Source organism: Lissotriton helveticus, chromosome 4_1 (genome assembly GCF_964261635.1).
Source record: "Lissotriton helveticus chromosome 4_1, aLisHel1.1, whole genome shotgun sequence".
In the NCBI taxonomy this organism is placed as follows: Eukaryota; Metazoa; Chordata; class Amphibia; order Caudata; family Salamandridae; genus Lissotriton; species Lissotriton helveticus.
The window spans coordinates 178,579,855-178,724,033 of NC_136063.1; positions in this window are offsets into that span (position 1 = coordinate 178,579,855).

The following is a 144,179-nucleotide window of genomic DNA, read 5'->3' on the forward strand; positions in this document are numbered from 1 at the left end:
TGTCCCCCAGTTCAATGTCCTGATGAGAACCCCCAAATACATTGGAGTTCAAAACGCATCGACAAGCTTTGAACCCCAGAGAGGTCTTTTGTTGCTACTGATGATTTAGCTTTAAGGGAACCTTTGTGTGCTGACACTTTGACGTATTTGTTTTAAGGTCCCTCTGCAAAGCCTAGTAAAATAAAGTGACTTACTAATACCCCTGGTGCTTCACATTATCACTAGTGAGTCCACATTAAATGTTGTGGTTTTTCAGGGCTCTTTTGGTTTTGAAAAATGTGTGAACTGCAATTAGCTATTTTCCATTTGTTTTTGATGTAAATCATGACATATATTTTGTTTTGCACATACTGTTGTTTGTTTAAGTACCTTTTTGTATAATTGCACAGACATGCATTTGAAGATTTATGTTATTTTTTCTGTGAAAAGCATTTGAAGATATATTTTATGTTCTCTGTACTGCTTCTAGGTTTTTGACAGCCATCTTTATAATGATTATACTTAGTATTCTAATTCACAATGAATAATAATAAAATTAATGATGTGTGATCCAGTTGATTAAGAGTCATGATCAGTCACTCAAAAAGCTCATATAAAGTTGTGTCAGTATTGACACTTCTTTTGAGCTTTCAGTAAAGAGTTTCCTAGCCTTGCTCACAATAAAAAGACACAACCCCTTTGCTGTTTCCCCACTCTCAGAAAGTGGACATTTCTCTGCTGTGTGTGTCTGCAGCCTGTCTCCAATACACGTCTGGGCTGAGGGACAGCTACCATTTGTGCCTTCCCTCTAGACAACTGCAAACACGGGAAGGATGGGTGTGACAAAGGACTCATCTGCATTCTGATAGCCTTCCTGGTAGGAAAGGGGAGAGTGAGCTGACACTTACATCAAAATAGACTGTCCTGTTCCTACACATATGACTGATTACCCCCCACGGAAAGACTGGCAGACAGGGCTGGGATGAAAGGGGACATGTGCATTTAAAGGGTTTACTTTGAAGTCAGCCCGACTTTAAATTTACAGTCGAGTATAAGTACTGGGGCTGTGACGCTACCAAGACAGTACACTACTGTACCTTTGAAGAACTCTCCCAGGAGTAAGGACTGCTGTGCTACAGGGATTGCTACTCAGCTTGCCTGACTGTTCTCAAGAAACTTCTTCTCTGCTTTGCTCAGCTGCCCTGCTGCCTACTGATCTCTGCCCATGCTGAGGATGAGGACTGGACCCATCTCCCTTGAATCCAGAGTGACTTGAAAGGCTTGCTGGTTTGCCCACTGTTTTCTGAAGTCTTAGAACCATCCTAGACTTCTTCAACTCTGCTGCTGGACTCTGCTATCTGTGAGTCCTCCCTTGCCTGAGGTGCCCCCTCTAGTCCTGATGGAGCAGGGGAGAGACAACAATTTTTGTGTACCCCCTGTAAAGTTAAACTCTCATAATCATAATGACTAACAGAGTGCAGCATGTGAAATAATCAGCAAATTGCACGTAGATAGACACTACATGTGGGAAAACTAATTGCTGTTTTGCATAAATTAATATACTAATAAAAGTAAATGAGTCATACTAATTAGAGCTGTAATAAAATAAATAAATGTGTAATTGTGCTTGATACATAAATCTTGTGGCAAAACGAAAAATACAAATTGATAAGTAAAATGATGCTCTATGTTGGCTTTTGCTAGGTAACAACTAACTGGGAAACATTTGAATGGCGGGAAGTAAACAGAAGAGTTGTAATTCTTAAACTAATTTCTGTTGTGTTTATTTTCGCATTAGTTCCCATTGAGGCCTGCACGGCCTGGCCAGGGAAAATGGCTGTTTACAGAACCATTGATAGCGCTTTAGGAAAAAGATGGCTTCCACGCATGCGCTTTAAACTGAACGTCTGAATAGAATGGCCTGAGCACAGAGTGAAAGATGTTACGGTCAGCGTGCCCTGGCACCAGGATATGTGCCAAAGGATGACTGCTTCTAAACCCGTGTAAGTAGAGGAAACGTATTTGAAATAATAACAAAAAGTGTTACAAAAGTAAAATGACAAGAATAAATTTGAGATGAATGCCATGGAAAAGAAAGTAAGAATGACATTGCTAAAATACAAACTGGTATGGACGAGTACATGCGGTGCTCACCACCACCCCTCTAATGGACCAATCAGAAAGAACTGTGGACCCTAAAAGTTTAAATATTAAGTTAGATAGTTAGAGAAAAAGGGTATAAAAGGGCTTGCGTGAAAGGGAGAAAAAGGTATTGCTCCACTAATTTTATTTTGCACCACGACATGCTGTCGGTTTGGACAATTTTATGGTGATAGAGACTTTCACATTTTTTTGGACTTTAACTTTGATGGAGCAGAGAAGATGATCGATTGCAGAGTTTTTATTTTAGAAGGGAGGCATTGAGGAGAATAGAGAGACAGTTTTGGGAACCTGTGCGACTCTGTCATTCGCTTATGACAGATGGGTAATATACATTTCCGATTTTCATTTTCTTTAACATGTACTAAATAAATGTTTACATTTTGCTTGTCTAAATACATTTCTAAATTTCCTTTCTGAAATGAAGTAGCTAAAATTATTTTTAAAAATTCCAACACGAGTCGGTTTTATACTTAAGATAAAATGTCATGACAGAATAATGAAATGTTAAATGTTTATAGGGCTACTGTGATTGAGATGGTCTTAATCGCCATCAACTGACTTCTACTAGCTTGGTCCATCGACCAAAATAGCGGAGTACCTTGATGTATTTGTGATCTATTTTCAGATTAGCATGATGATCAAAATGTATAATTGTATATAGTGTACAAAGTGTGAAATTCTAGGTACCCCGCTAACCAGCAGCCCGCCTTCTTTTTCACTGACTCGGGAGCAGTGTGGTGTGTGTATGTGTGACTCACAGTGTTATGGGCCCCACCGATGGATAGAAATATGCTGCTCCTGGGTTAAGTGATATGAGTATTGAGGGTTGTTGGAGAGCTCCGCTGGATAAGTCCTGGGCCTCAAAAGTGGGTATTGTAGTTGTTTTCTACAAAATCAACATATTGTAACCTTTGCTCCGATCAGAACTTATGCAGTGCCAATCCGAAGACATCCCTGCACAACTCGATGATGATGCAGAGCCTGACCACGAGGTTCAAACATGACGCAGCACCGATTCGAAATCCCAACTGTTAGGTTCAATGATCATGCGTGATTCAACTGCAAAGCCTGACGCATCGTACTCTCGACTTCAAAGCTTTGCTCCATCCAAGATACTCTGTCAGCAGAACCTGTCTGAATCATGTAGCCAGCCTGCTCTCCAATACGGCTGCCCTGAACTTTGGATTTACCCCTGTCTAGTGCGACCTGAAGTAAACTTTTAGCGCTCTTGACTTCTATGCACTATTTTTTGTTTATTCTTTAAAACTTCATAACTCCAGTTCTACTTACTGGATTTAGGTGATGTTGGTACTGTTTTATTCAGATATATATTCCCTAATTTTCCAAATCTTTGTGGAGTTTTTTTGTGATGTTTTCATTGAGTTACTGTGTGTTTGAATTGTACAAATCATTTTCACACTTCCTCTTTAAATACGCCTGACTGCTCTGGGCCAAGCTATCGAAGGGTTAGCACAGGTTATCTTTAAGTATGAATCTAGCTTACCCTGACTAGGATTGTGGTCCCTACTTAAACATGGTTGCAACTAGAGACCCAATTTCTAACATCTAGCAAGATGGCTGCATTCTTCTGTGCTGCGCGCGGTCACCCAACAAGAACATTTAAGGTTTCTATGTTTCAAATTCGAATGCTTCTTTTCAGACATACACTCATGGATGTTCTTCCTCTTTCTGGATGAGTTTGGTGACAATTTATGAGGCATTATGATGACATTTCTCTATCAATGAAATACGGTCTTCATTTTGCAACCTCTAAGGTGATTGATATTGTATGACCCTTCAGTAAGAATCCATCCTTTCTCACTATATTCATATTATAAGAGGGACTAATGTTATATTATGCATTGACTTTTCTGCTTTATCGTATGGCACAAATGGTTGTTGTGACTTTTTCTCTTCGAGGGAGCCATTGATGACGGGGAATAAATGTCAGCATTCTTTTAGCCTCTAATAAATAGGAACCTCTCAATATTTTCTGGCTTTCCCTCTGGATTTAATTGTTTAAGCATTTTATTTCCAGCACTTATTCAAAGAGGTTCCATCTATCCATGGGTGAACGATGGCAGCAATCTTTTGAGACAGATTAAAAAATGTTCATAATTTTGTTAAATTGTGTGTGGATTTGTAATGCAAAAATCTTCAGGAGGTCTTCTTTACTAAGTCTAATCAATTGCTACAAGGAAAAACATATTTACTCTATTTTATTTGCGCTATGTTATACAACAACATTTGATATAGCATATTGACTTTTTGATATTCCTCTTTTCTGGACCACTATCAACATTTGACATCATTTCATTGCTCTAAATACAATTTTGGGAAAATTACTTCTGAATCCCAGGTTAATATGAAAACTCAAGCATCTTCCTCAGGAACTAAACAAAACAGATTAAAAAATGATCCACCATCTCTCATTTTTTCAACAAATAACTCAGTCTTAGAAACAATCTTAAATGAAATTAGGGCATTGCAACTGCTTATGATTGCTTCTAACACCAAGCAGCAGATTCCTATGTCAAATGGACCTGAGTCCGTCTGACATCGGTCAGGAACCGTGACCGACCGACCCACTGTTGTCGGTCACGGCCCTGCAAGTACGATGCGACCGAACCCTGTTTGGTCGCAATCGTATCCTACACATGGGAGCATGCATTCCAGGCGGAATGCTTGCCCGCATTGTACAATGGAGGGGCGCAGTCCATCCCTGCACCCGGTGGCCGGCACCCCAGGGGGCCTGCCACCGGGTGCAGGGATCTACACAGGGGCACCATAGGTGCCTCCAGGCCGCCATTCGGCAGCTTCGCAACCATGGGGGCCCTACTGAGGGCCCCCAAAGACAGTTTCCTACTGCATTTTGCCTTTTTATGCCGGAAAGACCGGCACAAAAAGGCAGTGAGAAACTGCCATCGTACTCCCTCGGTTGTAAAGAGGCGGTAGGGGGAGTACTAAAGGGATTTCCGGACAGCGCACGGGCTCTCTGACCCTGTCGTCAGCCATCCGGAAATCCGAGTCAGATTCCATTCCGACCAAGCCCATCGGAATGGCTCGGTCGGAAAGGAATCTGGCCGGCATATTCCGAACATTGGTTGGAGACCTTCCGACTGGAATCAGAATCGACCCCCAAGGTGCAATAAATTGAATACATATTGGTGCTGATGGAAAATAGACTGACACAAGTAGAGTCACAAATGAACGAAGTTCATGACATGTTACTAAACATAATCTAGATGGAATTAGAGATTATGCAATTTGAAAAACTCTTTGAAGAGTTAAAAAATCACAATTGTCATAATAACCTTCACTTAAATGGTCTAACAGACCCAACAGAAGGAATGGAAGGAGGTGACATATTATCTCTTTTGAAATCTTTCCTTCCTTTTCTTTTGGATCTTCATAACTCTCCTCACCTTTTACTTCACATCATCTCATTTCTTTGTCTAATTCATCTACTCAACCTGGGTGGGGTCATGATATTATTTCTAGAATATAATGATTGATTGATTGTGGACAAAGCTGCAAAACAGAAGATGTTATCTTAGTCAGGCCATACCTTATACATTTTCTGCGATCTGGCAAATGTCACCAAAGCTAGGAAAAGGGAATTTCTAATACTTCATCCTTTAATGAGACAATTGAGAAATCACTATGGCATCATTCATCCTTGCATCTGTAAATTACTTATAATGGTGAAATGAAATCTTTTGTGGATTCGGCCCAGCTCAGAGAATATCTTCATGGTCTTTCCTCCTCAATTATGGATGCTCTACAAATGAAATCTTAATTTCAATGTTATACTTTCATTGAGCCAGAGTTTTCTTCAATTTTGTAGTATCAATGCTCCACTGGCTATCCTGTTATGTCACTGATACACATCGTTTTTTTTTATCTTATTACTTTTCCTATCTGTTCTGCTTCTTGATCTGCCGTTATTTTCCTTTTTTTTCTATTATATTTCTATTTTCTAACATTGCTTTTATCTATAAGAGACCCAATGATGGACACCCTCAACACTACCCAGCCTGACTCTGCAACCATACTGGCCCAGGCCATCCAGAATCTCTCCAACTGGATTACCAACAGCGTTAACAAGGTTGCCCCGTCAAACCAGCCAACACTAGCAGACTCACCTAACATGCCAGTTAGTACACACCAGAACTCATGACCATGAAGGCACTCTTTTAAATGGCTGGAAAGAAGATGGTGCACCAGCAGAGACCCCCATACGAGCTACTTTCATGTCAGTCCTTAACACATACCACCAATGCTTCAAGGACATACAAAGAGATGACCTGGCAGACCACATTGAAGCTTCCGCCACCTACAGCAAGGAACTCTATAGCATCGTTAGGGAGTTCTACTGCCCATCATCAACCAAGAACATGATCCCCTCTTTTCCAGGAACTGTGCAACACCCTGGTGAACTACTTCCGCAACAAGATATTCACCATCTACAGAAACTTCAAACCTCAACCTCCAGACATTTACAACTTCCTCACACCAATGAACACCGCCCATAATCACCTGCACACCACATAGGTACAGCTTACCTCACAGAACAGCACGGCCATCATAAACTCCATCCACTCAGGAGCACCCACAAACCCTTGCCCCCAACACCTCTCCAGACTTGGGAGCAAAGAAATAAGCAGCAAGCTCACACCCATTCCCAATGCATCCATTACCATGGCCTCCTTCCTGGGCAGATGGAAACACGCACAGGTCAGACCACTCCTCAAGAAACTCTCCACGGACTCCAGCAAACTCAAGAACTACGGCACCTTCTCACTGCTTCCTTTCTCCACCAAACTCCTGAACAAGGCCATCAATAACCATCCTGCCAACCACCTGGAGTGAAACAACCTGCTAGACACCTCTCAATATGATTTCTGTACCAACCACAGCACCAAAACCACCCTGACCAATGCCACTGGTAACATCAGAAGCCTCCTCGACTAGGATGAAACAGCTGTGCTGATCCTCCTCAACCTCTCAGCTGTGTTCGATACAGTGTCCCACCACACCATCCTCAAGATGATTCACCACTTTTGGATCCAGGGAAAGCCCTCAAGTGGATTGCATCCTTCCACACAGGACGCACCATGAGAATTCACCTACCACCCTTTACCTCTGAAGCCAAGAGCATCATCTGCGGCATCCCTCAAGCTTCATCCCTTAGCCGCCCCTTATTCAACCTGAACATTATGCCCCTGGTCAGCATTGTCAGAACCCACCAACTCAACATCATATCCTATGCTGACAACACCCAGTTCATTCTCTCGCTTTCTGGATATCACTCCACCACCAAACCTAACTTCCACAACTGCATGTCGAGTGTTGCTGACTGCATGAAGGCCAATTGCCTGAAACATAACATTGACAAGACGGAAGTGCTGATCTTTGGAAACAACACTTCCCTATGGTTTGACACCTGGTGGGCAGTCGAACTCAGACCCACACCCATAATGAAAGACCAGGCTCGTAACCTCAGCTTCATCCTGGACAACAAACTCACAATGAAACACCAAATCAGTGTCTTCTGCCTGCTTCTACACCCTCCACATGCTATGAAAGATCTTCAGATGACTGTCGCCAGCACCATGAAGACTGTCACTCAAGCTCTTGTCACCCTCCGACTGATCTTTGACAACATGCTCTATGCCAGAATCACCACCCACCTGCTGATGAGACTCCAAATGATTCAAAACTCAGCTACCAGACTCATCCTCAACCTCCCCAAATTGAATCACCCTCCACCTCAGGAACCCCCACTGGCTCCTCATCAAGCTAAGATGTCAATTCAAGATACTGACACATGCCAACAAAGCCCTCCTTAACCAGGGAATGGCATATATCAACCACTGCCTGAGCTCCAGACTCCTGCATTCCACCTCCTTCAAGCACTCTCCTGCATCCGCCAAAGCAACACTGTGGGATGGTCCTTCTATCTCGCTGCCAAGTCCTGGAATTACCTTTCAATTGACCTCCGAACATCGCCCTCTTTCCCGGAATTCAGAAAGGGTCTCAAGACCTGGCTTTTCAACTGAGCCCAGCGAGGTCCTAGAGCCTGGATACCCTTGAAGGTGATTAGCTACGCTATACAAATCCTGATTGATTGATTGATTAAGTCTAAACTGGGGCTTAAGTCTCATGATATTATACCAATAGACCAGGTCTGCAAGTTGAAATGATCCAAGGTGGCACCAGACTCCTTTCGAGAGAACCTTTTTTTTAATCTGCAGTCAGTACATCTCAATCTGTCTCAAAGAGGCCACTCAACCAGATGAAATTGTAGCTGCATATGATACAGTTTGTACCCATGTATGCAATAGCCTAACCCAAGAGAGGAGAAAAGCAATAGTAGGCACTACTAAATGGTTTGACCATAAATCTCAAGTAGTCCATCGAAATCTTTTGGCAGCCATAAAGAATCCCCAAGAAATAGAGAAGAGATAATTCTCTGTCGAAGGAAGTATGAAAAGCCCACAGAGAATCGCAAAAAAAGAGATAAGAAATAGGGCTTAGGACCAACTCCTTTAAACTGACGTACTAAACAATAGCTCCAGATTCTGGAAATAGTCAATTGTCTATACTTTATAGGGGAAGAGAGGAGAGTAATAGAATGTCACATTGATTCTAGCTCTTGGGTATCGCAGTTTGAAGGAATACATGGCTGCAAAAATGTAGAAGTTGCAGGGAACTGTCCCAGTAATAATTTTAAGGTTGACTTCCTTGAGGTCGAGATACTCCAGGCATACACACTTATGCCCAAAAATTAAGCCCCAGGACTGGATGGTTCCCAGCAGAACTATTTAAGATGGACCCAGTAGCCAGAGCCAAAGTTGTATTGAATGTTTAAATGCTATTTGTGAGGTAGGCTTTTCCGCTTCTTGGTCAACGTGCATTATTATCCCCAAGTTCAAAAAGGGTTAAAGCAGGGGTGTAGCTAGGACTCTTGATGCCCGTATGCGCTCCCCCCTCCCCCAATTACACTACTGAGTCAGACAGATGACCCACACTGTTACAGACCCATTTCTCTCATCGATTCGGTCAGCAAATTCATGGGGCAAAACAAACTTAGCAGACTAATTACTTGGACAGAGAAGATATTTTCTGACCTGCAATATGGATTCGGTTCTGGAAAGGGCACCCATGACCAATGTCTGAACCGAGGAAATACACAAGAGCAAAGGGGCGCACTACACCGTGCTTTCATGCGCCTCACATCAGCTTTTGACAGAGTCAATAGGAGCAAGCTGTGGTTGGCCATCATTAATTTGAGTATTGACAGAGAAAGTGTGAATTTCCTTAATGAGTTGAAAAACAATCTGACTGCTACAGTCAGATAGAAACAGAGGGGCAAGTTAACACATTAATTTATCATCCAAAGAGGGGTCAGACAGGGATATATTTTGGCCCCTTTGCTATTTACACTCTACATTAACAACTTGGGCCTAACCCTGTCTGACGCCTGTAGGGACATCCTTCTTGCAAGCCAGTATTTTATCCCAGTGCTCCTATATGCTGATGATGTGAGACTGATGGTAAGCAGACATAATATTGAATCAAAAATATAGAATAGACATAATATGGAAGTCAAAATATAGAATGGACAAAATATCAAATGGACAGAATATAGTAGTGAAAAATATCGAATTGAAGGTAAGTAATGTAATATCGATTTTTAAAATATAGAAAGTCAAAATATTGAAGTATATATTATAGCTATTAAAATATATAGAATTTTTTATAATTTTTTTAAGTGTTTTTTTATGTTATTTAATTTTTGCGTAATTTAATTCTGTAGCGGGTTGTGGGTTTATAGGTGAATAGGGTGGGAAGTAATTTAATTGTAATTAATGAAATATGTTAATTTATTTATTGGTATTCATTTTGAATTAATTGTTAATTAATTTTTAACTGGTAATTAATTAATTTTTAATTGGTAATTCATTTTTAATTGGTGATAAATTTGTAATAATTGATTAATTGATAATTATGTTTATTTTATTAATTGATTTTCCATAGTGGGTTGTAGGTTTATAGGGGAATAGGGTGGGAAGTAATTTAATTGTAATGAATTAAATATGTAAAAAAAATGTATTGATATTTATTTTGAATTAATTGTTAATTAATTTTTAATTGGTAATTAATTAATTTTTAATTGGTAGTTAATTTTTATTGATTGATCAATTGATAATTATGTTAATTTTATAAATTTATTTTCCGTAGCGGGTTGTGGGTTTATAGGGGAATAGGGTGGGAAGTAATTTAATTGTAAATAATTAAATATGTTAATTTATTTCTTGTTATTAATTTTGAATTAACTGTTAATTAATTATTAATTGGTAATTCATTATTTTTTAATTGGTAATTAATTTTTATTAATTGATTAATTGATAATTATGTTAATTGTATTATTTTTTTTCTGTAGTGGTTCGTGGGTTTATAGGGGAATAGGGTGGGAATTAATTTAATTGTAATTAAGTAAATCATTGTTATTTATTTATTGGTGTTGATTTTTAATTTATTGTTAATTAATTGTCAATTGGTAATTCATTTATATTAATAGGTAATTAATTTATTTTAATAACTAATATTTATTTGTATTTTCAATTGATTAATTATTACATAATATTAAATTGGTAATTTATTTTAATTACCTTTTTCTTAGTATTGATATTTAATAAATTTTTATTAATATATTAAATCTTTACTTTCCCTACTGTTGCACTCTCTGGAGCGGGAATAGTAATTTTTACCCCTACGCTATCCAACGCTTATCCTACTGTTGCACTCTCTGGAGTGGGAAGAGTAATTTTTACCCTTACGCTATCCAACGCTTTCCCTACTGTTGCACTCTCTGGTGTGGGAATAGTAATTTTTACCCTCCCGCTATCCAACGCTTTCCCTAATGTTGCACTCACTGGAGTAGGAATAGTAATTTTTTACCCCTACGCTATCCAACGCTTTCCCTAGTGTTGCACTCTCTGGAGTGGGAATAGTAATTTTTACCCTCCCGCTATCGAACGCTTTCCCTACTGTTGCACTCACTGGAGTGGGAATAGTAATGTTTACCCCTACGCTAACCAACGTTTTCCCTACTGTTGCACTCACTTGAGTGAGAATAGTCATTTTTACCCCCGCTATCCAACGCTTTCCCTACTGTTGCACTCACTGGAGTGGTAATAGTAATTTTTACCCCATGCTATCCAACGATTTCCCTACTGTTGCACTCACTGGAGTGGGAATAGTAATTTTTAACCCTACGCTTTCCAATGTTTACCCTACTGTTGCACTCACTGGAGTGGTAATAGTACATTTTTTCCCTCCTGCTATCCTATGGAACAGAAAAAGGTATATTTTGTTTAACTTAAATTATTGAATTAATAATTTTAAGGTTATTTAAGCATTTTTAAGTATGTTTTAGTTAATTATATTTATAATTTTAAATTAATTTTAAGATATTTTTAAAAAAACGATATTTTGACTAACTATATTTTTTTAACGATATTTTTGATTCGATATTTTTGTACTTACCTGTTTGTAGATAGGACTTTGATATTTTTGTATTCGATATTTTGTCATCGATATTTTAGGTATTCTATATTTTTTAATTCAATATTTTTTCAGTGATCAGAGACTGATAGCAAGAACCGCAGTAGGATTAAAGCATCTTTTAAAAGCATTTGAAGCTTTATGAATAATCTGGAATTGAGCACCAATGAAAGTAAATCCCAACTATTGGTTTTTGGCTCACTATATGTCCCCTTTTATTTTCTGTATCTTTTCTGGTTTTAAAATAACAAAAAAAGAACATTTGGTTATGATGATGATTTAATCTCTATTTGCTTCTTATTTTCTCCATTGGTTGTCACCTCTTATTGTTTTTTATTGTGTTTGCGGTTTGTAATGCCCTGTGTTACACCCTCATGTGTTTCTTGTCCCCATGATTAACATTGTCTCATGGAATGTCTCTAGATTGGGCAACCCTGTCAAGCGTCAAAAGGTATTTTCTCATCTTTCTAAACTAAATACTCAAATCACATTCTATATGAAACACATTGTAATGCTGTTGAATCTCAGAAACCGAGGAACGATTGGTTGGGAAATGTTTTTTCTCCTTCTGTTGGGAAACATTTTGGAGCCTGTTAGACTTGGCATCTTTTGCCTGCGTTTTTGCCTTCTGATCTTCCTGTTTCGACTCCGTTGGTGCTGGCTTAGTGTTTCTGCACACTTTTCTCATTGCTGATCAGTGGGAAAGTGCAAGTGCTCCTGTGGTAAAATGAGTTATGAATTGGTGTTTTCATAATTGCCCTGTTTGATTTATGTGTCAGTCCCTAGTAAAGTGCATTGCGTGTGCCAGGGCCTGTAAATCAAAAGCCGTTGGTGGGCTGCAGCACTGGAATGTGCCACACACATGAACGGCCCATAAAAGGTAACTTAGGCCTGCCATCGCAGAGCCCGTATGCGGTCTGATACCGCCATGTCAATTGGCAAGTGCCCACGTGTGCCAGTCTCCCACCTTCTCTTTTCTTACATGCCTGCCACCCCTAAGGTAGGCCCCAGGTACCCCTGTGGGCCTGGTGCAGTATATGTGAAAGGTAGGACATGCCCTGGTGAGCGTGGAATGACCTGGTAGCGAATTACGGCCCATTTCATTTCTCGCTACTGCAAGGCTACCCGTTCCCCATAGGACAGAAAGGGAAGTTTGTTTATAACATTTTATAAACATAACTGGCCCGGTGAAACCGGGTAAGAAAATAAAGTTTACTATGCCTGAACTCAGAATCTAAAGATGCATCTTTTAGTGAAGGTGATTTTTACATTCTGTGTTTGATAATACCACTTTTTGAGAGTAGGTATTTTATTGCTCAGTCATACCGAATGCCTCTGCTGGAATGTGGATTGCCTGTCTGGGTTTTGGGTGAGAGAACTCTGGGGAGCAGGAGAGGCTGCAGATAGTCTAGGTGGGTCAGGAAAGGGCTAAATTGACCTCGGCTGCGATAGGGGAAGGAGGAGGAGATTTCCTTGCACCTCAAAGGGCCTGGTCTGCCTCTGACAATGCCGTCTCAACCTCCTGCCAGGAAATCACACCAGGGAAGGCAGAACTGGTTCTGGCTGGGCACAGGCACTCTCTGCCTAAGAGATCAAAGGATTTTGGGATATAAATATTGGAGCCCAGAACCTTGAACTTTTGAACTCTTTTGACCAAGAAGACTGCCAAAAGGAAGAAGCTGTGAGAGCGACCTGCCACTTTGCTGCGTGCTTTGCTTGGTTGGCCTACAGTGGCTGTTTCTGTCTTGGGCAGTGAAAGGACTGGACTGAACTTTCTTCAATCTACTTTATGAGTTTCTCCAAAGGCTTGAGGTAGAGCTCGCCCCCTTTTCATGAAGTCTCAGGAACTGCAAAGTTTTTAAGATCTTCTGCCATCAGCACAAGGGACTGTGTGTTTTGTGTTGCAACAGAAGAAAAGCAACTCAATGACGTATATGACACCACTGCCAACCCGTTTTATTTATTTATTTATTATTATTTTTTTCTTTATTAAAGGTTTTATTTTGCGCTGGCTAGACCTGGAGGTATCAGAGCACTTTACATGAGCATCAGATCATACTTACAGGTTACATCGTTACAAAGGTTACACAGTTATTAGAGCATGGCAACATAGTTACTTGTAAGGTCGAGATAAAACAATAAGCACAAATACGTAAGGGGAAAAGCAGGCAAGGAGAAAGATTCAGGGGAGTGATAATGAGGGGACTGCAGAGGGCTCACCACAACGCCGCACCGCAACCATGGTCTCACCGACAACACCTGCTCAAGCCGCTGCTCACACTGCGGCCTGTGGGCACCGCACTCCGTATTGCCTTGCTTCATGATGACACCTTGGTATCCCCGGTGATGCAGCTCCACGCCCAAATCTACGCCGCTGCTTGCATCGTGGTTCGAGGGCACCACTTGTAAAGTTACACGACGCACCGCCCTCATTCCGCACCGCAGCCTTGGCCTACCGACACCTGGTGCCATGGATTCCAGTTTGTCAGCCGATGACAGCGTTTCAGGAATGATGCCGTTGCTTACACTGCGACCTGCCAGCACCGGGAGGAGCACTGCATTCACTTTGCACCGCAACTCTGGTCTCACCGACTACACCATCTGACGCCGCCACCGAGTCGCTGCTCACACTGCGACCTGAGGGCACTGCACACACACTGCTGCACTTCGCACCACAGCACTCAACGCCTGCTGACGCAAGCGCTCCTGACTTCAGAGAGGAGTTCGATCTACAACATGTGTGGCTTCAAGGGTCCCAATGACTCCCGCACCGACCTCCGGAACCAATGCCTGGGGACGCCGTGCTTTTGGAGGCTCAACGAGAAGTCGCTATGCCCTGCATTTCTAAAAGGTACTGTTTGTGGGTCTTCCCATCACCGCCACTGGCCGAAATGCAGCGGTCAGCCAGAACTGTTTGGATTTGTTTGCTCACAACGCTGTGATAGCCCCGGACGGAGCTATCGACATCAAGGAACTATTTTTAAAGTGTAATTTGATAACCAAAGATTTTTAAGTACTATATTGTGGATTTTTATCATTTTTGATCTTGTCTTGAATATATAAAAATATTGGATATTTTTCTAAACTGGTGTGGTGTACTTTTGCAGTGCGTATACTGTATTACTGTTAGTTATGTGCAAATGCTTTACACACTGCCTCTAAAATAAGCCTGACTGCTCATGCCAAGCTACCAAGGGAGTGAGCAGGGGTTATTTTAGGAGTGTAACTCCCTTATCCTGAGTAGAGTGCTGGTTTTTGCCCGACTATGGCACACGCCCAAGCCGACCAAGAATCCCATTTCTAACAGGGTCTATCTTAGTTCATAAGTCATTGATACCTGTAATACTTTTACAGGAACGTGACAATGAGGGTCGATGGACAATCATTCTTTCTTTGTTTAATGTATGTGGTCCAGTAAAATCTCAATAAATGGGGAGACCTTTCCCCCCATCCAGTGCACAGCAAAGTTTTGCCATTTGGCGTATTCTGCTTCTTTAATTACTCATTAATTTTGTCTGTTTATGTCTGTATCCATTTCACATTTTCTGACTCCTTCTGTCTTTCAAGTCCACACATGGGAATATCGCGCTATTTTTCCAAATTTCTCTTGTCCCAAAAGTGCTCATCCGGACCTCAATGAAGAACATGACTGAAGCGCTATTCATAAAAAGCAGCGTTTATTTAAATAAAACCCGATGCATTTCGGGCATGAAGTTGCCCTTCGTCTTTGCTGTGCACTGGATGGGGGGAAAGGTCTCCCCGTTTATTGTGGTTGTAGTCCTAAATTGTGTCATTTAGGCATGACACATAGCCAGTTTGCACGCACATTGGTTTATAGCAAGTTTAATTTTGTTCAATTATGGTGAACAATATTGAGTTCAATAAAATCTGACATCCTGTTTGGAATTCAAATAAAGTAAAATTATTTTTTTAAAAAGATTTTTATGAAATATATGACTCATTTATGGATTATAAATTGCAGTTTAAATTTAAACTAGGTAAGTTCTATAAACTCTTTTAGGTAAATATTACATTGCATTCATTATTTGACTCATGACCTTTATATAAGCAGGCTCGTTGGAATACTCCTTTTTGGGTTAAGCATTCAAGACCTCTCATATATACTTTAAAATATCCTTAAGTAAATATACTTTAGTATATACTTATATGTGTATGGACTTTGTGGGCTCTGGAGATCAGCCCTAGGATTGGAATTCTACCTTTACTACGCAGTCATTACTTCGTATTACCATTATTATGCATATTTTAGTTCGCAGATGCCATTACTTAGCATGCCTTTACTTAGCATGCATTTACTACGCATGTTCCATTACTTTGCACGAACTTACTACACATAATGGAGTTACTGTGCAAATAAAAATTTTAGGGTACAGGGGTATTTTTAGGGGTCAGGGTGGGTTAGGGTTTTGGGGTGTAGGGGTACTTTTAGGGTTCAGGGTTCATTTAACGTTTTGGGGTGCTGGGGTATTTTTGGGGTTCAGGGTGCATTTAGGTTTTGGGGTGCTGGGGGTCAGGGTTGGTTAGGGTTTTAGGGTGTAGGGCGTAATTTTAGGGTTCAGGATGCATTTAGGTTTTGGGGTACTGGGGTATTTTTAGGGGTCAGGGTGGGTTAGGGTTTTGCGGTGCATGTGGTATTTTGAGGGTTCAGGGTGCGTTTTGGGTTTTGGGGTGCTGTATTTTTGGGGTTCAGGGTGCATTTAGGTTTTGGGGTACAGGGGTATTTTTAGGGGTCAGGGTGGGTTAGGGTTTTGGAGTGTAGGGGGTGTTTTTAGGGTTCAGGGTGTGTTTAAGGTTTTGGGGTGCTAGGGTATTTTTGGGGTTCAGGATGCGTTTAGGTTTTGGGGTGCTGGGATAGTTTTAGGGGTCAGGGTGAGGTAGGGTTTTAGGTTGCAGGGGGTATTTTTAGGGTTCGGGTGCGTGCCAGAGGATAGGTTACTATTACAATTAATTTTTTGTTTTAAAGTACCAATAACACAATGTAACGGTATACATAATAATTAACTGCGAAGTAAAAGCCTTTTTTATGTATTTGTATATATATGCGAAGTAAAAGCATGCGCATTAAAATCATGCGTAGTAATGGTATTTGTGAAGTAAACACTTCAAAGTAAATACCTGCGGGATAACGGTATGCTAAGTAACGTCATATATTGCTTTCGCTTGGGGACTTTTCTTCTGTTCCACTGCCTCTATTTAACTGCCTTGATAGAAAACGCAAAAAACACAGTTGATGGACAGAATGTAGAACAATGTCATACATTCACCCCAGTACAAGGATCTAGGCCTAAATCCATCGGATTTTGCACTCCACACCACCCTGGGTTAGACACTGGCTATATGCAAATCAGCTCTGACCCTGCGCCTCATGGGAACAGTCCAGTCCGAACTACCAAGCCATGTCTTTCCCTGACCGGAATCAAGCATCCAAGGACCGGTTTCTGGCTATCAGCCTTCATCAGCCTGGATAGCTTGACTCCAGTGGTGTGGAGAGCCTGGGTCTCACGTCTGAGCATACCCAGCCTCCTCGGGTGGGCTGATGAAGGCTGATAGCCAGAAACCGGTCCTTGGATGCTTGATTCCGGTCTGGGAAAGACATGGCTTGGTAGTTTGGACTGGAGTGTTCCCATGAGGCGCAGGGTCAGAGCTGATTTGCATATAGCCAGTGTCTAACCCAGTGTGGTGTGGAGTGCAAAAAAACAATGGATTTAGGCCCAGATCCTTGTACTGAGGTGAATGTATGACATTGTTCTACATTCTGTCCATCAACTGTGTTTTTTGCAATTTTCACCCCGAGTGGGCTGGGTATGCTCAGACGTGAGTCCCAAGCTCTCCACACCACTGGAGTCAAGCTATCCAGGCTGATGAAGGCTGATAGCCAGAAACCGGTCCTTGGATGCTTGATTCCGGTCTGGGAAAGACATGGCTTGGTAGTTCGGACTGGACTGTTCCCATGAGGCGCAGGGACAGAGCTGATTTGCATATAGCCAGGGGCATACCCAGCCCACTCGGGGTGAAAATTTAAAAAAACACAGTTGATGGACAGAATGTAGAACAATGTCATACATTCACCCCAGTACAAGGATCTGGGCCTAAATCCATCGTTTTTTTGCACTCCACACCACCCTGGGTTAGACACTGGCTATATGCAAATCAGCTCTGACCCTGCGCCTCATGGGAACAGTCCAGTCCGAACTACCAAGCAATGTCTTTCCCAGACCGGAATCAAGCATCCAAGGACCAGTTTCTGGCTATCAGCCTTCATCAGCCTGGATAGCTTGACTCCAGTGGTGTGGAGAGCCTGGGACTCACATCTGAGCATACCCAGCCCACTCGGGGTGAAAGCTGCAAAAAACACAGTTGATGGACAGAATGTAGAACAATGTCATACGTTCACCCCAGTACAAGGATCTGGGCCTAAATCCATCGTTTTTTTGCACTCCACACCACCCTGGGTTAGACACTGGCTATATGCAAATCAGCTCTGACCCTGCGCCTCATGGGAACAGTCCAGTCCGAACTACCAAGCCATGTCTTTCCCAGACCAGAATCAAGCATCCAAGGACCGGTTTGTGGCTATCAGCCTTCATCAGCCTGGATAGCTTGACTCCAGTGGTGTGGAGAGCCTGGGACTCACGTCTGAGCATACCCAGCCCACTCGGGGTGAAAATTGCAAAAAACACAGTTGATGGACAGAATGTAGAACAATGTCATACATTCACCCCAGTACAAGGATCTGGGCCTAAATCCATTGTTTTCTTGCACTCCACACCACCCTGGGTTAGACACTGGCTATATGCAAATCAGCTCTGACCCTGCGCCTCATGGGAACAGTCCAGTCCGAACTACCAAGCCATGTCTTTCCCAGACCGGAATCAAGCATCCAAGGACCGGTTTCTGGCTATCAGCCTTCATCAGCCTGGATAGCTTGAATCCAGTGGTGTGGAGAGCCTGGGACTCACGTCTGAGCATACCCAGCCCACTCGGGGTGAAAATTGCAAAAAACACAATTGATGGACAGAATGTAGAACAATGTCATACATTCACCCCAGTACAAGGATCTGGGCCTAAATCCATCGTTTTTTTGCACTCCACACCACCCTGGTTTAGACACTGGCTATATGCAAATCAGCTCTGACCCTGCGCCTCATGGGAACACTCCAGTCCGAACTACCAAGCCATGTCTTTCCCAGACCGGAATCAAGCATCCAAGGACCGGTTTCTGGCTATCAGCCTTCATCAGCCCACCCGATGAGTCTGGGTATGCTCAGACGTGAGTCCCAGGCTCTCCACACCACTGGAGTCAAGCTATCCAGGCTGATGAAGGCTGATAGCCAGAAACCGGCCCTTGGATGCTTGATTCCGGTCTGGGAAAGACATGGCTTGGTAGTTCGGACTGGACTGTTCCCATGAGGCACAGGGTCAGAGCTGATTTGCATATAGCCAGTGTCTAACCCAGGGTGGTGTGGAGTGCAAAAAAACGATGGATTTAGGCCCAGATCCTTGTACTGGGGTGAATGTATGAAATTGTTCTACATTCTGTCCATCAACTGTGTTTTTTGCAATTTTCACCCCGAGTGGGCTGGGTATGCTCAGATGTGAGTCCCAGGCTCTCCACACCACTGGAGTCAAGCTATCCAGGTTGATGAAGGCTGATAGCCAGAAACCGGTCCTTGGATGCTTGATTCCGGTCTGGGAAAGACATGGCTTGGTAGTTCGGACTGGACTGTTCCCATGAGTCACAGGGTCAGAGCTGATTTGCATATAGCCAGTGTCTAACCCAGGGTGGTGTGGAGTGCAAAAAAACGATGGATGTAGGCCCAGATCCTTGTACTGGGGTAAATGTATGACATTGTTCTACATTCTGTCCATCAACTGTGTTTTTTGCAATTTTTACCCCGAGTGGGCTGGGTATGCTCAGACGTGAGTCCCAGGCTCTCCACACCACTGGAGTCAAGCTATCCAGGCTGATGAAGGCTGATAGCCAGAAACCGGTCCTTGGATGCTTGATTCCGGTCTGGGAAAGACATGTCATGGTAGTTCGGACTGGACTGTTCCCATGAGGCACAGGGTCAGAGCTGATTTGCATATAGCCAGTGTCTAACCCAGGGTGGTGTGGAGTGCAAAAAAACGATGGATTTACGCCCAGATCCTTGTACTGGGGTTAATGTATGACATTGTTCTACATTCTGTCCATCAACTGTGTTTTTTGCAATTTTCACCCCGAGTGGGCTGGGTATGCTCAGACGTGAGTCCCAGGCTCTCCACATCACTGGAGTCAAGCTATCCAGGCTGATGAAGGCTGATAGCCAGAAACCGGTCCTTGGATGCTTGATTCCGGTCTGGGAAGACATGGCTTGGTAGTTCGGACTGGACTGTTCCCATGAGGCACAGGGTCAGAGCTGATTTGCATATAGCCAGTGTCTAACCCAGGGTGGTGTGGAGTGCACAAAAATGATGGATTTAGGCCCAGATCCTTGTACTGGGGTGAATGTATGACATTGTTCTACATTCTGTCCATCAACTGTGTTTTTTGCAATTTTCGCCCCGAGTGGGCTGGGTATGCTAAGACGTGAGTCCCAAGCTCTCCACACCACTGGAGTCAAGCTATCCAGGCTGATGAAGGCTGATAGCCAGAAACCGGTCCTTGGATGCTTGATTCCGGTCTGGGAAAGACATGGCTTGGTAGTTCGGACTGGACTGTTCCCATGAGGCACAGGGTCAGAGCTGATTTGCATATAGCCAGTGTCTAACCCAGGGTGGTGTGGAGTGCAAAAAATGATGGATTTAGGCCCAGATCCTTGTACTGGGGTGAATTTATGACATTGTTCTACATTCTGTCCATCAACTGTGTTTTTTGCAATTTTCACCCCGAGTGGGCTGGGTATGCTCAGACGTGAGTCCCAGGCTCTACACACCACTGGAGTCAAGCTATCCAGGCTGATGAAGGCTGATAGCCAGAAACCGGTCCTTGGATGCTTGATTCCGGTCTGGGAAAGACATGGCTTGGTAGTTCGGACTGGACTGTTCCCATGAGTCACAGGGTCAGAGCTGATTTGCATATAGCCAGTGTCTAACCCAGGGTGGTGTGGAGTGCAAAAAAACGATGGATGTAGGCCCAGATCCTTGTACTGGGGTAAATGTATGACATTGTTCTACATTCTGTCCATCAACTGTGTTTTTTGCAATTTTTACCCCGAGTGGGCTGGGTATGCTCAGACGTGAGTCCCAGGCTCTCCACACCACTGGAGTCAAGCTATCCAGGCTGATGAAGGCTGATAGCCAGAAACCGGTCCTTGGATGCTTGATTCCGGTCTGGGAAAGACATGTCATGGTAGTTCGGACTGGACTGTTCCCATGAGGCACAGGGTCAGAGCTGATTTGCATATAGCCAGTGTCTAACCCAGGGTGGTGTGGAGTGCAAAAAAACGATGGATTTACGCCCAGATCCTTGTACTGGGGTTAATGTATGACATTGTTCTACATTCTGTCCATCAACTGTGTTTTTTGCAATTTTCACCCCGAGTGGGCTGGGTATGCTCAGACGTGAGTCCCAGGCTCTCCACATCACTGGAGTCAAGCTATCCAGGCTGATGAAGGCTGATAGCCAGAAACCGGTCCTTGGATGCTTGATTCCGGTCTGGGAAGACATGGCTTGGTAGTTCGGACTGGACTGTTCCCATGAGGCACAGGGTCAGAGCTGATTTGCATATAGCCAGTGTCTAACCCAGGGTGGTGTGGAGTGCACAAAAATGATGGATTTAGGCCCAGATCCTTGTACTGGGGTGAATGTATGACATTGTTCTACATTCTGTCCATCAACTGTGTTTTTTGCAATTTTCGCCCCGAGTGGGCTGGGTATGCTAAGACGTGAGTCCCAAGCTCTCCACACCACTGGAGTCAAGCTATCCAGGCTGATGAAGGCTGATAGCCAGAAACCGGTCCTTGGATGCTTGATTCCGGTCTGGGAAAGACATGGCTTGGTAGTTCGGACTGGACTGTTCCCATGAGGCACAGGGTCAGAGCTGATTTGCATATAGCCAGTGTCTAACCCAGGGTGGTGTGGAGTGCAAAAAATGATGGATTTAGGCCCAGATCCTTGTACTGGGGTGAATTTATGACATTGTTCTACATTCTGTCCATCAACTGTGTTTTTTGCAATTTTCACCCCGAGTGGGCTGGGTATGCTCAGACGTGAGTCCCAGGCTCTACACACCACTGGAGTCAAGCTATCCAGGCTGATGAAGGCTGATAGCCAGAAACCGGTCCTTGGATGCTTGATTCCGGTCTGGGAAAGACATGGCTTGGTAGTTCGGACTGGACTGTTCCCATGAAGCACAGGGTCAGAGCTGATTTGCATATAGCCAGTGTCTAACCCAGGGTGGTGTGGAGTGCAAAAAAATGATGGATTTAGGCCCAGATCCTTGTACTGGGGTGAATGTATGACATTGTTCTACATTCTGTCCATCAACTGTGTTTTTTGCAATTTTCACCCCGAGTGGGCTGGGTATGCTCAGATGTGAGTCCCAAGCTCTCCACACCACTGGAGTCAAGCTATCCAGGCTGATGAAGGCTGATAGCCAGAAACCGGTCCTTGGATGCTTGATTCCGGTCTGGGAAAGACATGGCTTGGTAGTACGGACTGGACTGTTCCCATGAGGCACAGGGTCAGAGCTGATTTGCATATAGCCAGTGTCTAACCCAGGGTGGTGTGGAGTGCAAAAAAACGATGGATTTAGGCCCAGATCCTTGTACTGGGGTGAATGTATGACATTGTTCTACATTCTGTCCATCAACTGTGTTTTTTGCAATTTTCACCCCGAGTGGGCTGGGTATGCTCAGACGTGAGTCCCAGGCTCTACACACCATTGGAGTCAAGCTATCCAGGCTGATGAAGGCTGATAGCCAGAAACCGGTCCTTGGATGCTTGATTCCGGTCTGGGAAAGACATGGCTTGGTAGTACGGACTGGACTGTTCCCATGAGGCACAGGGTCAGAGCTGATTTGCATATAGCCAGTGTCTAACCCAGGGTGGTGTGGAGTGCAAAAAAACGATGGATTTAGGCCCAGATCCTTGTACTGGGGTGAATGTATGACATTGTTCTACATTCTGTCCATCAACTGTGTTTTTTGCAATTTTCACCCCGAGTGGGCTGGGTATGCTCAGACGTGAGTCCCAGGCTCTACACACCATTGGAGTCAAGCTATCCAGGCTGATGAAGGCTGATAGCCAGAAACCGGTCCTTGGATGCTTGATTCCGGTCTGGGAAAGACATGGCATGGTAGTTCGGACTGGACTGTTCCCATGAGGCACAGGGTCAGAGCTGATTTGCATATAGCCAGTGTCTAACCCAGGGTGGTGTGGAGTGCAAAAAAAACGATGGATTTAAGCCCAGATCCTTGTACTGGGGTGAATGTATGACATTGTTCTACATTCTGTCCATCAACTGTGTTTTTTGCAATTTTCACCCCGAGTGGGCTGGGTATGCTCAGACGTGAGTCCCAGGCTCTACACACCACTGGAGTCAAGCTATCCAGGCTGATGAAGGCTGATAGCCAGAAACCGGTCCTTGGATGCTTGATTCCGGTCTGGGAAAGACATGGCTCGGTAGTTCGGACTGGACTGTTCCCATAAGGCACAGGGTCAGAGCTGATTTGCATATAGCCAGTGTCTAACCCAGGGTGATGTGGAGTGCAAAAAAACGATGGATTTAGGCCCAGATCCTTGTACTGGGGTGAATGTATGACATTGTTCTACATTCTGTCCATCAACTGTGTTTTTTGCAATTTTCACCCCGAGTGCGCTGGGTATGCTCAGACGTGAGTCCCAGGCTCTCCACATCACTGGAGTCAAGCTATCCAGGCTGATGAAGGCTGATAGCCAGAAACCGGTCCTTGGATGCTTGATTCCGGTCTGGGAAGACATGGCTTGGTAGTTCGGACTGGACTGTTCCCATGAGGCACAGGGTCAGAGCTGATTTGCATAAAGCCAGTGTCTAACCCAGGGTGGTGTGGAGTGCACAAAAATGATGGATTTAGGCCCAGATCCTTGTACTGGGGTGAATGTATGACATTGTTCTACATTCTGTCCATAAACTGTGCTTTTTGCAATTTTCACCCCGAGTGGGCTGGGTATGCTCAGACGTGAGTCCCAGGCTCTCCACACCACTGGAGTCAAGCTATCCAGGCTGATGAAGGCTGATAGCCAGAAACCGGTCCTTGGATGCTTGATTCCGGTCTGGGAAAGACATGGCTTGGTAGTTCGGACTGGACTGTTCCCATGAGGCACAGGGTCAGAGCTGATTTGCATATAGCCAGTGTCTAACCCAGGGTGGTGTGGAGTGCAAAAAAACGATGGATTTAGGCCCAGATCCTTGTACTGGGGTGAATGTATGACATTGTTCTACATTCTGTCCATCAACTGTGTTTTTTGCAATTTTCACCCCGAGTGGGCTGGGTATGCTCAGACGTGAGTCCCAAGCTCTCCACACCACTGGAGTCAAGCTATCCAGGCTGATGAAGGCTGATAGCCAGAAACCGGTCCTTGGATGCTTGATTCCGGTCTGGGAAGACATGGCTTGGTAGTTCGGACTGGACTGTTCCCATGAGGCACAGGATCAGAGCTGATTTGCATATAGCCAGTGTCTAACCCAGGGTGGTGTGGAGTGCACAAAAATGATGGATTTAGGCCCAGATCCTTGTACTGGGGTGAATGTATGACATTGTTCTACATTCTGTCCATCAACTGTGTTTTTTGCAATTTTCACACCGAATGGGCTGGGTATGCTAAGACGTGAGTCCCAAGCTCTCCACACCACTGGAGTCAAGCTATCCAGGCTGATGAAGGCTGATAGCCAGAAAGCGGTCCTTGGATGCTTGATTCCGGTCTGGGAAAGACATGGCTTGGTAGTTCGGACTGGACTGTTCCCATGAGGCACAGGGTCAGAGCTGATTTGCATATAGCCAGTGTCTAACCCAGGGTGGTGTGGAGTGCAAAACATGATGGATTTAGGCCCAGATCCTTGTACTGGGGTGAATGTATGACATTGTTCTACATTCTGTCCATCAACTGTGTTTTTTGCAATTTTCACCCCGAGTGGGCTGGGTATGCTCAGACGTGAGTCCCAGGCTCTACACACCACTGGAGTCAAGCTATCCAGGCTGATGAAGGCTGATAGCCAGAAACCGGTCCTTGGATGCTTGATTCCGGTCTGGGAAAGACATGGCTTGGTAGTTCGGACTGGACTGTTCCCATGAAGCACAGGGTCAGAGCTGATTTGCATATAGCCAGTGTCTAACCCAGGGTGGTGTGGAGTGCAAAAAAACGATGGATTTAGGCCCAGATCCTTGTACTGGGGTGAATGTATGACATTGTTCTACATTCTGTCCATCAACTGTGTTTTTTGCAATTTTCACCCCGAGTGGGCTGGGTATGCTCAGACGTGAGTCCCAAGCTCTCCACACCACTGGAGTCAAGCTATCCAGGCTGCTGAAGGCTGATAGCCAGAAACCGGTCCTTGGATGCTTGATTCCGGTCTGGGAAAGACATGGCTTGGTAGTATGGACTGGACTGTTCCCATGAGGCACAGGGTCAGAGCTGATTTGCATATAGCCAGTGTCTAACCCAGGGTGGTGTGGAGTGCAAAAAAACAATGGATTTAGGCCCAGATCCTTGTACTGGGGTGAATGTATGACATTGTTCTACATTCTGTCCATCAACTGTGTTTTTTGCAATTTTCACCCGGAGTGGGCTGGGTATGCTCAGACGTGAGTCCCAGGCTCTACACACCATTGGAGTCAAGTTATCCAGGCTGATGAAGGCTGATAGCCAGAAACGGGTCCTTGGATGCTTGATTCCGGTCTGGGAAAGACATGGCATGGTAGTTCGGACTGGACTGTTCCCATGAGACACAGGGTCAGAGCTGATTTGCATATAGCCAGTGTCTAACCCAGGGTGGTGTGGAGTGCAAAAAAAACGATGGATTTAAGCCCAGATCCTTGTACTGGGGTGAATGTATGACATTGTTCTACATTCTGTCCATCAACTGTGTTTTTTGCAATTTTCACCCCGAGTGGGCTGGGTATGCTCAGACGTGAGTCCCAGGCTCTACACACCACTGGAGTCAAGCTATCCAGGCTGATGAAGGCTGATAGCCAGAAACCGGTCCTTGGATGCTTGATTCCGGTCTGGGAAAGACATGGCTTGGTAGTTCGGACTGGACTGTTCCCATGAGGCACAGGGTCAGAGCTGATTTGCATATAGCCAGTGTCTAACCCAGGGTGGTGTGGAGTGCAAAAAAACGATGGATTTAAGCCCAGATCCTTGTACTGGGGTGAATGTATGACATTGTTCTACATTCTGTCCATCAACTGTGTTTTTTGCAATTTTCACCCCGAGTGCGCTGGGTATGCTCAGACGTGAGTCCCAGGCTCTCCACATCACTGGAGTCAAGCTATCCAGGCTGATGAAGGCTGATAGCCAGAAACCGGTCCTTGGATGCTTGATTCCGGTCTGGGAAGACATGGCTTGGTAGTTCGGACTGGACTGTTCCCATGAGGCACAGGGTCAGAGCTGATTTGCATATAGCCAGTGTCTAACCCAGGGTGGTGTGGAGTGCACAAAAATGATGGATTTAGGCCCAGATCCTTGTACTGGGGTGAATGTGTGACATTGTTCTACATTCTGTCCATAAACTGTGCCTTTTGCAATTTTCACCCCGAGTGGGCTGGGTATGCTCAGACGTGAGTCCCAGGCTCTCCACACCACTGGAGTCAAGCTATCCAGGCTGATGAAGGCTGATAGCCAGAAACCGGTCCTTGGATGCTTGATTCCGGTCTGGGAAAGACATGGCTTGGTAGTTCGGACTGGACTGTTCCCATGAGGCACAGGGTCAGAGCTGATTTGCATATAGCCAGTGTCTAACCCAGGGTGGTGTGGAGTGCAAAAAAACGATGGATTTAGGCCCAGATCCTTGTACTGGGGTGAATGTATGACATTGTTCTACATTCTGTCCATCAACTGTGTTTTTTGCAATTTTCACCCCGAGTGGGCTGGGTATGCTCAGACGTGAGTCCCAGGCTCTACACACCATTGGAGTCAAGCTATCCAGGCTGATGAAGGCTGATAGCCAGAAACCGGTCCTTGGATGCTTGATTCCGGTCTGGGAAAGACATGGCATGGTAGTTCGGACTGGACTGTTCCCATGAGGCACAGGGTCAGAGCTGATTTGCATATAGCCTGTGTCTAACCCAGGGTGGTGTGGAGTGCAAAAAAACGATGGATTTAGGCCCAGATCCTTGTACTGGGGTGAATGTATGACATTGTTCTACATTCTGTCCATCAACTGTGTTTTTTGCAATTTTCACCCCGAGTGGGCTGGGTATGCTAAGACGTGAGTCCCAAGCTCTCCACACCACTGGAGTCAAGCTATCCAGGCTGATGAAGGCTGATAGCCAGAAACCGGTCCTTGGATGCTTGATTCCGGTCTGGGAAAGACATGGCTTGGTATTTCGGACTGGAGTGTTCCCATGAGGCACAGGGTCAGAGCTGATTTGCATATAGCCAGTGTCTAACCCAGGGTGGTGTGGAGTGCAAAAAAACGATGGATTTAGGCCCAGATCCTTGTACTGGGGTGAATGTATGACATTGTTCTACATTCTGTCCATCAACTGTGTTTTTTGCAATTTTCACCCCGAGTGGGCTGGGTATGCTCAGACGTGAGTCCCAGGCTCTACACACCACTGGAGTCAAGCTATCCAGGCTGATGAAGGCTGATAGCCAGAACCGGTCCTTGGATGCTTGATTCCGGTCTGGGAAAGACATGGCTTGGTAGTTCGGACTAGACTGTTCCCATGAAGCACAGGGTCAGAGCTGATTTGCATATAGCCAGTGTCTAACCCAGGGTGGTGTGGAGTGCAAAAAAACGATGGATTTAGGCCCAGATCCTTGTACTGGGGTGAATGTATGACATTGTTCTACATTCTGTCCATCAACTGTGTTTTTTGCAATTTTCACCCCGAGTGGGCTGGGTATGCTCAGACGTGAGTCCCAAGCTCTCCACACCACTGGGGTCAAGCTATCCAGGCTGATGAAGGCTGATAGCCAGAAACCGGTCCTTGGATGCTTGATTCCGGTCTGGGAAAGACATGGCTTGGTAGTACGGACTGGACTGTTCCCATGAAGCACAGGGTCAGAGCTGATTTGCATATAGCCAGTGTCTAACCCAGGGTGGTGTGGAGTGCAAAAAAACGATGGATTTAGGCCCAGATCCTTGTACTGGGGTGAATGTATGACATTGTTCTACATTCTGTCCATCAACTGTGTTTTTTGCAATTTTCACCCCGAGTGGGCTGGGTATGCTAAGACGTGAGTCCCAAGCTCTCCACACCACTGGAGTCAAGCTATCCAGGCTGATGAAGGCTGATAGCCAGAAACCGGTCCTTGGATGCTTGATTCCGGTCTGGGAAAGACATGGCTTGGTAGTTCGGACTGGACTGTTCCCATGAGGCACAGGGTCAGAGCTGATTTGCATGTAGCCAGTGTCTAACCCAGGGTGGTGTGGAGTGCAAAAAAACGATGGATTTAGGCCCAGATCCTTGTACTGGGGTGAATGTATGACATTGTTCTACATTCTGTCCATCAACTGTGTTTTTTGCAATTTTCACCCCGAGTGGGCTGGGTATGCTCAGACGTGAGTCCCAGGCTCTACACACCACTGGAGTCAAGCTATCCAGGCTGATGAAGGCTGATAGCCAGAAACCGGTCCTTGGATGCTTGATTCCGGTCTGGGAAAGACATGGCTTGGTAGTTCGGACTGGACTGTTCCCATGAAGCACAGGGTCAGAGCTGATTTGCATATAGCCAGTGTCTAACCCAGGGTGGTGTGGAGTGCAAAAAAACGATGGATTTAGGCCCAGATCCTTGTACTGGGGTGAATGTATGACATTGTTCTACATTCTGTCCATCAACTGTGTTTTTTGCAATTTTCACCCCGAGTGGGCTGGGTATGCTCAGACGTGAGTCCCAGGCTCTACACACCACTGGAGTCAAGCTATCCAGGCTGATGAAGGCTGATAGCCAGAAACGGGTCCTTGGATGCTTGATTCCGGTCTGGGAAAGACATGGCATGGTAGTTCGGACTGGACTGTTCCCATGAGACACAGGGTCAGAGCTGATTTGCATATAGCCAGTGTCTAACCCAGGGTGGTGTGGAGTGCAAAACAAACGATGGATTTAAGCCCAGATCCTTGTACTGGGGTGAATGTATGACATTGTTCTACATTCTGTCCATCAACTGTGTTTTTTGCAATTTTCACCCCGAGTGGGCTGGGTATGCTCAGACGTGAGTCCCAGGCTCTACACACCACTGGAGTCAAGCTATCCAGGCTGATGAAGGCTGATAGCCAGAAACCGGTCCTTGGATGCTTGATTCCGGTCTGGGAAAGACATGGCTTGGTAGTTCGGACTGGACTGTTCCCATGAGGCACAGGGTCAGAGCTGATTTGCATATAGCCAGTGTCTAACCCAGGGTGGTGTGGAGTGCAAAAAAACGATGGATTTAGGCCCAGATCCTTGTACTGGGGTGAATGTATGACATTGTTCTACATTCTGTCCATCAACTGTGTTTTTTGCAATTTTCACCCCGAGTGCGCTGGGTATGCTCAGACGTGAGTCCCAGGCTCTCCACATCACTGGAGTCAAGCTATCCAGGCTGATGAAGGCTGATAGCCAGAAACCGGTCCTTGGATGCTTGATTCCGGTCTGGGAAGACATGGCTTGGTAGTTCGGACTGGACTGTTCCCATGAGGCACAGGGTCAGAGCTGATTTGCATATAGCCAGTGTCTAACCCAGGGTGGTGTGGAGTGCACAAAAATGATGGATTTAGGCCCAGATCCTTGTACTGGGGTGAATGTGTGACATTGTTCTACATTCTGTCCATAAACTGTGCCTTTTGCAATTTTCACCCCGAGTGGGCTGGGTATGCTCAGACGTGAGTCCCAGGCTCTCCACACCACTGGAGTCAAGCTATCCAGGCTGATGAAGGCTGATAGCCAGAAACCGGTCCTTGGATGCTTGATTCCGGTCTGGGAAAGACATGGCTTGGTAGTTCGGACTGGACTGTTCCCATGAGGCACAGGGTCAGAGCTGATTTGCATATAGCCAGTGTCTAACCCAGGGTGGTGTGGAGTGCAAAAAAACGATGGATTTAGGCCCAGATCCTTGTACTGGGGTGAATGTATGACATTGTTCTACATTCTGTCCATCAACTGTGTTTTTTGCAATTTTCACCCCGAGTGGGCTGGGTATGCTCAGACGTGAGTCCCAGGCTCTACACACCATTGGAGTCAAGCTATCCAGGCTGATGAAGGCTGATAGCCAGAAACCGGTCCTTGGATGCTTGATTCCGGTCTGGGAAAGACATGGCATGGTAGTTCGGACTGGACTGTTCCCATGAGGCACAGGGTCAGAGTTGATTTGCATATAGCCTGTGTCTAACCCAGGGTGGTGTGGAGTGCAAAAAAACGATGGATTTAGGCCCAGATCCTTGTACTGGGGTGAATGTATGACATTGTTCTACATTCTGTCCATCAACTGTGTTTTTTGCAATTTTCACCCCGAGTGGGCTGGGTATGCTAAGACGTGAGTCCCAAGCTCTCCACACCACTGGAGTCAAGCTATCCAGGCTGATGAAGGCTGATAGCCAGAAACCGGTCCTTGGATGCTTGATTCCGGTCTGGGAAAGACATGGCTTGGTATTTCGGACTGGACTGTTCCCATGAGGCACAGGGTCAGAGCTGATTTGCATATAGCCAGTGTCTAACCCAGGGTGGTGTGGAGTGCAAAAAAACGATGGATTTAGGCCCAGATCCTTGTACTGGGGTGAATGTATGACATTGTTCTACATTCTGTCCATCAACTGTGTTTTTTGCAATTTTCACCCCGAGTGGGCTGGGTATGCTCAGACGTGAGTCCCAGGCTCTACACACCACTGGAGTCAAGCTATCCAGGCTGATGAAGGCTGATAGCCAGAACCGGTCCTTGGATGCTTGATTCCGGTCTGGGAAAGACATGGCTTGGTAGTTCGGACTAGACTGTTCCCATGAAGCACAGGGTCAGAGCTGATTTGCATATAGCCAGTGTCTAACCCAGGGTGGTGTGGAGTGCAAAAAAACGATGGATTTAGGCCCAGATCCTTGTACTGGGGTGAATGTATGACATTGTTCTACATTCTGTCCATCAACTGTGTTTTTTGCAATTTTCACCCCGAGTGGGCTGGGTATGCTCAGACGTGAGTCCCAAGCTCTCCACACCACTGGGGTCAAGCTATCCAGGCTGATGAAGGCTGATAGCCAGAAACCGGTCCTTGGATGCTTGATTCCGGTCTGGGAAAGACATGGCTTGGTAGTACGGACTGGACTGTTCCCATGAAGCACAGGGTCAGAGCTGATTTGCATATAGCCAGTGTCTAACCCAGGGTGGTGTGGAGTGCAAAAAAACGATGGATTTAGGCCCAGATCCTTGTACTGGGGTGAATGTATGACATTGTTCTACATTCTGTCCATCAACTGTGTTTTTTGCAATTTTCACCCCGAGTGGGCTGGGTATGCTAAGACGTGAGTCCCAAGCTCTCCACACCACTGGAGTCAAGCTATCCAGGCTGATGAAGGCTGATAGCCAGAAACCGGTCCTTGGATGCTTGATTCCGGTCTGGGAAAGACATGGCTTGGTAGTTCGGACTGGACTGTTCCCATGAGGCACAGGGTCAGAGCTGATTTGCATGTAGCCAGTGTCTAACCCAGGGTGGTGTGGAGTGCAAAAAACGATGGATTTAGGCCCAGATCCTTGTACTGGGGTGAATGTATGACATTGTTCTACATTCTGTCCATCAACTGTGTTTTTTGCAATTTTCACCCCGAGTGGGCTGGGTATGCTCAGACGTGAGTCCCAGGCTCTACACACCACTGGAGTCAAGCTATCCAGGCTGATGAAGGCTGATAGCCAGAAACCGGTCCTTGGATGCTTGATTCCGGTCTGGGAAAGACATGGCTTGGTAGTTCGGACTGGACTGTTCCCATGAAGCACAGGGTCAGAGCTGATTTGCATATAGCCAGTGTCTAACCCAGGGTGGTGTGGAGTGCAAAAAAACGATGGATTTAGGCCCAGATCCTTGTACTGGGGTGAATGTATGACATTGTTCTACATTCTGTCCATCAACTGTGTTTTTTGCAATTGATAGAAAACGACCAGCAGAGGTCAGTAAAATACCAGAATCAATTTAGCATTCTCTAGTTTCTAGTCCATAGAAATTGTCTTCCACGAGCACCCGAAGGCCCTGCTTTTTATATTAAAAACAGAGCTTTGGACTATACCATTTCTAGCTGAAAGGCAATATTTCTCTCCATGTGTTCCCATACCTGGTGTGTCATGCAGTTTGGTGCTTACTTTCTGCACCCAGGCTAGTATGCTGCATAGCTAAATACATATGAGGTCCCAAAGGCGAGACTGATTGCATTGCAAATGCTTGTTTTCTCTTCTCATGGTTCTCTAAGCAGAATAGATTATATTTTTTGTTTAATCTTCACTTTTGCATTGCTTACAATGTACACATATGGGATTCGTTGTTATATCTGATCACATGCCTGTCATTTCCTCCCTTGATACACGTCGGGATACCAGCAGATCCAATCAATGGCATTTCAATAATTATCTTTTATGTGACAAGGATTTTATCTTTAAATATAACAGTTTAACAGATGTTTTTTTTTCATTTGAACAAATATTAAGATATTTTTATCACAAATAACTGTGACACCTTCAAAGCATATTTTAATTAGGCCAGGGCGCTAAATTCCGTTTTGCTTGCGGAATTTGCTGAATTTTGGCAATTTTGCGGTCCAAGGAGAGCACGGAATTGCCACAAATTCCACGGCTTTGCGGAATTTTTTGCTTGTTCGTGCTTTCAAAATGCGTGTTTACAAGATATTTGACCCTGAGCACGTAACCCGCATTCGCGAACAGGAAAAAAACATTGTGAACGGGCGGAACAAGCAATTCTGCGTGTTCACAGAATTTCTGCATTCTCGCAGAGATTTTTTACCATTTTGCTGAGCTTTTGCGTAGAGCGACTACGCAAATTCCGCCCGCCCCTAATTTTAATAGGCCATCTGTTGCACTGAATAAAAAAAAGAAAGCTGAGTATATCTCTCTTCTCAGTGAAACCAAAGCTCATGGAAATCAATGCCATACTTCTAATCAAATTCTGATGTAAATGAACTAATGAAGGATAAAATGGAAATAAATAAAATTGCCACTTCTGAAATGTGTAATATGTCCTTATATCTAAAAGATAAATACTATAGTGGTCTAAATAAATCAGGTAAAATGCTAGCAAATTATTTGAAATTTAAACTAAACGTAAGGAAATAGGTAAAAATATTAATGAAATAGATACCTCCACATTTCTTTCTAACTCTGACATTTCCTCTTCTTTTGAATTTTTTTTATCATTTGTTATATTTGGTGAACATTAATCTAGACCCTAATCACTATGATCAAATTCTTAATGATTTCTTCCCCAACCTATTTATATCCACGCTACAAGAAGCTAAGTATAACATTTTGAAATAATATATTACATTACAGGCCATGAAAACCTTAAAACAAGATAAAGTTTTAGGCCCTGATGACTGATCAATTGAGTTCATTGATAGGTTTTCAAGAAAAAGAAAGTGATAAAATGCGTGTCATTAATGAAGAACTATTAATGAAGGTTTCAGTAACATTTACAATTCCAGTATTTCCATAGGAATCTGAAAACTATATCCAAATCTAAAACGAAAAGATTTACGTTGTGTACCTTATAAGTAGATCTTCAACAAAATGCCCTTATTCGCTCAATAGGCACTGAGCCAGTGTGCACTTCCTGAGAACGAAGGAGTGAGGAGGATATCTACATCTGGTAACTTTGTGTCACACTTAATCTGGACAGGAACATCTCAAGCCCAGTACAAACGAGGAGGCCCAGACAATTGAAGCTGATGCAGGGATTCTGCTTAGAAGCAGAAATATGCCATCACAGAAGGGGTTACCCTTTAAAGATTTGTTGGGAAGGTAACTGGCAATGATGGCCTTAGAGGAGCTGCTATCAGAACAGGTTTTGAGTATGGGCACATTTCTCTGTCCACACCTAAAATGTGAGCACAGGAGCTCAGTACAAAGGAATAATGTTTCCGCCATGTTGGATTTAGGTTTAGAGGGTACGCTTGGAGGGACTGCAGTAAGGTACTCAGGAACTGCAGCAGTAGTGGTTAAGGTTATCCCTGGGATCATTTTCTGTCCTGGTAAAAGTGGGGACAAAAATCAACACCGGTTAATGTCAGGCATAAATATGGAACCCCAAGGTAACCTCTTCAGAACACGATTGGACCTGTGTGGAGACAGAATACAGACTGTACAATGTGTTGTGACCTATGAGGGGAACCCTAAGACCCGAACCTGCTCCCACTTTTATTGAGGACTAAAAAGTGTCTGACCTTATGTTAAGCTTCAGGGATACAAATATACAAGAATCCCTCTTTCCTAAAGAGCCCAGCTGACCAGTTCCAGCTCAATATACCCTGGACCCTGCTGGTGTCATGTACTGAAGTAAGTGCTGACCTCCTAAGGCGCTGGGACCCTTAGATAGGTGTCAGAGTGTACTCTTCCTGTCTAAACATAAAACCTGGGACTTGGACATTTTTTCAAGGATTTTTGAGTGGAGAATTGGTACAAGACCAGGAACAACCAGCCAAGCCGAAGTGCAGGGGATGCATCACCGGTGGGCTTGACTTCATCGCATCTCCCAATAAGTTCTTCTCCATATCAGCAAATCCAATGCTGACTGGCATCCAACGACATCGAACGCTCTCCAGCTACAGTCAGCATTCTTGTCCTGCTGAAGGAATACAGACTGAGTCCAAAGTTAAAAGTCTTCACCAGACTTGACATTGAGATGCATCCAATCGACATTTACAGCGTGTTGGGAACAAACTCCAGACTTTTCACACTTTAAGCTTTTGCTACCTTTGTGAACAGCTTCTAGGAGACCTTAGCCAATCCAGCCTGCTTCCTTGTCATTCTGAGGATCTTTTTTCTCAGAAAATGAATAAGTCGGAAGGTAACTCTTTGACTGGAACCAACCTGGGCCTCATACACAAACCTCACTCCTTCGCTCTCAGCCTTAAACGTTACTTATGGCCTGGTCCCCTACGACCGGATGCCTGCGGTTGGCGCCCTTTGCCACTAAAATGTAATTTAAACTTTAAAAATTTAGATCCAAGCACTAGTGGCTGCACCCTTTTAACACCCTCCTTTTCCTCCTCATTCCATTCAGTCTGTACCCATTCCACCTAGACTGTTCCCCGAGAGCCTAACAGGAAGAACTCACTAAAAGTGAGCCAGCCCTTCCCGTCTAGTTAGTTTTACTGTCCCTTCCCGGGGACCCTTGGGATCAAAAATATTTAGATTTCATACCCTGTTAAACAACTCTATGGTATGCATATGTAATGGATATTGTGATTTCCTGTTCAATAATTACCGTTTATGGTTTTCTTTTCTTATTGTTTTGCCTTTGGCTTTAATCTTTTATCTTCCTTGATTACAATGCCCATAGCCTTGTTCAGACTATCATGAGGCTATTGCTACATGCGGCAGTTCCTGCGTGTTGACTGATTATATCTAAATGGTAAAAAAGAAGTGTGATTAAAATAAAATCATATCTAAGGTTCCCCTTATTGGATATTTTTTATTTTTGTGTAGTTTTTTCATTAAAATATTCTCTATTTTATAAATTGGAGAAGCATTTTTATTTTGTTGTGTTTTTTTACTCTTAACTTGCCTCTGCTCCATTTGCCCGTGAAAAAATATTTATGACAATAGATGCACCACCTTCTCTGCTGTCATTTTTAGGTCAAGTTAGACAGCATAGCTGTCTCTTCGAGACCTGCTCTAATGAGTCTGTATCAATTCCATCCCTTTTCATGACATTGCTTTGTATTCGTCTATGTCAGTGTCCTTCGATATTCCCTGCTTGCTAGTGGTCAGTCTGCCTCTATGTCCCTCCTTTCTCTCTTCTGTACGTCCCACAGAGCAGGGACTTAGTACTGTCTCATCCCACCATGTTTCTTTGTCTGTTCTCTGGGGATAATTTTTTCTTGGTAGCCTGCTCTGTTACTGTTTGTACGTGTTCAGCTTCAATGCCCTAGCTGCTTACATTAAATATAGCATTCTTCCTCCCATCCCTCTTAACACTCCAGTTGTGTTACTGCTGTCTCCCCTGCTGTGCCTCCCGCTCCATGGCTTTGTGTCTTCTGCTCCTGCACCATGACATGGGAAGGCTCTCCTACTTATGCACAGCTGCGTCCCCTGCCTTTTCATTTGGAGCGCAAGTGAAAACAAGCCTGTAAATCTTGTGACTGCTGGTTCATGTTTCACAATGGTGCCTTTTATTTGATCAGCACACTGCCCAACAGCTGTTCCCAACTGCCGTGTGATTTAGCGATGTGGAGACTGGGTGTTTTTAGGTGTGTTTGTGCATTCCTTTGCTCTGATGGAGCGTGAACTTTACAGTGCCCCCGGGGCTCAAGCAGGGACCCACGAAAGTGCTTCTGCTTCAGTATGCACTCTACGGTCCCCCGGGGTACAGACAGGCATCCACTGTAGCGCACCTTTGTCTCTCTGGTGGCATTGACTAGGCAGTGCAGAGGAAGGTGGCATTTCTGACTGTACCCCACAATGCAGTAGGGGATAGGAAGGTCCAGTTGTGCTAACTGCTGGATTGTCACTATAGGGGCAGAGCCTAGGGTCATTTTGCAGCCTTTCCAGGACAAGCACAGACGCGACTGCAGAAGATAGAGGCAGAGAATGCATGCCAGAACTACTAGTCATTGCCGGAGGACCTGACCTTCAACAGCAAGTGGCATATCAACATGCTGACCATCCTGGCAGAAGAGAATCTGCCCTTTGCCAGGGATATCGTAGCTCTTATCAAAGCTCACACCAACAAGGTTTTTATATTAAAAGAATGCTATTTTATCTAACGAGCCCTATCCTCTCTGGAATTATCTGGTCGCAGGGCCAAATAACATGGAACACTATTTTTGCCTTGTGCAGAGCCTTGGGGTAACATGACGGGTACTAAAATAGGAATACAGGGATACGCCTCTCTATCCACTGATTACTAGCCCGCCCTTAGGCGGCTTTTACTGTGGCTTTCACTAAGTAACATGACTTGTGACATGGTTCTGCTGGCCAACTCGAGTTGTCTGCACCCGCTTTTTCTGACAATTGAAGGAAGGCGCCACTCCCCCCATTTTATGAGCTGTAGTTTTACAGTCCATCTCATTAGCAAAAATATATAGATTGGGGCCACCAAAATGTGATATACACCCCACCCCTTGCCAGTGTACTTCTGTTATCAGGATCTCCCATAAAAGCAACTATTTTGTTTTGTTTTGTTTTTCTTGATGTTTCCTTTTGCTTCAGTTGTCTGTCCCTTCCGGGCAGTTCCGTATTGCCTTACATTTTCAAAAGGTCCGTCAAAATTCCCCCCCAGCTTGCCCGACTGTCCCACCGCTCTTACCTGCATGGGCCGCAGCTGCCTGTATCCGGTTCTTGCACACCAAGGTAAAATCTGTGCCACTTGTAGTAAGTCCCCAGCACCCACAAGTGGGAGACTCTATGTAGCAATTCTTTACCATGTGTCTGGCAGCTGTCAACAGGTATCTTCTGAATTGTGGGACTCTTGGAGAGGGCATGGTACATGGGTTTGTACTTTTTGCGGAACACTCGCGTCTAAGAATGTGCAAGACGTAGAGCTTAGGGGTCACCTAAGAAGAAGGACAAGAGGATGAAGAAGGAGGAGACAGCCACGGCAGGTAAGTGCATTTGCATTTGCATTTTTTATTACTTTATAATTACTTTGGGAGAGGGGAGGGTGCAGAGAGGAGTGAAGTTCTACTGAGTTGTTTTCCAACTCCAAGGAACTTCACGCGGAGGCACTACGCCTGCTCCACCCACACTTCATTGTCGTTAACAATGCCAATAGCTTAAACTCTTGCAAATGCAAGACCTTATTACATTGATAATGCTTGTTGATAACTACTGTTGAGATTTAGAGTTTGTTGAGAGTCACTGCTGAAAACCATTGCCAGAGTTTATTTTATGGGGCATCAGGGCTAGAAAAATCCACTCGACCGCTCACATTTGCGAGCTAAATTTAATGAGGGCGAGCAGTTTTTAGGTCCTACTCGCCCTTACTGGCAAGTAGGAAAACAAACCAACTTTGGTCCTCTGTCTGTGAAAACGGAGCAAATGTGAGAAGATAAGATTTAAAGGCATTTTTATTGCTCACAAAGTTAATGAGGTTGCAGTTAGGTCAAGGAGATATTTCAAGGTACTAGTCCTGCAGGACTAGTACCATTTTTAGTTTTTTCAAGCCCTGGGCTTTCACTGATGAGATGGGAAGGGTGCCAAAGATTATAGGGCTCACAGACTAGCTAAAGCAGACTGTGTGACACCACAGGTAAAAGGTCCAGTCATCATGGGAGTTTAGAAAACCACTGGTAGTAGATACCATTACCAAATACTGGGGTATTTGTAGCCCCGCCCATCCACTGAATAAGCATTTACTCAACAGCTAATGGAAATAGAACTTTTTAAGAAAAAGGTACCCCCTAAATTAAGTTTAAGGTCCAAGAGTACAGGGGGAAATAACAATTGTCAATAAGGGACACTCTTGTCTGACCTATATATCTTGACTAAATGGCCTCCATTATGCTCATACTAGAAGCAGGTATATCATAAACCACGCAGGCAAGAAGCATATTTTAAAAAAATAATATTTTTTTAAGTGTTTTGAAATCTTCAAAATATTTTTTGAAGATCATTTTTATGTATATCAAAAACATTTTGTTTACATATAAATTCATATAATTACCATTTATATAGTCATAATACAGAAATTATTTGTTATTAATACATCAAAAACAATATATATCAAAATTAACAAACAAACAATAGCAAAATACCAATCACACTACAATAAATATCATCATAAAATACATTGCCATGGACCTCATTCAAAACCATCCTTGATTCATACTGACCAGCCATAACCGTCTCATGCATGCAACACATTCATACACAAGACATTATATATTTATTCAAGGGACTCCTATTGTTTCAATTGACAAACACTCAATCATAGATAAAGTGGTAAAGTATCCACTGATGTGTTGTCATATATTGGATTCCCTTATAGTCGGTAAACAGTAAAGATATATCTTCCTTCTACGTCTATTGTCTCAACTGATGTGCGACTAATCAGACGACCCAAGCGTGTAGGACCAGGTCGCTGCAGAACACCCCGGATAAACTAAGATATCTCCAAGAAAGAATTCCAAAAGGCAGAAATTTAAAGAATACTTCCCTAAAACTAAACAGACATAAATAATGTATCACACTGACAGCACGCTCCAGTTAATATATCAGGTGGAGCAAAAGGAGACTGGAATTCACATCTCAGGCTTGGCTAAGTCTGATTGGTCTCACATCAGATGGAACAATAGACGTAGAAGGAAGATATATTGTCATATAGTTATGCTTTGCCTATATGCTGTGTTAAGTTAGCATGAGCTTATTAGGAGTTTAAACGCCATTTTACCTTTCTGCTGCTTCTGCACACGACACATAACTGTTATTGTAGCTTTTGACCTAGTAGAGTGTTTTGATTCACACACAAATAATATGTTGTTACTCTGCTATCAGCTTTGCTTAGTGAGCCATGTCTGTACAGTGAGTGCTGAAGCCTTCAAGGATATCTCGACACAGTTGTTGTGAGGTCTGATCTTCGCACTTTCCTAGACATAACATACATGCAGCTGGGGCCAAATTCAGGCGCTAGGCGCGTTTTATATTGCTTTGCACAGAGCATACACACACACTTGATGGTGCTTCGCTTGCAGAGAGCTGGTGGAAGATGATGTTATCCCTTACCACTATGATCTGAGGTATGGGCCCGCCCTGCTAAAACCCAAAGAGACCTTCTTAGATATAATATAATATGCTAGCTAGGGAGGGTGAGAATTAGGTGTTGTTTAACCCTATTCATTTTAGCATTTTAATATGCTTTCACCTTTTGTATTCTATGAACTAGTAACTATGCTGATTACTTTGTTTCCTATGATATGTTTTCTTGTATTAGCTAAGATACTGCGTTTGAGAACACTGCATTAGTAAATAAACATTTCAAATGTGCACGCGTCCTCTTTTACTCCTTGTTCTGGATTGAACTGATTGTATAACGAAAGAGTGTTCATGTGTTCCACGTTACCTGAGGTATTCTAAGTCCATGTTCTGGTTTGTCTAAGCATTGGGAGTCTGTGATAACCAATGAGACACTGTAGCTAGTCTGGTAGGGGATTTTGGGTACTAAGGTGAGTTTTGGCACACCCTAACTCACTGAGGTTCCAAGTCTCTATGCACAGTTCTGTAGGAGAACGGAATCCCTGCGACAATATCTTTACCGTATCAGCTTATACAAAGAGAACCCCCGTTCACCTCTGGGATTTCATCGCAAAATTACAAGGTCCTGACGAAGGTGGTAACAATTTTAACCCACCGAAACATGCGTTGACCGACTATAAGGGAATCTGATATATGACAGCACATCAGTGGATACTTCCTTGATTAAATCCTACCACTTTATCTATGATTGATCAGCCAGGCTATCTTGAATCCAGTGAAAAAGTGAGCAAGGGACTCATGTCTGGGCATACGCTGCCAACTTAGGGCGAACAAAGCAAACAAAAGTAGATGTTGGATGGAGCGCTGAGACTTTTCAGACACTCACCCCCAGTCACAGATCTGGGTTGAATCCATCATTGTTCTTTTGCTCACATCGCCACCTCAGTTCAGACCCAGCTATTTGCAAATCAGGCTTGACCCTGTGCCTCATGGGAACAGTCCAGCCAGGCTGATGAGGGGTGTTACCCCAAAACTGGTCCCAGGATGCTTGTTTCTGGTCCAGAGAAGACCTGGCTTGGTAGTTCAGGCTGGACTGTTCCTATGAGGCACTGTGTCAAGACTGAGTTACATACATTGCACCAGATTTTACTGCTGGCCTTTTCAGGCCGCCGCACAGTCTGCCATAGCAAAATGGATGTTTCCGACCGGCCTATGGGTGGTTGCATCTAGATTGTGCAGTCGGAGCCTGGACCTATGGTCTTGCGGTTCCAACTGCTACTGGGTTGCACCCGGCGACATCGTAATTATGCCCTACGTTAAACAAATAGGGTTATTTGTAAAATCTTAATGGCATTTCAATTACAGCAGTAAATACGAATATCCCAACATTTCTTTTGAAAATATTAAAATTGAATTTGAATTACTGTATTGAATTAGAAAACTTTCATTTTTAAACTTTTTAGTATTTTACATTTTAAAATGTATTCCTAAATGCTTAGTGTAACAAATTATATATGCTAAATAATGTTTTACAATTATATTTTATTACATTTTTATATTTTTGAAAAGTTACATTGAAAATATATAGCAATTAAAAGTAAAAAATGTTTAAAGAATGCAGGCACCTTTTTAATTATCAATATTTTTTTTACAAAATTACAATATAATGGATTCAGCTTATTTTGCTATAGATTGCTTGCTGTTTTAGAAAATGCTTTTTTGGCTTTGAAAATATTACACACTTTTATATTGAATAACATTACATCAATTAATGAATTTATATTTTATTAAATGAAATTCATTTTACATTTAAATACCTTTTGATATTTTTGTACACTATATTTTTGGAAATCATGTTATTGTTGAATCAATATATTTATTACAAATGCTTAATTCTGTAACCAATAATATTGTATTCGATAATTTGACCTTACCTTCATTGTACTGACATTATTTTGTTTCCTGATATATTTTGTCATTTACTTTCTAGAGTATTGGTATTTTTATTATCTATATGTTTGGCACAATAGTTTTCTGTCACCAATTATTTGGAAGTTGACCTTTCAACATTCAACAGTTCACAAGCAACTACTCAAAGGATGAGTCAGGTTATTTAACTCCTTACTTTCTGTGGAACCAAGGTAGGTGGCATTAGCGTCTCTTGCCCATCACTGCACTCTTTTGGCAAGGAAGGGTGTTGTAACCTTTTTTGAGGAGTTCTTGGCCAGAGGAGTCAATGAGACTGATTGTCAAGTTTTAGATGAGGTCAAAAGAATGTGAGAAAGGTCAGTGAGCTTTCCATAAAGGATACACGCTACAGTGTTCACCTGGCATTTTCTTCAATTGAAGTATTGGGTGTCACATTTTATTTTATAAAGAGTAACACATTTCCAGAAGATGACCAGTATTTGACCTTCACTGGGGAAAAATAGTGAAGTGTGTCAGAGAGGGTCAGCCAGGGCTTTACATTTGGCACAGGGCACCCTTGGGCACCAAAGTGATGGCACCCCCAGAGGGACAATTGACTTTGATAGTTACTGATGGGATTTTGAAAATGGGTAAATTGCTTTCTTTAGCGGGTAGATGGAAGATCAAGTAAGTGGGATCTGTGGTAAGGCAGTGTCAATATCTTGATGATATCTCTTGAGAGGCGTTGTATAGTATGAGACTGGCCACTTTGGTAGGCACATAGAAACGGCAACTCCAAACATTTGGTGTCATAGGTGGACAAAGATTCTGACCATGGAAATGTCAGGAATTTGACTGAGAATTATTTTGTGTCTTTTTTGTTGCTCTTTCAAACTTACTGCTACTGAGCATAACATATTGAACAAGATGATCCAGCTATCACTATACAGTTAGTCCAAGGGGTATTGCTGAAGATGTTAGTTAATTAGTGAAATGCGATAGTTAAGGTGCAAGCCAATGAGTGGTTGAAATACTAAGGAGGGCGAATACAAAGTTGGAAACTGTCATTTCTTGTACTTATACACCTTGTAGTCAATCACCCATTAATTCAATGGAAAGATATAATTGTGTTGTCAATCAAGTCCATGAGTGATGGATGATCAAGAAGAAATTGGTGTGACACATTTATAGAGCAGGCAGTGATGGCAGAGGGTTCGAGCTCAGTGAAATGGAATGGTTTCCAGAGCAGTGTCAAATGCTCAGTGAATGTAAACTATTAGCAAGGCTTTCATTAGAGCTGTATGTCACAGACAAATTTTCAACAATCTGTTGAAGTTGTAAGGGATAGCAGGAAGCAAGGTTTAAGTAGCTCAGCGGTTGTTAGGTAAAAATGCGGGGCCCAAGATCTAAATTAGCCCTGGGTGGATCTTGCAGAATTTCACTCTACAGAACTTCACAGAGTTACAAAAAACTCAGCGAGATTCCTCTAAGAGGCTGAAAAATGCTAGCCTGGCCATTCATGATGCTTTTTCAGGCCAGTAGCAGGTACCCCTCTGAAAGATAAGCATGAACAGCACTACGCGGTGCACAAGGGCTTAGCCATTTTGTTTCGCCTGCTTCTGTTCCTCTCTCCTTACTGGCTATCTTTTTCCTCTATCCACGCCAATCCAACCCCATCGAAAAATTATAATATTCTTTTTTCCAAGCAGCATGATCGTAAGGTAACTTTACGTGATATGTGTGTGTGTGTGTGTGTGTGTATATATATATATATATATATATATATATATATTACCTACTGGCGGTCGCCAGTAGGTATATATAGTTAGGATTTTTTCTCTATGGGTTTTTTGAAAATTCTATGTCTAATAACTTTGGCGTTTGTGGACGGAATTGGCTGAAATTTTCAGGAAAATGGCACATTTTGTTTCTGAGCAGCCCCTGAAAATTTTGGGGGGGTTCGTCAAGGGGGGGCCGAGAAAAAAGGGGGGTCCCAAAACGCGTTTTTCCCATGTTAATTTCCATAGGGCGGTTGGCCTCACTTTTAGCCCGAACGGCTGAATGGATTTGCACGAAACTTGGCAAAATTGTAGGGACTGGTAGCCCGATGTGCCTTTTGTAGGTCTCAATATATGTGCTCCAGTGGATTTTGAGAAATTAACGTTTAAAAAAAGATATATATCTGTAACAGCGGACCGGGCAGCGCTCTGGTTCGCGGACTTTTCGCGCAACGGAGCTTTGTGAAGCGAAGCTGATTGGTTCTCCGGCGTCTGTCAACATTCCAAACAGTCCGTAGCGGCCGCCATCTTGTCTCTCGGTAGGATCGAGAGACAAGAGGAGGTCAAAACAAAGGGGGAAATAACTATAAGGGGGCATAGTAGATCCTCGCTGACCCCCTAGGTTTGATGTGGAGGTTTTAAAAGGGCCCCGCGGGGCAAAAAAAAATAATAATAATAATAATCGAACGGCTGAATGGATTTGCACGAAACTTGGCAAAATATTAGGGACTGGTAGCCCGATGTGCCTTTGCTAGGTCTCAATATATGTGCTCCAGTGGATTTTGAGAAATTAACGTTCAAAAAAAGATATATATCTGTAACAGCGCTCCGCTTCGCGTAACGGAGGTTTGCGAAGCTGATTGTGTCATTCTGTCACTGGGCTATAGTTGGGCTACATCTGGCTGATATTTGGGCTACATTTGTTTTTTTGTGTGTCTGGCGGCCATCTTTGGGCTACATTGGGCTACATTGGGCTTCATTGGGCTACATTCGGCTAATTAGCAAATAGCTCATCGCAAACTAGGAATGGTAAAGAATCGCTATTTATTCCTTAAAGTTCGCTATTTAGGAAATGCAAAAAACTTTGATGATACATATGGCGGTTCATCTCTAACAAGATAAGAAGCATAGGGATACATTTATGATGACTGGCGCATCACCAGGGATGTGTTAGTCATTCTGTGCCGCTGTTCCGTCACCTATGGTGTGCTGCATTTACAATGCGGCGCATCATGGGGCAAAAACAGCACAGATGCGTGATGTATCTGTGCCGTAAAGGTGGCGCATTGCTGGAGTTGTATCGCAAGTGTGATGAAGCTCCAGCAAGGGTCGGGGGTGCCCCTGTCGCAGGGTTTCTGTTCTCACACAGAACTGTGGACAGAGGATTGGAACCTCGGCGAATGCATTGTTGGAGTTGTATCGCAAGTGTGATGAAGCTCCAGCAAGGGTCGGGGGTGCCCCTGTCGCAGGGTTTCTGTTCTCACACAGAACTGTGGACAGAGGATTGGAACCTCGGCGAATTAGGGTGTCCCAAAACTCACGTTAGTAATCAAAAACTCCTTAGCAAGCTAGGTACAGTGTCACATTGGATATAACAAACTCTCAATGTTTAGACAATCCAGAATATGAACTTATAGTACCTCAGGATACGTGGAACTCATGAACAGTCGGTCGTTATAGATTTCTTAGAAACCAGAACATGGAGTTAAGAAGAACAGATGTGTATTTGAAATGTTTATTTACTAATGCCGTCTTCTCAGGCGTAGTACCTTAGATAATAAAAGTACACATATTATCAGTAGCAAAATTACCAGCATAGTTACTAGTACATAAAAAGTGAATGGTGATAGTATGTTAACATGCTGTAAATGAATAAGAGTTAGCAACACTTATAAGCAGCCGCGGGCCGTGGAGGGAGTTACGGTGAGGCAGGGAGGCGGGGAGGGGGAGAAGCAGGGTGGAGAATACAAGTACACATATTATCAGTAGCAAAATTACCAGCATAGTTACTAGTACATAAAAAGCGAATGGTGACAGTATGTTAACATGCTGTAAATGAATAAGAGTTAGCAACACTTATAAGCAGCCGCGGGCCGTGGAGGGAGTTACGGTGGGGCAGGGAGGCGGGGAGGGGGAGGGGCAAGGTAGAGAGGGCTCCACCCTGCTTCTCCCCCTCCCCGCCTCCCTGCCCCATCGTAACTCCCTCCACGGCCCGCGGCTGCTTATATCTCACCCTCCCTAATACACATATTATATTATTTGCTAAGAAGGTCTCTTTGTGTTGGTTTAGGGCGTGCCCATACTTTAGTGTCTTAGATTTGAAGGAATCACATCAGCATACACCAGCTCTCTCTTCATGTGAACCGCATCAACTGTTGTGTATGTGTGTTCGGCAAAGCAATATAAAACCCGCCTCATGCCCAGAATTGGCAGAAGTTGCACTTATGTTATGAGTATGAAGTCGTGGAGATCAGACCTCATAACAATTCTGTATCGTGTTGTTCTTGAAACTTTAGCACTCGCTGTACAGATATAGTTTAACAAGTAAAGCAGATAGTAGACCAATAACATATTATTCTCATGTAAACCACGATGAACTACTAGGATTTTTTCTCTATGGGTTTTTTGAAAATTCTATGTCTAATAACTTTGGCGTTTGTGGACGGAATTGGCTGAAATTTTCAGGAAAATGGCACATTTTGTTTCTGAGCAGCCCCTGAAAATTTTGGGGGGGTTCGTCAAGGGGGGGCCGAGAAAAAAGGGGGGTCCCAAAACGCGTTTTTCCCATGTTAATTTCCATAGGGCGGTTGGCCTCACTTTTAGCCCGAACGGCTGAATGGATTTGCACGAAACTTGGCAAAATTGTAGGGACTGGTAGCCCGATGTGCCTTTTGTAGGTCTCAATATATGTGCTCCAGTGGATTTTGAGAAATTAACGTTTAAAAAAAGATATATATCTGTAACAGCGGACCGGGCAGCGCTCTGGTTCGCGGACTTTTCACGCAACGGAGCTTTGTGAAGCGAAGCTGATTGGTTCTCCGGCGTCTGTCAACATTCCAAACAGTCCGTAGCGGCCGCCATCTTGTCTCTCGGTAGGATCGAGAGACAAGAGGAGGTCAAAACAAAGGGGGAAATAACTATAAGGGGGCATAGTAGATCCTCGCTGACCCCCTAGGTTTGATGTGGAGGTTTTAAAAGGGCCCCGCGGGGCAAAAAAAAATAATAATAATAATAATCGAACGGCTGAATGGATTTGCACGAAACTTGGCAAAATATTAGGGACTGGTAGCCCGATGTGCCTTTGCTAGGTCTCAATATATGTGCTCCAGTGGATTTTGGGAAATTAACGTTCAAAAAAAGATATATATCTGTAACAGCGCTCCGCTTCGCGTAACGGAGGTTGGCGAAGCTGATTGGTCATTCTGTCACTGGGCTATAGTTGGGCTACATCTGGCTGATATTTGGGCTACATTTGTTTTTTTGTGTGTCTGGCGGCCATCTTTGGGCTACATTGGGCTACATTGGGCTTCATTGGGCTACATTCGGCTAATTAGCAAATAGCTCATCGCAAACTAGGAATGGTAAAGAATCGCTATTTATTCCTTAAAGTTCGCTATTTAGGAAATGCAAAAAACTTTGATGATACATATGGCGGTTCATCTCTAACAAGATAAGAAGCATAGGGATACATTTATGATGACTGGCGCATCACCAGGGATGTGTTAGTCATTCTGTGCCGCTGTTCCGTCACCTATGGTGTGCTGCATTTACAATGCGGCGCATCATGGGGCAAAAACAGCACAGATGCGTGATGTATCTGTGCCGTAAAGGTGGCGCATTGCTGGAGTTGTATCGCAAGTGTGATGAAGCTCCAGCAAGGGTCGGGGGTGCCCCTGTCGCAGGGTTTCTGTTCTCACACAGAACTGTGGACAGAGGATTGGAACCTCGGCGAATGCATTGTTGGAGTTGTATCGCAAGTGTGATGAAGCTCCAGCAAGGGTCGGGGGTGCCCCTGTCGCAGGGTTTCTGTTCTCACACAGAACTGTGGACAGAGGATTGGAACCTCGGCGAATTAGGGTGTCCCAAAACTCACGTTAGTAATCAAAAACTCCTTAGCAAGCTAGGTACAGTGTCACATTGGATATAACAAACTCTCAATGTTTAGACAATCCAGAATATGAACTTATAGTACCTCAGGATACGTGGAACTCATGAACAGTCGGTCGTTATAGATTTCTTAGAAACCAGAACATGGAGTTAAGAAGAACAGATGTGTATTTGAAATGTTTATTTACTAATGCCGTCTTCTCAGGCGTAGTACCTTAGATAATAAAAGTACACATATTATCAGTAGCAAAATTACCAGCATAGTTACTAGTACATAAAAAGTGAATGGTGATAGTATGTTAACATGCTGTAAATGAATAAGAGTTAGCAACACTTATAAGCAGCCGCGGGCCGTGGAGGGAGTTACGGTGAGGCAGGGAGGCAGGGAGGGGGAGAAGCAGGGTGGAGAATACAAGTACACATATTATCAGTAGCAAAATTACCAGCATAGTTACTAGTACATAAAAAGCGAATGGTGACAGTATGTTAACATGCTGTAAATGAATAAGAGTTAGCAACACTTATAAGCAGCCGCGGGCCGTGGAGGGAGTTACGGTGGGGCAGGGAGGCGGGGAGGGGGAGGGGCAAGGTAGAGAGGGCTCCACCCTGCTTCTCCCCCTCCCCGCCTCCCTGCCCCATCGTAACTCCCTCCACGGCCCGCGGCTGCTTATATCTCACCCTCCCTAATACACATATTATATTATTTGCTAAGAAGGTCTCTTTGTGTTGGTTTAGGGCGTGCCCATACTTTAGTGTCTTAGATTTGAAGGAATCACATCAGCATACACCAGCTCTCTCTTCATGTGAACCGCATCAACTGTTGTGTATGTGTGTTCGGCAAAGCAATATAAAACCCGCCTCATGCCCAGAATTGGCAGAAGTTGCACTTATGTTATGAGTATGAAGTCGTGGAGATCAGACCTCATAACAATTCTGTATCGTGTTGTTCTTGAAACTTTAGCACTCGCTGTACAGATATAGTTTAACAAGTAAAGCAGATAGTAGACCAATAACATATTATTCTCATGTAAACCACGATGAACTACTAGGATTTTTTCTCTATGGGTTTTTTGAAAATTCTATGTCTAATAACTTTGGCGTTTGTGGACGGAATTGGCTGAAATTTTCAGGAAAATGGCACATTTTGTTTCTGAGCAGCCCCTGAAAATTTTGGGGGGGTTCGTCAAGGGGGGGCCGAGAAAAAAGGGGGTCCCAAAACGCGTTTTTCCCATGTTAATTTCCATAGGGCGGTTGGCCTCACTTTTAGCCCGAACGGCTGAATGGATTTGCACGAAACTTGGCAAAATTGTAGGGACTGGTAGCCCGATGTGCCTTTTGTAGGTCTCAATATATGTGCTCCAGTGGATTTTGAGAAATTAACGTTTAAAAAAAGATATATATCTGTAACAGCGGACCGGGCAGCGCTCTGGTTCGCGGACTTTTCGCGCAACGGAGCTTTGTGAAGCGAAGCTGATTGGTTCTCCGGCGTCTGTCAACATTCCAAACAGTCCGTAGCGGCCGCCATCTTGTCTCTCGGTAGGATCGAGAGACAAGAGGAGGTCAAAACAAAGGGGGAAATAACTATAAGGGGGCATAGTAGATCCTCGCTGACCCCCTAGGTTTGATGTGGAGGTTTTAAAAGGGCCCCGCGGGGCAAAAAAAAATAATAATAATAATAATCGAACGGCTGAATGGATTTGCACGAAACTTGGCAAAATATTAGGGACTGGTAGCCCGATGTGCCTTTGCTAGGTCTCAATATATGTGCTCCAGTGGATTTTGAGAAATTAACGTTCAAAAAAAGATATATATCTGTAACAGGGCTCCGCTTCGCGTAACGGAGGTTTGCGAAGCTGATTGGTCATTCTGTCACTGGGCTATAGTTGGGCTACATCTGGCTGATATTTGGGCTACATTTGTTTTTTTGTGTGTCTGGCGGCCATCTTTGGGCTACATTGGGCTACATTGGGCTTCATTGGGCTACATTCGGCTAATTAGCAAATAGCTCATCGCAAACTAGGAATGGTAAAGAATCGCTATTTATTCCTTAAAGTTCGCTATTTAGGAAATGCAAAAAACTTTGATGATACATATGGCGGTTCATCTCTAACAAGATAAGAAGCATAGGGATACATTTATGATGACTGGCGCATCACCAGGGATGTGTTAGTCATTCTGTGCCGCTGTTCCGTCACCTATGGTGTGCTGCATTTACAATGCGGCGCATCATGGGGCAAAAACAGCACAGATGCGTGATGTATCTGTGCCGTAAAGGTGGCGCATTGCTGGAGTTGTATCGCAAGTGTGATGAAGCTCCAGCAAGGGTCGGGGGTGCCCCTGTCGCAGGGTTTCTGTTCTCACACAGAACTGTGGACAGAGGATTGGAACCTCGGCGAATGCATTGTTGGAGTTGTATCGCAAGTGTGATGAAGCTCCAGCAAGGGTCGGGGGTGCCCCTGTCGCAGGGTTTCTGTTCTCACACAGAACTGTGGACAGAGGATTGGAACCTCGGCGAATTAGGGTGTCCCAAAACTCACGTTAGTAATCAAAAACTCCTTAGCAAGCTAGGTACAGTGTCACATTGGATATAACAAACTCTCAATGTTTAGACAATCCAGAATATGAACTTATAGTACCTCAGGATACGTGGAACTCATGAACAGTCGGTCGTTATAGATTTCTTAGAAACCAGAACATGGAGTTAAGAAGAACAGATGTGTATTTGAAATGTTTATTTACTAATGCCGTCTTCTCAGGCGTAGTACCTTAGATAATAAAAGTACACATATTATCAGTAGCAAAATTACCAGCATAGTTACTAGTACATAAAAAGTGAATGGTGATAGTATGTTAACATGCTGTAAATGAATAAGAGTTAGCAACACTTATAAGCAGCCGCGGGCCGTGGAGGGAGTTACGGTGAGGCAGGGAGGCGGGGAGGGGGAGAAGCAGGGTGGAGAATACAAGTACACATATTATCAGTAGCAAAATTACCAGCATAGTTACTAGTACATAAAAAGCGAATGGTGACAGTATGTTAACATGCTGTAAATGAATAAGAGTTAGCAACACTTATAAGCAGCCGCGGGCCGTGGAGGGACTTACGGTGGGGCAGGGAGGCGGGGAGGGGGAGGGGCAAGGTAGAGAGGGCTCCACCCTGCTTCTCCCCCTCCCTGCCTCCCTGCCCCATCGTAACTCCCTCCACGGCCCGCGGCTGCTTATATCTCACCCTCCCTAATACACATATTATATTATTTGCTAAGAAGGTCTCTTTGTGTTGGTTTAGGGCGTGCCCATACTTTAGTGTCTTAGATTTGAAGGAATCACATCAGCATACACCAGCTCTCTCTTCATGTGAACCGCATCAACTGTTGTGTATGTGTGTTCGGCAAAGCAATATAAAACCCGCCTCATGCCCAGAATTGGCAGAAGTTGCACTTATGTTATGAGTATGAAGTCGTGGAGATCAGACCTCATAACAATTCTGTATCGTGTTGTTCTTGAAACTTTAGCACTCGCTGTACAGATATAGTTTAACAAGTAAAGCAGATAGTAGACCAATAACATATTATTCTCATTTAAACCACGATGAACTACTAGGTGGAAAGCTAAAGCAACAACTAAGTGTTGTGTGCAGAAGTTGCAAAAAAGGAAAAATGGCGTTTAAACCGGTAATGAGCCCATGCTAACTTAACACGGTGTAAAGATATCCAGGACCTAGATGACACCTCCTCATGATCCGGAAACGAACTGAATAAGATAATAGAAGTGCCATCTCATGAGAGCAGATTGCAAGTTTATATGTGGACGGTCCGCAAGGTAAAGCATTAAAAACTAGGAAAATTTAATGCTAAAGAAAAATAAAACAGCCAAGTACTTTATCGAGTCTTAAGCCAATAGGCAAGGTAAATAATAAAAACTTGACAAATAAGTCAATGAATTGTCAATGAAATGCTAGTACTCAGCATATCAAACATGAAAAAGGTCTATGACATAACTGTGTATGCAAAATAAGCTGCAACAGCCTCCAATAGGAAGTCACCGTCTTCATCCGAAAACAGTTCAGCCATCCAATTTAAAAGCGGAAAAGAACATACGTGCTCTCCCAGCACCGGATCCTCTATCACCATCAGAGGACAGCTCGGTGGGTTTTCAAGAAAGCTCTGTTCCAAGAAAGACTGTGCTGCCGCCAGTAAATTCCAGGGACCAAGTAGTCCATGCATCAATGCCACAGCCATAATCCTTTCGCCAGGACAAACCAACTCGTGAGTAATGATAGGAGTCATCAGCTGATTAAAGTCGACGTCAGGAGAAACCGGTCCGCAGAGACACAAATCAATGGCCCAATCGAAATCACAGGTCAGGCAGTGAAATACAGGCTGGACACAGGTGAAGTAGGAGAATCGAAAAGATAATCCATATGCCGTGCTTAATATCGCCAACGGCATTGTGCCATAATATTCTAGCATGCGATTGCGGAACAGTGTCAGCAGCTGCAGGGTGGGAGGTTGCATAGGAGGGACATCCATATTTAAAAATGTAAAAAAGCACAAGAGCGTCCGCTGGTAATGCAAGTAAAAATGCCAATCCACGAACCAGAGTGCAGAAAATAGAATGAAAGGAAGCAGGGATGACTCCAAAGATTTTCTCAAATGAAGTCACGAGACCACTGGTAACAACTTTAAAAAAGTGCGCCAGGGACTTTGTGGAGGATGCGTTAAAGATAGTCGGAAACATGTTGCTGAAATTGAAAGGCAAATCTTAATTGAAAAGGGTGTGCACCTCTGTACGGGTGTTCGCTATGTGAAGTACGAAAGTTTCACGGGCCGAACTCAAGGCCACCTCTCTCTGAGACAAAAGAGCTCTTATTCTTGCCATGCCGTTGAAACGTGTCCCAAGGTTGGTATTTGTGGCCAGATTGAAAACTCCCTATGTTCATGTGTGGGAGGAAATAGAACATTTCTGCAGCAAATAACCCGTTCACTTACTGTTACGATAAAAGGAATACTTTTAATTAACTCAGAACAATCTTCATTATTGAGCATCAAATAACTACCATTTTCCAACAACTTGAACGTGGGGATGATAGCAGAAACTGGCGTGCCTTGCAACACGCAAGCCATATTTGGTCGGTGTTTGTTGCATGAACCGTGTAACTGTATGTGCCTACACATTAGTGAATGATCTGGCGTCTCAGTGCATTCCTCTCCATTCAGATAAACTTCTTGATCATCTTTGAAACATCTGTATGTGTATGGAAGCGACCAGACCTCATGAAGAAAAGCACTACCTAAAGGTTCATAACGACCTATTGGTATATATTTCATACAATTTGAAAACTTATATAAAGCAAAAGGCAGCGTTATTAAACCGTGGATAAGGCATGTTGCCAAAAAACCCGCAATCCTCTGCTGATGATGTCACTGAGCATGTCATGAATGATGTAATATGTGACATCATCAGCAGTGGATTACGGGTAATGGTATCTCTAGTTTACTCCCTTATAGCTGTCTTTCTTTTAACATAAGTGTCTGTTTCCTTCCCTTATACTTACTGTTTTTGGTTCGCTTCCGGTTCGCGTACCGGCGAGCGAACTGGGAAGCGAACTAAGAGAAATAGAGGTTGGCACAGTTCCAAATATTGTACCAATTTTTTAATAACGGGGAGGTAGTTCTGAAAAGAACTTTTTTTTTTATTTTTCTGAACATTTTTTTACTGTTTTTGAATTTTTCGGAACAGTTTTATATTTTTTGGGGTTTTTCTTGGAGGGGGCAATGAAAACGATTCATTGTAAAGGGCTCAACAGGAGCAACAAAACAAAAAAAAGAAGTATTTATTATTTTGGGCGTTTCGGACAAACTTGCATATGATAGTCAATAGCTCTGTTGATCAGAGTGATGCTTTTTTCTCCGTAGGAAATGAATCCATCGCAAAATGCGCAGATGTGTTTTACATCACCAAATCTCATTTGTATATTTGGCACCATCTCCCTGCCCTCTGGTCCCGTTACTTCCGGTACAACAGATCTTCTGGCCATAATAGGGAGATTATCTAGGTCGTTCCGAAACTGTGCAGCACTGTAGTTGTTAGGATGCCACCTAGTCATATGGCGATGCATTGTGTAGTTTCCGAAACTGTATTTTTTGTCGGTCCCTCTGGACAGTCTATCTTGACATATAAGGCAAGTTACGTATCTTGCATTTACTTTTTTCTGACCTTTGGGAATTTTAAAAAATTGCCAAATGAAGTTTTCTTTCCGGTGAGACGTCCTGGGCTGCTCAGGCAAAAACTGCCTCTCTTCGTGCTCGTCCTCCTGTTCCTCTTCTTCTTCTTCTTGTTGAATTATAACTTGAGCAGGTGGTCCACTCTTCCTTGGATGTGGTGGAGGTGGTGGGGAAGCACCAGCTGAAGCTACTAAAGAAGCCATTGCTCAGTGATCACAAAGGGTCTTTCTCTCACAATGATGAAAGTCAGAGTGAGGAAAGAAGGAGGGATTTTCATCATTTGGGAAAAACAAGAGTTCTCAACCAATCAAAAGTGTTCATTTTAGATTATATGACCTAGTCTTACATCATTAGGAAACCAAAAGTGAAATGAACCAATGAAAAGTGTTATTACCAAGTCACATGACTTGCTGTGTTTACGTTAAGCGCTTTGCAGGGCCTCCCGGTTTGCTTCCAGAAACCTGCGCTTTGCGACTCGCTTCGCGTACCAGTTCGCTAACGTAGTACGTCATATGACGTATCACGCGACAATGTGAAACGTCATGCGGACGGGAGGCGTCACGATGTTGTTTTGTAACGCGGCACTTGCGGTAAAGAAACGTTTACCGGCTCGCGGTCTATTTCGCGGCATCAAGGTCAGCTAACGGGAAGCTTCCCGATTTGCGAAGCGGGAACGAAGAAAAAAAAATATTTAAAATTTTTTTTATTCATAAACATATAAAATATATTTTTGGATTTAAAGAAGAATACATTTTACAGCTACAGATATTAGCTGTTAAAAAACCAATGAAATTCACAGAAAAAACCATAGGTTATGGACCATATATAGTTAGGAATTAGCATTTACAAAACCTTGAAAATTCACTGAAAAAACCATAGGTTATAGACCATATATAGTTAGGAATTAGCATTTACAAAACCTTGAAAATTCACTGAAAAAACCATAGGTTATAGACCATATATAGTTAGGAATTAGCATTTAAAAAACCTTATTTTACTCACACAAAACCATTGAAATTCCATATATAGTTAGTTGCACTAACTATATATCGCGCACCCGCAATCCACTGCTGATCATGTCACATATTACATCATTCATGACATGGTCAGTGACATCACTGATGACATCACTGATGACATCTCAAATGACATCACTGATGACATCACTGATGACATCTCATTTGACATCATTCTTGTGCTAATACGATAAACCTCTTCAGACTCTAATATAACCTTAGATACACTCAGTGTATACAGACACTCACACACTGCCACTCATCCATGGAGTTACTCACACACCCAGTCAGTCATGCAAAGAAACAATCTCACCTCCATTTCTTCAACTATACAGTTAAACACACCTTACTTATTGAAACATATACTAACACATATTTACTCTCTTATACAATCCCTGATACAAGTTCACAATGATCGATACAACCACTCACTCATTCAGTGGCTCTCATGCACAGTTATTTATATATGCCAACTCTCACATGTACTGTGTTTTACATATGTACTTACTATGACATGTAGCATTGAGATATCCATTCACTCATCAATACACTCATGCACACAGTCAACTGCCCATGTAGCTGTTTCCACATGCACTCTTGAACTCATACACCTAGTGAATAAACTGCTCACACATCTATGCATAGAGTCACACACCTTCCAGCCACCCCCACACAAACTCAATCTCCCATAGAAATACTTGGGCAACCAATTAATAACACATATAGCCTCTCGTATAGCTAATGATCAACACATGCAGCAGTTTACAGAACAACAGACATAATGATGCACAAATTAAGACAGTTTAGTCACTAACCCATGCATTCAGTGAGACACATTTAATCACTCACTCATACAGTCAGTCATGCACCTACTAAATCCTTCATCCAGACACTTATACATCCACTCAAGACATATTTTAACTTTACAGAAAAATACAGTCACTGGATGTTGTCATCAGTGATGTCATTTGAGATGTCATCAGTGATGTCATCAGTGATGTCACTGACCATGTCATGAATGATGTAATATGTGACATGATCAGCAGTGGATTGCGGGTGCGCGATATATAGTTAGTGCAACTAACTATATATGGAATTTCAATGGTTTTGTGTGAGTAAAATAAGGTTTTTTAAATGCTAATTCCTAACTATATATGGTCTATAACCTATGGTTTTTTCAGTGAATTTTCAAGGTTTTGTAAATGCTAATTCCTAACTATATATGGTCTATAACCTATGGTTTTTTCAGTGAATATATATATATATATATATTCACTGAAAAGCCAAATGGCTACAGGGACAGTATAGTTAGGCTCAGATTTCCCTCATACAAAACCAGTGAAATTAAGCAGTAATAGTTCCCTGAGCTGTCTATAACTTACACCCCATGAGATTTAACAACCTAGGCAATGAATTCTAAATGCTCAAACACATAGTGACAGAAAAAGAGAGAATCAAAAGGACAATTGATCAGTAGCTCAACAATTTATTAACACAAAATAAGGTAAAAAACACAGTAGTAAAAAGTTGATTATCGGTTATCATCAATCAACTGTCACAGGTCATAATCAGATTACCATTATAAAATATCAAAATACAATAAAAATCAGATTAAAAAAGGGAAAAAATGAGGGAAACAAAATACAATGGCATAAATTAATATTCTACAGTGGCAATAAGTATTTCTCGACGCGCGTTTCGGCGACCAGCGCCTTCTTCTGGAGTAGCCACGTAATATTACTGAGGCAGTTTATCAAAGATTGTAACTGAAGCCTGTATGTCACGTGTGGTAAAAATATTCATTGATTGGAAAATACAATAGTTTCATGTAGGTCAAGGTTCCATTGATATAGACTCCCAGCAATTAAATCCTACGATGCAAGTGTTTGGTGAAAGAATCTCTTCGAAGTCGAATCTTGGTGATGTGTAAACACTTTGTTATCTATAAAAACGGAATCGACTGTGATGCGGTGTGATGCGGTGTGACACGACAAATGGGCAGATCTCTATATGGCTCCAAGAGGTCGTGGTCTCCGGGGCTGCGGGTGAGCCGCATGGCCCCCCGCATTATTAAACAAAAGGCCCAGGTGAAGAGGCAGTTCCCCAGGCTGGTGGCTTCTGCACGACAACCCCCTTCTATATAAGTTAAAGCCTTGGGAAGGTGGCGCCTCCTGAGGGTTCACCCCTCCAAGAGGCCCCCATTGAATAATTAAAGCAGCCCTGGGGTGCATCATTTAAATGAAAACCCCTGGGGAGGTGGCCCGCAGGGTTTGATTAAACCTTAGGAGGGGGCCCAATGCACCTCCCTCTATTATTTGTCACTAGCTTACCCGTCGCGTGTTGCTGCAATTTCGGAAGAAAGGAAATTCAAGGAAACTTGTTATGATAACATTCAATTTACATTGTGTAATTTTTATTAAAACCTAGCTTACCCGTCGCGCCTTGCTGCGATCTCCGAAGAAAGGAAATTCAAGGAAACTCGTTATGATAACATTCAATTTGCATTGTGTCATTTTTATTGAAACTTATTCATTTTAATATGGAAAACATTTCAAAGTGTTGTTTTAATGCTATGTATTTATTCGAGTGCTTGTGGATACACGATTTTTTGTTTTTCCGTCTGGTGCGTACATCAGTATTCGAAAGATTATGAGGGCCCTGGGGGGGCGATATTTAAAACAAATTTATGCCAGAAACCTTCGAGGGAGTGTACTCAACAACTTCCCAAAGTTTCCTGGCGATCGGCTGAATGGTGTTTTAATTCTATTTATTTATTCGGATGCTTGTGGATACACGATTTTTTGTTTCTCTGTTTGGTGCGTACTTCAGTATTCGAAAGATTATGAGGGCCCTGGGGGGCCGATATTTAAAAAAATGTTATGCCAGAAACCTTCGCGGGAGTGTACTCACCAACTTTCCAAAGTTTCATGGCGATCGGATGAATGGTGTAGTAATGCATAAAGGACAAACAGACAGACAGACAGACAGACATACTTTCGTTTTTATATATATAGATATACTTTCTCACCCTGTCTCCACTTTGACTTGTGACATGGCGGCAGAGGTACAGACTTGTCTACAGTCAGGAAAGGTGCAAAAAGAATCATTATTTTATTGGTGAGCACCAATAAAATTCCGCAAGGGAGTGCAAACAAAAAGTACAACATTTTAAAAGGCTGATGCATTTCGGCTCAAAGCCTTCATCTGGGCCACCTTTGCTGTCATGCTGGACACCTTTATATTACATAGTCCTTCCTTAATTTCCTTGGCTCTCAAGAACTAGAGTGGTCCATATCACATTTTCTAACTTTTTCTGTTCTTCATTAAGGCCCGCATTTTGAATTCATTTAACTAGCATCTCACACTTTTATGATAAGCATAGTCCAAATAGTATGGAATTTCTGAGAAAGTATATATTTGTACTTCTGCACATGACACAATTGATGCTTTGCATGCAAGCTCGCCCCAGTGTGTGAAATGCGCAATTGGCACATGTCTCCCAATATGAGTTCAAATAACCTGCTTCATCACACAAGATGATATACATTGCACATGCCCAAAAGAGATGTATATATTGCAGTATAAAGCTAGTACATTATTACACATGCCTCGTAATATGAGCCATGACGCCTCCCGGCTTTTCTAGGGTTCCAGTATTGGCTACTTCTTGCACATCTATCCCGGTAAAGATGTCAGATTCCCTTAACTGACTTTCATTTGGTCCAGTATTCTACATATTGCAAATTTGATCTCAATATATACACTGTACACATAATTGAATAGTGGCACATGCTCATTCAAAATGTCTTGTACAGAAAATACAACTTTATGGGCGATCATACTTGCCACTACTGATGTCTCAAATTGCTAAAGCCCCTTAACTAATGTGCTGCAATGTGGCGATATAGTGCGTCTAATGAGTTTGGTTCAGTCAAGCTAAGCATACATTATCACATAAACATCCTATACTTAAATTGCTATTCAATATGCTTATCATATGTTTTCCTATAATAATCCTGTATTAAAAGTGCTAATACATGTACTTCTATTGAAGAAGGCAGCTGGGTGTTCAAGAGGATTGCACTGTCCAGGCTTGTCACTACCCTTTTGGGATATTGTCCACCTCAAATGGTCAGCTGCCACAGGACCTTAAAGTTAAACGTTCATGTAAAGGATATGTCAGGCAACATGTAAGTACAAAAAACTACCTCGCCAGACTGGTTACGAACACCACCGAACACGGATCGCGAACCCTTCGTTTCCCTTAAACCACCCCTGCCTCTGACAAGGACTGTACAGGGCAGAGACAGAGCACCCTGGTCGCTGACCCTCATCGGACTATTGGTTACCCTTGACTCAAGGGGATTTTTTCTGTGAATTGTTACGTCCTAACACGGACTGGAAAGATTTGCGGTTCTTTTTTTATGACCCTGGCGAGAGTACAGCACCCAGCAATCGCCCTGAAGAAACCCATGTTTGGGCAAAACGCGTTGGCTTTCCATTTATGAGAAAACAGCTCTTGGGCAATAAAGACCCACCAAGGCTACAAACAACAATGTGGACTGAATATTTTGAAATTCAGACTTACATGTTGCCTCTCATATCCTTTGCTAATACATGTATTCAATATAGTATGATTAAAGTGGTGTGCTAATATTCAAGTTGCCCAGTTTGTCATACTTTAACGCATGATGAATACTCTGGTTAATGTTGTTTTTATAGTCATACAGTGCTTAGTCTATATATTACACCCAATACTATTTCAGTGGCCAAAAGTGACTTATGCAATTTTAAAATGCCTAAACTGTTACCTGTTAATGACCTGATATAGTTGAATAAAATTGCAATAGTCCTAAAGTGATCAGCGCTGTTACAGTCTGATTTTAATGATCTTAAGGTGGCAAGTGCTAAGGTGAACTCCGTGCACATGTTCAGTGCTACCAAACACCTAATTAATACTAAATTAAGAAACTTAAAAGTGCTTGTGCATATGTCAATGTACCACCATTTCTGCTATCCTTATCACCATCTGGTGATGCTAAAGTGACTAAAGCTGGTTTGAAATATCTAATCTATTACCCATTAATGAGCAAGTATAGTTAAGTTTAAAATTCAATAGTCCTAAGGTGACATCTGGTGATTCAGTCTGGTAGAGCTAAAAAGAGTGCCATTGCTACGTTTGCCAACCACAATGTGCGCATTATGCATGCTCCATATATCACTCTGATTCAGTCCAACTTTACAATCATTAATAAGTGTGACTACTCATCCACTAGCAGCACAGTGATTCAAATCCCCATATCCATGGGCCGTTGACGGAAAAAATGTTCAACACCGAGAACTTGATGGTCAGATATAGCAGACTTAAAGAGTTGATGAGTCAACAGAAACAGAGGAAAATCGAGAAATAGATTAATCCAAGAGTGTGTACCCCTACTCTAGTCACACACAACCTGTCTAGATTCTTTCTCTTCCTCTCTAGGAACAGAAGCCCTATTTTTGTGATACAAGTGGTAAGTCACCTTGCTTTCTTTTTGACAATACTGTATTGGTTCAGCGAGGCAGATATCCTGTCCATACACTCCAGAGTCCAGTACCTGCCCTTGGCATCTCATCACCTAAAACTGTAGCATAACGTAATCTGGTGCAGCTGCTGCAGTGAGTGAAAGCGGTGAAATCATGTGCGTCTTCTGCAGCACTGCGACACTGTGCCACCACAGCACAACAGAACTACGTCTGCAATGCACAAACTGAAGAAAAAGTGTGTTTCGCAGTGCCCACTCAGTCACCTTCTAGAGCTTCACTTCATCATTCTGTCTTTCTGTCCAGACTTCCTAAAAATGTAAATTCTATCTCAGTATTTCATGTCTGTGAAACATTTCAATTAACAATTAGAATATTTTTCTTATCATCAATCAATGTTGTTACCAAGAAGCAAACAAGAAGTACATGAGCCGTGACACCTAACCATTCCATAGCTAAACTTATCCCTATAATCTACCTCCCTCGGGACTAATTTTCCTCACTGCCAAATGAAGGTATTTCTTGAAAGGAATTGTGATGGAGGCCTGGGTGTACTGTAATGTGGGACTAAACAGGCCTGATTTAGAGTTTGGCAGATGGGATACTCTGTAACAAATAAAATATGTATCCTGTTTGCTGCAACTCCCTCTTCAATTCTAATACCCTAAGTTCAAACATGGTTAAAAGCTTAGGATGGTAGAGTCTTGCATATTGGACAAATTTGGCGGATGAAGGATATCTCATCCACTTTGCTACAGTAGACAGTGCATAGCAACATAGAAATGTTGCCATGCACTGTCTACTGTAACACAGTGGATGAGTTATCCTTTAGCCGCCAATTTAGTCCCATCTGCATGACTCTATCAGCCTAAGGTTTTAACCATGTTTGAACTTAGGGTATTAGAATTGAAGAGGGAGTTGGAGAAAAGCAGGGCCATCAGAATTTTAAGTTAATAACATAGTATGCTACATAGAGATTCCTGCAAGCATGTACCTAGAGCATCTTATTCTCAGTAGTCTGTTTTGGTTAGTCCTCTTACCCCTCAGCACCATGAAACTGCTTGGTGTAAATCCGCTTAACAAATTCTGGTAACATAACATAACATCATTCCTTCCAAAACTTTTTATGGTACAAATGTTAGGGGGGGTGCTTTCTTAAGGGTGGACGGCTCCCTACCTTTTTCCAACGCATGAAGAATGTCTGTGAGGCTGAACAAAGCTCAGCCTGGCTGACACTCTTCTTGTTTGGGTCATGTAGGCAGGTTCTGTACATGCACTAAGTGCACAGGGACCTGGATCCCTAAGCCAAGCTTTGCCGGGCTGAGGATTTCACAACCCTGTGGGCACAACCTGCTCTGTCTGCAAAGAGTTGAGAGGTCCCATTCTTCATGAAGAGGAGACAGTTCATGGATAGACTCAGCGCTGGGCGCTTCAGTTTTAAACTCTGAATTGTCTAGAACTGACTGTCAATCAGTGAGTACTTGTCACAGAGTGGGGTGGGATCAGCAAGTCTCTTTGACCCCGTCCCACTCTGTGAGGAGTTACAGAAGGTACTCCTTACATTGGATGACCCATGCTAAAGTCTGCCAATGAGAGGAGGTGGCAGGATATTACCCAAAGCCTCCAGGAACCACTGAGGTTTCCCTCCTGCCACTGAAAATCACCACTGGCCAGGTAAGCGTATTTTCTAATGTAGGGAGCGTGCGTGTTTGTATGTATGAATGTTTGTGTATTTGTGTGTGGATGCTGTGAATGGGTGTATGCAGGTGTAGAAGCTTGTCAACCGTTGGTGTGAGTATATGTGTAAATGACTGAAAGCGTGTCTGTGTATGTGTAGAAGAGATTGTGAGTGTGTGTGCCCACCCCAACACACCAGCGTCACAGCAAGAGATGTCACTTATCTAATCTCGTGGCAGTGGACCATTTTTCTACTAGATCTAGTGGTTGTCTCAATGAAAAACAACAGTCCTTTGCATTTAAGCTTTTAGATCAACCCCCATTTTGACTCTCATTATCGGACCATCACTCGGAGAAGAATATCTTTAGCGTGACTCTAACAAGCACAGTAGAAGTGCCATCATACACTGTAATGGCCTCTGAAGAGTCTGATGGTTCATTTTGTTAACAGCAGGCTCACTGACGTTTTTTTAGATCATCCTATCGGACGTATGGCCCCAACGAAGACACCATTGATCCAGCGGGCCACCAACCTGAGAACATCTATCACTATGCACTCATTTGGGCCCATGAACACACTCACTCAATATGGGTCAATGAGCACTGCTGATGATCAATTTGAGGGCTACAATTGTTCATTCGGTGCTTATCATTTCTTAAATATATTTATAATATGAAGCCCTTTCTAAGACTAATGGATCTATTTTAGTTGATTTTATTTGGTTACCATGGCATAGGTCTCATTTACCTGATTTCCTCATTAAATAACCACAGACTCAGGTGAGTTTAAATGTTTATCTAAATTGATCATAAGAGCAAAACAAATTACAGTGTTAACTCCATCATTCTGAAGAGGTGAGATCAGTTCATCTAATTTAGAATAAAATCTTCTATGACAAGTACCTCAGGAAAAAGAGGATAGAGAGAAAAGGCACATTGACACAATACACAGATTTATATTTACCTAGGATGGTACGAAAATCAGACTCCTCTGGCCAACAGTTATGGGCCCCTTAAAGAAGTAGATGACAGGTTCTTCAGGACAGGACAGATGACCTCTACTGGATTTGACACCTGCGTCTCACCTCTCTATGATACTAATTTCCTCCTCAATTCTTCGCGATCTTATTCTTATTCTATTACCTCCTCGATTCTTTTGCGATCTTCATCTAATTCTATTTTGCTTGGGAATTTCTAAGACTGCTTCTTCAGAAATTCTATCAGCATTCGGACAGCATCTCTGTCTTTCAGCGTTCTGGCAGCGACAGCTTCAACTAATCTAACTAACTACCCCAATTACACCTTCTAATGGCAAGTACCACCCCTAAATGTTTCAAACTCATGAAACTCCTAATTCTGATTGGACAAGCTGAGAGGATGATCATCACACCATGCTAAGTTTAATACTTTTGTTAAAGCTTAATGTTTTAAGTTACCGCCCAATAATTTGTTCTCCCAAGCTTTATTTTCCACCTATATTTGCAAATGTATAACATTTTCACAGTTGTCCATTGAATCTTCAGGATGTTCAGCTGGTTCCCAGGGTATGTTTAGTAAATTTCCCCGGACAAGTTCCAAGACTTGAGTTCATTGCTCCGGAGTTGTCTCTTCCGTGCATGCGGCAACCTCACGTGGTTGTCACGTTGGTGTCAGACCTTAGCGTTTCTAGGAGGCCCCAGTACGAACTAATAGAGAGGTCAAAAAGACAAAGTATTAAATTCAAATAAAAGGATTTCATTGTATACCACCTATCTCTACTCTAATTCCATTTACTTATAAAGTCTATTTATGCATTAGCATTTCATATATAACACAGTTTAGTTTCAGCAGAGCAGATGCTTAGCATGTGAGTTCTTAAGCGTCCCTTTTAGATGCTTTTGCCCAGAAGCAGAATTTTACCTCCAAGCGTTAAGACGCAGCTGACACATGCGCAATTCTTTTTCCCGCCTAAGCAGCCATCTTTAATTACACTCTGCTTATTTGTTAGTAAAACTCATAGGCAAGCTTCCCCCTTTTCTAGAAAATATGGAACGTAGTGTAAAATTAGTGTTACAGACGTTAATAATACAGGATTATATGAGAGGATTATGTCCAATCAAGTCTCTTTTTCACAAGTCCTTCCTCCATCACAATTGAGTCTCGAAATGCATTGGGCATTAATGTCTGTTTCACAAAAATGTCTTTGTGATAATTGTACATTACTGGATGTAATTTGAATTTTGGTTTGGAAAAATGCAAACTTGTGTAATGATAAAATTATTGAGAGATGAAGGTAAATTTCTTTGAAAGAATGTACTAAATTTGAATATTTTGTTTAATATGACCTATATCAAATGTGTAGAGTTGTGCATGTTGTGTACAGGTTGCCTAGGGGACTTGGCTACTTCATATCACCCCAACACTACTCCACATTACAAGCTGCCAGTAGAAGGAATGGAAAGCAACATCACTGTGTTCTTCTATATTTGTGGACTGTTCTACTGAACAGCTTTTCTTCATTTGCCAGGTGTTTTGTGCAACACTACTTGCTGGCTTGAGATTGACTTGAGGTCACAACATAACTTAGGAAAGAGAAACAATAGAACACAACTGACTATTTCATGTTTGGAATTTAGGCCTAGATTCACAAAGGTTTAACATTGGGTTAGTGTAACTTTGTTAATGCTTAACGCAAATTGGTATAGCCGTTGGTTTGTTTGGAAAAGGAGCACAAAGCAGCACAAAATGCTGCTTTACATCACTTTGCATCAAGGGAGTGTTAAATGGGTGGTACATGGGCATTCTCATGCAACCACCCATTCTTTTTTTGACGTTGAACCCTATCTACTAATATTTGTTGACAGGGTTTTGTGCCAAAAATGTACGCAGCTGAAAAGCAGGAGTTAAAAGGAGAAATGTTTTCATTTATCCTTGCTTTTCTGACAATGCTTGTATGCTGGACTGTACAGCACACATACAAATTAGAAATAGGTTTTGAACTTGTGTGACCAAAGTATTTTGTACAGGAAGGTTAGCCTTCCTGTACAAAACCTATGGTAAACTCAGGAAATCACCCTAGCACTATGACCTTAAGGTATTTTCCTGGTGCACAGCAGCTAAAAGCTGCGCTGGCTCTAGGGAGAGCCGAGGAGAGAACCATATCTCATGCTCCCTCCCTCTCACGCACCATAGCGCAGCATTTTTGGCAAACAACTTTAAAACATGACGGCTCTGCACTAAATAAACATCAGATCTGTGAACTCACACGATGCCACCGCGTGACACATGATATTGGCTTCCATCAACCGGTCACCTGGTGCAGAGCCGATATCACACGGTGGCAGGGAGGGAAAACAAGCTGAAAACCACTGTAAATAGTGGATTTCCAACCCCTTCTCCAGGCTTCAAACCGGCTTAAAACTGACGACCTCCAATAGGAGGGTGTAAAAACACCCTAGGACATTGGCATCATCCTTAGCAAGCTTTTTTTGTTTGTTTTTGGAGTAGGGGGTTTGGCGACAGGTTGAGGGCAAAAGTGCCTCTGAGGTACTTCTTGTCAAGAGGCCCCGCCTCTCCTCACACAGTAAGATTTTTGCTCGAGTTGGCAGGCACGAAACATTCAATAATCTAACTCTGCATGGTCAAGAGGGCATCGCGCAGTAAACAGTCCACGCTGATGGTTAAGCGTAAAAGGCCATTTATTAGGACCAGGCTGCACAACATATCAATAAACCATAACATCAAATAACCAATGACAAACTCCCAACATCAAACTCTTCATCCATTCACTCCCTTCACCCACTCCGAACTCACCTCCCATTCCACTCCATACCCCGTTCTGTTCTTCATCCGTTTCTTTACTTCTCTTCTAGCATCCGCCCCTGTATCACCAGGCATTACACTCATGCCTCCACCCCCCCCATCATTCACTCTCCCCCCCCCGAGGGATGAGTGCACCCGCCAGAGACTCCCCCACCCCTCCCAAGTACCGCCACCCCTGCAGCCTGTCCTAAACTGGCAACGCTCAGCCTGCCCAGCTCCTGAACCCTAGTAAACTGTAGGGTGGGCGCATCGCCATTCCTAACTGGACCCTCCCGACAGTGCCAGAATGTAGGAAGGAAGAGGAAGTCACCTTCCTCCCCTGCATTTTTATACCCACCCCCTGACCCAAGCCTGGCCCTCCCTGAGCAAAAGACCCGGGGGGAAGATTAGTCTGCGACTCTGCTTACCCCCGGGCCCAACATTTTTAAAGCATGGAGCAAACCTTAACAGGAACCGTTCATTTCCTTTGAACACACAGCATCCTTTATAGTATGGCCTCCTCAAGTGACTACAAAACCCTGGTATGAAAGGCTTTGCCCATATGTGCATACTTAGCAGTCTGGCTCGTAAGAAAGCAAAGGTATGTAAAGTTATGCATGCGGAAGAACAGCACAACAGCAGGGCTTTTCCCTGTTCATGAAAGATGCATGCCAGTCTTCCGAGAATCTGTCCACATAGACATACGGATTTATTTAAAACATTTTAAAACCCTTTTCTTCCACTCGTTGCTCACCCAGACCTTCTCCTCCCCTTCCTGCATTATACTGCCCGTCTGAAAATGATTTATTATAATGAATGCTCAGACGTGTTGTGGGACTTTGTACGCATTATCGACAAAATGGAATACCAAAATGTTTGGCCTGCAGTAATCTAATCCCTGGAACGTTTTGCAAGCTGGAATTATATATTTGGATAATAAACACCGTCAGTGTGTCTGTTGCCGAGTTTAGCCTCTTTAACTGTCTGAGGCGTGTAAACTGACATTGTCCACGCGGTTTAAGTGAATTATACTTACTCGCACAACACCGCAGTCCTCCTGCTACTGAAAGTAGATACTTTGACAAAGCACGTCCACTGAGTAGATTTATTTCCCTCGGAATAGGCTCACTGTGTCAGTCCTTCTTCCATTTCAATTTCAAGTCTGGGTTTAATAAAAGGCCAGCCAACGCGGATGTTGCGGGTGACCATTCATCAGCTGCAGCTCTGCAAAGCCTGCTGGCCACGTAAAATTCAAAAGCAAATGGTTACTGAAGTATGGATTCCATTGAAGGGGAAAATAAAGCTTCAGAGAGGCAGTGACAGTGGCAGTGTTAGATTAAAAAAAATAGGATATGTTCTGTGTCATATATGGGTGAACTGTAGCTTGATTGTATTTCAGCATTCAGTCTAAATGGAAAAGTAAACAGAGTAGCATTTAGGAGAATTGTTGCCACTCCATAATTGTTTGTTTAACAGTTCCTGGAAACAGAACCTTTATTGAGCATAACAATGTACTGCAGTAGCAGATAATATCAGAACATCGAGCCTTTTCAGGAAGAACATGCAATGGTACAAGTGGAGATCTCTACCTGCAATTACTTTTCCTAGTTTCTGGAATTCACCAACATTCCCACTAGTATGCCAGAGCTGTCCAATCATACTTCAGGGAAGGGAACTGGCATTCCCAGCGATATCCTATTCCCAGGGTGCATAGTACTTCTATCCATTCTTTCTCCCTGTAATGATTCAGTCATATTTATTGCATATATTAATCCGCTTTCAACAATTTTGCCTTTCCACTTCTATTCATTTTACCTTCCTGCCCCTTCTAAATAAATTAGCGATCTTATGTTATGACTGAGAACCTACTAGAAAGGTACAGGATGTGAAAATGAAAAGTGACACATCTTCAGACAGACCTAGCCCTCTGGTTAGTCAGGTCTCAGAGGTTCAGGCTCGACAGCCATGCTCTTCAAACTTTTTAATGCCGGCCATGACTTCTTCATTGACCAAGTCGCAGAATTTGCAATGTTTAATGAGTGTATTAAGTCTTTCACCAACCTGTTGTCGTGCTTGGTTGCATAGTCTATATTTGGCTTTGGGTTGATAAAGGCTTCCAACGCTTCTTTTATCTTTCGGTTCCACAATCAGTGGCTCGTTGTCATCCTCACCCTTCTGAGGGGTAAGGGATAAAGATAAATAAATGCAAGGAAGATAATGAATACAAATTAAAACACTTTAAACTTTACAAAAATCAATAAATGATTTGAAAAACAATTTTGTGAGAGAACTAATGATGACACGTTATCACAGACACACAGGAACAGCTGAACACCAGTGCCTGTTGTTTGTGGTGCTTTTGTTTAAATGAGTTATTGCTCCAAAAATTGATATCATGCAAATTGACAGATTTGCATTTACCATAATTTCACAACATTTTGCTGAAATTCCATGTAATTATATTGCATTGTATTGTATTGTAATTGCATTTATATAGCGCTTACTACCCCTGACGAGGCGTCAAAGTGCTTTTTCGGCAAGTAGCACGCTACTCTGGGACCCATTGAGGATTAGTGTTGAATTAGTATAGTAAAACATGCAAGTAATTTGGTGGATAGGTTTGTCAGTTATTTGAATTTGGAATGATAGCAGAAGGATAGAGGAGGAAAAAGGTTTGTTTTTATATAGCTCTTGTTGATGCACACTATTCAGGAAGTCCATAAAGGATTAGTGGTGAATTAATATGGTGAAATATGAAGTAATTTCAGTGGTAGATATTTAGTCAGATTATTTGGAGTGAGAAGGATAGTCGAGGGATAAAAGGGGAAGAAAGGTTTGCATCCAAATAGCACTTGTTACCCCTGATGGGTGTTGAAGCGCTTTTCTGGCGAGTAGCACGCCACTCTGGAACCCATAAAGGATTAGTGTTGAAAATTAGCATAGTAAAATATGAAGTAATTTGAGTAGTGGATATGTTATTCAGTTATTTGGGTAGTGGAAGCAAGACATGTAAAGCAATAACATGGGCGAGGCATGAGGGGACGGGGTAAGCAATAACAGGGGGAGGGGACTGGGGCAAACAACGACTAGGGCTCCCACCTTTCAAAGAGAAAAACACTGGCCATTTGTTGCTATGTTAAGAAATTACTAAGGCCCAAACATAATACTAATTATACAACACATAAAATGTGTATATATTCATTTGTTGCATTACTTTTCTGGCTTTGTTTTCTTTGTTAGTCATGGATCATTACTGCAGGTCTAGAACATATTTAAAAGTGATTTCTATGTATATTTATTTAGAAAGTGTTATATAGCATATTAGGCCACTTTACAATTATTCAGAGACCCATAGAATCAATAATATCACAGTCGAGAAAAATACAGGATATGGTAGCACCCTAGAAAAGGGAGAGTACAACACAATGTCGGGACCAATAGATCAAAAACAAAAATATAACAGGGGAGTAGTAGTGATGAGTGAGATTGACGTGTCATCAAAGGTATGAAGAGAGGAGATCCTAGAATCTAGAGCAGAAATGTGTTCATAAGTAGAACATCAACTTCTTTCTTGAAAGATGCAGTTGAGGGAATCAGTCTGATTTCAGGGTCCAAGGCGGTCTAAATTCTTGGGGCGATCCCAAGAAAGCTCAGCCGTAGGTTGTCTTTTCAAGGAATCTCTGTGGTTTCAGCTGCAAGTTGCTGGAACTTCTGAAGGAGCTGCAGCCACCAGAAAGTTCAAGCTTAAGCTTCTGAGCAAGGTATCTTGCTCTGGGTATTGAAGTGTACAGCTTTATAGGTCATGCAGGCAATTTTCGCAGAATTCTTGCTTCGTAATGGAGCCAATTGAGGGAATTCAAATAAAGGGTGATGCTGTTTCTTTTTTGACCCTGTGATGCGCTTGCAGCAGAATTAAAAGATGTCCTTAGAGGAGCCGTTTTGAATCTGGGGAGGCCGCAAAGGGTTGCACTTCCATATTCCAACCTGGGAATCACCAGGGCTTGCACTGCAGACTTGAAGTCATTGAGAGAGGGGGGTATGGGCTTTACTTTTCTCAACATGCTAATTTGAAGGTTCAATCCTTTGGTGGCCGCACTGTTGTGCTTATGCAGTTATGGTTCTTGTTGAGAGTTATTCCCAGTGATCTTGCTGAGTCTATAACATGTGGCAAGCAGTTGAGGGCTGTTAGTTGTCTCATCCATTCCTCAATGACAGGTGACTGGATGGGTGGGACAATTAGGAGGAATTCGGTTTTCAGAGTGTTTAGGTTGAGGTTGTTGAATACCAGCCAACTTTGGGTTTTCTGTAGAGTCTTATGTCTTCGGGGGAAGAGACTTTCAAGTATAATTAGGTGTTGTTGGTGTTTATGTGGTAGTGGATGTTGGATGAGCTCCAAATCTCCGCTAGAGGCCTCATGGAGAAGTCAAAGAGAGTGGGTGAGAGCAGTGGTGGCTCCTCCACAATGATGGAGGAGCATCACCCCACTGCCTGACGCAGAGACTGCAAACGAGAAATGCTTTTCATGTGTAGGGGCAGGGCATGGGCGAGTGGCGGATAAGTGCTTGTGCAGTTTCTAACTGCTCATGTGTGTTGGCTGGCCATCTCATGCCGACCAAAACACACATGTGCACTTACGTTTCTTTAGCTTGACTGCATTCAGCAGCCAGGCTGGAGAGACCCCCAAAGACTCCTTGGTCTGAGCAGGCATCTTTTCAGCCTGCTCAGACCAATACCTGCAATGCAGCAAAGGGATTGGCTGGGAGTCTGCCCCAGGGGCAGCTGGGACCCAGAAAGAGGCCAGCAGGAGCGATGCAGAAGGTGGCATCAGGTACGTTTTAAAAATTATTATAAGCTTGTTCCCCTCACCACCCCCACGCGGTCGCTCCCCCACCACCTCACCACCTTTTGTTAGTGTCGGCTGCCATTGGGTGAGAGGGAGGAACCCTGTGGGAGTCCTAAAGTGACCGGGTGATCTGAGATAGGGAATGATTCATCTTGAATCTTTGAGTTCTGTTTTGGAGAAACGAGGTGAACCAGTTTAGGGCTGAACCTGTTAACCCCATTCTATGTTCCAATAGGTCTAAAAGGTTGTTGGGCTTTTCCTTTTTGAAGCATATACATATAGAGGGCCAAAAATACTGGCTTTAGATGATTTTTCATATTTTTGGGCCAGGCAAGACATCAAAATACCACTGGTACTGGTATAAAACTGGCCAAGTGTCAACCCTAGCTAAAACACCGGCTTGAGCAGTGCAAGCAACGATGATGGGTGCTAGTGATGACTATGGCAAGAAACAACTATGATGGGGAAGCAACTAAATGAAAAAAAAGTACCACTTGAACAGCGAAAGGACACATACTGAAACAATTAAGCAGTACTTGTGCAAATCTCCAAGGGAGGGACACTATAAGAGGTTGTGAAGTTGACACATCATGACCATGATAGGGATTCCAGATGTGCACGCGGACGGACTGGACAGAAGATGTGCACACGGGGACTGGATGCTTTACTCGCGGCGGGAGACACGACTGGCAACAGAGATGTGCACGAGTGCGCGCATGGTGCCGTGCGTATGGACAAGAGATGTGTTGGTGCATGCACATGGGTGCGTCCTTTCGCTTTCCCTCTCTCCCCCGTCTCTGACTTTCCTGTTTTAAAATGGTGGTATGCATGGTTCTCGCACGCGCATGGCGGCATGCTTTCACTTTACCTCCCTAACCCCGTCTCCGACTTTCCTGTTTTAAAATGTTGGTATGCATGGTTCTCATCCCAGCCTGCTTTCATTTCACCAAGTTTGTGACCCTGGAAAATGTACTGCAACATCATAGTTAACACAGGAAGAGCCAAATAGGATCCGAGCACTCTGATTTGTCGGGAAGGCTGTTCGCTCACTGGGTTGCTTTTCACTCGTGTGCTCACTCATGCAGGGTCTAATAAATGCATTTTGGATGTGTGTTCTCTTTCTGGTGATTGCATCTCAAAGCTGTGTGTGTAACGTTGCAAGGTACGAGCTTTTTAGATATCACTTCCATAAACGAACCTGATCCTGACGTTAGTATACCGTGACCTGAAAAACTGTGTTGTCAATAATAGAACTTTCATAAATATATAGGTAGAAATATCAGAAACACCGTGGACAGATTTGTATGTCTGCTTAAATATGGCAAATGTAGATATTGAACGGCTATAGTGTAAACATGCTCTTAAACGAAGCCTTTGAACCACAGTACAGGTTGTGTGTTAGATCTGACATCCTTGGCGTGGTGTCCCCAGCCTTTTTGCCTCTACCCCCTGTGTTTTTTACTGTATGCTGGACTTCAGTTTTGCTGGTTTTGTTACTCTGGCCACATTATCACTGCTGATCAGTGCTAAAGTGCAAGTGCTCCCTGTGTAAATTATGATTATAATTGGTAAGTCCATAGCAAAGTGCACTGTGTGTGCCCAGGACCTGTAAATTCTACTAGTGAAACTGCAGCAGTGAATGCGCCACCCACATGAGTACCTTTGTAACCATGTCTCAGGCCTGCCACTGCAGTGTCTGCCACTACAGTTTTTAAGTGTCATGTCGACTTGGCAAGTGCACCCACTTAACAGGCCCAAACCTTCCATGTTCCTACATATAAGGCACACCTAAGGTACCCCCAAGGTAGCCCTGTTGGCAGGGTGTAGTGTATGCGAAAGGTAGGACATGTAATGGTGTGTTACATGTCCTGATAGTGAAATACTGCCAATTTCATTTTCACTAGAGCACAGACTATATTTTCTAAAATCTATCATTGGGAGTTGCATTGTAACATCTTACTAGTGTAACTTTCAATTGGGGAGAGATCAAGATTTGGAGTTTGGCTCCTTGAACTTAGACTTTAAGGTACATCTGTTAGTGAAGTTGTTTTTTAAATCATGTGTTTGAAAATAGCACTTTTAGAAAGACAATATTTTCTTGCTTTACTATTTTGAGTCTCTGCCTGCCTATGAAAACAATGTCTGGTTTTAGACTGACTGGGGCTGTTTGTGTATTCACTCTAGACAGTCACACAGATGGAGCTGATGTGTGCCCTGCATATCCTGATGTCCCATCACCAGGCTGATTGGTCGTACTGAGATAGAGTGGTGGTAGGAATTGTCGCTCACACCTGAATAGGGCTGTGCCTGTCCTCACACAATGCTGTCTCAACCCTTCTGTAGTGTGTCTGGAGCCAAAGCAGGGCAAGGCAGGATCTTGTGGACAACAAAGACTTTCCTATGACGTATACCTACTTCAAAGTCCAAAAGGGGTATAAAGATTGTACCTGTAACCCCACATTTTTAGAAAACCAGTGGACTGAGGACTCTGCCAAGAAGAATAGCTGAAGAGCTGTCAGGCGGTGTATGCCCCTTTGCTGTGTGTTGCTTTGCTGGGTTGGCCTGTAGTTGCTGCTTCTGTCAGTGAAAGAACTGGACTTTGCTTTCTGAATCCTGCTTTTCCAAGGTTCTCCAGGGACTCATATGGCTTTGCCTCATGTTAGAGGTCTCGGGCCATCAAATTCTTTTTCTAAACTGCTGTAGTGTCCGTTTTCCACTGTGTTACTGTGTGTGTGGTACAAATACTGTACACATTGCCACTGGGATAAGCCCAACAGGTCATGCAAGACACCAAGGGGGTTAGCAAGGGTTATCTGGGTGTGCAACTCCCTTATCCTGACTAGAAGGATGGGTCCCCACTTGGACAGGCCACTACCAACTAGAGACCCCCATTTCTAACAGCGTGCAAGCAAATTACACGCATTTCTCTTGCCTCTAGTTTAAATTAAAAGCTTGAGACCTACAAAATTTCCTCTCCTCAAAGTTAAGATAGGACTTAACAGGCATTTCATAGTACTTTCCTTTTTATGCCGTCTAATTGCATTTGTATCAGACAAAACATAGCTTATTCAACAAATGCATTAAATATTGACCAGGGTGCAAATAAAGGTGTGTCCAGTAAAAATAAACCCAAACCCAAAAGAGCGGACATTTAACATATGCTGTTTGGTGCCAGTCCAATTAATGGGTGCTCTGTGGTGCCAGTCTGGATTTAGGTGCCTTGCTAGTAGCAGAAACCGATGTTTCAGCAATCAGTGGATAGGACAAAAATACAAGGCTTTAGAAAAGAAAAAAGAAAACTGCACAAGTGCATAATAGTTTACCAATACATGTTAAAGTCCAATTTGATTATTGTTAATATATATCATAAAAAAGATAGGGACATATATACAAGCCGCTATCGCCAAAGAAACTTAGGGCATGTGCTACAGGGTGCGTTTGAGGGATATGCCTGTGATGTTTCTGCATTTAAAGTTCTATGCCCTCTAACCTGGCTTTTCAAACATCAAGAAAAACTCACTAGCAGTACTCTAATTCTGAGTTTCCATCTACAGCTCACCTTCCTGTTCTGTCCTGTTTGATTCTCAAGCTGATTCCAGGTAACAGGGGGACTAGTTACAGTTGCAAACTCTATCTTGCCAGGTAAGTGTGGCAATTGTGTTTGTACAACACTAGGAAAATAACCCAACAACCTCAGCAATGACATGATCAATTTTAATGAATGGATCAATAACTGTGCAGACACCCTCACACCCATCTACAGCAACAGACAAAGAAGAACCAACAAACAAGCTAGCTCGTATATAGACGACCTCCAGGAATCTAAACACCACTGCAAACAGCTACACAAAAATGGAGAGCTAAGCACTGTAAAGATTAATCTAAACACCTCCAAAGTATGCAGCGTCTTTATTATAAACATCCAAAATCAGTTAAGGGCAAGCCAGGAAATAGTCATGAAGAGCCTGTTCAGGTCGGTCCTCAGCTGTCATTTGTCAACATTCCCGAATGCACAGCTGATGACTCGATAGAGAACAGGAGCTACAGTGTCCCTAAGCGGACACCCAAGAAACAATCAAAAAACATCGTCCTCTTTACAAAACAAACACAAATTAATAAAATATTGCTATACACTGTACACTGCTAAATAAACAATTTACAGTATGCGCCGTATCACAAGAATACGGTGCACACCGCCTTTCCCTTAGCACTGGTGCTGAATGTAGCTGCCTAGCGCCAACGCAGGCACTCTTGCACCATTGTGCAAGGGTGCCTGTGTGGCGATAGGGGCTTTGCCTTATTCACTAGGTGGCATTTAGCCACCGTTCCGCCGCAACACCCATAGATTTTGACTCTGACCCATTCCAAGGGTGGTGTAAATATGGTGCAATGTCAAAATTATGACCAGGGAAAACCTGGTCTTAATCTTGCGAAACTAGGAGAAATGCTTTATTTCTCCTCGTTTTTGCTGTCTCTATTTGTGCTGCATTGGGCAGTACACATAGAAACAGCAAAACGCCATTGATTGTTTAGGTGCAGGAAGGTGTCCCTTCCTGCACATAAACAATCATTAAAAGAAATTCTGCAGCACACATAGAAGTTGCAAAACGCCATTAATGATGCCTTCCTTCACATAAACAATCTTTCCCTGCAACACAGGCACCCTTGCACAATGGTGCAAGAGTGCCTGCGTTGGCGCTAGGCAGCTACATTCAGCACCAGTGCTAAGGGAAAGGCGGTGTGCACCGTATTCTTGTGATACGGCGCATACCTGCCTTTGGAAACTGTTGGAGCGTGGCGTTAGCATTCTTGGCTTAACGTCGTGCTCCGACAATGTCCTAGTAAATATGCCCAATACTGTTATGGTTTAACAAGAATACACCCATGTGTTTTTGAAGGGTCGCGTTGAGAGATTTGCCCAGTGCCTTGCCCCAGTAAAAGCAGCCTATCAACTTTAAAAAGTGCCTCTATGAAATGAGTACAAACAAGGAAATGTAATCCAAACATATTGGTATTTATAGGGCATGTGCTACAGGGTGCGTTTGAGGGATATGCCTGTGATGTTTCTGCATTTAAAGTTCTATGCCCTCTAACCTGGCTTTTCAAACATCAAGAAAAACTCACTAGCAGTACTCTAATTCTGAGTTTCCATCTACAGCTCACCTTCCTGTTCTGTCCTGTTTGATTCTCAAGCTGATTCCAGGTAACAGGGGGACTAGTTACAGTTGCAAACTCTATCTTGCCAGGTAAGTGTGGCAATTGTGTTTGTACAACACTAGGAAAATAACCCAACAACCTCAGCAATGACATGATCAATTTTAATGAATGGATCAATAACTGTGCAGACACCCTCACACCCATCTACAGCAACAGACAAAGAAGAACCAACAAACAAGCTAGCTCGTATATAGACGACCTCCAGGAATCTAAACACCACTGCAAACAGCTACACAAAAATGGAGAGCTAAGCACTGTAAAGATTAATCTAAACACCTCCAAAGTATGCAGCGTCTTTATTATAAACATCCAAAATCAGTTAAGGGCAAGCCAGGAAATAGTCATGAAGAGCCTGTTCAGGTCGGTCCTCAGCTGTCATTTGTCAACATTCCCGAATGCACAGCTGATGACTCGATAGAGAACAGGAGCTACAGTGTCCCTAAGCGGACACCCAAGAAACAATCAAAAAACATCGTCCTCTTTACAAAACAAACACAAATTAATAAAATATTGCTATACACTGTACACTGCTAAATAAACAATTTACAGAAAAGGTAAAATATTAAATAAATCATAGCATCACTATGAATGAATCCACACAAAAAAAACAATAACAAAATTATAATGTATATTGTGCAACACCATTAATACTGCTTGGATGTATAGCAATTACAGTAAAGGTGTAATTCTTCTTCCTTTGTCAATGTGTAGAAATCCTGGCAGAGGATAAAGCAAACCTCAAAGAACCTAGGAAAGAAGTGCACGGGGTAATATTCACACTGTAACTACTCACAGACATGGTCTGTTAGTTTCTTAGGTATCGCTACAGGACAACCCACTCTACGGATTCTGGTACTGGTGGCAATCTCTTCTTCTACTGGGGTAAACATATCTGTATCACAATGAGATTCCTGGCTGACAGCAATATCCTGTTCACGGGACTGCTCACCATTATCTTCAACCACCTTTATATGCAGTCATTCCAACACCATTCAGCACCCTCCTTACGTTTGCACAAAACAAACACAGAAAAGTGCCACACTCTGCCATCATTCAGCAAAGATGAATTAAAGAATACCCTGCTAACTGTAAAAGGTTGGGAAAATCTGTTTTGGCCTTTGCTAATATGGCCACTTTTCTTAACTCTTACTACATCTCCAGCCTTTAGTCGAACATACTTGCTATTGTGTTTCTTGTCGTTATATTTCTTAGACACTCTCTAGACTTCTTCCTTCCAAATTACTCTTAGCATCCACCACCAACCTATTAACTCTTCTGGTTGCTGCCAACCAACCTGCATTATACATTGACATGGGTATTCTACCCCTCATGAGATGAAAAGGCTAGTGCTGTTACACGGCATGATGTGATACGCGCACAAGGTTCTATGAATCTCAGATCTGCAAGCTAGGTTGTTGTTTCTAGCCAGTTGGACCATTTCATTTCCTTAATGATACATTTGAACAGTTCCACAGAACCATTACCTGTGGAATGATAGACAGTCTGCTTTTTTGCATTATCCTATTCCTGCGTAGATAAGCTCTATAAATGTCGAAAGTGTGGTTCATTGTCACTAACAATGCACTTGGGTGGTCCTTCTCTGATGAATATGTCATCCAAAAACAACACTGCTGGAATACGCTTTCTGCACTAGACATATTTCCGGCCACTTCGAAAAGTGATCAATAAGAACTATGACAAACACTTGTTCATCGAGTTCCTGAATCGGGCTCATCATATCCAGTGGCGGCTCCTCCGCTAAGGTGGAGGATCATCGCCCTACTGCCAGGAAGTAGCAAAAAGAAAGGAACAAATAAAATGATAATAACTGAATATTACAGCGTGCATGAGGGGGCAGGTGGGGCTGCAGAGCAGGGGAGGAGTGGTAGAACACTCCTATGTGCAATGACGGTTTTGTCGGCCGTCTCAGGCCGCCCAAAACAGTCATTCACACTTCCCTGTTCTCCAGGCGGGCTGCATTAGTGCCTGCATGGAGAACATGCCTACCCCTCCAGCCCGTGGCTGAGCGCTATATCACGGCGCTCAGACCATTCACAATGCTGCATTGCAGCTTCGTTATTGGCTAAGGGGTGTGAGCCTGGGTGCCTGCTTGCTTTTCCGACCTGTCCGAGTCGGACACAGGCGAGCTGGAGAGAAGATGCTGAGCCCAACCCACAAGCAATGCCGGCCACTACTGATTATATGCACACATACCCTCTCCCAAAGCATATTGGGACAAGCAATGGGCTGAAGAGGGGGTCTGAGCATGACCTGAGTTTTGTCAGAATTCTCAAAAAGTAAGCAGGCTCTGACCGTCCTTTCTAGTTTGATGTTCATCCCAGACCACCAGTACCAACACTTTACTCTACATTTGGTTTTACTTATACACAAATGCCCTTTGTGCCAGATCTCCAGTATTCTAGTCCTCAACTTGGAAGGGGAATAACCCTAGCACTCCTTGTTAACAAACCATCTTCCTCTGTCAATTTGTGTTTCACCTCCCAAAAGGTGAATGATTACTTTGGAACGGAGCACTTTACTGGCCAACCACCTGCAACCATCTTGAGAACCTTACTTAATAAGGCATCATTAGCCTGCTCGACTTTCCACTCATCCATGGGAATACCATGCATGTATGTTTGCCACACAGAAATCCTCCTCAGAGATGTTTCTGGTATTATTCAGAAGGACAGGCATGCGAGTAAAGTAATCAGCAACCACATATTTGACACCAGGTACGTATTGTACTTTGTAATTAAAATTAAACAACTGAACAGACATGCATGCAAGTCTCAGAAATGCGGCATAAAGCCTCTTAGCAGTTAAAACGTTAGTCAAAGGTTTGTGATCGCTTCACAATGTGACTTTACTATCCCAAACATATTGTCAGACTTATTCTAACCCCCAGGCGCATGCCAAGGCTTCCCGCTCCATGGCTGACGATCTTTCTTCAGCTGGCGTCAAAGTGCGGGATGCAAATGCAATTGTATACTCCTTGCCTTGCTCATCCTTGTGGGTAAGAACAGCCCCCAGACCCTTACCACTTGCATCTGTTGTGATAATATTAGATAAACCTGGATCAAACCCTGGTAATGAAGGAGCAACACATATATCATGTTTCATGGAACAAAATGCATTGTGGCCGGTGTTTGACCAAACAAATCTATACGTAACCTTTAGTAACTGTCTCGTTCTATAGGTTTTGCACAAATGTATTGAACTTGGCATAGAACTCAACAATGGCAAGAAAAGAATGTAGTTTGTCCCGGTTCTTAGGCTCTGTGCATTCCTTATTGCATCAAGTAACTCCTTTTTAGGCCTAATGCCTTTGCCAGTAACTACTAATCATCCCTGGTTTTGCCCATAACCAAAATGTTATCCTGAAACAAAAGTATATCCTCAACTTCCTTGAAAAATGTATCCATTAACCTCTGAAACATGGCAGCGGCAAAGGCAAGACCAAATGGTACCATTAATGTGGTTATGCTTCTACTAACAGGATTTAGGGGAACTTGGTGGTAAGCAGCCTTGAGGTCAAAGTTAGAAAACCATGTGATACCTTTAGTAAGGGCCAGCATCTCACTGATATATGGCAAAGATCATTGATCCACTAAAATGATGTTGTTGAGATCTTGCAGGTCTATGCACAACCTCAATGCCTCTTAGCCATGACGAAGGGAGCCACCCATTCAGAAGGCTCCACATGCTCAATCACTACCTTTTGGAGCAACTTCTCCAACTGTACCTTGACTTCGTTTTTTTATGGAAAAAGGAATGTTCCTAACTTTATGGACTGTAGGTATGGCCCCCTGTTTGACACAGATTTTGTGTTTGAAACCATTCAGTTCACCATTATCCCCCGAAAATACTTTTGGACATTTGTTTAAAACATGCTTGCTAAATTCTTCTTCAGGCTGGACCATGAGAACAGATCAGGGCTATTGGAGTCTAAATTAATGACTAGACTGCCTTGGTCCATCCATCCTAAAATGAAAGCACTTGTTTTGGAAACATACGGCTTGCCTAAAGATTCTCTGTCCTTGAAATGGAACATAAGCTTCCTGAACCCACAAGCATCTATGGGGTCACCAGTGAAGGTTTTGATGGTAATTTATGAGTTTCCTCACTCCTCACCCAAAACGGGAGCAAATTTCACATCCCAGACTTGTTTATTTACAATGGTGTAAGGTGAGCTAGAATCAGCCACAATAAAAATATCAATACCTCCCTTAGACATTTCACTAACTGGTTTCTTCTTCCTAGACAATTTCATTGTGTCTACCTGTAACAACAGATTATCCTCAACACTGAGATCACACATATTTAAATCCTCTTCATCTGAAGTGCTGGGAGCAGTCTCACAGTCTACATCAACTAACTTGACAGAACCAGAAGGCTTTTTCTGGCATACTTTCTGAAAATGCCCAGTAATACTACAAAGAGAACACTTCTGTTTCTTAGCTGAACTCACCTAATCATTCGCTAAGGGATTAACCACCTCATCTATAACAACATCTTCTAAAACTGAAATAGTTTATTTCTCGCACAGTATTTTTAAACTGCACCTTCTTTTTCTGCCTTGTTGCAGCTTTGTTACCCCTAATGTTTGCTACAACCACCTCTTCTTTTTCCTCCTTGCTTTCTGCAAGAACAGCTTCCACGCATCTACCTGTCAATTCAGCTCTCTACACAATGTCAATAATATTTTGTAAAGGCCTTTCACCCTCAGTCCACAAATTCTCTTGAATACCAGAATTAGAGGAGTGCATCACAATTTGGTCCCTAATAAGCTCATCTTGAAGATCAATGAAACGTCAGGTGAGTGCAAGATTCTTTAAGGCAGAAACGTAATGTTCTATTGGTTCCTCTCTACCTTGTTTCCAATGGAAGAACTTGTACCTGTCCACAGCTACGCAAACAGTGGGCTTATAATAAGCATTTAAACCCTCCAGAGCTTTGGTGTAGACATCCCCTTGACATGTAGCCCTAGGTTTTTTATTAATTCCATTGTAAACTTTTATTACACCAGCACCAAGACAGTGTAAAATATTTTTCAACAGTGAAATCTTCTTTATCGTCCTAAAATGTCGAGATGTAATTTGTAAAGTACTCTCCCATTCCTTCCACGTAAGCACAGGCTCACCAACAGCAGGAAGAAAAGACTGTGAAGGAGTGAGGTACCATAAATTACCGGATGCCACTGACCCTTTCTAATGCACGATAAATAAAATGAAGAAATTGTAAAATTGAACAGATGAAACAATGACTACCTACAAGAAGAAGTCCCTAATGCATGAAAACACATAGAAGACAACCCAATTGTCTCTCACCTCAAAATTCCTGGAAGAACAAAGCGGCATAGGTAACAAGTTAGGGTGTAGACAGACAGATGCTGGAACAAATGCATAGCCTAACAAATATTTTTTTTTAAAGTGAAATACGTACACAGCTGTGCTTGTCAGCGCGGAAACTTCTGACAAGCATATGGAGTCACCAAACGAGCATCTCAGCGCGTGAGGCTCCAAGAACTCGTACCCAGAGAAATACTGTGCCTGTCAGGAAAGCCGTTTCACCTGGAAATGACACAGAAAATGCTGCTAGAAGAAATGCATGTGCTTTACGTGCAGAGAGTGATGGAGCGAGATAGAAAACAAAATTTTGTTTAAACTCGCAAAGTCACATTTCCATAACATGAATAAAAATATTAATGATTTGTGATATGTCGTGCTAATACAACTTAGATTAAACTTTACACGTGGGAGGACTAACAAGTGTGCTCATAAACGTGCATAAATGTTGCATCTTTTTGTTCGTGCAAAATAATAAAATAATTTATTGTTTTCGTTTTTGTCATTACTAATTGCTGCAAACTTAAAATAAGCATGTGCTTGTTTTGCTTTTCCTTGTCTGTATGATGTCATTTCTACTATTCTAGGTGCATATGGGTCTCATGGAATAACGGAGACTGGTAGATATAAACGCTGCTTTATTTGTTTGCAATGGCTAGGTAACATTTTGATTAATCGGGTGGGTTAAATAATTAGTGAACCATGGGGTGGATACAGAATCTACATTATTTCTTACATTAATACTTTTCTTGTGTTTGTTTTATATTAGAAATCATAAGTTGCCTGCTTTTGGGCCTAGTCGCTTGAGTCGCAGAAAAGAGTTGACATGTAATTCTGCAGAAGTCACGAGACGCCCATTCTGAAATAAAGCGTTTGTCAAAAGCTGCGTTCACAAAGCAAAAACTAATGCTGTCATCATTCTGTCGGACATGGCCAAGGTCGAAAGTGAACATTTTGTCAGTCCTTAACTTGGCATCCGCGGAAGTCGTATTGAAAGTCTATGGACGCTGCGAGAATGACTTAATACATTTGTTGCAATCTCAGGAAGCTTCTGGCTTCACGTGGAAGAGACAATGGTCTTTATGAGACATGATTTAATGGAACTTTTTGAGAATTGGGTGACATGTCACTTGTCACTCTCAGCCAATGGGACGTCGAAGATTTCTGAAAACTTTCCTTTGCTTAGTTCAGTTAGCGTAGAAAGGTATAAAAAGTCATGCCCTTAGGGATGGGCTGGCTGCTGCTTTCTGACTTTCCGATGAGGGTGATGTGCTGTTGGACTTTGCGTGGAGCACGTAAGAATCCTCAAAGAACTTTACTTTAATTTCTATCTATTTAGCTCAGTTAGGGAATTAGATTTTAGAAATGCTAAACTTTATATATTTACTTTAAATTTGATTCACTTGCTTAAATTGTATTTTTCTCATATTTCATTACAATCATGCTTGCTTTAATGCTAATAAAATTCATTTATAAAACCTTCAACTTATATACCATAATTTAGTAAATAAAATCTTACTTAAAAGTAATAATTTCCCAAAGAAATTTAGCCCAAAGATTGAAGAACTGAAGCAAAGATTACCTTGTTTTAATTGTGGCGAAATTGGACATTGGAGGGACGAGTGTCCTCATCCTCCTAAAAACTTAAAGAATCCCTTATTGAATCCACAGATGCAGAATGGTGTTGACCTGCAGCGACAGCTACAGATGCAACAGGGGTTAAACGAATTTAATATTCAACGACAATTACAGCAACAGCAACAACAACAGGTGAATAATCGTCAAGATCAATTGCCACAACCACCTTTTCCAAATTGTGGGGGAGTTCAAAAATATAATCCAAACGTGGGATTTCAGGGAAGTGAACAGGTAATAAAACCACAAAAACAGCAAAAGCAGCAAAGGGTTCAAATGCAAAATGCTTCACAACAATTCTTATTAACAGAAAGTCAAGACAGTGATTCTGATGATTATTGCTGACGGTGCCCGAGAGAGGAGGAAGAGTGTGTTGTTGGAGCCACTCTTGAGGTTGACCAGTCTGGTCCTTATGTAAACGGGAAAGTTAATGATGTAGACATCACTTTTCTAGTGGACACTGGTGCTACCCGTTCTACTGTTAGGTCAGTGGAAATTGAAAACCTACCTCTCTCAGGGGATACCATCCAAGTTGTCGGAGTAAGTAATCAGCAAATTAAAACTGACTTAACTGATCCAGTACCAGTTGAAATTGGAAATTACAGAGATAAACACAGATTTGTGGTTTGTAATAGTAGTCCAGTAAATCTATTAGGCAGAGACATCCTATGTAAAATGAATTGCAGAATATATTGTTCTCCTGATGGAGTTGAATTACAAACTATGGAGGAAGATGGTTTATACAGAATGACAATGATGATGATAGAAGCAGAAGAAACAAAATTGTTTCCTGCATTTGAAGAAAAAGATCTACCTGAAGAACTCAAAGAAACAGTGAAATCCGAAATATGGGATTTTACTGGAAATGAAATGGGTCTGATGAAAAACGTAGATCCTGTAAAGATTGCATTGAAACAGGGAATAGAATTTCCAAACACTCCACAGTATAAAATGAAAACAGAAACAATTGAAGGTATTACACCTATAATTGAAAATTTAATCAAGCAAGGTGTATTAAAAGAAATGAAGAGTAGCTCTTGTAATTCACCAATTATGGGAGTTAAAAAGTCTAACGGAACATTTAGAATCGTACAAGATTTGAGAAAGGTTAATCAAATTGTCATTCCGTGTTGTCCTGTGGTTCCAAATCCAGCAGTAATTCTATTTCAGATTCCACATGATGCTGAATGGTATACAGTCATCGACCTTTGCAATGCATTCTTTACTGTTCCCTTACATCCAGACAGTTATGAAATATTTGCTTTCAGATTCCAAGGTAAAACCCTCGGATGGACAAGAATCCCTCAGGGCTATACAGAAAGTCCTTCAATCTTTAACGAACTGTTAAAAAGATCATTAGAAGACCTAGATTTACCAGGTAGGTCTACGCTAGTGCAGTATATTGATGATTTGTTAATAGCTGCAAAGACAAGAGAAAATTGTATAACAGACACAATAATTCTGTTAAATCGCCTTGCAGAAGAAGGACATAAAGTGTCCCCAGCAAAACTACAATTTTGCAAACAAGAAGTAAAATATCTTGGTCACAGAATTGCAAAGGGAAAAAGACAAGTAACAATAGAGAGAATAAAAATGATTCAGGCAATGTTACCACCAAGAACACAAAGACAGGTCAGAATGTTCTTGGGAATGGTTGGTTACTGTCGACAATGGATAAGTGGATTTTCAGTAATTGCAAAACCACTACAAAGACTGACCAAATCAGATGTAAAAGATCCAATTATTCTCAATGATGCTGAGATGGAATCTTTTGAAAACCTGAAAAAGAGCTTATGCCAAGCTCCTGCTTTAGGTATGCCAAATTATGAGAAAGATTTTGAACTGTATTGTAGTGAGAGAGAAGGATGTGCATTATCTGTGTTAATTCAGAGACATGGAAATTTAAAGAAACCTATTGCATACTTCTCTGCAGTTCTTGATACAATTGCAAAAGCATTACCAGGTTGTTTGAAAGCAGTTGCAGCTACAAGTATCAGCCTTGAACAAAGTGAAGGAATCATTATGGGATTTCCTGTGAAAGTTTTTGTGCCTCATTCAGTTGAAATATTACTGACAAGAGGTAAGACTCAACATTTAACAAGTAGCAGATTGACAAAGTATGAGAAAATCATACTGGGAGCAGATAATGTTTCGATTTCAAGATGTTTGAATCTGAATCCTTCTACATTACTGCCTGATTCTGAAATTGTTGATGACATTGAGACAGAACATGAATGTTTAGATGTCATGGAATTCTGCACTAAACCAAGAAAAGACATCAAAGACAGACCTTTGTCTGAATCGGATTTTGTCTACTTTGTAGATGGCTCATGCTTAAGATCCGAAGGAGGTGTCTTGAAAGCTTCATATTCAGTTTGTACAGTTGTAGATGTTGAAGAAGCATCATGTCTTGAAGGAGTTCGTTCAGCACAAGTGGCTGAATTGATTGCTTTAATTCGTGCATGTGAAATATCAAAGGATATAAGAGTTACCATCATTACTGATAGTCAGTATGGGTACGGAGTTGTGCATGATTATGGACAACTCTGGTCACAGAGAGGATACATGACATCAACAGGATCACCAATTAAAAATGCAGTTTTCATTAGGAGATTAATTGAAGCAATACAATTGCCAAAAGAAATCGCCATTGTCAAATGTGCAGCGCACACTAGAGGAACTGATTATATTTCCAAGGGAAATGCCTTCGCAGATGAAACAGCAAAGTACTGCGCAAGGAAAAATTATTCTTACAATCGGGAGAGGAGCAAAGAAACTGATTCAAATTCATTAATGCTAACAACTGTTGTAGAAACATGGCATGAGATTAGAGATTTACAAAACGAAGCAGAAGATGATGAAAAAGACTTATGGTTAAGATCAGATTGTAGACCACGTGAAGAAGATGGAGTGTGGGTTTACAAAGATGGCAGAGTAGTCCTACCAAATTGTTTGATTGCTGACATGGCCAGATTATATCATGGTCCAGCACATCTAGGAAGAGATTCTATGGTCAGACTTTTCAGAGAAACATGGTTCAATACCAAGTTTAAAACTATTGCTGAATCTTTTTGTCAAAGGTGTTTGTCATGCCAACAAATGAATCCAAACAGAAAATCAGTGGTGGGGACAGGAATAATTGGTCGAGAAGGTGGTCCCTTTACCAGATTACAAATGGATTTCATTGAAATGCCCTTACACAATTGTTTGAAATATGTGCTTGTAATTGTATGCTTATTTTCACGATGGGTAGAGGCTTTCCCTACACGACATTGTGATTCAATTACAGTAGCAAAACTAATGCTCAGAGAAATCATCCCAAGGTACGGTTTTCCAGTCACTATTGAGAGTGATGGAGGAAGCCATTTTGATAACAAACTGATGAAGTTAATTTGCGAAGCTTTGAGCATTGAGCAGAAAATACACTGTGCATACAGACCAGAGGCATCAGGTGTAGTTGAACAAATAAATGGGACAATTAAAAACAGAATTGGAAAAATGTGTCTTGAGACAGGCATAAAGTGGACCGATGCTCTTCCACTTGTTTTGATGTCATTAAGAAGTACACCAGATAAAAAGACAGGTTTGAGTCCTCATGAAATTTTAATGGGAAGAGTTATGAGACAAGCTTTTGTACCTGTAGGTAAACTGTTGAGCATAAATGACAGTGCAATTTTGGATTACTGTAAAAGGTTATCTGATATGGTAACTTCTGTGTCTAATCAGGTGGGAACTGAAGCTCAATCAAATGAAAAAGTTTTGACTCATGATCTGAGACCTGGCGATTGGGTCAGAACGAAAGTACATCGGAGAAGGAATTGTCTAGCTCCTAGATGGCAGAAACCTAGGCAGATAATTTTGATCACTACTAATGCTGTAAAGTGCAGAGGATTGAAACGTTGGATACATCCTAGTCATACTATTCCAGTACCAACTCCTGAGAGTTCTGATATTGAAAGTGATACCACAGATGATTCTGATTCTGAAGCAGAAGACAAAACAGAAGGTGAAGTAATTCCAGATTCTGAAGATCGACAAGAAAGTCGACATCTGGAAACTGTGCCAGTGAATGGAAATCTGACAAGAAAAGACTTAGAAATAATTGAAATAGATTCTGAAGGTGAAGAGAATCTGTTAAAAGGAAAGATAACTGAGGATTCGGTTGTCTCTATTGAAGACAAAGAAGCTGAACCAAAAGAAGTTTCAGACCAGGAGAGTATCGAAAGGCAGAGAACAAACTCTGAAGTAAGGAACAAAAATCCGAAATCTGGGAAGTTGAAGGTAATTGAGGAAGAGGAGGAGAATGAATTACCAAGTACCAGTGATGGAAGACAAAGTGAAGTTCCTGAAGGAGTGAAATTGCCGAATAGAGAAGTTCCTGAGTCAATTGAAATTTCAGACTACGAAACTGAAGAAAGTGACGTGGAAGGTGGAAGTGAAAACGGAAAGAAAAGGACTTGGAAGTCAGAATCAAATAATTCTGAACCAAAGAAGAAGTACGTGAGAAAAGCAGACTACTGGCCAGGTGGAAGATTGAGAGTCAGACTGATCAAAAAGCCAATAGAACAAGTTGAAGAAATCAGTAGTCAAAAGAGTCCTGGAAAAGAAGTTGGAGTTGGAAGGAAAATTGAAGTGATATCGAGAAAAGGGAAGAGAATAATAAGACCAAACCAAAAATACAAGTCTCCTGAGTGGACTTACTTAGTAATTCCACCTGTTATTGACATATATGATAGTAGTGAAGAAGAAAACGAAATCCAAGAAATTAGTGACTATGATTGAAGTACAGAATTATTAAATTGGCAAAAGGCTGAAGAAAATTTGTTAGTTGACACAAGGTCGAAGAAAAACTGTTTAGTTGAAGAAAACTTATGTATGACATAAGGTCGAAGAAATCTTGTTTAGGGTTATAAAAGAAAAATATATTTTAAAAGGGGGGTGTATATAAATTTTAAAATTTTATTTTTATTTTTTAGGCTAAAATTAACCAAAAATGCCTTATGTTAAAGAGAGCACTTCAAAGTGTTCTGTTTTTAAAAGATGCTGTAAGATGACTCTGGTATGTCTGCTCATTTTAGTTCTGCTCTGGTTGGTACTAGCTGTGATTATCCCTTTAGAGATGAATAGAGAATTACACAAAGTAAATTTAACAAGTAAAGCTCTGGTTAGTCAAACTAAACATAGTACATCTGCAAAAGTTATTGATCATCAGCCTAACATTCATCAAGATAAATCAATAGGAGATTTTTCAAGTAATACATTCACAAAGCTATTGAGTGAATATGTTAAGGTAATGGATGCAAAAGACTGCTATGTCTGTGTTAAATTACCTGCTTCTGTTTCTGAGGGAGTAACATATAATATGCTTCCTCTCACATATGCTGTAACATGTAGTGTATTAACTAGTTTATTTTATCAAACTGGACGATTAGAATATTACTATTCAAATTATGATGAGATTTTTGCTAATATTAAGATTGATAACGCTTTAAATAAGCATAAGAAAGCAAAACAAATGAGAGAATATTTCCTTGTTACTAACGAACTCACTTATGAGTATGCTTACAAGAATAATTTAACATGTAAATTAAGTGCTGAAGGAAAGAAATTTTTGAATATGGTTGAAGAGAGAAGAGCAATTTATAAGAGGAACGAATTAGTCAAGCAGACTAAAACTGCTTTCTGGCAGAAAGAAGACGAGAGATTAAATGGTAAAATGCTTGAAAATATTGCAATTCACATAGACAAACCAGTTAGTGGAAAGCTTTGCATTAGAAGAGATAATACACTTTTTGATAATTATTTTGTAGGTGCAAGTAACTGTGAAGATACTTATCAGATTATGGGAGGTTGGGGATTTAAAGGTGGAAAAGATCCTATCTTTAGTGGGATTTATTTTGTTTGTGGTGACAAAGCCTACTACAACCTTCCAGATCATTGGTATGGAACTTGTTATGTGGGAATTGTTTTTCCTAAAGTGTTTCATGTTGACAGAGATTCAGAAGGATTGTTTAAAATTCATAATTATGTAAATAGAGCTAAAAGAGAAACTTTTACTGAAGTTCTGGGAGATATTTTTCAAGCTGTAATACCTTTTGTTGGTATAACCTTAAATGCAGGGAGAATCAGAAAATTGTCCACTATAGTTGATAGATTATCAACTGACACAGCTGATGGGTTTCAATTAGTGAATGTTGAAGTTATTGCAATTAGATCTATGGTAATTCAAGACCGTCTTGCTTTAGACATACTCCTAGCAAAAGAGGGAGGAGTCTGTGGCATTTTACATGTTCAACATTGCTGTACATATATACCTGATGAAAGTAAGTATATTGAAATGTATATTAAGAATATTACACAAATGCATTCAGAGATAATTCCTTTAGAAGAAGAAGATTTTACAGGGAAACTTTCAAAAAGGTTTCAAGCAATTAAAAACTGGTTTCATAATATCGGAAGTTCAATTCTTGGCAAGATTCTGGCACCTTTGATTATAATAGTATTCATTTTTATTTTGACCAAATTAGGTTGTTTGTTACATAAAAGAAAGAAACAGTTAAAAGAAAAGAAAAGAATCTATAAACTCAGAAAAGAAGAAGAAAGGGAAATTGAATTACAGGAGTTACATAGAGAGCGTCATGTTAATTGCAAAGATTATGCAGAAACAGACTTTTAGGTTTACTGATACAAATGAATTTGAATCGATTTCTTATAAATTTAATTTACCAAAATTTTGAGTGCTGGTGTGGTGATTTGTTAATCACCAGATGAGGGAGTTGATGGAGCGAGATAGAAAACAAAATTTTGTTTAAACTCGCAAAGTCACATTTCCATAACATGAATAAAAATATTAATGATTTGTGATATGTCGTGCTAATACAACTTAGATTAAACTTTACACGTGGGAGGACTAACAAGTGTGCTCATAAACGTGCCTAAATGTTGCATCTTTTTGTTCGTGCAAAATAATAAAATAATTTATTGTTTTCGTTTTTGTCATTACTAATTGCTGCAAACTTAAAATAAGCATGTGCTTGTTTTGCTTTTCCTTGTCTGTATGATGTCATTTCTACTATTCTAGGTGCATATGGGTCTCATGGAATAACGGAGACTGGTAGATATAAACGCTGCTTTATTTGTTTGCAATGGCTAGGTAACATTTTGATTAATCGGGTGGGTTAAATAATTAGTGAACCATGGGGTGGATACAGAATCTACATTATTTCTTACATTAATACTTTTCTTGTGTTTGTTTTATATTAGAAATCATAAGTTGCCTGCTTTTGGGCCTAGTCGCTTGAGTCGCAGAAAAGAGTTGACATGTAATTCTGCAGAAGTCACGAGACGCCCATTCTGAAATAAAGCGTTTGTCAAAAGCTGCGTTCACAAAGCAAAAACTAATGCTGTCATCATTCTGTCGGACATGGCCAAGGTCGAAAGTGAACATTTTGTCAGTCCTTAACTTGGCATCCGCGGAAGTCGTATTGAAAGTCTATGGACGCTGCGAGAATGACTTAATACATTTGTTGCAATCTCAGGAAGCTTCTGGCTTCACGTGGAAGAGACAATGGTCTTTATGAGACATGATTTAATGGAACTTTTTGAGAATTGGGTGACATGTCACTTGTCACTCTCAGCCAATGGGACGTCGAAGATTTCTGAAAACTTTCCTTTGCTTAGTTCAGTTAGCGTAGAAAGGTATAAAAAGTCATGCCCTTAGGGATGGGCTGGCTGCTGCTTTCTGACTTTCCGATGAGGGTGATGTGCTGTTGGACTTTGCGTGGAGCACGTAAGAATCCTCAAAGAACTTTACTTTAATTTCTATCTATTTAGCTCAGTTAGGGAATTAGATTTTAGAAATGCTAAACTTTATATATTTACTTTAAATTTGATTCACTTGCTTAAATTGTATTTTTCTCATATTTCATTACAATCATGCTTGCTTTAATGCTAATAAAATTCATTTATAAAACCTTCAACTTATATACCATAATTTAGTAAATAAAATCTTACTTTTGACAAACAAGCTGGTCTTGGTCATTCAGAAGTGTAGGTTACTATTAGCTAGATCACGTCGCCAATGGTGGTCATTTAAATGGTATAGTTTTATTCTAATGACAATATTCTTTCTGCAAATGTATAAATATGTATATAGTTTGTAGATAATGTGTATATAGATTTATTCTGACCACCTGATTCAGTAGGCCTAAAATATATCAGGCTTATAAATGGGTCCAAATTTAGTATAGAATTTTGTTTATAGGTTATGAAGTTGGGTAGCGTTGTTATGATATATTTTCTATAGCCCGCTGGATCAAGAGGATAATAAAACTGGCACCCGGACAACTGCTATGCCAATCAGAGAATCCGTGCAGCAAGAAATGACAATGGTAGGCGCTATAGTAAGAATTTATGTGCTCAGCGTGCAAAAGCAGAAGTGCTGACTTGAAAAGATGAACACGCCCTCTTGTAGAACTGGACCGCAGCATTAGGATATTGAAGGAAGTACTACACCCAAGATGGCGGAGGACACAAAGTGATGATGTAGGAAGGGCAGCTCACCAAATGACTTGGAAACCAGTAACAGCAGCTGACGCCCCAAGGCTTCAGGCGCACCAGAACTGCCGGGAATTCAGATCAGCTATGCCTCAGCTGACGCATCTCCCGGGCTGGAGCTGACTTTACAGGAGACCTGAAACACACAGAAACAGCAGTTGAACTGCCAAAATAAACTCATCTCCCCTCAGCGCAAACCAATGTAAGTCAAAAGTGCAGCACAGACACTAACCTAACCTTCACATCTGGAAATAAAGGATACCACTAACAATACTGTGTGGCTCAAACCCAAAGCTGTAGAATCAAAGCAGCCAGTCGAAAATGTGCGTCTTTGGGTTTGATGTGTTGCATTGGAAATCATCACGATAAGTCTGTTCAGGTCAGCCATCAGCTGTCATCTGTCAACGTTCCAGAATGCACAGCTGAAGACTCAATAGAGAATACGATGTCCCTAAGCGGGTCCTCAAGAAACAATGACAACACCCACGATGCTGCCGCCAGACCTTCTAAAAGGCTGCACGCTGGCTCTACCGACCCCTGACTGATACATAAAGAAGGGTACTAACCGAATGTATAGAGGTGAGCTCCAACAGATGCAAGGAGATTTTCTTGATTTTTTAAGGAATTCACCACCCTGAGGATGCAGCAAACAGTATCACACCATCATATGTATTCTGAAAAAACATATCCAACTTCTTTCACATCAAACAAGAAAATATATACTGTAATATTGAACAACACTCAGACCCCAGAGATCTCACCTTCAACCAAACAACCACCAACCAAGACAAACACCTGACCATTTGGAAAACACTCACCAAAGAAGACACTATAGCAATCATGAAAACACTATTCTCAGAGACCCCAATTGACACATGCTCCCACCACATATACAATATGAGAGGACAACCAGTCAGCAACATCCTCTCCCACATCATCAACATCTCCATGAAATCTGAAACCCTCCTAGAAGACTTGAACCATGCAGCAGTCAATGCCTTCCTAAAAAAATCATCAGCCAACCCCAGTGCACTGAGCAGTTTCTTATCCATCTATTCCCATACCCAGCCCAAGTGATGGAGATGACCATCAACAAACAGCTCACTGACCATCTCGAACTCCACGACTTACTGGACTACTCCCTATCAGGTTTCCGGAGCAACCACAGCACAGACTTGGCACTCATCACAGCCACAGACACAAATTCCACTCAATAGATGACTGTGGAGAAAAGGCAGCCCTCATCCTACTCGACCTCACTTCTACCTTAGACATAGTCTCCCACCATAACCTCATCAGAAGACTGCATGACAAAGGCATTCAAGGACAAGCCCTCAACTGAATAAGCTACTTCATTGCAGGAAGAACACAGCGAGTTAGACTACCACCCTAGCCATCAGAACCCAAAAACCTGATTTGCAGGGTTCATCATTTAGCCCAAGCCTGCTCGAAATCTACATTCGCTCACTACATCATCAGATTTCATGGCATTGCCTTCTTATCCTATGCCAATGACACCCAACTCATCCTTTCTCTGGCTGACAAGTCCACCACTACCAAAACCAACTTCTCAAAGTGCATGATCAATGTAGAAGACTGGATGATAGCGTACTACCTGAAACTCAATTCAGAAAAGGCGGAAGTGCTGTATTTCGTGAATAAGAAGTTCCTCCTGTCTCCATATTCTCTGCTTCACAGGATTTTCAAATGGCAACCCCAGAAAAAGCAGACGCACCATCACAAAAGCCCTCACCACAGGCAGAATATACTAAGGCAACACATTGTATGCCAGGTTCTCCAACCATCTCCTCCACTGGATCAACACCATCCAGAACACCACAGCGAGACTAATCCTTGACCTCCCTCAATGCACCCACATTGCACTATGCCTCAGAGTTCTACACTGGCTCCCCACTCACAAACACAGACAATTTAAACTCCTCACACATGCATACAAGTCCTTACACAAATTGGACCAACATACGTGAACAACCATCCCCCCTTCTAAAAAACCCACCAGACACCTGTGCTCACTCTCCCTCGCAAACATCCCTGAATCCACGAAAACGGTAGGTATAGCATTTGACTGCAATGCACTAAAAACCTTGAATGACCTCCTGCAACACATCAGAGACTCCTCCTCACTTCTTGAATTCCCCAAGGTGAAGAATTGCCTCCTGATTAACTGACTGGGGCAGAGTCCCAACAACTTCAGCCTCATTCCGACATGCCTACTCCGTTGCCTGGATACCTTCAAAGGTGATTAGCCGCCCTAGACAAATCCAGGTAAGATAAAATACAAAACACAACAGAACTCAACACAGCAAAACATAACTCATCTTCTTGCTATAGATTGCCTGTTCTCACTGCTCTTGAGAACCGGTCAGTTTATTCTTCTACACAAAGGTCTTAGTGGGTCGCAAGCTGAACTCTGTTTCTCTCCCTTACCATACCTTATTTTTCACCCCTTGCTTTGATTTACCAAGCATATGACATTGCCATAATGGGGAGAGAGTAGGAATAATGTCCTCAACAAAGAGCTGTTCTTAAACCTTGTTTATGAGGTTGACAGTCGGGGTTCAGCTTTTGAATCAGGTGTCCCATTGATACCATGAAAGAAACATCAAATGTTATGCAATGCATTCCAACCCGGGAGACACCCGCTCTGATCCACCCCCATGACAGAAGGCAGCAAAGCGTGCATTTAGTTTGTAATAACCTTAAAAAGGGATCTCGTAATCTTTGTTTAACATGGATATGGTCTATAATAGGTTACTTTCTGTGACTGTTTGCTTGGCTTAGGGAGGGACACACTAAATACCATTATTTTTTTTAATCCACCAAACAGTCCCAAATTTCAGCGCACACTATTACACAGGCGGTGCAGATGTCAAGGTTGAACTTAACCTCGGAAATTACTATTCATCAAGGAATACATTCCACTCCTCAAGTCTTCTGCTTTGGAGTAAGTTTTATGTAGCACAAATATCACCATAGCCCACCACCAACGTTTCGACCAAGAAATTGACTTGTTTACGGTCTTGTGCGTCCGCCTTCTATGTTCACTATTTATATTTCAGCCATGTTAGCCCATAATGAGGCATTATGGGACTTGTAGTGTTTGGTTGCTTCCGAGCGTTTCTTTCATTTCATTTGTGAATGTGTTCTTCAGGGATCACTTTCCTGTTATTCCTATTCACCATTTAGTTGTTCCACTTCATTATTTTTTGTATTTTAAGTTCACTTTCCAAGGATTTATCACATCACTTTCATTTCTTTGATTTAGCTCTTTTTCGTGAGGGTTTTTGGATAGGTGGTTTTTCTTCCCCAGTTAGTATGGAGTTGTTCATGATGGTTTCCAACTATCCTATCAGGGTACATATATATTATTGCTTACCTGACTCCCTATTTCATCAGTGGGGCAACCTGTAGTTCTATTTAATTAAGTAGAAAAGAGATGAAGTGATGGAGCAATCTCTCTGCAAAACTCTCAATCTGCCTGCCCGATTTCTCATCAGATGGACAACCAGGTTTGCATCAACAGATTAACATTTACTCCAAGTCTGTTTTCCGTGCATCACCGTCACAGGTAAAAACTTAACAAGTTCTATACAAGCTGAAACAGAACTCTCTGAGGGTATTTTTGACCAGGCCAATATTTGTCAAAACCTTTTTGCTTCACATCATGGGGTTTGGCTTGCAAATGTTAGTGTCTGGTGCACATCATATGCATTGACAGGTTTATGGGATTACATGAGCCACATCATAGGCATTCGCTGGTATATGGGTTGCTGGAGGCACATTACCGGTGGGCACAGACTGATATATGAGGAATACCTGTGGCATGGATCGATATTGACTGGAAGCTAGCATCTCTGGCACATCATCAAGGCTGGACAGGGAACCAAAATCAGCCCTGGCAAAAATGTTCAAACCAGCCCTGATATCTTCCTCCCCTCTCATATCTCTATCTCTCTCTGTCTTCTTGCTCTCTGTCATCTCTCTCGCTCTCTCCAGAAGCCCCCCTCCCACCAATGTGCCTGCTGTAATAACAGGGGAGCTGGACAAAGTGGCAGAGGCACCAGCAGTGAGCCTCACCTTAAAAACTGGCCCCAATGGATCCAGCTCACAGAAGAAATGCCTGGTGGAATAAAACAGCAGTTTGGGCAGCTACTTATTTATTGACTAGTATTTGAGTAATTATGATTTACTAATATGCACATTCCACAATGGTCTCAAATGATTGCAATAACTGTGGCAAGATGGGATTTCTGACGGACTGGCATAATGAAAATGGCAAGCTAGTATTTGTATATAGAATTAATGTATTTCAGAAATTATCAGCTGTTTAATATCATCCAATTATTCACTTCAGTGGATATCTAAGGTGGTAACCCATAGTTCTGATGTTATAAGGAGAATTGCTTTGATATCAGAGTCAGTCTATTTGAGAAAAAAAAGGCACATATTTTTTAATTAACACGGAAAAAGCCATAATTTGCGGATCAAGTAGGTGATTTTCATAAAGAAAATAGATGGAAGGAGTTAGACCAAGCATCCTTGGTATGGTTCCCCCCTAACCTTTTGAGTTAAGACCTCCTGTTTTGATGATCTTGTTTTTGCTGGCCTTAGGACATATTACCACTGCCAACGAGTGCTAAAGTGCTTATGCTCTCGCCTTAAAACATGAAGTTTGGCTTTTACCAAATTGGCATCTTCAATTTACTTGGAAGCTCCTAGTAAAGTGGTGCTACCTGTGGCTCTGACCTGTAAATTAAATGCTGCTAGTTGGACTGCGGCACGGATTGTGCCACTGGCTTAAGTTGCCCTTCATACATGTCTCAGGCCTGCCATTGCTGAGTCTGTGTGTGTAGTTACGTTGCCATGTACACCTGGCAAAACAAACCTTTTTCCAGGCCCAAACTTTCTATTTTTATCTATATGTCACCACTAGGGCCCCGACAACGCAAAGAGCCGTTTGCAATATTTGAAAAAGGCAGGACATGTTTTTTAAGTTTTACTTGTCCTGGTAGTGAAAAAATCTCTAAGATGCTTTTCACGAATGCAAGGCCTATCTCTCCCAAAGCATATCTTTGGAATGACATTATGAAATTTGATAAGTATCAATTGAGAACAGATGAACCCTTCAAGACTTGTGTCCCTGGAATCCCGATTTAAAAACCAAACTTACGATGAAGTTGGATTTTATATTGCAGTTCCGAAAATGCCACTTTTAGAAAGTTTGAAAAACAAAGGGAGTTAGGCCTAAGGGACAAGGATTAGGCAGGGGCGTATTACTATGTTAAACAAGTGGGGATAAGCCTATACCTCAAGTTTTTATGAAAGCGTATATAATTTCTGCTTCATGGACAAACACATTCTCTTTATGTTTGTACCGGTATTTTTATTTGCACCTTTTACTTTTATCTTTAGTCTTTTTGATTCATACATTTACACATGAAAAAAGAGAATATTGTCCCTTCATGTCAACATTACAAGCACTTCATAAAACATTTCAAATTTACAAGTGATAAATCGTGTTATGTACAAAACATCACAAGACACTTTTACAAAAAATTTAACAAAAACAATATTTAGACAAAACCCAACAAACATCAACTGCTTATGTCTTATTCCACTAATTAATGTGGACAAATAAATAATCCTAGACCTTCATCTAATGTCTACATCTGGTATCCATTTAATCACAGGGAGACTGGTTAGAATTTGGTAAAAAGAAGTTTATCCTTAATTGCAAAGTGGAATTAAACCACCATTCCTCTGTGCATTTTTTTGATGTGCCAACGCGTTTCGAATCATAAGATTTCCTTCACAGGATTCTCATCAGTTCTTTCCTTTTTTTCTGAATACTCTGGTTTCTCTTCCCAACACTTCTGCTGGTCATGCCACCGGTTGATCTCCTGACTTAGAGACCTTCAGTGTTCTTATAAAATGTCTTTTTATTTCAGCAATGTGTCCTGCGATCTTTATTAAATATTGCTGCCTGTTTGTAAACGATTTATCAGACCGCGTGTAGTCTTGACAAGTTTTCGTACTGGTGCTTCGCATCTCTTTTCTCAGTAATCGCGGTTAACGCAGCTTTTCATTCCTTTCATTCAAGTTTATCTCACTTGCCTTTGCCGCAGTTTAAAACTTCTTAAAGCTGCATATTAAACTCCGGGGTACCATTAATGACCGTGTTGGGAAGAGAAACCAGAGTATTCAGAAAATAAGAAAGCCCTGGTCCTGGGCCCTTGGTGTGATTCTTAAGCTCTTAAAGTCAAACTTTTGGGCTCTTCGAGACTGCAAACAGGCCCAATCGCACGGGAACCACGCCACTTGTACCGGAAATCAGGGAAGATTCTGCAATTTTGTCTCTTCTCACAGAAAGCATCATCCGCCCACCTGGCTTGCCACCACAAGGTTCCAGCCAGGTCATCCACGATGCCTGGTCTGCTCTTCGTGCCCTGCCAGCCATTGCCAGCAAGACTCTCCTTGCCCCAGTGAACTTCCCCCCCTCCCGGGAATGGGACTCTTGGCGCAAAACTTGAGAAGGTAAAACTTCAGCTGGACTAATCTGGGACTGTATCCGAAATGAGCTGCATTGTGGTCAGCCTGAAACTTTGGATTAGACCTGCTCCAGCATGACCAGATAGCCGTGGTTGGCACTTTATGCTTTTAGGCACAATGGGCCCCATTAGGATGGCGGGCGGATTGCCCCTGCCCGGCTGCGGTAGCCACCGCCGGCCCGGCGGGGGCAATCTGCCCGCCATCCTCACGGAAATGACCCCCGCCACATTAGGATGGCTGGGGAGTCCATGACGGACAGAAAGACCATATTACAATGCTTGCGGCCCTATGCCTTTCCACGGTGGCATTGCCGCCGAGGAAAGGCATACGGTCTTTGCTTTGGGGGTCCGTTGCGGGCCCCCAGGGTGAAGTGTTCTATTTACTAAATTAGGGTCTATTTTTCTAACCTGGTGTGGAATCCTTTTGTGTGGTATTTTCACAGTTTTTCTCTTTGAAGTGTTGCACAAATACTTTACACACTGCCTCTAAGTTAATCCTAATTGCTCTGTGTCAAGCTACCATGGGGTAAGCACAGGTTAATTTGCGATTTGCTTGTACCTTACCTTGACTAGGATTGTGGTTGCTGTTTGACCAGGACTTACAACCAGAAGCAAAAAATCTAACAACGCACACAAATATTTTGAAACAACCAATTTGCTCCTCTATGTTTCTTGTAGCTAAACTCCTGGTTTCTCTGCCCAAAATGCAACAATACCTATATATAAACTTGCTTGTACACCTTTCCTTAATGGACCGAGAGTTACAAATAGAACCTGTGAACTATTGAAATATAAAGTATGTTTGTATGTTTGTAAATAAATCAATTATGGTTTACAAACCTCTATAATGTGAAGAGCTTTCTCCCTATCAATTGAAGGGTTGGAAAATAAATTGTAAAGTGAGACCCTGAGCAGGAATCTTAGAAACGAAAAAAGGACTATGGGCCAGATGTAGGTCGCCCAATACTGGTCGGTAACGGCCGAAATTTCCGAATTTCGGCCGTTACCGACCGGTATTAGGCTACTGAGATGTAGATGGCCTAAATTACAAATTCGGTAATTTACTGATTCGGTATTTTAAGGAATCGTTAAATTACTGATTCCTTAAAAAAACGAATCGGTAAATTACCGAATTTGCAATGTAGGGGGCACTAAAATGAGTGCATTGCATTGGTAAGGATTCGGTATTTACCACCAACTACAAGTTGGTGGTAAATATCGAAAACCTTTGCAAAAGCAATTATTTTGCTTTTACAACAGTGCGATGTGGCAGACATACATGCCCTTAGGGAATGTATGTCTGCCACGTGTGCACCCATGCAATATTCAGGAGTGCAACAGGGTGTCAATGTGACACCCTGCCACCGTTTGAATGAGTTCCCCATTTTACCGAATCGCTATTTACCGATTCGGTAATTCCCATTCATTCCTATGGGCATGAGGTCCATAGGAAGGAATGGGAATTACCAAATTGGTAAATACTGATTCGGTAAATACCGAATCGTACTGATTTGGTAATACTTACCAAATATTTACCTACATTGCATTTACCAATTCTAAAATACCGAATCGGTAAAATTCGGCATTTTAGAATCGGTAAATGAAGATTACCTCCATCTGGCCCTAAGTCTCTAAACACTTTGATCATATAGAATTTTCAGGTAAGGAGGAAAAATAATTTATGTCCCTACTTCTGATCTCCTAATGAGAAAATTGTTGTTGATAAACTAGCTAAAAGAACCAGATCTAACGGCTCAAATATAGTTATTTTTTCCTACTTCAGTATTTCTTCTTTAAAAAAAAGAATACCTTAAAAAAGTATCGACTAGAAGGAGGGCGACCTTGACTTAGAGTATTGAAGATTATGGTAAGTGATTGGGTCATTGAAAAATGAAGGCATAAATGTGACCATTCCTAAAGTTAGTGATTTTCCATTCTAATATATGTTGGTGGAATACTTGTAAAGAGCTTAAGTAACTCATTTTTTAAATCTAAAATAGCGTGTTGTTCTTTAGGACATATGTTCCTTCTGGGAACATAGAAAGCAATATGTGCAGCAGGAGGAGTAAACATGTGAGTGTCAGCCAGGTTACTGTAAACCGTAGATCACTCTTTACAGCAGACAATGGAGTGTTTTTTGGGCTAGTAAAACATGCTCCTGCCTCTGCAGGCCATCACCAGGTACCAGGCAAATTTCAAAGAACTTCTCTTTAAAAGCAGGCCACTAGTTCATTCTTTCCTGTGTGGATGCTCTAACTGCAATGCTGATGGTGTATAAAAGGGAAAGCATGCTCTTAAGTAGCGATATTTCACTGAACCATGCTGATTTACAGATTTAAAGACCTATCAACATCCAATAAAGTGACTAGATTTTTAATCTTTTGGATGATGTTTTCTTGAAAAATATAGTTGGTCTACTTCCTCTTAAATTTTTGGAGACCACATCCACAAGCAAGAAAAACTTCATATTAGAACTGAGAAGAAGCTGGATCGAAATCAGTCACGTCTACAAAAACTGAATCATAAAAGAAACCCTGTTCCTTTTCTTTCACAACCATTACTGGACAATATATTTCACTGCAGCGAAGACTCTCCATGCATCAGTAACCAATATTCTCTGTATTTCATTTGGCCAAAAGGCACTGTAGAACTACATCCATTGAATATATTTCTGTTGCACTGGCAGATGAGTAGTTTGCTTGCCCTTCTGCAAATTGATCAAAGGAACAGGAATGACATCCGAAATGAGGCACAGTGACCCTTCAAGCTATTCTTGCTGTTTATCTTGGAAGACCAAAACATCTGTGCTAACATAAAAGGTGTTCGTATCTATTCTGAAATACTTAATGTTAAAAGAAGGCTGCATCTTTATTGCTCTACAATGTACAGCAGCCTTGTGTGTGTGTGCTTGTTGTACTCCACATTCATTATTCTTTCACTGTTCAAAGGGACATGTCAATGTGAGGAAGAATCTACCTTTCCTATGAAGTGTTTTATATTGTGATTGGATTGGATTTATTGAGCGCTTACTACCCCGGACAAGGTGTTGAAGTGCTTAACAATGAGTAGCACGCTACTCCTTAACCTAAAACTAGTGGTTATTCCAATGGTTAATAGTTATTGTTATATATTCTTGGGTATTATGTGAAATGTGTGCTCTTAGGAAGTTGTGAGAGGCATTTCATCATGTTTTTGTGGTGGAATTGGATAGTAGATGTAGGTCAAATTGTTAGTGAGGGTCCATGCTAGGAGAAAATGGGATGAAGAGAGACTAGAGAAGGTTGGATAATTTATGATTTGTGATGAGTGGTTAGTCAAACTGAAAAGCATACATAGGGTAGAAAAGGTGAAGCTGCAAGGAATGGTTACCCAGAAGGCGAGTTTGGGATGTGAGAGGAGAAGTATGGTTAGGTTAGTGAAATATAATAGAGAGTAAGGTGGACAGGAATTGGACAACACTTAGGGTCCGATTATGAGTCTGGTAGTCCACGGACCGCCAGACGTGGGGGCGTTGTAGTGGAGGTCTCCCGACCACCCTATTACAATTCGGACAGTTGGACTGCCACAGCCCCAATGCGGTGCTCAGGTTGCTACAATATGCTTGGCGGGACAGCTGCAGTCCGGCCAAGCATATTACTAGTTTCCTCTCTGCCGGCGGTGTCCTGGAGGTTCTTACTCCATCAACACTGTACCGGAGAGGAAACAAAGGGGGGCCTGCAGGTCCCCTTTGCCTCCTCTGCATGTCGATGTACACAGGGGGGCACAACATGTGCCCTCCTGTGTGCATGCACCCCAGTTCCCGCACTTTCCATTCCATGCCGTGCGGGAAAAGTTTTGCGCATTTCTATTGCCGTGCCCATTTTCAGGGCACTGCTGTGCGAATGTCAAAACAAAAATCCGCCAAACACGAGTTACACACATAATCTGGTGGGCAGTCTGACCACGGCTTTGGCGGTGCACCAGCGGGCTGGACCCGGCACCTCACCTCTAAAGTTCAATAGATAGGAAGCAGCAGGAATTATAACTAGGGTTGAGGGTTGTTACTTGTGGCAGGTGATCAATGTTGTTGCTTTTTTTGTTGCTTCATTTTGCCCTGCTGCTGATGACATTCTGTCCATTTTTTATTAGATTGTTGTATAAGATTATTTAGATTTTTTAACTTTGTACTTGGTTTATTGCAATATCAGTTATAGAGTTATGTGTTATGTGCTACTACCTGGCCCTTTGTAATTTTTCTGATAAGACTAGGAGAATTGGAACATCTCCTGCATTTACATTTAATTATCTCATTATGAATTAGTTTGAGATGGATGTATAAATGTCATGCTTCTAGGGGATGTGGTACCCCCTGAAATTAATAAATTATTGTTTGTCAAGGTATCCTGCTTATGTGGTCAATATTTGGTCTTAGAGGGTCCTACAGGGGCAGAAATTGAGATTAAGCAGATTCTCGGTTACGTCACACTGGGAATAACCAGCTCTTAACCTTTTTTCTGAACTCTAATTGTTTTTCAGTGACTCTGATCTTGTTGGTAGGGAGAGCCAGGGTTTTTTGGCTTGAACAGCGAAGGTAGTACCACCAATGTCCCCTGTAAACAGGAAATATTAAGCATAGTACCAGCCACTAATGTCTCAGTAAGGAATGTCTGAGATAATATCGACGTCGAAAATATCGACGTCAAAAATCTCAGAGGTGGAATATCGGCATCAACAATATCGAAGTCCTATCTTCATTAAGGTAAGTACAAAAATATCGGAAAAAAATATATTGTTGTAAAAAATATTGTTTTTTAAATGTTTAAAAAAATATAAAATTAAATAACTAATACATATAATTAAAATAAACATAGTTAAAAATATGTTTAAAATTATAAGTGACACATATAGGGGTCGATTCCGATTCAGTAAAATTCCCTACGAATAGCCGTACGGAGCATTTTTCCCATACGAATCGTACACCTTCAACGTCCCCGTACGTACGATGAAGTACGATCCAAACCCAAAGCAGATCTCCGTACGACTCGTACAAAACACCGTACGACTTACAAATACGTACAAATTACATTCAGAACACGCAGTACGCGACGTCCGTACGGATCGAAGCAGCTTTTTCCGACCCAGCAAGTACGATTCGTTACGACAGCACTCCGTACGACTCTTTTTCTACGGGAGTCTAAAACATCTGATTTTGACTCAAACCCCGTGCAAAACGGACCCCCGGGTACGCGAGTACACTACATGATTGCAGGGGTACGGTGCCACGGTAGAAAAAAGGCGATCGGTGTACACCAAGTGAATAAATATAATAGGAGTGTTACCTCACCAAAAATATTCATATTCGTAAATGTTGAAAATATCTGCGAACTGAATATGCCTAGCTGAAAAGATATGTGATGAATCTAAAAAAAACACATTATGACAGCTAAAAAAATGGTTAAACATAAACAGTCCTCGTGATACACGTTATTAACATGCAGCATATATATGAAGTGAATTCAGGGGTTTAGAATAGCTTTTTATTTAATTTACGAATATGAATATTTTTGGTGAGGTAACACTCCTATTATATTTATTCACTTGGGGGCCGATTCCGATCCGGTAAAATAATACACCGTACGAATCGTATTCGTAGCCAAATCCGTACGATTGGGAAACTCCCGTCCGACCTCCGAATTCCGATCCGTTTCCGTTGATTTCCGCACGATTTTCTACAACCCGTACGAATGACATCCGTTTACCCGTACGAATAAGCCTCGTGCAGACCACCGTACGATTCGTAATCAGGCCGTACAAACTCACTATTCCGATTCGGAACGAAAGGCCTGAGCGAGATACGTACGGGCCAAAGTATTTACGCTTCAACATTGATTTGTACGGAACATTCGCCTCACTGCAAGCTCCACCAATACATACTACACGCACACCCCCCCAACAAGCCTACGCGAACCCCCCCACCCGCCAACGGCCCGTACCAGTCAATCGCACGCACAAGTACGACACGCACACCCCTCGGCCAAGCCTACGCGAACCCCCCCACCCGCCAAGGGCCCGTACCAGTCAATCGCACGCACAAGTACGACACGCACACCCCTCGGCCAAGCCTACGCGAACCCCCCCACCCGCCAACGGCCCGTACCAGTCAATCGCACGCACAAGTACGACACGCACACCCCCCAACAAGCCTACGCGAACCCCCCCACCCGCCAACGGCCCGTACCAGTCAATCGCACGCACAAGTACGACACGCACACCCCTCGGCCAAGCCTACGCGAACCCCCCCACCCGCCAACGGCCCGTACTACTCAAACGCACGCACAAGTATGACACGCACACCCCTCGGCCAAGCCTACGCGAACCCCCCCACCCGCCAACGGCCCGTACCAGTCAATCGCACGCACAAGTATGACACGCATACCCCCCAACAAGCCTACGCGAACCCCCCCACCTGCCAACGGCCCGTACCAGTCAATCGCACGCACAACTACGACACGCACACCCCTCGGCCAAGCCTACGCGAACCCCCCCACCCGCCAACGGCCCGTACCAGTCAATCGCACGCACCAGTATGACACGCATACCCCCCAACAAGCCTACGCGAACCCCCCCACCTGCCAACGGCCCGTACCAGTCAATCGCACGCACAAGTACGACACGCACACCCCCCAACAAGCCTACGCGAACCCCCCCACCCGCCAACGGCCCATACCAGTCAATCGCACGCACAAGTACGACACGCACACCCCCCAACAAGCCTACGCGAACCCCCCCACCCGCCAACGGCCTGTACCAGTCAATCGCACGCACAAGTACGACACGCACACCCCTCGGCCAAGCCTACGCGAACCCCCCCACCCGCCAACGGCCCGTACCAGTCAATCGCACGCACAAGTACGACACGCACACCCCCCAACAAGCCTACGCGAACCCCCCCACCCGCCAACGGCCCGTACCAGTCAATCGCACGCACAAGTACGACACGCACACCCCTCGGCCAAGCCTACGCAAACCCCCCCACCCGCCAACGGCCCGTACTACTCAAACGCACACACAAGTACCACACGCACACATAACGCCAACACCAAAACGACCACAAGGACCTTGCTAACGAGTCGCACTACCACACTGAACATGTCTCCTGTGTACACACCTTTGACAATCAATGTCCTGGTCACAGCCAAACAGAGGACAACACCAACACCCACCCCATATAACACCCACCCCAACAATTCAAATTAAGCCACACCCACCATTTGACCAATAAAAGGGACCACACATACAACCCATCATCCTTTGCAACATACCCATTCTTGCGAGGAAACTGACAGCACACAAACTATTGCAGACACATACCTTCACACATACACCCTATCTCATCTACACCCACACCACCCCCTTCACATTCTGACCCAAACACCCTCATTCATACACACCATCAACCCCTCAATCACATACACTACACACCATGACCACACACAAGAATCCAAAATTCACTAACCCGGAGATGGAGATACTTACAGATGAAGTCATCAGAGTCGAGCCGCAGCTGTTTGGCGCATTGGTCAGACAGACCAGCCTGGCAGAAAGAACACGCATGTGGGAGAGGATCGTAGACCGGGTCAATGCTGTTGCACCCATCAGGCGCACCAGGGATGAATGCCAGGCCAGGTGGTACGATCTGCGGAGGATGGTCAAGAAGAAGATGGCACAGGATTACACCAATGCACACCACACTGGAGGCGGTGGTCCCCGCAGACCTCCTGTATACCAGCCCTGGGAGGAGAAGGTCATGGTCCTACTGCCAGCGGTGGGAGTACATGGAATAGAAGGAGCCGTTGAGTCTGGTGAGTGTACAAAAAACACAAGGTACATGGGTAGACTAACAACAGTGCCCAGCAGCATGGGGTGGGTGGCCATGAGTCCAAGCAGTACACTACCAAATGGTGGTAGTTGCAAGGGGGAGGCACATAGGGTGCAATGTGTAGGGTAAGAGGCTGCTCTCATGCCATATGTCCCAGGGACACACACAAGCATAATGACCAATGCACAGGGATAGGTAAAGATCACACAAGATACTAGACCACAGCTTCTAAATATTTACTATTTGCTGACACACCTTACAGAGATGCATCATTTTGTGACAAAGTAAGGCAGTGTAGCAAGAGAGCAAGCACAATCTACCTGTCTCCATCCCTGTCTCGCCCTCTCCCTCTGTCTCCCTCTCCCTCTGTCTCCCTGTCCCTCTGTCTCCCTCTCCCTCTGTCTCCCTCTCCCTCTGTCTCCCTCTGTCTCCCTGTCCCTCTGTCTCCCTCTCCCTCTGTCTCCCTCTGTCTCCCTCTCCCTCGGTTGCCCTCTCCCTCTGTCTCCCTCTGTCTCTGTCTCCCTCTCCCTCTGTCGCCCTCTCCCTCGGTCGGCCTCTGTCTCTGTCTCCCTCTCCCTCGGTCGCCCTCTCCCTCTGTCTCCCTCTCCCTCTGTCTCCCTCTCCCTCTGTCTCCCTCTCCCTCGGTCGGCCTTTGTCTCTGTCTCCCTCTCCCTCTGTCTCCCTCTCCCTCTGTCTCCCTCTCCCTCTGTCTCCCTCTCCCTCTGTCTCCCTCTCCCTCGGTCGGCCTCTGTCTCTGTCTCCCTCTCCCTCTGTCTCCCTCTCCCTCTGTCTCCCTCTCCCTCTGTCTCCCTCTGTCTCTGTCTCCCTCTCCCTCGGTCGCCCTCTCCCTCTGTCTCCCTCTCCCTCTGTCTCCCTCTCCCTCGGTCGGCCTCTGTCTCTGTCTCCCTCTCCCTCGGTCGCCCTCTCCCTCTGTCTCCCTCTCCCTCTGTCTCCCTCTCCCTCTGTCTCCCTCTCCCTCTGTCTCCCTCTCCCTCGGTCGGCCTCTGTCTCTGTCTCCCTCTCCCTCTGTCTCCCTCTCCCTCTGTCTCCCTCTCCCTCTGTCTCCCTCTCCCTCTGTCTCCCTCTCCCTCGGTTGCCCTCTCCCTCTGTCTCCCTCTGTCTCTGTCTCCCTCTCCCTCGGTCGCCCTCTCCCTCGGTCGGCCTCTGTCTCTGTCTCCCTCTCCCTCGGTCGCCCTCTCCCTCTGTCTCCCTCTGTCTCTGTCTCCCACTGTCTCACTCTCCCTCTCCCTCTGTCTCCATCAGTCAGTGTTCGTCCCTCTGTCACCTCAACGTACCTCCCTGGGGCACACACACAGTTGCACACAAGCACTGCACAGGCCTCACAAACTCCATAGAGCAGAATGTTAAGGGATGTCTCACAAGTACCAGCAAACATCTGCTATGTGCCTGGAAGACACCCACCATTTGCTGTCAACACTGTACTGTGTCAGGACACACTTCTCAGAAAGCTCTGTAGTACACAATGGGCACAGGTGTAGGCAGCACAAGTCCCTCCTGTGCTCATTGCAAACACAAACACCAGGACAAGGTGTAGGAGAGTAGGGTATGCTATCCTATGGTCACCCCAAATTTTTGCTTTTTGCTTCACTGGTTTCTGACTTAATGTGGCTGTGGGCCTGCTAATCAGACCCACAGCCTGCTGTTCTCTCTCTAAATTGTGACCCATGCACTTTAGGTGCATAACGACATTGGAACTGGTTCACCTTATTGGCCCCTGTAACAGTGTACCCAGGTACCCAGGGCATAGGTGCTTCCAAGGCCTACCAGGGGCTGCAGCACGTATTGTGCCACCCCTGGCCTGGCCTCCATATTTGACACAACTGGCTGATCACTCAGCTGGGGTAAGTCGGTGTAACCACCCCTTACTTAGGTGTAGTATGCCTATACCTAACCTAAAATGGACACATATGTTCCTATCAGTCACTCCTATGGAAGGCCTCATCAATCCTGGAGGCAGAGTGCTTGGAAATATGTGAGATGGTGCTCTGGCATGAGCTGAGCCCGTCTTCAGCTTTCGGAACCATGTCCTTTAGCTGTTTCATGATACTGCCATACCATATACTCTTAAGTGCATTATAATCCTCGTGGTTAAATGCTATCTTAGGTTTGGCTTTATCAAAACATGTCGAGTAAGGTGTCATACGAATTGGAATACTACCCCCTCGCCAGTTCTGGCGATGGGGGTAGCATTCCACCCTTCTAGAGGGACACGACATGTACCTAACCTGAACCCCGGTTAAAGTTAAACAGAGCCTTAGTATCACAAAATGGATGCTGCCACCACAGACACAAGTCTGACCTCCTGCTGCTGGGAGTCCTTCCAGCGAGGGCAGCTTGGACAAAGGGTTTCCTGCCTTGGGAGGTGCTAGCACCACCCCAGACAGGATTTTGTGAATTTGGTAGGACAGGGCTGAATAGAATAAGACATGCCTGGGGCACACAAGGTGTCCCTGTGCATAGGCCAGTTCAAACCGGTGCTGGGGCTTTCCTGCCCCAGTCCTGGCGCGAAACTGGACAAAGGAAAGGGGGTGTAACCACCCCCCTTCCTGGTTCCACCCAGAGGAGGGACCTAGTAGGTGATCCGGCCCCCCAGATTCGAATAAGAGTGGGAGCTGTGTCCTGAGACTTCAGATCATCCTGAATCAACTTGAAATAAAGAAGAAGACTGGACTTCAACATTCTGCTGCTCAGAAGACGGAAGAGAATCTCCCTTGTGGCCAAGGAGTGACCACCCTGTGAACACAGGCACCAACCAGCAACTCGACGTCTGCTTTGCCACCGCCTCCCGCCGGAGCCCGAGCCCAGAGCCTGACAAGACCCAGACTCCCAGACTTCTCACCGCCCGATCCACAGTCCCTGCAAAGAAGGGACCCGTGGAGGCACCGAGAGACGTGGGACCGGACATCTTGGAAGACCCCCGAAAAGCTGACTGCGCAGCATCCGAGGCACCCTCGATGCTGTGCTTTGGGGTTTGAGAAGCCCCAACCCCGAGCAGCCCTTGCACCGAAGATCAGCCCCCCAGCATCTCCACGATCTGCGTGGGGCCCTTTTGCACTGTGCCACTCGACGCGCCATCCCGTCCACTTGCCACGCGGCTAGTCGCCATCTTTTTTTTTTTTTTTTTGTATTTTTTTATTTATTTTTTTATCCTCATTTGTGTGCGAGGCTCCAACCTACCAAAACCAAAGAGAAAACCACCACAGAGCAATAGGCCGACTAGTCGTGTATTGTGCCAACTCAGCTTATAGCTGGTAAGGAAATTGTAGGGCGCGAAGCGAGGCCAGTTCCTTTCAGCACTTTATACGGAGACCAATCTTAAACCAGCTTAGGATAGTATCTCAGTTGATAGTGCCCGACTTATCGAGACCACTTTGGTACCAAGACTGTCAATCTTGATAGCCAGGATGGGCAGTGCACACGTTAATCATTGGACCTGGGGGAAAAGAAAAAAAAAAAAAAAAAAACCCAGGTATGGTCTCAACTATCCAAGCATTGCCCAAAACGCTCTACTATTTAAGTTTCCTGTCCTGGCTAGGTCAAGTTTGGAGATTTGGAGAAGAGATGTTCGCCATTCATGCACTGTTGGTGGTTGAGCATCTTTCCAATGTCTGCAAATCTCCCTACGTGCGGCAAGTATGGAATAGAATATCAATTTGGTTGCTGAATTGCGGATTTTATTTCTTAGACCAAAGATAACAAGAACCAGGTCTATATTGACATGTTCACCCAATGATTGCGATAGCTTATTCTTAATGGCTTCCCAAAATTCTGTTAGATTTGGGCATTCTAGGAACATGTGTGTATCCGTGGCTTCAATTAACCCGCATCTCGGACATTTAATTGGACCTGTTGATGAAAATTTAGTTAACCTATAGGGAGAGTAATATGCCCTATGTATAGTAAAAAGGTGGTTTCTACGAAGCCACGAAGGTTTAACTAACTCCCATAACAATGAGCAAGAGGCAGACCAGAGCTCTTCCACATCTAAGCCTGGCATTAATTCTGCCCACAATGTGGTTGGTAACTGGAAGCTATCATCCATTTCATCTATGATTTTATTATACCAGCGTGAGATTTCTTTTTTTGCCACTGGGCTGTCCAATAAGCAAGTGATCAAGTCACTAAACCCGCCTATAGGAGGCTTGTTACGTCTCAATGGCAGATCTTTATATGACTGAGCCCAGCTGGAAATCTGGATATATTTAAATCTTGACAACCCGGGACCTACTTTATTGCTAAGATAATCCCATGGGAGTAAAGATCCGTCCATAAACAGGTCGTCCCAACAATGGATATCTGCTTCTAATAGCGAATTGTTTAAGGCATCCATTGTCCATAAGGGAGGATCGGGTAAGTTCCATATTGGAGCTTTTGCAGAGTAATAGCCAATCTTAATCGCTTGCCTAATTTTATACCACGTGGATACAAACCCTTTTAGAACTTTCAATTTTATCTTTTTAAAAAATTTGGGATCACCAAACTTAAACAAGAAACTGGCGTGATCAACTCCTTCACAAACCAATAAAGTAGAGAAAAGCGGGCCCATCCCTGTAGATATAGGGGTTTTAAACAACATACGCATATGCGATAATTGGAACGCCCATGCGTATATTTGAAGGTCTGGGCCAGCCAACCCCCCTTTCTCCCTACGACGCCTAATTTTTTTCCAAGAGATTCTGGCACTTTTATTATTCCAATTAAAACTGGTAATCGCACTCTGTAGTTTAGAAATTAATTTTGGATCAAAATAAAGTGGTATTGTGTTAAATAAAAAAGAAACTTTCGGTAAAATGCTCATCTTCACCAAATTAAGTTTACCCAAAATGGAAAGTGGAAGGTGAGACCAGTCTCTCATAAGTTTCCGGCACTCTGCAGCCACTTTATTAAAGTTTAAAGAGGCAATAGCGTCAATGTCATTAACTATATTCACCCCCAAATAGCGAATTTGGCTTTTTGATGTCCCATTATTATTCGATCTATTACAGTTCCAGGACATTGATTCTGTCTTCAGGGCATTAATTTCATACCCTGACACTTTCCCAAATGTAAGGGCCTGATCAATTATCTCAGGGTATGCCTCTTCGTAACTTGTGGAGAAAATCATAATATCATCGGCGTAAAGTGCCACCTTCTTATCCCAGCCACCAAAAATAAAAGGTTTAATAAGTCTATTGTCCCTAAGAGTCTGAGCAAATGGTTCTATATATACGTCAAAAAGGAGGGGGGACAGGGGACAACCCTGTCTGGTTCCTCTCATAACCTTGAAGGGCTCTGTCAAGCCACCATTAATTAGCAAAGAAGCAGATGGATTACGATACAGAAGCTCTATGGTCCTCCGAAATCTATCCCCCACGTTAAACCTCTTCAAAGCCTCCGATAGGTATAGCCAATTCACCCTATCGAAGGCCTTGGTGGCATCAAGGGTAAGAACAACCAGTGGGATTTTCTCCTTTATTGCAATATCTATTGAGCCAATCAATTCATATGTAAGTTCACCAAGCTGTCTCCCTTTAATAAACCCCTTTTGGTTCCAAGCTATAATATCCGGAGCCACCCGACCGAGCCGATTAGCTAATATAGATGTAAAGATTTTGTAATCGGCATTTAATATGGAGATGGGTCTGTATGAGCCGCAATCAGAAGCGGGTTTACCAGGCTTCAGGATGAGGGTTATAGAGGCATTATTCCATGACTCTGGTGGTAATTCGCCTTCTCTCAGAATTTGGTTGAACAAAATGGCCAGCACTGGTGCGACCTCCGAAACAAGTTTTTTATAGATCTCACAAGGCATCCCATCAGTACCCACCGCCTTTCCACTCTTAGCTTTCTTAATGGCCTCCTCAACCTCTGTTATGGTTATTTCTTTATCTAGTGAATAGGATTGCTCGGTAGTTAAGGAAGGAAGGGATATACCTTCCAGCCAATTAATAATGTCAATCTGTTTAGGCTTAAGATCGTCTTGGTATATAGACTTAAAGAAATTCCTAAAGACTGCCCTGATTTCCTCATCCCTGGTAACGGTGCCCTGCGCTGATGTGACTGAACAAATATTGTTGCGGACCCGGTCAGATTTTGTTTTCCAGGCAAGTAGCTTTCCTGCCCCCTCTCCATATTGAAAATGCGAAAGTTTGCTTGCCTCCCATCTCTGTATAACCCGCTTCTCCAGTACTGCTGACAATAAAAGCTTCAACCTATTCAATTCAGCTTGTTTAATGGTAATGGTTTGATTATCTGTAGGAGTGGTGTTATCTATATCCCTTTGTATAGTCGAGATATTTCTTTCAATGGAAGTTACTTTGTCTGTATATTGTCTCGCACGATAGACTACTTTATTTTTTATAAGACCTCTTAATGTACTCTTGAATGCGTCCCAAATTGTTCCAATGGGGGCTGTATCCTTATTAGTACTAAAGAAGTATCTTGTCTCTAATTGTAAAAAAGTAATATCTTCTGTTGAAGAGAGAAGAGATCTGTCAAAAGACCATATTCTAGTATGAGGTGTCGAAGTCAGTTTTAGATCTAGCACTACTGCAGAGTGGTCAGAGAGATGTATTGGATAGTAGTGTATTGCAATGATATAATCAGCTAGGGCTCTACTTGTGAGGATGAAATCAATTCTGGATCTGTGCCTATATTTCCAGTTTCTAAACGAAAATTCTTGCTTTAGACCCTCTTTAAATCTCCAAATATCTATATAATCGTATTGGTTCATTAAACCTAATAGACAGTTTCTAGATTTAGAGATGGTTTTCTGCCTACTGTTAGGGGATTTATCTAAAAGTGGATTCAAAGTTATATTGAAATCTCCTGCTATAATCACAGGATCCGGGAAGCTAAGTAGGTGGCTAAAAAGTGTTTCCAATGCTGAGGGGTCATCTATATTGGGGCCATAATATCCTACAAGAGTTAGCTTAGTGTCACCTAGTTCTATTGCTACAATGGCCCATCTCCCTCCGGTGTCTACTTTATACTGTGTTAGTTTAAATATCACAGATTTTTTAAATATGATCGAGACCCCCCGTGTGTTAGAACCTTGTGTTGTTGAGATAGCTGATTCTATCCATCTATTTCTGCGAACCAAATCGAGCATCTCACTCTCGATTAAATGTGTTTCCTGGAGGATAATGATCCCCGCATCACTGTCTCGGAGATACTGCATAATTTTGTTAGCCCGTGGTTTGGTGCGGAGACCATTAACATTCCAGGATAATATTTTTAATTTACTCATTAGGTTGTAGAGAGAAAAGAAGAGTAGATTGTTATGGCTGACTTTAAAAAGAGGGAACTGGAAAGTTCAAGAAAATTGTTATTATGTGGCTTAAGATGAGAAGAAAACATAATGTTAAGAAGGTAATTTACACAAACCGATTGGAGCTCTTTTTTTGAAACATAGTTGTGCCCCCTTACCTCCCCATTCCCCCCCCAACACCCACCCTGGGAAAACCCCGTACTCACCAACCGGAAAACTTCCGGAAGTAAGTGCCCCTAGCTCTTCCCCATCTCGTCACCGCGTGCCTATTAATAATTACAGTGTGACTCGCCATTACATTCTATGTTTGACTCAGAAGTGAGTTTTGTATCTGTATCTGTGTTAGTCGCCATCTTGGTGACGAAATCTACAACTTTCACTGCAGGTCTGGTTGCTCCAGACTTGCCCTTGCTCCTGTGAAAAGGAGCACCCGCTCTGACCTTGCTGGTCTGAGTGACAAGCCTTTCTTGATTCCTGCGTGGCTTGCATTAGCCAAGGCCTGTTTGCTTCCATCCGGTTGCCGACACCGCCAACAGCGAGAAGCCTGCGTGGGACAGCTCGTGACCGACTCCTGGATGTCTTTGACCCCTTGTGTCTACGTGGCTGCAGAGAGAAGCTACACCCCGACGCCTGTTTGCACCCGACATCGCCTGGTTCCACTCTGGTTCCACGGTAGTCACTGGCTAGTGACTTTGAACATTGTCCCCTCTGCTTTCAGGTCTTCACGACTTCAGATCCACCCTTGGATCCACCGGAACTCTTCACCTCGAGTCGCCTGCAGCATCTTCCGCTCCAAGCACCATCGACCAGCGTGACGAAACCCGACACTACTTCGACCCTGTGCACCCGCTTCCTGTGGGTGAGGTAACTCAGCTCCGCCGGTGTTCCCACACTGGTACACACCTCTAGGGCCTGTGTCTTAAGTTTCATCCTTCTAGGTCACTCGGAAGGTTCCTCTTTAACTAACTTTGTACTTTTTACGCACCATTGACACTGCATTGGTATTGCGTGCACTTTCCGCACTGCACCCGAGTCCTGCGGGCCTTTCCCGACTTCATCACTGTTAGTCCTGAACAGCTCCAGCGATTCCCCAGGCCCTAAGGCTCTTCACTTTCCTCATAGTGGTTCTTATACCACTATTTTAGTATATGGTTTAGGTGGCCCCTAGGGCTCATCCATATTCGTGCAACTTTTGTGTATTTAAACTGTGTTTTGTTTTAACGCTTGTGCTTCTGTGCTCATAAAGAGTATAGGGTATCTTTTGAGAAATAAATCTATATATATTTTCAATATATATCTGTGTGGTGTCCTTTCATTTGGTATTCAAGGGATTGTGTATGGTAAAACAGCTTGCTTCACATGCCTTTACAGAGTTTAGCCTAAGACTGCTTAGTCCATGCTACCCCTAGGATAGCTTGTCTATAAGGTTGACTTTACAACCTGCACCATAAGGGTTGCTTGGCATGGTACAAGGTGATTACTAGAACTAGTGAGCATCATATACCAGGCCAACTTCTCACATTGGTGAGCAGCGGATTGGGATTTGAGCTTGCTGTTGTTTTACCATTACAATCTTTGAAAATATCATTTGAAAGATCATACAGGTACCTGATAGGTACACTAAAACAAGACTAGATATACTTAAGTTCTACTGAACTTAGTTGTTGTAGAGGATAGGGAGTAGCACACCCTGACTACAACTACTAGATAGGTTCTGTAGGAAAACAGAAGTGTAGGTAGATTGCAACACATCCACCACACTAGAGCAATGTCTGGAGCAGAGGGATCCACTGGACCCATCTCTGTTGAGAGTGACCCTCCAAAGGCACCATCCAAATTTGCAATCTTTCCATTTAAGGAACTGAGGCAACTGTGTTCCATGAGAGGAATCAAAACAGGTCCTACTCCTACAGCAGGACACCTCAGAGAGCTATTAGACCAGTCTGAAGCTCTAAAGAACCCCAAACCAGGCCCCTCAGGGACTGGTGAGGAAGTTTCACCTTCGGAAGATGATAACCCTGATGCCCCTGCCCCTGTCATCCAGATAGATGAGGAAGACCAGACCCCTGGGAATACTCAGCCTGAGGAAGAAGAAGAGGAGGAGGAGGAGGAAGAAAGTGATTCTGATGATGGTAGAAATAGCCAGGTGTTAGTCAGCAGGCTTAACCAGGCTAACTTAAGCTTATTTGGGACTGAAGGTGGGTCCAACCCATTCAGACCCCCAAATGGACTTAACCAGGAGCATAGGAGAAGGAGGAATCACTCAGGTGAATCCAATACCTCCCATGTTTCTAGAGGTTCTCATGGCAACTCCAGAAGGGAGTTGACTAGCCCTCAGAGAAGGGAACATGAGGCCAAAATGAGAGAGGCTGAACTTAGGATCCAGAGACAAGAATTAGAAGTTGCCCTGGCCAAAGAGAAACTTGCTAGAGCAAGGCAGCCTAGAGAGAGTGGGTTAGAACTAAGCATGGGCGGCAAATCCGTTACGTCCACGGATTTTTCGGATTTTTGGTGAATACGCAATCCGTGTATTTTACGTATTTTCCCAAAAATCCGACAAAATCCGCGGATGTAACGGATTCCCCCCACCCTTCCCCCCACCCACTCATGTAATGGCGCCAGCAAGCTGCCAGCGCCGTTGTAAAATAGTTACAAAGTTAGCTTGCACAGAGCAGGTGCAGCTAACTTTGTAACTATTTTTCAACGGCGCTGGCAGCTTGCTGGCGCCGTTGGAAACAGTACACAGATGGTCCCTGGAACTTGTTGAAGCTCAAATGCAGTGACTCATTCATCAGCCCAGAAACAATCGAGAGCGCCGTCGAGGCTGGGCAATGTGCCTTCTTTACCCAATCTACCGTCGAAAGTCAGCTGTGATGCTGGATAGAGAGGCCTGTGAGCAGGAGTCTCTGCATCTTCATCTGCTGCTCTGATCGGCCTCTGACCTTTTATACACACAAGAGGCATGCCCACTCGCATGGAAGCCCTTCCCTTTGGCCATGAGTAGCCACATTGTGTTCGCACGGGTTTCTGCACGTTCGCGAGCGTTTTGTACAATAAAACCCTCGCGAACTTGCAGAAACCCGTGCGAATACGCAAAAAAAAAATACGCTGGGATCCGCGGATTTTGCGTATTGTCGCAATCCGCAAATACGCAAATACGCAGATCCGCGGATTGCCAATACGCAAAATCCGCCCATGCTTAGTTAGAACCCACTGGTGGCAGCATAATCCTTAAGGATAAAGACAGGTCCTATGACAATAGAAACCTGAGTAAGATTGTGCCCCCCTACAAAGTTGGGGATGATATCCACAAGTGGATGACTGCACTTGAGAGAGCTTGCAAAGTACAGTAGGTTCCTCAGGAGCAGTGGGCAGCAATCTTGTGGCTCTCCTTTGAAGGTAGAGGCCGAGACAGACTCCTCACAGTTAGTGATGGGGATTCTAGAAACTACCTAGTCCTGAAGAGTGCTCTGATTGATGGGTTAGGCTTAACCACTGAACAGTACAGGTTAATGTTCAGAGATACCCAGAAGACACAGACTCAGGACTGGTCTGAATTTGTTGAATGTGCCACTAAGGCTCTGGAGGGCTGGTTGCTGGGAAGTAAGGTTACAGACTATGAAGGATTGTACAATTTGCTTATGAGAGAACAGATTTTAAATAACTGTCAGAACCAGCAGTTGCATCAACATTTGGTTGACTCAGATCTAACCTCTCCCCAAGAATTGGGAAAGAGGGCAGACAAATGGGTTAGAACCAGAGTTAAGCAAAAGAATCAGAACCAGAACCAGGGTGGTGACCAAAAGAAAACAGACCAGAAGGGTGGGGAGCAAAAAGCTAAAGACCAGAAGTCTTCAACAGGGCCCCAAACTAATACTGAGGGTGGGTCCCAAACTTCCAAGAAGAAGAAGAAAGAAGGTCAAAGAAAACCCTGGTGTAGCTTTTGCAAAAACACCACTCACTGGACAAGTGATTGTAAAAAGGGTGGAGCCACCAACACTGCAGCCCCTAAGGCACCTGCACCCACTAGTACAGCTGGCAGTGTTGGACCACAGACTAAGGGGGTAGTGGGTATCACCTTGGGAACTGATGGAGATTCTGACCTAGTCAGAGTCCCCACACAGGCTGTTCTGATCTGTGATGGGGAGATTGATTTCTCCCCTACTGTCAGTCTCAATAATTTGGGCAAGTACAGGCAGACGCCTTTAATTAATGAAAAAGTGGCTCAAGCATACAGGGACACATGTGCCAGTGTCACTATGGTGACGCCTAGCTTTGTGGACCCTGGACAGTACATATCAGGTGACAATTACCTGGTGACCAATGCCAGCAATGTCACTACTACCCATAGTGTGGCAATTGTGAACTTTTCCTGGGGAGGGGTAACTGGCCTAGAAAGAGTTGTGGTTAGTGCTGATCTCCCAGTAGAATGTTTGTTGGGCAATGACCTGGAGAACTCTCTATGGTCGGAAGTTGAGTACAGGACTCATGCAGAGATGTTAGGGATATCATCACATGTCCTTGCTGTGACCAGGTCACAGGCCAAAAAGTGCCTCTCTGAACCTCAGGTCTTGGATCCTGGAACAATGGACCAAGTACCTCCCAAGACAAGGAACAGGAGGGTAAAGGCTGTGCCTTCCCAAATGCCTACAAGTGAGGATCAGCCTTCACAGGAAGATGATTCTGAGACCCCTGAAGGAACTGTCCCTATAGAGCTTGAACCTGATCAGGTTGAGTTTCTGGGGACAGGGGGACCTTCTAGGGCAGACTTGGGGCAGGCTCAGCTATCCTGTCCTTCTCTTGAACCCCTCAGACAGCAGGCTGCTGCTGAGGCTGCTGGGAATGCTCAAGGTACCCATAAGGTCTATTGGGATGATGGGCTCCTTTATTCAGAGGGTCGAGACCCCAAGCCTGGTGCAACCAGGAGGTTGGTCATACCTCTGCAATTTAGGGGCTTCCTTCTTACCTTGGCACACAATATTCCCTTAGCAGGACACCTAGGCCAGAACAAAACATGGGACAGACTTGTCTGTCATTTTCACTGGCCTCACATGTCAGAAGATACCAAGGAGTTTTGTCGCTCCTGTGTAACCTGCCAAGCAAGTGGCAAAGCAGGTGGTTCCACAAAGGCCCCCCTGATACCACTACCTGTGGTGGGGGTGCCCTTTGAAAGGGTAGGGATTGACATTGTTGGACCAATGGATCCCCCCACAGCATCTGGGCACAGATTCATACTGGTGGTTGTGGACCATGCCACCAGGTACCCAGAGGCAATTCCACTTAGGACCACAACAGCTCCTGTTGTGGCCAGGGCCTTACTTGGAGTTTTCTCCAGAGTGGGGTTTCCTAAGGAGGTAGTATCTGACCGAGGTGCAAACTTCATGTCAGGATACTTGACAGCAATGTGGAAGGAGTGTGGTGTCAACTATAAGTTCACCACTCCCTACCATCCACAGTGCAATGGGCTTGTTGAGAGATTTAACAAGACCCTAAAGGGCATGATCAAAGGATTACCTGAAAAGCTCAGGCGAAGATGGGATATCCTTCTGCCCTGCCTTCTGTTTGCTTACAGAGAGGTCCCACAAAAAGGGGTTGGCTTCAGCCCCTTTGAATTGTTGTTTGGGCACCCTGTAAGAGGACCCCTATGTCTGGTGAGGGAAGGATGGGAGTTACCTCTCCAAAAGCCCAAGCAAGACATAGTGGACTATGTACTTGGTCTCCGCTCCAGGATGGCTGAATACATGGAGAAGGCCTCCAAAAACCTTGAGGCTAGCCAGGCCTTACAGAAAGCCTGGCATGACCAAAAGGCTGTCCTGACTGAGTGCCAGCCTGGACAGAAGGTATGGGTGCTGGAGCCAGTGGCCCCAGCAGCACTCCAAGACAGATGGTCTGGACCCCATACAATCATGGAGAAAAAGGGAGAGGTTACCTACTTGGTGGACCTTGGAACTCCCAGAAGCCCCCACAGGGTGCTCCATGTTAACAGGCGGAAAGCATATGTTGACAGGGCAGACATGGGCTTGCTCATGGCTACAGATGAGGGGCAGGAGGAAGAGAGTGACCCTCTCCCAGACCTGCTGACTCAGAACCCTGAGGATGGCTCAGTTGATGGTGTGGCCTTAGATGGCAGCCTCACTGAACGTCAGCAACATGACTGTAGACAGGTTTTGCAGTCATTCCGACATATGTTCTCCCTGACACCCAGCCAGACTAACTGGTGTACCCATGTGGTGGACACTGGTGATAGTCTCCCTGTGAAGAACAAAATTTACAGGCAGCCTGACCATGTCAGAGACTGTATCAAGGCTGAGGTGCAAAAGATGCTGGAATTAGGTGTCATTGAGCCTTCAGAGAGCCCCTGGGCTAGCCCAGTGATTCTGGTCCCCAAACCTCACACCAAAGATGGGAAGAGAGAGATGAGGTTCTGTGTGGATTACAGAGGACTCAATGCTGTCACTAGGACAGATGCACACCCTATTCCAAGGGCGGATGAGCTCATAGACAAATTGGCTTCTGCCAAGTATTTGAGCACATTTGACTTGACAGCTGGCTACTGGCAAATCAGGTTAGCTGAGGAGTCTAAGGCCAAGACAGCATTTTCTACCCCCAGTGGGCATTATCAGTTTGTGGTGATGCCCTTTGGTTTGAAAAATGCACCTGCCACCTTCCAAAGGTTGGTGAATCAAGTCCTTACTGGGTTGGATAACTTTTGTGCAGCATATCTGGACAATATTGCTGTCTTTAGTTCCACCTGGGAGGATCACCTGGTCCACCTGAAGGAAGTGCTAGAGGCTCTGCAAAAGGCAGGCCTCACTATCAAGGCAACCAAGTGCCAGATAGGGCAGAGTAAGGTTGTGTACTTGGGCCACCTTGTGGGTGGAGGCCAAGTTCAACCTCTGGAGAGTAAGATTCAGACCATAAAGGACTGGACTCCTCCAACTACCCAGACTCAGGTCAGAGCTTTCTTGGGCCTGACTGGGTACTACAGGAAGTTTGTTAAGAACTATGGGTCCATTGTGACTACTCTTAATGATCTGACATCCAAGAAGATGCCCAAAAAGGTTCAGTGGACAGAATACTGTCAAAAGGCATTTGATGACCTGAAGAAGGCCATGTGCTCTGCACCTATCCTGAAGAGTCCTGACTACTCAAGAGAGTTTATTGTCCAAACAGATGCTTCTGAGTTGGGAGTGGGAGCTGTGCTTTCACAACTTAATGTAGATGGTCAAGACCAGCCCATTGCTTTCATTAGCAGAAGGCTGACCCCCAGAGAGAAACGTTGGTCAGCCATTGAGAGGGAGGCCTTTGCTGTGGTGTGGGCCATGAAGAAGTTGAGACCATACTTGTTTGGCACTCACTTCAAGATTCAGACCGACCATAAGCCCCTCTTATGGCTTAATCAGATGAAGGGTGAAAACCCCAAACTACTCAGGTGGTCCATTTCCCTACAGGGGATGGACTTTACAGTGGAGCACCACCCAGGGACTGACCATGGCAACGCAGATGGTCTCTCCAGGTACTTCCACTTAGAACATGAAGACACAACTGGTCAAGGTTAGTCTAATGTCCCTGCGTTTGGGGGGGGTTGTGTAGGAGAGTAGGGTCTGCTATCCTATGGTCACCCCAAATTTTAGCTTTTTGCTTCACTGGTTTCTGACTTAATGTGGCTGTGGGCCTGCTAATCAGACCCACAGCCTGCTGTTCTCTCTCTAAATTGTGACCCATGCACTTTAGGTGCATAACGACATTGGAACTGGTTCACCTTATTGGCCCCTGTAACAGTGTACCCAGGTACCCAGGGCATAGGTGCTTCCAAGGCCTACCAGGGGCTGCAGCACGTATTGTGCCACCCCTGGCCTGGCCTCCATATTTGACACAACTGGCTGATCACTCAGCTGGGGTAAGTCGGTGTAACCACCCCTTACTTTTTTTTTTTGAAGACCTTTATTACAATACGATAATCATACACCGCTCCATGCCTACAACCCTGAGGCCGGCTGCAAATCAGTAGACAGGACATAGGGACGTGTACCACATGCATTACAAAACCCATCTATTCGAATTCCGGTAGTATATTGCAGAGTATGAGGTCTTAGTTTTTAGCATTTGTGTAGATCGTCAACTGTGAACATAAAATAAACAAAATAGTAACATAAACATGAGACTCTTACAAGCTACCTGTCACAGCAATATGACGAAGTTGAATCATGGCGTCAGTGGACGTGAAGAGGCCTAGTGCCACACATTTCTCATATAGTAGTTCTCATAACTGGGTTACTCCTCCTCACCCGTATTCAGTGTCAGTATATAGTCCGTGAGATAACACCAGAAGTCTTTGGGCTTGGATTTTGCTGGCAATTCCTCTTCGTAGATCTGTAGTTTGTCTTTACAGCTGGCCATATCCAGCAGCCATCTGGATGTTTTAGGTACCTGCCTGCTGTGCCAGCATTGTGCAATCTGTCTCTTGGCCAGCAATAGTGCTATCGCACAAAATTTACGCCGTACAGCTCTTAGTTGGGGTACTACTCCCAGCAGACAAGTTCGAATTGTGCATTCTACCTCCACCTCCAACATGATGGACAGTGCATTTACCACTTCCAACCAATACTCATGCACTGCAGGGTAGTACCAAGCCAAATGCACGAACCCTGCTCCCTCCCCATTAGATCTTTTACACCTGTCGTTGTCCTGTAGTCCAAACTTGTACATGCGCGCAGGCGTGTAGTATGCCTGATGTACAAACTTGTAATGAATGATCCTTAAATTACCGTTTGGAGTAAGGATTTGTGTTAAGGCACAAGTTTGTTGCCATTCGTCTTCCGATAGCGGACTTTCCAGTACCTCATCCCATCTTGCTTTGGCCTTGTCAGTGGTGCACGGTATCTCAGCCTGTGCTGTAGTGTACAATCGAGATACCAGGTGTGATAGATCTTGTGTGGTAATGACCATCTGCAGTGTGTTCAGGCTATCTGGTTCCGTAGGAAATGTTGGATAGTGTACCTGCATTGCACGTTTCAGTCGATAGTGTGTGAATTGAAACATGGGCGTTTTATTTTTGACATACGTCAGGTCTTCTGTGTTTACAAAGGAGCCTTCATGAAACAGGTCACCTATTCTCCCCATACCTACTTGTTGCAGTAGTGACATGCCCACTTTTTCCCACGTTACCGATAATGCTTGATGGTAGTGTAATGGCATCGCGGGGGCGTATAATGGTGTCTTATGCGCTAGGTGTCCCAACTTTCTCCATGCCTTGACGGTGGTGTCAACTGTGTTAATGTCACGTGCATGTAGGGGCTGTCGGACATGGGATAGGATCGACTTCAGTGGTATCGGCAACGCATCTCCCTCCTCAATAGCTGTGTGTGTGAGGTAAGGTATTTCGTGGAACCAATAAGCAGCATATTGCGCTTGAGCGCATAAGTAGTACAATAGACAATCTGGCACCCCGTAACCTCCCCTGGTATATGGAAGTGTTAGTGTCTGAAGGTCTACGCGTGCTTGTTTTCCCGCCCAGATTAATTTCAGGACAAGTGATTTGATACTTCTGAATACTTCTGCCGAGGGTGTAATAGGGATGTTATTAAACAGGTACAGTAGTTTAGGCAGTATGTTCATCTTCACGATCGCAATACGATCTGCTAACGACAGGGGCAGCTGTATCCAGCGTGTTATCTTGTCTTCCAATTTGGATATTGCCGTGCCATAGTTCGATCTGAGGACTACTGCAGGGTCTCTATGGTACCACACACCCAGATACCTCACAGGGTCCGACTGCCACTCTAATGGGTATTCAGTGTCCTGGGGGTTGTCGTATCTGTCAGGGGTATGATGGAGGATTTGGACCAGTTTATGGTCAGACCTGAGTGCCCACCAAATTTGATATATTCGCGCATTATTGGATTTAAGTGTGTGTTGGGGTCACGTACATATAGCAGCATATCATCTGCGTAGAGCGAGATGTGCAGTGGTCTAGACGGAAATTGAAGCGCTGAATCTTTGTAGTTTTGCCGTATAATGCAGGCTAGGGGTTCGAGTGCTAACGCGAATAGTAGTGGTGAAAGTGGGCACCCCTGCCTGGTGCCACGTTGAATATGGAATGAGTCTGATACATAACCGTTGATGCGCACCCTGGCACATGGTTTGGTGTATATGAGCGATGCCCATTGTACAAATCTACGGGGGAACCCCATTCTATGTAGAATAGCAATTAAATATTCCCACTCAATGGAGTCAAAGGCCTTGACGGCATCCAGCATAACCGCTGCCGCCTTTGTGGATGGATGAGGATAGTGTGAAAGGGCGAACAGCGTCCTAGTATTATGGGAGGTGGAACGTGTAGGGACAAACCCTGCCTGATCTGGTAAAACCAGACTCGTCATCAGTGGTTTGAGACGCACGGCCAGCAATTTTGCCAATATTTTAGAGTCGGTGTTAATAAGCGAAAGCGGCCTGTATGAGTCGCATACCTCCGGATCTTTGGTAGGTTTGAGGAGCGCTATGATTGCCGCTTCCCGCAATGTTGGGGGTAATTCTCCCTGTTCGAAAGCTGCTCCATACATTTCCACCATATGTGGGGCAAGCATGTCCACATACCGTTTATAGAATTCATTAGTGTACCCATCCGGGCCTGGCGCTTTCCCATTCGGGAGAGATCCAATTACTTCAGTCACCTCCTCCACTGTGATGGGGGAAGCCAACATCTTCCTCTGCCCGTCCGACAGCCATCCTATGGCCACATTCTCTAAATATTTAAATGTTTCTACACTCGCCGCTATCGGTCGTGACCTGTACAGCTCCTCATACCCTTCTGCAAAGCAACTCAATATGTCCGTAGCTTGTGTGAGCAGTGTGCCATCTTCCGCTTTAATACGTAGAATAGGTGTGTGCCCCTTACCCTCGCAAATTTTGGCCTCTAGTATACTGCCAGGTCTGCCACCCTCCCCATATGATCTGGCTGTTTGTCGTCTATCTAAGTATTTGATTTCGTCGTCGACCAATGTTTGATGTTCTGAGTGTAGCGTTCTCAGTTCCCCCACCAGTGTGATATCTTGAGTTGTCTCGAAGGCCAATTCCAGTTCCCTCATGCGTGTTTCACAACGTGTAATTTGCCGTCGGATATCTTTCAAGATACCTATCGTGGTGCTCATGCACACTCCTTGGATCGTGGCCTTGAATGCCTCCCATAACAGTCCCGGGTCCTCCACTACGGGTTTGCTCAGTAGGAAGTATTCGTCGATCGCTTTGTGAATGGTGTCTGCATATACCGTGTCCGTGAGTGCGCGGGAGTTAAATCTCCAGTGAAAGGGGGGCATTGTATAATTCGGAATCTCGAGGGCCAATAATACGGGGTTGTGGTCCGAAAGTGTCCTGGGTAATATCTTTATCTCTCGTGACCACAATGTGATGCTATCCGACCCTAGCCAGTAGTCTAAGCGCGACCAGCTTTGATGGGCCACAGAAATGTGTGTAGCTCTTGGAGCGCCAGGGTATTTGTGCCTCCAAATGTCAGTCAAGGAGAGGTCTGAAAGCATGTGCCTAATCTTAGCCCTAGCTTGTTGATGTGGTTCTGATGAGTTCGCGGAACGGTCCACCCCTTCGCCCATTGTCACATTCCAATCCCCACCGCATATGATGTGAGTGTTCGCTAGTGTTTGTAGGTGGACCCACATTTCTTGGAAGAAGTCCGGGGCGTCCGTATTCGGACCGTACAGATTGAGAAGCGTTACCCGCTGCCCACGCAATGTGCCTGATACAATAACATATCTGCCATTGGGATCCGTTATAATCCTGTGTGCTATGAAATTCACGCCTCTGCGTATTAGCGTGATCACTCCCCTCGAGTAAGAGGAATAGTTGGCCATGTATGAGGACTCCGACCAGCGTCCCCCTATCTGTGCATGTGTGTTAGGTGCGAAATGTGTCTCTTGTAACACGGCAATATCAACTTCCCATCTCTTTAAGTAGGCAAAGACCTGTCTTATTTTTTTCGGCTGAGCAAGACCCCGGACATTCCATGTGAGGAGGTTGATATGATTCCTATTGGTACCTCCAACTACCTGTGCCATCTATAAAAGCAACAAATCCGTTGAAGTAGCAAATGATAATCAGAAATAGAACAATTCTGCATTTCCCCAGTTACGAGCCTGTGCTTGGCACCCTCCCCCCATCCAGCAACACCTCTCAGATGATCATGTAGTATCAGCTTTGGTCTCAAAACCTGAACAAGTCTCCCGTTCCACCCGCCCCCACCCACTCCAGCATCCCAATTCTGCCAAAGCCATTTTCCCATAGCAAACAGTCCCTAGAAAACAGTCAAATACAAACAACTTTGGAGGGGATCACCCTTTCGGAGGACCGCTTGGGGCACAACTCTACACCCAATGATATGGGTGCGGGCGACTCACATATTCGCGATCCATGTATGCGTATTGAGTCTGTCCATTCCGGCTCCACCCATTGACCCCGGTATTCCGGTGAGTCAGCATAATTCTCAATAGTAGGTTAGCTCATATGGACCTCGTAGCAAGATTACATCACTCTGTATGGAGGTTGGGCCCGCCGTGCCAATTCAATTGTACCACACAGTGTTTTATAGGTCTGCACCACAATCTCCCCCATTCGTGGCCATCCGCTCAGTAGAGCAACATTACGCCGTGTTATAGCATATGCTACTCGCGGCTGCTACCAGTTACCGCCTGTCCCTATGTGTAGTTGAGATCGTTAGTGTCTCTCTAGCGAACCTCGATAGGTGCCCATGGTCAACGCAATCTGTGCCATTATGTCACTCATGCATGCTAAACTCGGACAAAAGTTTCTGCGTAGTTTCGCATTCAGCCCCATGCAAGTGATAACTGAAATTCGGGCCAGTGTCCATGCACGTGAACAGAGAGCCCGTAAGTCTGTGGCCCCCAGTGTCTATGCAATTAGTCCTCTCGGGAGAATAGGAAAGGTGATTCTTACCATAGGTCTGCAGCTTACCACCCTCATTTCTTACACCGCTTCATCTGAGTCTGTGTGCCGAGCGTCTCGTGCTTGCTGCTTGCGTTGCTGTACCACCTTTTTGACGAATTCCTGGGCTGCCCTTGGGGTCGGTAATATCACTGCCTTGTCATTCCATGTCACCCTCAGCCTCGCCGGATACAGCATGGAATATCCCACGTTTAAGTCCCTGAGTTTGGCCTTGACGGACGCAAATTCCTTCCTCGCTTGCTGAACCGCCATCGTGTGATCCGGATAGAACTCCAGGTTGTTTCCTTGGTGGATGATCTTCCCCTTTTCGCGCGCCAGTCGTAGGATGGTGTCTCTGTCGCGATAGTTCAGGATTCTCGCCACAATCGGCCTGGGTGGTGCTCCTGGTTGCGGTTTGGGCGCCAAGGACCTGTGTGCTCTCTCCACTATGAAAATGTGAGATAGGGCTTCCGTCCCGAAAATATCCCTACATAGTTGTTCTATGTAGACCTCCATCTTTCCCGTGTTTGTAGACTCTGGCAGGCCTGCGATGCGTACATTATTGCGCCTGGAGCGCGCATCCAAATCCTCCTCCCTTGCTTTGATGACCTCCAGGACGCGTTCCATCCCGGTACATTTGCTAGTCGTGGCACGCGATTCATCCTCCACTGTCGATATTCTGGATTCGGCGTTGTCCAGCCGTTCTCCATGTTTCTCAAGTTTGTCTGACATCCCATCCATCCGACACGTCAGGTTATCTAGTTTCCCGTTGATATCTTGTACATTAGCCTTTATGGACAGCAAAATCCTTTCCATATTGGACGTAGGCTCCATATTCGACGCCCCTTCCCCCTCTGGTACATGTTCTGTGACTTTTGGCGCCTTCTTGTTCTCAAAGGAGATTTTTTGTTGCTGCTTCTCCGGCTTCCCCATCACGGATAGTCTAGGAGGGCCACCAACCGTTGTTCGTCGCGTTGTTCTGGTGGTCTTGGCCGCCTCCGCCGTAGTCGCACTTCTGGTCACGATCCCGGGGGGCACTACAACACCGCGGTCTCCCAGATTCCTTTGTCGTTTTTCCTCTCCCCTTATCTAGCTAGAGCCGCAGAGGAGCACGCCCGGTTGCTTACGTGAATCACTTTCTAACTTCGGGTGCGTGTTTCTATCAGTACTGTTGTTATGGCGCCACCCATCTCGCATCGGCTTCGTCCCTCATACACCTGGTCGCCATCATATAGTTCCCTCTGAAGCTCAGGCCTCTCATGCAGTATATTCGCGGTTAGTAGCTGGAGATTGTTCAATGCCCGCAGGCCTATGGAGTGTTCCTCGCACTTGGACCACATTGTGCTGTTTGTGTGCTTCCACGACAAGGCATGTGTCCCGTTATGTTGCGCTGGCACAGCGCCTGTACTGTGGGGAAATTACACCAAACAGGACGTGACGAGGTGCGGCTGCCTTCCACCGTTAGCGCCGGTATCCCGTTAGTCCCAGTGCTTGCTGTGCGTGCTAGGGCTCCTGCACGAATCGTTGGGCTGCAAGGTGAAGGCGCTGTAGTGGTCTGCAGGTACTGGCCAATCCAACGCGCTGAGGCCCTTACCTCAGGGTCATATTCCGCTATAATCCGTGCTCCAGGGCCTGCACAGCGCTCGGTCTGGGGCGGAAGCCAGTGGTGCCTTCAATTCAGAGTACAAAGCACTCCGCTGTCCAGGGAATGCGGGTGCATCACACTACCGTCGTGATCTTTCTCCCGTGCGCCGCTCCTTCCGTTCAATAGTGTCGGCACTGGCTACTTGCGCATTAGAACCCAATGGTATGCCCGGTCAACTCCAGCCTTGATGTTCACTCGCCGCCAGTTTAAACAGCCTCCGTCCGCGTTGTGTCCATGGGCGCCGCCATCTTGCGTATCATCGGCCAGAGGTTCTTAAAGGGGCCGTCCGTGGTTGCCTCATAGCATCTACCTTTCACTTCGCAATTTTACGTCCTGAAATCCTGTGGTCATGTGGATAGCACCCGCAAATCCCCTCAGACCTAGGTGCCTGGGCCAAAGGTGTCTCCGTGTCTCGTTGTTCCGCAGATGGTCGCGGCGCCGGCCGCCATCTTATCACCTCGCGCCGGACTCTCCAGGTTCTGCCGCTGATTTATAACGAGAGAACGCTATATAGACACCCGCATTCGTTGCATTCAGGGCCAGAGGCATTCATAACCCCGAATCTGTGATTTTCGGCGTGCGTGGGAGCCAGGACAGACAGCTCAGACCATGGTTTACAAGTCGTCCGACGGAGCTGTGTGGTCAGCCAGCCATTCCGCTGTGTGCCCCCTAGCGCCTCCAACCACCCCTTACTTAGGTGTAGTATGCCTATACCTAACCTAAAATGGACACATATGTTCCTATCAGTCACTCCTATGGAAGGCCTCATCAATCCTGGAGGCAGAGTGCTTGGAAATATGTGAGATGGTGCTCTGGCATGAGCTGAGCCCGTCTGCAGCTTTCGGAACCATGTCCTTTAGCTGTTTCATAATACTGCCATACCATATACTCTTAAGTGCATTATAATCCTCGCGGTTAAATGCTATCTTAGGTTTGGCTTTATCAAAACATGTCGAGTAAGGTGTCATACGAATTGGAATACTACCCCCTCGCCAGTTCTGGCGACGGGGGTAGCATTCCACCCTTCTAGAGGGACACGACATGTACCTAACCTGAACCCCGGTTAAAGTTAAACAGAGCCTTAGCATCACAAAATGGATGCTGCCACCACAGACACAAGTCTGACCTCCTGCTGCTGGGAGTCCTTCCAGCGAGGGCAGCTTGGACAAAGGGTTTCCTGCCTTGGGAGGTGCTAGCACCACCCCAGACAGGATTGTGTGTATTGGGTAGGACAGGGCTGAATAGAATCAGACATGCCTGGGGCACACAAGGTGTCCCTGTGCATAGGCCAGTTCAAACCGGTGCTGGGGCTTTCCTGCCCCAGTCCTGGCGCGAAACTGGACAAAGGAAAGGGGGTGTAACCACCCCCCTTCCTGGTTCCACCCAGAGGAGGGACCTAGTAGGTGATCCGGCCCCCCAGATTCGAATAAGAGTGGGAGCTGTGTCCTGAGACTTCAGATCATCCTGAATCAACTTGAAATAAAGAAGAAGACTGGACTTCGACATTCTGCTGCTCAGAAGACGGAAGAGAATCTCCCTTGTGGCCAAGGAGTGACCACCCTGTGAACACAGGCACCAACCAGCAACTCGACATCTGCTTTGCCGCCACCTCCCGCTGGAGCCCGAGCTCAGAGCCTGACAAGACCCAGACTCCCAGACTTCTCACCGCCCGATCCACAGTCCCTGCAAAGAAGGGACCCGTGGAGGCACCGAGAGACGTGGGACCGGACATCTTGGAAGACCCCCGAAAAGCTGACTGCGCAGCATCCGAGGCACCCTCGATGCTGTGCTTTGGGGTTTGAGAAGCCCCAACCCCCAGCAGCCCTTGCACCGAAGATCAGCCCCCCAGCATCTCCACGATCTGCGTGGGGCCCTTTTGCACTGTGCCACTCGATGCGCCATCCCGTCCACTTGCCACGCGGCTAGTGGCCATCTTGGCGACAAAATCTACAACTTTCACTGCAGGTCTAGTTGCTCCAGACTTGCCCTTGCTTCTGTGAAAAGGAGCACCCGCTCTGACCTTGCTGGTCTGAGTGACAAGCCTTTCTTGATTCCTGCGTGGCTTGCATTAGCCAAGGCCTGTTTGCTTCCATCCGGTTGCCGACACCGCCAACAGCGAGAAGCCTGCGTGGGACAGCTCGTGACCGACTCCTGGATGTCTTCGACCCCTTGTGTCCACGTGGCTGCAGAGAGAAGCCACACCTCGACGCCTGTTTGCACCCGACATCGCCTGGTTCCACTCTGGTTCCACGGTAGTCACTGGCTAGTGACTTTGAACATTGTCCCCTCTTCTTTCAGGTCTTCACGACTTCAGATCCACCCTTGGATCCACCGGAACTCTTCACCTCGAGTCGCCTGCAGCATCTTCAGCTCCAAGCACCATCGACCAGCGTGACGAAACCCGACACTACTTCGACCCTGTGCACCCGCTTCCTGTGGGTGAGGTAACTCAGCTCCGCCGGTGTTCCCACACTGGTACACACCTCTAGGGCCTGTGTCTTAAGTTTCATCCTTCTAGGTCACTCGGAAGGTTCCTCTTTAACTAACTTTGTACTTTTTACGCACCATTGACACTGCATTGGTATTGCGTGCACTTTCCGCACTGCACCCGAGTCCTGCGGGCCTTTCCCGACTTCATCACTGTTAATCCTGAACAGCCCCAGCGATTCCCCTGGCCCTAGGCCTCTTCACTTTCCTCATAGTGGTTCTTATACCACTATTTTAGTATATGGTTTAGGTGGCCCCTAGGGCTCATCCATATTCGTGCAACTTTTGTTTATTTAAACTGTGTTTTGTTTTAACGCTTGTGCTTCTGTGCTCATAAAGAGTATAGGGTATCTTTTGAGAAATAAATCTATATATATTTTCAATATATATCTGTGTGGTGTCCTTTCATTTGGTATTCAAGGGATTGTGTATGGTAAAACAGCTTGCTTCACATGCCTTTACAGAGTTTAGCCTAAGACTTCTTAGTCCATGCTACCCCTAGGATAGCTTGTCTATAAGGTTGACTTTACAACCTGCACCATAAGGGTTGCTTGGCATGGTACAAGGTGATCACTAGAACTAGTGAGCATCATATACCAGGCCAACTTCTCACACAAGGTCACACATCCTGTGCACCAACACAAATCCACGATTATGGCAGCATGCCACATGAGGGGACAGCCAAATCATGAACAATGGACGCTTGCAATTCACAAACAAAGTAATAGCATGGCCTGTTGTACACACCCCTTACAGAAACTCATCCCCTGGGGACAGGCGTTGGATTGCAACACTGTCCCAATTGCCATGTACCACAACAAAACACGCACTCATATGAATATGCATACAACTCATACATGCACATAACAGAAGCTCCAGTCCATTGTGCCTCTCTAAAAAAGCACGTGCCCCATCTCATTACCTTTGTGGATGCACATAAGTACCAACAAGGACATGGGTATTGACAATGTGATGCGTCTTACAGAAGTCCCAAGTTCTAAAGCCATGATCTAGAAGTGGGTGTACAGGTCCAGGGGTGTTGGCATTGTTTGGCCAGCATGGAATAGCAAAAGACATCCAAAGTAGTAGCTGACATGCTAAATAATGATGCTCTGTCTCTTACATCAACATGCTGCATCTAAACTCTGTGCATGCTTGACGCACACATAAGAATTTTCACCGTATCCAGGATGTTGCGTGAAACTTACCAATGCTTTACACGTGTGGTGCCGGCAACACAAGACACAGCAATGGCTGTGTCAGTCATTGTCAAGAGATTGGAAGAATGTAAATACCCCATCGTACAATTGTTTTTTCTACCACTAAATACACAACTGTACAATGTCAACAATGTATAGCTTGTGGAACGGTGATGCTGATAATGGATAACCAAACCACATTTCACTTGATATTGCCTTAACACTGTCTGTCTCTCCCACACACAGGGCAACGTGCGGATCTCCCCCCCAGCCAGGGGGGCCAAGGATCCCAGTCCCAGGCTCAGCAGGACCCAGACCCCACCGGCAGCGCCGTCCCTCAACGCACTGTGGATGACCCCAACCAACCTGGCTCCTCTGGATCCCAAACCCCTGCAGCAACTGTATCAGCTACATCTCTGCCAACCACCGGACCTATTCCCACCACATCCCAGCAGACAGGTTAGAGCCCTGCCCATGATTCACAAGAGAGCCAGTCTGAAAATGAGGGACACCCTTTGTCGGGCGCCCCTGAGGTTGGTGACAACCTCCACCCTCCCAGCACTCGGGGGGCCCGTCGATCGGATGTGCCCACAAGCGCAGGCCATGCTCGTGTGGGTCAGGGTGGTGGGAGTGGCGCAAGGCGGAGGCGAGAATCTGGCCAGCCAGCTGCAGGGCCCTGTATGCCTGAACTCACAAACATCCTTGAGGCATACCAGCGGGACACCAGGGAGGTAAGCCAGCTTGCGGAGGCCCTCAACCAGGTCAGAGAACAGCAGGCAGAGCAAATAGCCAGGCAAGACCTGCATTATGGACGGGGGGAGGCACACCAGGCTCAGCTCTTGATGGTGCATAGGGACATTTTCCATGTGCTACGTCAGATGGCCGCCAACATGCAGCCCCCTCCCTGTGTCACAAGGCCAGCAACATCACGGCAAAGTGCAACACCAGCCACAGGGAGGGAGGAGAGAAAGGAGGAGGAGGAGGAACCCTCTGACGTAGCGTCCCATGCACCGTCCATGCCTACACATGAGGGTCCCCCAAGGAAGGTGGGTCGTCCACGGCAAAGACGTTGAGGGCCTGTGGCCCATGGACATCTCCCAGGACACTGGACCTGGCATATTGCCCCTGGGTGCAACAGCATCCCCTATGAGACTCTCCCACATGGACTTGCTGGTCACAGTCTGCCCAATGATGTCAGGCACTGTGGCCTGGACTCTGTTGACTTAAACTGTAAGGCATCTCATCTCCAGCTGTGAATTTTGGATTCCACCCCTTTCTGTACAGCACCTATTCACGTTTCCTGCACAAGATCACCCAATAAATAATCTAAACATCATACGCATTTGGTGAGTAATCTTTGAAACAGCATACATGTATATGTGTCTGCAAATGTCAAAAATGCAAGGTATACAACAAACAGCAGTCATCCACACTTGGATCAGAATCTGAGTGAGGATACACATTGGTCAGAAATTTCCACAAACTACATACATGGATGGTAAGACACACCTGTGTGGGACAGTCAATGCTGGAGGGGGGATTGAATCCCAATACTGCTAGCACATGCAGGCCCAGGAGAGTCACTTTGAGGAGTACATGTCAGTGTCACAAAAGTAGTAGTCCATGTAGGGAGTACCTACAACTGTGTCCTCAGGTATGTGAGCTACCATCAGCATGATGCATTACTGTGTATGTGATTAATGCCGCACAGGATAACGGTGGCAGGACAGACTGTGGGCAATGGGCTGGAGCACTGTAGACAAGCACACCTGATTAGGTGACCTACCCCTATGGAGCTCAAGTACTATACTACTGTAATGGGAGCAACGCATACAGAACAACGACACACATCAGACAAATACCTACCCCAGAACGGCCAAATCACACCACACCCAAGAGACAGGGTCATGGTGTGTGTCCCATGTGCCAACTTGACTGACTGTGACAGCAATGTTGAAGTGGTGTGAGCATGTTGTGTCCTGGCACGTGACTGTAAGCTAACAGTTTTCTGATCTAGTGGTGTTGACAAGCAAACACTGTACAATATTGTGCCTATGTAAGGTGTGTGTGTGTGTCGGACACGGCACATGACCTGGTGGTACGTAGACCCAATGTCATGTGAATCTGCATAGTCGTGCCAGTATGTGTTGCACACACACACATAGCAGCAGCTATGGCTGAGTACAAAGCATTTTGATAGCACGAGGGTGAAGGTCTGGTGTTGTCTGTGTGTAGGGTGGCAGGAGCATGCTCTATTAATGGATGGAAGGAGGGTCATCCTATAGGTGTCTGTGTTCCTGGATAGTGTGCGCTGCATGGTGGCTGTGTATGCAGCTGCAGCAATGAGTGAAGACATGACGGCATGAGGGGTGTGACTAATTGCTAAACAAACACATAACACAAGGGCACCCGCAATGCACAAAGTGACATGTGCATGTGAAGGCAGGAGTGTCTGCCTCACTCAGGCTCACTGACAACAAAATGGCACAGTAATCACCACAGATCACAGTCACTGGATCAGGGCCCTTACGGTCAAGTGGGGCACAAGACACACAGCGTCAGCAGGTGTATACAAGAGCTAGTGTGTTCAAATCCAAACTGCACCAACAAAGACATCTACCTCACACACAACATAGTATTCTAGCCTTCACCCACCCCATGTGTGTGGTCAATATACAGTTACACACATAACAAGCATGAGGTAACTACGTTCAAAATAGTATATGTGCACATTAGAAGGACATGTGTGTTGAGCCCCAAGCAGGCACAATATTCTGTAGGAGTCAGACGTCATGCACAACATGATAATTTACATTGTGAGCCCATGGAGCTTTCACAAACATACATGTGCATTGTCATTAAGTCCAATTTACACTAATCATGATGTCACCTGTAATGCCGCATTACGAATACCTACAAGGCTGTCAACGACTGGCCGTACCTTTCTTCATCAGAGTGGTGTGATGCTCTAAGGGTTCCACCTCCAAATAGCCCATTGGTCTGAGTACAAACGACAGACACAAAAGGGTGATCAGGCGAGGGAAGGAGAGGATGGGAACTGCTGGGAGGGAGACCTGAAACAGAGGCAAATAAGCATTAGGACAACATTCTCATGTCACAGACACTTCAAAAACCTCATTAGCTACACTGTACCAGTCACACCTGTGAAGTGTACTGACTGGTGAAAAATAATGATGATTAATCATGCCATCACATGAGATACGATGCTGTGACACAGACACATAAAAACTGGGACAGTCTGTCATCCATTAGAGTCATGTGTAACGCTCACAAGTGAGCACCCATGCAAAAAGATCTATGTAGTATAAACACTTTCCCAGGCACAGATGAGGTGGACCTCAGTAACAAATGGAAACATATGGAAATCCAACTACCGCTAACTCTAAAGTCTGTATCTGATATTGGTTAGCCATAAGGGCCATGTAGGCTAACTTGAGCAAAACCACAACAGCTGTTAGTATCACATATGATGAGGAAGCTAATGATCGACATGCAATGAAGGCACTCTGTAGCCAGTCTTTTGGTGTGTCAAGTATGCATCACAATGCTAAACATGATATGCAGGTACAATAAATATTAAGTGCAAGTGATGTCCATCCAAGCTACATAATCAGACCCTACCATAGCACAGTAATGGTGCAGGCGACCAGAGATTCATGTGAATGACCGCACTCCACTGGTGCAACACAAAAATTCACATATGCATCTTTCACACTTTGTACTTAGTCATGCTAAACATACATGGCATCATGTGCATCAAAACATCACTGCTACTCACTGTGAAGGCTGGCGTAGCAGTATTCTCAACCTGCACTGAGGTAACGACATGACAGTGACATGATATACTGCTGCAAGGGGCAATGCATCCATGTTAACTGATTCACAGGACAGTTGTCTTAAGATGTGGAACATACACTGGGCAACACCGACACCACATGGTTTCATGGTAATCACACTGGACTGGCCCACAAGCTGGAGGTGATGATCCAGTCACATTCTAATGCACACAGTGAGGCTGCAATCCCCCACAGAGTCCATGGTTGTGACCTCTGACACAATGTCATGCCATGGTATGTGCAATGTTGCTGTGGCAATGTCTACACACATTGATGCATTCACCAGAGTATCAAAGTACAACAGATGACAGAAGGGGTGACTATCCTGTCATGGGAGTGGCCATACATGTCATGAGGTACATAATGGAGTAGCATGTATGCAAGGTGACACTACATGCACATGAACATGTACCACATGTTATTATTTATTAAATTATTATTATTATTATTAAAAGGGATTTGGTACCGCGCACATACACCAATTGGTTTCTTGGCGCTCAAGACCGGGTGGGAGAAGAACAATCAGGGTCAGGGCAGCTAGCCGTGCGCAAGACGGAACAGGTGGGTTTTCAAAAGATTGCGAAAACAAAGGTAATCGGTGGACAGGCGGATAAAAAGTGGAAGGGAGTTCCAGGTGGCAGGAGCAAGAAAGGAGAAACAAGCACCTCCATGTTTCTTGCGGTTGAACCTGGGAGTGATCAAAAGATTGTGGGCAGAAGATCTGAGGTGACGGGAGGGAACATAGGCGTGCAAACGAGAAGAGATAAAGGCAGGGGCACAAATAAACAGGGATTTAAAAATGGTGCAGGCCATTTTAAAGACACATCGTTGCGCAACTAGGAGCCAGTGTAAGGTCTTCAGCAGAGGGGTGACATGCTGATGTTTAGGCTGCTGAAAGACTAATCTGGCTGCCTGATTCTGAACCAGTTGAAGTCGGGAAAGGTGACAGGCAGGGACCCCCACGTATAGACAGTTGGCATAGTCTAGACGTGAGGTGATGAGGGCCAGGATGACAAGAATAAGGGCCTCTTGGGATAGAAACCTGCGAATCTTCCCGATTCGGCGGAGATGATAAAAACAGGCCGAAGTGACGGTGTTAATATGTGGCCGCATCGAGAGGTCACTGGAGATGGTAACCCCGAAGCTCTTCACGGTATCCACTGAACAGGGAGGGGAACCGAGAGCGATAGGCCAAAAGTTGGAGGACCAGGGAGAGAGAGGGCCGCCGGTCACCACCAGCTCCGTTTTGCTAGGATTGAGCTTTAATTGGCTAAGATTCATCCACTCATAGATGAAGAGCATGGCATTTTGAAAATTGGAGCAGGAGGAGGGAGAAGAGTTGATAGGAAAAATAAGCTGCAGATCATCTGCGTAATTGAAAGCAGTAACTGAAAACTGACGAAGAGAGACAAGGAGGGGCTGCATATAAAGATTGAACAAAAGCGGGGACAAAGCAGAACCCTGGGGCACACCACAAGAGAGTGAAAGTAAGGGGGCAGAGAAGGAGGAAAGACGAACAGATTGAGAGCGGGATTGGAGAAAGGATACCACCCATGACAGGGCCATCCCAGAGATGCCAGCATTTCTGACACGGTCGACCAAGATTCCATGGTCGACCGTGTCAAATGCGGCTGAGAGGTCTAAGAGTACAAGGGCCTGGGCCAAGTTCTTATCAGCTCCCTGTTTCAGCGTGTCCATAACTGCCACCACCACTGCCTCAGTGGAGTGAGCAGGTCTAAAGCCAGCCTGTCGGTCATCGAGGAAGTGTGTTTCCTCAATAAAAGCACTAAGGCAGCGGGTGACATAAGTCTCCAAAACCTTTCCCAGATAAGGGAGAAGGGAGATGGGACGATAGTTTGCCAACGTGGTAGGGTCGAGCCCAGGTTTTTTTAAAATGGGGACCACCACAGCGCTTTTGAAAGCATTGGGGACAGAACCTGACAAGAGTGATTGATTTAAGAGATCAAGAGGGGGGCCGGGGCAGGCCACAAAGGCAGCTCTTAAAATAGATGTAGGACAGCAATCATTCGGAGAGCCGGAGCTCACAGTCTGAAGTAGTGAAAGGAAGGTATCCAGGGAAATAGGGGGAAATTCAGAGAAAGAATGAGGGTTCAAGGGAGGGAGAACAGAATCGTGAGACAAAGTAGTAGGGGGAATATTATTTTTAATCATGGAAATCTTGTCAGAAAAAAAAGAATTGAGAGAATTGCACAGGGCTTGTGAGGGTAGAGGCTGGGGAGTGACCCGGTCAGGGAGGGAGAGTTCAGCGACAATAGAGAAAATTTCTTTGGTCTTGGATGCCGAAGTCAGGACTTTCTGGGAAAAGTAGGAAAGTTTGGCCAAAATAATCGATTTTTTATAGGTTTTCAATAGGTCAGTGTAGCTGGATTTGGATGAAGGGTCATAATTACGCCGCCAGCGGCGCTCAGCCTGTCTAGAGCGAAGTTTGTCCGCCTTCAATGTAGAGGTGAACCAGCGCTGAGCGTCGTGGGGACGTTTGGACTTGACCGTTTTAATAGGGGCAACGACATCACAGGCCGAGGACAACCACTGATCAAAAGAGGTTGCTTGTGAGTTCAGATCAAAATGGTCGGGGAGAGGTGTGGAGGCAAGGATCGAGTGAAAATAAGAAATGTCGGCGTGCTTCCAGTTTCGAGCCCTGAAATTATGAGGAACCGGATGGCAGGTAGACAAAAATAGATGTAGGGAGAAAGAAATAAAGAAATGGTCAGACGAAGGACAGGGATAAACCAAGGGAGGGGAAATGTCAGAGTTAGTGGACCAGATCTGGTCTAAGGTGTGACCTTTATTGTGTGTGGCAACCGAGACATGTTTGGAGAAGTTCAAACCAAGTAATGAGTCAGTGAACTCACGGGAGAGAGAGGATTCTTGGGGATCTGAAGGCCAATAATTAAAATCGCCTACAACTAGAACCCTAGCAGAGTTGATGGCTATTTGCGAAATCATGTTACTAAATAGGGATGGGAAGAGGGGCATGTTGACAGGGGGACGGTAAACTAGTATACGAATAAAAGAAGAATTGGAAGAGGTAAATTTCAACGTAAGAATGTCCGCATTGGCTATGGGTGGAGTGGTAAGGGTAGTGAATTGTAAATGAGAACGGATAATGGCGGCGACTCCGCCGCCAGATCTGCCGGAGTTTCTATTAGAGTGGAGAATATAGTAACCCGCAGGAATGGCGGCCAAGATATCTGGATAGGAGTCAGCGTTTAGCCAAGTTTCCGTAAGGAGCAAGATGTCAATGAGACCTCCTTCTAAAAGTTGGAATATGTCTAATTGATGTTTCGGAAGGGAACGTGTATTAAGATAGAGTAGGGAAAGGGGGTCTCTGCCACTAGGGCTGGACTGAATTAGCAGAGGTGCAGCGGAGGAAAGGGGGAAATAGGAAGGGAAGGGGAGTAAGGAGTTGTAGACAAGGGGATGTATAGAATAATATTTTCTAGAATAGTGGCTATGACATGGGGAGCAAGGGAGACATGATGGGATAAGACACGAAGAGCTTGAGAGGAGTAGACAAGAAGTTGGACAGCATGCGTGGCCCCAGGCCTCGGTCGGCTGCGGACGGGCGCAGACGGGCTTGACTTGTGCGCGACTTCGGCGCGAAGTCGGCGCTCCCGCTGCGCTCGTCCGCTGCGCTTCCTCCAGATGGCCATTTATGCTGTCCGACGTGAGACACTAGACCGCTCACCTGCGCGGTCTGGAGGCAGGGCGGAAGTGCCGCGAAGCGGAAGTGGCGCTCTTGCAGGGACCCTCCGCAACAAACGGCACACAGCCGGGGCGGACCGGGGTCAGGAGCGGGTAAGTAGAGAATGAGAAGTAAGTGTCACAGCATGAGTACAAGCGCTGTCAGCCTTCGCGCAGAGCAACAGTGCAGGGAATAGTACACGTGCGCTGAAGCTAGTAGTCAGCTTCAGAGCACCGAAAATATTAAAATCAGAGAGCTACAGCTCCAAGTCAGCTGGAGGAATTTAAAAGCACTTGTCGGCCGCGCTGATGCACGCGAGTGGTCTTCAGGCCACCAAGTCAACCAGCGGGGCCGGCAGGGCGCGTTATAAGCCCTAGTTCAGCAGACACTAGACCGCTCACCTGCGCGGTCTGGAGGCAGGGCGGAAGTGCCGCGAAGCGGAAGTGGCGCTCTTGCAGGGACCCTCCGCAACAAACGGCACACAGCCGGGGCGGACCGGGGTCAGGAGCGGGTAAGTAGAGAATGAGAAGTAAGCGTCACAGCATGAGTACAAGCGCTGTCAGCCTTCGCGCAGAGCAACAGTGCAGGGAATAGTACACGTGCGCTGAAGCTAGTAGTCAGCTTCAGAGCACCGAAAATATTAAAATCAGAGAGCTACAGCTCCAAGTCAGCTGGAGGAATTTAAAAGCACTTGTCGGCCGCGCTGATGCACGCGAGTGGTCTTCAGACCACCATGTTTCTACACATACCAACGCTAAACAGCCTCATATGAGTCCTTACCCAAATTGACTTCTCCACATGTCCAAGCATGCTCCGTTGATGTGGCTGACGTTGCAATCATAATGAGCAGTAGCAGGATGACCACGATGTACCCCAACGGACAACAGGCAGGGCGAGCTGTGGATGAGAGTGGCACACAAGGGGTCAAGTTCTGTATAATGTCATTTTGTCAATGTCTGTTGAATAGCCAGATGTAGTATGACACCTGTACATTCCAAGTGCACACATAGCACGTATGTGTGTAGCATTACAACTGAACGTGTGACACAGCACAACACACATCCAAGTGATCTTGCTTACAGTCTGTTGCATACACAGCATGCTACCCATGCAACTTTATAGTCCATCTTTTACATAAAAGATGAAATGACTCACCATCATGAAAAGAAGTTGCGGATGAGGTGACCGCGGATATCATCTTCACCCTCCTCGTCACTGGCATCCTAGCCAAGGCCTTCATCCTCAACGGGCGGATGTTCCAGCTCATCAGGATCCAGGTAGAGTGGCACGGCCTTCTCCACTGCCATGTTGTGTAGCATGCAGCACACGGTGAAGATGTCACACACCTTGCGTGGGCTGTATTGGAGAGCTCCGCCTGTCTTGTCCAGGCACCTGAACCGGCTCTTCAGGAGTCCAAAGGTCCGTTCGATCACCTGCCTGGTCTTCACATGAGCATTGTGGTAACGCTGGTCTGCAGTTGTCCTGGGGTTGCGTAGCAGAGTCATTAGCCACGGCATGTTTGGATATCCAGCGTCTCCTGCAAATTGACATCATGTACAAGAGTGAATCATATGATGCAGATCATGAAGTTGTGACATACTGACATACAGAGCTCACAGTGTATACTCACCAACTATACATGCCCGGTGGTTGTGCAGCTGCAGCATCATCTGTGGTACCCTGCTACGCCTCATGATGAAAGCATCGTGGCACGATCCTGGATAACGTGCACAAACATGTGAGATAATCATGTTGGCAAGACACACCACCAGGGCATTTATCGAGTGGTAGTGTTCCCTGTTGCGATACGCTTGCTCCTGAGCCTGTGGTGGGACAAGAGTAACATGTGTACCATCAATTGCACCAATTACATGTGGCATGCGGCCCAGGGCATAGAATTCCCCCTTGACATCTGTCAACTCTTCTGGAGTAGGGAATGTAATGAATTCATCAAGGTGTAGCAACATTGCTCCCAAAACATCACCCAATACCCGGCTAAACATGGTCTGAGACATCCCTCCCACATCAGCTATGGTAAATTGGAACGTACCTGTGGCAAAGAAATGGAGGGCTGCCATCACCTTTACCTTGGGTATCAGTGCAGTTGGATACCTGTGGCGTGGTTGTAGGTGAGCCTCAAGCCTGCCCGTCAGGTCCTTGATCAACTGTCTGCCGAACCGATATCGACGGATGCAGTTGCGCTCCCTCATGGCTTCCAAGTCAGGCAACGGCCTTTCCAGAGGGGGTGCCCTGCAAGACACAATTTTAAGGAAATGTCTTCAACTGTCTGACTAAGACTATAACAATGTACATGGCACAAGCAACACTGCTTCAAATAATGTAGACAATATGGACCTTTATGGTAAGGGGACACCTATACCGCCTGGCGCCTTCCTTTTCAGCTGCAGTAGGCGCGCAGCGCTTTTAAACTGGCAATTTTATTCGTTTTTGTGTGTTTTGTTAAATTTAGACTGTGCACCTGGTTTTTACCTGTTTGTCATCAGCGAGGTAGCGCCCACATTCTTACACCATAATTGTGCCCCCCACCGCTTGTAGAAGCGGAGCGCTGTCATCTTGCATAATTTGTCTGGGCAGGAAGTAGGGCCGCCATCTTGGGGCTGCTGTCTTGCAGCGTGCCACCTCACTCAGCGCTCTAGTTCTCCGCGGGGAGAACGAGGAGGCTGTATTTAAGGCGAGCTGGTGGGAGCTGCTCGACCTTTATGGTAAGGGGACACCTATACCGCCTGGCGCCTTCCTTTTCAGCTGCAGTAGGCGCGCAGTGCTTTTAAACTGGCAATTTTATTCGTTTTTGTGTGTTTTGTTAAATTTAGACTGTGCACCTGGTTTTTACCTGTTTGTCATCAGCGAGGTAGCGCCCACATTCTTACACCATAATTGTGCCCCCCACCGCTTGTAGAAGCGGAGCGCTGTCATCTTGCATAATTTGTCTGGGCAGGAAGTAGGGCCGCCATCTTGGGGCTGCTGTCTTGCAGCGTGCCACCTCACTCAGCGCTCTAGTTCTCCGCGGGGAGAACGAGGAGGCTGTATTTAAAGGTCGCTTCCTCCGCGCAGCGGTGACGCGCAGCGGAGGCGCCTGACTCGCGCCTGAGTCAAGCCAGAGTCCTGCCCGTCTGCGCCCGTCAGCGTCCCGGAGGCGTTTCGGGCGGCAGGCGGGGCTCTGGTCTCCCAGCATGTGCAAACCCGGCGCACTTTGTGTGCGGTATACATCTGAGGAGCTGTGCTCTCTGAACTTTCGGGAGAGCCGGTGCTGCTCTGTCTTTCCGGCACGCCATAGGGGTAAGCTTCGCTGCCCGGGCTGTAGCTGGCGCCCCAATCGGGCTTTGTCATCTGCCCCTACTAGTAACAACGTGGGCACAGAGTATGCCTGCATGCTGCTAAATACCAGATCGGCGTGCTGTCATGCGCAAGACATCTTTGAGCTCCTCGAGACAGAGAAGCCTCTCTGCTTATTGCTGACCGAGACATGGTGGGGAGAGTTCTCGAACCCCGATGTGGCGATGGCAATTCCGCCGGAGTATAACATCTTCAGGAAGGACAGGGTCAAGGGCAGGGGCGGAGGTGTCGCACTGGTGGTGAAGAAGGGCACGGTTTGCACCGTCTTGCAGACGGAGGATATCCGTGGCTCGGAGTCGCTTGCTTTTTCTATCATGCTAGCGCCGCACCAATCAGTGAAAGGACTCCTGGTCTATCGACCACCAGGTCCGCCCGGTACGTTCTTTGCTGATCTCGATTCGGTGTTGCTGGGACTGGCCCTGAGAGCGGAGCACTGCATAGTAGCGGGGGACTTTAACATCCGGATGGACGATCCGTCTGACCCCGCTGCTATAAAGCTTTCCGACACCTTGACTCCGCTGGATTTTATCCCCTACTTGAAGGGGCCGACTCATGCTAAGGGGCACACGCTGGATCAGGTCTTTTCCACTTCACCTTTGGTGGTGAAAGAGATTCTTCCGGTCTTGTGGTCGGATCACTGCCTCGCCAAATTTTCTATCAGTGGCATTGTCAGGTCGTCCATCCCTGTCCCTCAGCAACGGGTAGGTGCTGCCAGAGCTTTTATTAGAGTGACCCCTGAGATGTTAGCTCAGGCCGCTGTGGATCACCCCTGTCCTCTTGTCGGGGACCTGGAGAGAGACTTGGAGTCCCTGCAGGAGTGGCTTGTGGATAGGCTTGATGATCTGGCCCCGGTGCTGCCTCCCCGCTTAACATCAAAGCGGGTCTCGGCCCCTTGGTTTACTGCAGCACTGCGGGCTACGCGGCAGCAGTGCAAGGTAGCCGAAAAGGGCCTGGCGGGCACACTATGACAGTGTGGACAGGTCTGCCTATAAACTCGTGGTGAATGCCTACCATCGGGATATCCGCCTCGCAAAGAAAATCTATCTTGCGGGTAGAATTGACGCAGCCTCGAACTCTAGTAAGGAGATCTTTACTATTGTGAGAGAATTTATTTCTCCTCGGACCGTCACGTCGGATGAGGTGCCCTTAGAGTCCTGGGCGGCGGATTTTGCCTGTTTTTTTACGGCCAAGATAAAGCTTATACAGGACTCTTTTCCTTCGGGAGCGCCTGAGGAAACATCGCCTACTCCCGCGGCTGGCCTTTCCCCTCCCGTTTGGCAGGGCGCCGTCTTGGCCGAGTTTCCATCTTTGCCGGCCTCTGCCTCCTTAGCACTTATGGGCAATTTAAAATCTGGGTCGCCACTTGACCCATGCCCAGCTAAGCTTTTGGGTAAGTTGGCGGAGGTGGTTAACCCACTGGCGAACCCTCTTCTCAATCTTTCGTTGAGTCAGGGAGTGGTTCCGCCAGGATGGAAGCAGGCAATGGTCATTCCGCTGCTAAAGAAACCGGGGCTCGACCCGAAGGTCCCAGCCAATCATAGACCGATTTCGCTGTTGCCGGCCCTCGTTAAAATCCTGGAGAAGCACGTCCAGTCGGTGCTCTCCAATTTCCTGGAGTCTCATGAGATCTTGCACGACTCCCAGTCTGGCTTCCGTACAAATCGTAGCACCGAAACCGCGCTCCTTGAGGTTTCTGAAACCATCAAGGGAGTGTTGGATACCGGGGGTAAAGTCATGCTGGTGTTGTTGGACTTGTCGGCGGCTTTTGACACCGTCCCCCATGATGGCCTTCTCGCAAGACTCTATGAGATTGGCCTGCGGGGGACGGTGCTCAAATGGTTTTCATCCTTTCTTGCCGACCGCCGGCAAACGATCTGGACGCCGCCTGACACCGCTGTGATGCCGCCATTGGGAGTCGGGGTCCCTCAGGGCTC